Genomic DNA, 142975 nt, shown 5'->3' with positions numbered 1-142975 from the left:
GATATTTGGAATCAGTTTTGTGGCTCGCCGTTGTACTTTTTCCAGTCTGTCAATGTCTTTAATGAGATTCGGTGACCATACGGAAACAGCATATTCCAAATGTGGACGAACTAACGATTTATATAGCTTGTTAATGAGTGATGTACTTTTGAAATCAAAAGATCGCGCAATCAGTCCTAGAATCTTATTTGCTTTCTCAGAGGCTTGGATGATCACTGCTTGGATGATTTGAGGTCGTTACTGATAATTACGCAGAGATCTTTTTCATTATCCACTTATGTTAACGAATTTCCAAATAACTTGTAATCGTACTTACTGTTATTTTTACCTATGTGCATTACCTTGCATTTACTTGTGTTAAATTTCATTAGCCACTTTTCAGACCATTGTTGTAATTTATCTAAATCTTCTTGAATATCTAATTGGTTTGAGTGATCATTTGCCACTCCGCACAGTTTTGTATCATCGGCAAATTTGGAAACAGTAGATTTTAGTCCATGGTCTATATCATTTATATATACTATGAATAGAAGTGGCCCAAGAACTGAACCCTGAGGAACTCCACTTGTAACATTTTTCCATCTAGAAGTTTTTCCATTTAAAACAACTCCTAGAAGGCATACTACTATGCCTTTTACAATTAAAGTTATGTGTACATGTATTTAACAAGTTAGAATCATGTCGATTGTTGCAGCGCTGCACGGTCCTGGTCGATCCCCACGGTCCAGCCGACGTGGTTAGTGTCCTCTGTGTCCGTCGCGTCCCATCCGGTCCAGCCGACGTGGTTAGTTTCCTGCACCCGTCGTGTCCCATCCGGTCGGTCCAAGGCATCCTGCGTAGTTACCTACAGTATGTGAAAAAGGAGAAGGTATTAGTCCTTTGGCTTAAATTGTTGTGGTGTGTCATAAGTCAAAATCACAAGTGAGTACAGTTAAGAACCCATCCGTATCCTCTGGGGGCTGGCGCTTCAAGGAGGTACATAGTAATAGAAATGCATAGATTATATATACATGAAAAGGAACAAGGACAGTTTGAATAAGGGTAGCGGACAATTACCCCCTGGAAGGCTGTAGGTCAATGTCAATACACTAATGATGGTGGGGCGACATTAGGTCACAGTCGCAAGGGTCAATGCGTCCACTAATAATGGTAGGGCGACATTAGGTCACAGTCGCAAGGGTTACATTTTACCTAATATTTTGTTTATTTCTTGACAGATAAAATTATCAAGTTTATATAAGCCCTTGTGTAGGTTGGTATTTTGATCACTGGTGGTATGGATCAAACTACACTCTATTAAGTTTCTTTCTATTATGTTGTTGGTATAATAGATTACCTGGGCATTACCCCCAATCAACTGGATGATTATTTAATTCAATATGCTTGAATATTCCACTAGAATTATTGCCATCCCTAACATTTTTCTTGTGTTGTTCAATTCTAATATTTAAGGTTTTGGCAGTTTGACCTATGTAAAATTGATTACACATTTTGCAAGGAATATTATAAATACATAATTTTTTTTATTTCAATACTGTTGTTGATGAGCTTATGTTTTACTGTACTATCATTTTTAAAAACTACCTTTACGTTAAATCTTTTTAATAATTCTGTGACACTTAAATTTTCTTGAAATGTCAAAATTAAAAAATTATGATAACTAAAAGATGATTTAGGCTGAGGAGTTAAAAATTATTTCCTAGCAAAATTGTAAGCAATATTAAGGAATTGCTTAAGGTATTCTAATTCTAGCCCAATGTTATATATATATATATATATATATATATATATATATATATATATATATATATATATGCGCAATTGTCGTGAAAGGAGCCGTTAAACTATCAAAAAACGTGGAAATTACAAAATCCTGAGGTATGCGCGGTTTTACATGTTGCAAGGATGAAAAATCCCCTTGGTATATGATATCTCAAACAAAAAGTATGTGAAATGCAATAAGAACATAAGAACACAAGAATAAAGGAGACTGCGAGAGACCATAAGGCCTACAGTACACTAGGCAGCTCCGTATCCATCACCACCTGTCATCCCCATCCATAAAGTTGTCTAATCGTTTTTTAAAACAACTGATAGTTTCAGGCCTTACTACATGGTTACTAAGTTTATTCCATTCATCGACCACCCTATTAGTAAACCAATTCTTGCCTATTTCCTTCTTAAATCTAAATTTGTCCAGTTTATACCTATTACTGCGATTCCTGCCCTGTTGTTTTATTATGATAACCTTGTTTGCATCTCCCTTGTTATAGCCCTTGATCCACTTGAACCCTTCTATTAGATCACCCCGCACTCTGCGTCTTTCCAGAGAGTGTAAGTTAAGGAGCCTAAGCCTCTCTTCGTAAGGCAAATTTCCGAGTCCATGTATCATTTTGGTCATTCTTCTCTGTACTGATTCTAGTGAATTCATGTCCATTTTGTAGGACGGAGACCAAAACTGTACCGCATAGTCATGCAGATATCGTTAGATAGAGTTTAATAATTCCCTCTGCACTTCTATTCGTTACCGTCCTAGCAATGAAGCCTAATGCCCTGTTAGCTTTATTTCTGGCGCTAATGCACTGCTTCCTGGTTTTAAGGTCCGGACTCACCAGAACTCCCAAGTCCCTCTCACACTCAGATTTTTCTAAAAACGTGATATCTAAGATGTATCTATTTTCGGGGTTGTGTAGCCCTACGTTTAACACGCTACACTTAGAGATATTGAAGTTCATTTGCCATTTCACCGACCATGTTAACAATTTATTAAGATCATCCTGCAGAATCTCTGCGTCATCTCCTGACTTAATTAGGCGTCCTATTTTAGTGTTGTCCGCAAACTTACTAACATCACTATTTATCCCATCGTCTAAGTCGTTTATGTACATAATGAACAACAAGGGACCCAAAACGAGCCCTGGGGGACGCCGCTAGTTACATTGGCCCATCTAGATTTTATTCCATTTATGGTGACCCGCTGTTTTCTGTTACTAATCCAAGCTCTAATCCATTCTAACACTTTTCCTCCTATGCCATGGGCTTTGATTTTATTTAGTAGTCTCTGGTGTGGCACCTTGTCGAACGCTTTGTTAAAGTCAAGGTAAATAACATCGTAATTTTCATTGTTATCTGACGCCTTATATACTTTAGTGTAAAAGGATAGAAGATTAGTCACACATGACTTACCTTTGGAGAAACCATGCTGTGAATCACGAATTAAATTATGCCCTTCGATGTGTTCTCTGAGTCTATTTACTATTATTGATTCAAGCATTTTACCTATAACCGATGTCAAACTGATTGGCCTGTAGTTGCATATAGACGATCTATCTCCCTTCTTAAAAACAGGAACAACGTTTGCTTGCCTCCAAGCAGTTGGCACAAAACCAGTGTCTACCAATTTATTGAATATTTCAGTTAACTGGTCGCAGATTTCAAATTTACACTCCTTAAGCATTATTGGAAAAATTTCGTCTGAACCCGGAGATTTTGTAGCTTTAAGTCTGTCAATCTGCTTGACTACTTCTTTACTAATGCTGATATTAGATTACTTTCTTCATCCCCTCTGTAAATCGGATTGCAGTCAGGTACTTTATCTAACTTCTCATTAGTAAACACCGATAGAAAATAATTGTTAAACTCCTCACTCATTTTTTCTTCCGATTCTATCATGACATTTTCATCGTTTTAATTGGTCCTATTCTTTCTTTATTTTTTGTTCTATAGAGGTGAAAGAAAATCTTTGGGTTGGATTTTGCTTGACTGGCAACCTTGATTTCATAATTACGTTTCGCTGTACGTGTATTCCTTACCAGCTTTGCCATTTCGTTATATCCTGATCTAAGATGTGATTCCCCGTTTTTTTTTTTTTACGTCGTCGAAAGTAATAATACATTATACAATTTAATGAGGAAGTAACATTCCCTCAATTGAAAAAGCCCTTCATGTAAGTAAAATAGTAAAAATTAAATCATCGATATACAAAAAAAAAAAAAAAAAAAAAAAAAAATTAAGGTTATACCGTGGAAAATTTAAATCCCGCGAGTTTGAGCTAACCCCTCAGTAAATAAACGTCCAACATGTTAAAAGAAATATATAAGTGATTTTGTATAACCCCATCGGTGAGAGGAATTCTCGCGTATTAAGAATTGAACGAGGTTTACGTTGAATCCTCGGTAATTTAAAGCCCCGTGAATAAATAAAGACGACAACTAAGTTTTTCCTAAAATTGAGATTTGCGCGATTATATATAAAAAAAAATTAGTTCTCTGTTACATTCCGGTTTTCTATATATCAACAGCTAATGAGACAGACATTTACCTAAAGCTGGACAGTTACAGTTCCTGTTCAAAGAAATTATATGAAATAGGTGCGCGCGTGATACAAAAACATCTTGAACATGTTAGTGGCAAATTAAATTGTTTGTGTCCTAATGACAACCGTCGGTAACTGATTTCTATGCAGCAACGGCCGTTACGGTCAGCAAGAAACCTATGCATGTCAGTCTAGTGCATACCGGGTTGAAATTAAATTATATAAAATGGACATACAATATATATATTCAAATAGATATTTGGACTCATAGAAAAAAATGAGCTCCCATTAAAAGTGAGAATATTAAGCGGTGCTTTCGCGGAAATAATATCAGGTTCCAGAGATGAGGATATTGATGTATTGGATGATGTTCTACATATCACTAGCACTAATGCTAATAGTACAAATTTATTGTATCTAAAGGAATGAGTTTCTTCTTGCACATTGCCTGCCCTCTCTTCGGCTATGGATGAAATGTAATGTTTAACTTAAGTAGTTTGCGTGTTAACCTATATGATTTCCGATGTACCGGGTAAACAAAATTTGAAGCGGTGCACTGTACTGTATGTTTAACATCACTTTCAATTCGACTTATAGGATTAATACATGAACCTATTAGCCAACATTGAAGAGCTATATCCATATTACATAAAATCGGAAAAAAAAGATTATCTTAATCTATGCATATGTCAGCCGTGACCGTGAATGATCAACTTATATCATTATTACACCAGTGATTTTCTGTGGCAAAATTTGGATTCTTTCTACATATCGAGACCATGGTTTAACTTAAATAAATTGGATCAAGGTCTACATCTTGCTGTTGCCAAACCCAAGAGAAGGTTTGCCTAGAGTCCTAGACTATTTGTCTCATGATAAGTGCCGTTCATTCATTAACACATGATACAATTTCCGCGTGTTATTTGAACGCCGTACTTCTGATCAAATATTGCAAGCATTACACAAAATAGATTATTCTCAATCAAGTACAATATTAACAAGAAACACATGATTCAAATCTTCGCTCACACCGCCGCGATTGAAATCTTATGGACACCGTTAACCTGTTATATGGGATGAGTATACTAGTTGATTGCAACAAATCTGTTTTTGCAAAATGACTAGGGTTTTGGGAGTGACATTATTGGACTTGAGACCTGTACGCCGCGATTTTATTCTTCACGTCCTAAGACGGACAGACATATTACATGTCGTTGTTTCCACAACGGTTATTTGGACGATTGTGTTGCCTCTGAGACTGTTTTGCAGATACGCAGTGGATCGGTCCCATAGGATTTGGCCAGGTGCTGAGACAACTCTGCAGCGGACTTGTCATCACCCTTGACCTGAGTCGCCCGGTTTGTGGGAAACCACCCACGCTATTCTAGGAGGAGCCTATATCATTCAGAGGATTCCTTCTGGTCATCAACAGAGAAAAAGTCAGTCTTCTATGATACTCCTATAAAGTTACAACAGAGTCATGTTCAGTTCTATCAGTTCAAGAAGAGATTGTGGTAATTCAGAGAACTTATTATTTTTTTTATTATTTTAGGTTTATTCAACAATATTAAATACAATTAGACATACATATATACATTTTTTTTTTATAAAATTGGTAGTTGAAAAGGGAGAGCGAGAAGCAAAGCTTATGGGGAGTTGCTCTCCCTTAAGGAAAAAAATTATTTTCATTTATTTATTTTTGTTACATGGTAGTATGGTACATACACATCTACACACATATATACACGATCGTAGGACAACTCGTCCACGGACACCCCGTCCACAAAACTGCAAAGCAGGACAACCCGTCCACAGACACCACCATGGGTGGTCATAGAACTAAGAAATAGTGAGTCCGTGAATACGCTCAACGATTAGCGGCTACAGTTGGAACTACAACCAGGATGCTGTAAGGTCTGTACGATTAAGTCCAGCCTCCGCACACCCGCACACCCGTACACATCACAGTCATTCACTATCTATTTTGAATTTAAATGGATAATATACCATAATAATAAAAGTCACTTATTTAGGAAACATTAGTCTCATTCACCACCAAATGTAAAGTGATAATTACATGTACATACGTTTGTTCGTGTTCCTTGTTGATCTAACCATCTTGGCCACAGCTACCGCTTACTACTTAAACTTACTTCGTAAACAAGGAGTACGACAACGTAAGGGTTGTTGTTGTTGTTGTTGTTGTCGTTCCCTAGACTGTCTGTCCGAGCAGTCCCGTCTCCTCAAGGAAGGCCACAGCCGAAACTGGGTTTTCCCACAAATCCTTTATAGAGTGTATGTTGTGTTGTTTGCGTGCATGATTGTGTATAATGCAGTCTTCCATTATGTGTTGTATGGTATGGGGTGAAGTGTTACATCCTGGGCAGCTGTTCACAACACGGTCGTCCAGCCTCTTCGTTGGGGGCCAAACAGCAGCAAATACCCCTGGCCATCAGCTCTACGCAGATGGCACCGATCCCCAAGGAGGAGCTACGCCTACCTGGGGGAGTACCACGTAAGGGTTGTTGTTTACATTCTTGGACATGGCTAGTGATACGAAAGTGACTTCATTTCGAGCAAGGAAGATTGACCAGCTTTGGATGCGAAGCATCATATATACAGGCAAAAGCTTCAAGGATTCATGAATTACATTTTTTTTAAACCTGTGATAAGTTACAATAAAACAGGGCTACACAGGAAAGATAATGGAGAAATCATTTGACTGAAGGGGGGAGGAAGGCTAACAAAAGATACTCACAGACATTTCTATAAAATTATCTGCCATAGGTGTGGGGGAAAAGAAGCCATCAATCATATGCCTGGCACTGTCACCATGGTCACTTTCGCATTCCATCTCAATTTCGCTAGTAGTGGTACTTGCAGCAGGTGAATATTCATCACAGGCATTTTGTAACAGATGAAAAAAATTAGGTCTATATCAGGATAATTAAGCTTAACTCTTGCTGGGGTGGTGGTGGGGGATTCCACTTGTTTAACTCTCAAAAAAACAGAATTTAATTTGGTTGACTCCAATAGACAAGACGTGGTCTTAGGCCTATTATGGAAGCCCCTATCATCATGGTCATGCCTGTCACCCTTGGATTGGGGTGATCATATTCATAGGGCTACAGGCCTAGCTAGCCTATGTCATGAATGTATCCCTAATCTGCTTAGGCCTAGCCCAAAAATCGTTAGCCAAACCTAAATATGCTTGATAACGACTGTCAGTGACAGCGTAGATAACACAGGCCTTTCTATACACATGATACAGACTGATACACCTACCTCCAGGCGTTGTCTTTTTTCAATAGCAGTGCTCCTTCGACGGCGTTTGCTTGCCGAACCTGGGGTCTTGTCGATGACAAAAATTGTCTGTGTTGCATCTTTTAGAATGGGATTCATGCTAATTCTTAGTGACTCGGCAAGACCAGGGTCCCGAGTGTACTTTTTTATGTTTCGAACAGTTTCGCTTTCAATTCAGGCTTCCATGACTCGTGCCGCCTGTACCGAGTGATCGAGTTCTTTTGCGAACAGGATCTTTCGGAAAAGAATGAAAATGAAGTCCACACACAGCAGAATGTTTCGTCGAATCACTGTTGCAATTTGCGGCGACATAAACTATTTTCGAACTCAATACTTGATAAAACCTTGCTATGACACAGAATATGACAGATCACTGATCAAGTTCACAGCGCGACACGGCATTTTATAGTGCACGCATATGGATGCATCAAAATGTAAACAGCGAGATTGACGTCACTGCCTTACGAGAACAGCCGAAGATAGGCGAAGGAAAGTTCGTCTGCTACCCATATTTTGATAGGCCTTTTTATCATACTGCGTAATAATTAGGATTTATTTTTGCATTATTTTATCAAAAGGTGACTAAGCTATACATCTAGCAAATATTCACCACATCTTTGAAAACCTTCTCAGTTGACCTTTAATGGCTTAACAGCATTAATGGCTTTCTTTACATAAATACAAACTTGGCTGAGTATTTAAGTAATTATTAGACGGCCCCACCCGAAATCTCACTTTTCCCACCTTTCCCGATGCCACCTATACACAGTAGAGAAGAAATTTCCCAGAAATTCTATATTGTATTATTCTGGACATTTATTTTATTATATATATATATATATATATATATATATATATATATATATATATATATATATATATATATATATATAGAGAGAGAGAGAGAGAGAGAGAGAGAGAGACCAGAAGGACCTTAGTAACTATCGACCGATTAGCTTGCTATCAAATATATATAAAGTATTCTCCAAGATCCTTACAAATAGACTAAGTCAAGTTTTAGATGGAAACCAACCGAGAGAACAGGCAGGCTTTAGAAGCGGATATGCGATCCTAGACCATTTGTAGGCAATAAATCAACTAATCGAGAAAACGACAGAATACAATATACCTCTGTGTTTAGCTTTTGTAGATTACGAGAAGGCCTTTGACTCTGTAGAACATATAGCAATACTAAACTGGCTACGCAAACAGGGTACAAACGAACAGATCGTAAAAGTTTTAGAAAAGATTTATGCGAAAGGTACCGCTATAGTTCGACTACATAAAGATACAGAAAAGATCAAGATCGAGAAAGAAGTACGGCAAGGCGATACAATTTCACCCAAACTATTTACAGCTTGCTTGGAAGATATTTTCAGAAGATTGAGTTGGGAAAAGAAAGGTTTAAAGATTAATGGCGAATATTTGAACCACCTAAGATTTGCGGATGACATTATTCTTATTTCAGAAAGAGAAGAAGACTTGCAAGATATGCTGAGTGATCTAAACAAGGAAAGTGTCAAAGTAGGTTAAAAATGAATAAAAGTAAAACCAAAGTAATGTTCAATACGAAAGTTCAAAGTAAAGAGATTGTAATTTATGATGAGAGTCTCGAGGAAATTGAAGAGTATAATTATTTAGGCCAGATGGTGAAAGTGACGAAAGATCATGATAATGAAATAAAAAGACGCATTACAATTGGTTGGAAAATGTTTGGTAAGTACAATAAGATCCTGAGAGGCTCTCTACCTTTATGTTTGAAACATAAGGTTTACAATCAATGCATTCTACCAGCAATAATCTACGGGTGTGAGACTTGGAAACTAACGAAGGCAATGGAAACAAAACTAAGGACAGTACAGAGGAGAATGGAGAGATCAATGATGGGAATAACGCTGACAGACCGAAAGAGAGCAAGTTGGGTGAGAGAACAGACTAGAGTGAAAGATATTGTGGAAGCAGTAAAAGAGAGAAAATGGAATTGAGCAGGTAAGTTAGTGCGAAAGACTGATGAGCAATGGAGTAAGTGTGTAACTGAGTGGACGCCGCGAGATAGGAAGCGTGGAAGAGGGAGACCAGACAGAAGGTGGAGAGACGAGATCGAGAACTTTGCAGGGGTGACGTGGCAGAGGATGGCGCGGTCCTGTGAATCATTGAATGCTATGAAGGAGGCCTTTGTTCAGCAGTGGACTCAGGATGGCTGATTTGATATATATATATATATATATATATATATATATATATATATATATATATATATATATATATATATATCTGTTACGGATCTCTGCAATTAACTCACCTTTTCTATTGCACGTAAGCCGTGATCATGGAATCACGAGCGATGGACGAAGTTCGCCTACAATTGTCCGGGTCAGGGAAAGGCAGGAGTGCCACTTTCTTCACTTTATTCTAACTAACGAATATGAGGATTTTACACGTGTGTTTAACACCGGGTCTCGGCTTACTCTGCCTGCTATCCGGGGTATGGCCACTGATCTAGATATAACTGGATCACGGATCGCTGTCGAGATTATGAGGTCGGCGGCAGCCATGATGTTAGTACCAAAACAAAGTCGCGCCACGCGATCACTGATCTGATACAATTACAGTTCTCGGCAGCTTTCGCTCCCATATACATATTCAACGATCATTTTACAATGCCAACTTGTGCTGCATTCAACTGCACCAACCGGAGAAAAGGTGGATGTGAGCAGTCCTTCCACTCGTAAGTAAATTAAAGTTTTATTACCCAAAACATCCCGATACCCATCAACAAATGATGAGGCCATCAGGAGCCATAAAATGTTGCCCACCAACTGTTTTGTTAAGTGTTGTCATGTTAATGCTTTGTATTTATTATCGTAAGAAATAGAGATCTAGCAGCAACCCATTTGTCACGAATGTAATCGTGGTAATAGCAGGATAGATATTTATCATTTAAAAATATCTTATAAGGCTCAAACGCTGTCCAGAGCTGTGTAGGTGTATAGAACCAGTTGTTCTTCCTGATTACATGTGTAGGCTTTATCTATATTGTGAAGTGTGAGGAATTCATATTAGATGGGCTGAATTACTATTCGGGGCCCGTTCAAAAATTATGTAACGTTTTTTCTGGTGAAATTCGACACCCCCCACCTCATGTAACATTGCGTAACACTGGGTGTTACATCTCCCTGTATTACATAACACTGATTACAACTAATTACAACTCGGCACCCCCATCAAGTGTAGGCCAGATCCGCCAAACACCCCTCCCCCTTGACTTCTCACCAAAACATACTCATTTTTATTTGTCCTGTGTGAAATTGTTTACGATTGCATCAAAGAATGAAACATGGTATGATGTTTTTGGATTTTTTTGCTCGATATTTATTGCTCGATCTGTTAAGGATATGCTATTTCAGTGCATAATTTATGACATAAATTAATAAATGAATATAAATAACCATTATTAGCGTTGCGTAGCGCTGTTGAAAACACCCCCACATCCTCGTAACGCATCGCATCTACCATGCAACCCCCCCCCCCCGCGTTACATACTCTTTGAATGGCCCCTTACATGTTCACCACTTTAATGCGATATTTTACTATTTGAAACAATTTAGATCATAGATATGACAATTTCTCTATCTTTCCACATGTTCGACACAACCCCGGATTCTAACCACATCGTCAATTTGATCAAGTATATCGTCACGTGCTTCTGCAAAATCAGGCTCCATCATATCTCCAAATTATATTCTCAAAAAGTAACCGGTGTCAAAGTGAGGAAGGAGTTATCAAAACTTGTTTTATTCAAGCACCAATAACGATAAGCAGTACAGTAATAAAATGTTATAGGGATATTTATTCCGTTAAATGCTAGTATAGATCTATTATTATCCCTATAATATTTTGACTATATATCATTATCCCATTTGTTGTCTGTGTAACATTCCCTTGAAGTTATAATATATACTGGAATTATAATTTGTCAGTGCCAACTCATCCATATACATGCACAAGTTTATGTATATAAATGGTTATTTCTGCTAGAGGTAATAAATATCAATATATTGTTTTATTGTGATGATGCTATTTTGATATACACCTTGTATATGTATGTACGTACGTATGTATGTATGTATGTATGTATATGGAGGGCCCAGCAGCGACGAATTGTGTGGCCATTATATACCCAATCATGCTTGGATCACAGGCCACGAGAGTAACACGACAGCTCCCATGACACTGATCTAAAAATGGTGTTATAATGACCGGCGGAGCGGTTCACACTAGCTGTTTTGGTACTTCCATTATGGCGGCCATATCCCGCCTGCCGGCCTCACTCCTGGGGCAGCCCACGGCCCGTATACGCTATCCAGGTGTTATATAGATCAGTGGGTATGGCGGGCGACGCCGCCCCCCTCCCTCTGGTGTCCCCCAATGCATACCCTCGCTACATACCCCTTGCTTCCTCTCCGAATCACGCATCAATCACGTCACGTCCATACTAACCATCCAGGCACACTATGCAAAATTCATTCATGCTCTTTCGCCACACACACACACACACACACACACACACACACACACACACACACACACACACACACACACACACACACACACACACACACACACACACACACACACACACACACACACACACACACACACACACACACACACACACACACACACACACACACACATGGCGCTGTGGTTAGAGCTCTGGCCTGCCACTACGGAGGTCCGGGTTCGACTCTCGCCCGGGGCTGAAATAATATCAGTATCGCAGCGCTGAGGGGTGTTACTCCAACTCTCGTGGGCGGGGAGTTGGGTGTGTGTGTGTGTGCAAGGTCATAGCATTACCCATAGATCGGACCTACGAGCTCTGAGCTCTCTTCCAGGAGGGAAATAGCTGTCGATCACGAGTCCAACACGTGATCCAAAGACCAAGTGAATATACACACACCGAATATACACACACCGAAACACACACACACACACACACACACACACACACACACACACACACACACACACACACACACACATACACACACACAATGGAAAGAAAATAAAAAACATAGCTACAGAAGAGAACTGAAGAAAAACAGTTTTCCACATAGAGTATTGGACACTTGGAACAAACTGGATAATGAAATTGTATGCGCAAAAACCATTTATGAGTTAAAGCAAACTAGACACTGCGAGATACAAAGGCGAGACACCACGAGCATAGCTCCCCTTGCCGCAAAATACAACTAGGTAAACACACACACACACACACACACACACACACACACACACACACACACACACACACACACACACACACACACACACACACACACACACACACTCGTGGGCGGGGAGTTGGGTGTGTGTGTGTGTGAAAGGTCATAGCATTACCCATAGATCGGACCTACGAGCTCTGAGCTCTCTTCCAGGAGGGAAATAGCTGTCGATCACGAGTCCAACACGTGATCCAAAGACCAAGTGAACACACACACACACACACACACACACACACACACACACACACACACACACACACACACACCACACACACACACACACACACACACACACACACACACACACTCGTGGGCGGGGAGTTGGGTGTGTGTGTGTGTGAAAGGTCATAGCATTACCCATGGATCGGACCTACGAGCTCTGAGCTCTCTTCCAGGAGGGAAATAGCTGTCGATCACGAGTCCAACACGTGATCCAAAGACCAAGTGAACACACACACACACACACACACACACACACACACACACACACACACACACACACACACACACACACACACACACACACACACACACACACACACACACACACTCGTGGGCGGGGAGTTGGGTGTGTGTGTGTGTGTGAAAGGTCATAGCATTACCCATAGATCGGACCTACGAGCTCTGAGCTCTCTTCCAGGAGGGAAATAGCTGTCGATCACGAGTCCAACACGTGATCCAAAGACCAAGTGAACACACACACACACACACACACACACACACACACACACACACACACACACACACACACACACACACACACACACACACACACACACGGCTCGGTGGCGGATTGGTAAAGCACTGGCCTCACAAGCCAGAGAACCGGGGTTCGATTCCCCGGCCGGGCGGAGATAAGTTGGGTTTGTCTCCTTTCACGTGTAACCCCTGTTCACCTAGCAGTGAGTAGGTACGGGACGTTAGTCAAGGAGTTGTGACCTTGCTGTCCCGGTGTGTGGTGTGTGAGTGGTCTCAAACCTACCCAGAGATTGGCAAATAATGAGCTCTGAGCTCACTGCCGTAGGGTGGTGTCTGGGTGTCTCGACAGATACTGCAGCAGATCCGAGGTGAATACACACACACACACACACACACACACACACACACACACACACACACACACACACACACACACACACACACACACTTCGGCGAATGGACGGCTTGGATGACGTTCTGAAGAAAACTGAAGTCTGTGGATCCCAACGCAAAGAGAAGTGCCTAGTGTTTTTACAGGGTGGGGGGGGAAATTGCTCGTGGAGTAGTGGGAAAGTAGGGAAAGAGGAAACGGGGAGGGATTACTGAGGGAAATGGAAGGAAATGAGGAGGGAGTAGACTTGGCCCAGCCAGACAAGCGAAAGGTAAACAAAAGACTGAGCGATGATGAAATGTCTAATAAAAATGTAAAGATTAGAAGTATAGAGAGGAGCAATACAGTAGAAAGTGACGAGAATATGTTCCAGGGATTTAAAGAGGGTGGGGGGACACAACCCCCCCCCCCGACTGATAAGACTAGAGGAGAGAGTTGATAAGGTGATCGAGGACTTGGAACGTAAGTTAGGCAATGTTGACTCCATTTTCCAGAGAATTGAAAGGTTGGAACAACTAGAGAAGGCAAACAGAAACTTAACTGAAGAAATAGAGGACCTAAAAAGACAGTTAGGAAATGTAAAGGAGGAGAATGAGAAATTGAAGAAGAATAGTAATGAAAACAGAGACACAATAGCTAAAGAAGCTAAAAATTGGAGAACAACCCAAGAAGGGAATAAGGTTTCATTCACTGACATAGTCAAACAGCAATTGAAAGAACATAATGAAGACTCAGTTATTAAAGTGATGAGACAGAAGGAGAATATAGTAAGAGAATTAGCTGACAAAAAGAAATGTATAATTATATCAGGAATGGAAGAGAAACATAACCCAGATAGAACCGCAAGAATCAAGGAGGAAAATGAAAGAGTAAGCAGTTTATTAAAATTAGTCCAGGAAGATGAACCAGAAATTATAAAGGAAATTGAGGGAAAATTCAGACTCGGAAAATATAGTACAGATAAGACCAGACCAATTAAGATTAAATTCAGGTCACAAACAATGGCAGAGAAAATTCTATCCAAAACAGGGAAACTAGCAACAAATGATCAATATAAAAAGGTATGGATAAAAAGAGAAATGAATAAGGAGGAAAGAGAGGCAGAAAAGCAGAAAAGACTTGAAGCTAAGGCAAAAAACGAGGAAAGAACGGAGTCAGAGAGAGATTCTATTGGAGAGTAGTGAACATGAAAATAAAGCAGTTCGACATACTAAAGAAAAACATAAGGGAAACAGAGAACACAATGGAAGTGGCAGAAAACTAAGAGCGTCTTACACAAATATAGATGGATTGATAACAGGATTGAATGAACTGAATGATTATTTGAAAGAAAAAGAACCGGACATAATGGGAATTGTAGAAACAAAATTAAAAGGCCCACTACCACCCAACAGTGTAGGACATGATGCATACAATTATTGGATTAGAAACAGAGAGAAAAAACAAGGGGGTGGAGTTATGTTCCTGACTAAGAAGGACATAAACGTGAAAGGTGTCATATATGGAAAGAATACAGTAGAGATGATTATGATAGAAGTGGAAGACCGAGATAAGAAGAGCAGAAAATTTGTGATCAATTATGTGCCTCCGAAAACAGCCTCATGGGAGGAGAGGGAACATAAAAGTATGTTAGAGGACACAAAGATAGCATTAACTAAAATAATGGAAGACGGAGGAAGAATAGTTATGATGGGCGACTTTAATTGCAAAGAAATCTGCTGGGAAGAAATGACAGTAAAGAGTGGTGATGACTCATGGGGAAATGCTCTACTTGAGATGATTACTGACCATTCAATGACACAATGGATACAAGAGAACACTAGGTATAGAAATGAAGAAGAACCATCGAGGCTAGACTTAATAATTACATCTGAACCTAGAATAGTGGACAAGATTGAATATAAAACACCAATAGGTAAAAGTGACCACATATTGATTGAACTGGAACTTAATGAAGAAAAATATATGAAAAATGAACAATATAGAAAAGGAAGAATGATGTATGAAAAAACAAACTTTGATAAAATAAGAGAATTCTTCCAACAAGAAAACTGGGAAGAATTATACAAAGAAGAAAATCAGTGGAAGAGAAATGGAATATTTTGACAAAAATTTACAAAAAAGGAGTGGAAAGGATGTCCGAAGACAAAAACAAGAAAAAGAATATGTAAAATGCTGGTACAACAAAAGCTGTAGGGAGTTAAAAGACAAAAGAGACAAAGCCTGGACCAGATGGAAAAAAGACAGAAGACCTGAAAAATGGAAAATATATTCTGGTTATAGAAATGAATATGTACAAAAGTGCAGAGAGGAAAAAAGAAAATATGAAAAAGATGTTATAGAAAAGTGTAAAGATCAACCAAAACTATTCTACAGATTTGTAAACAATAAACTGAAAAACAAACAAGACTTGGAGAAATTAAGACAAGGAGGAGTTGAATACACTGAGGAAATGGAAATGGCAGAAATTATGAACAAACATTTTAAATCAGTGTTTACAAGGGAAAATATACAACCTGAAGAGATTGAGTGGAAAGAAAAAGTCCCCCCTATGGAAGAAATAGAAGTAACAAAGAATGAAATATTGACACACTTGGGTAATTTTGATGTCAGAAAATCGCATGGGCCAGATGAAATAGCAAACTGGATTCTGAAAGAATGCAGGAATGAACTGGCAGACAAAATACATAGCATAATAAGCAGTTCCTTAAAAGAAGGAAAAGTTCCAGAAGATTGGAAAAAAGCAAATATAGTACCTATATATAAAGGAGGAAATAAAGAAGAGCCTACCAACTATAGACCAGTCTCTCTAACAAGTACAATAGCAAAAATTTGTGAAAGAATTATCAAAAGTAGATGGGTAAAATACTTGGAAAAAAACAACGTACTAAATCCAAGGCAATTTGGATTCAGACAAGGACGATCATGCGTCACCAATTTAATATGTTTCTATTCAAGGCTAATAGATATAATACAAGAAAGAGATGGATGGGCTGATTGTGCATTTCTAGACCTCAAAAAAGCTTTTGACAAAGTACCACATAAGAAGTTGCTTAAGAAATTAGAATATGAAGGAGGAATACAAGGTAAATTGCTAAATTGGATGGAAGACTTTTTGCAAGAAAGAAAAATGAGAGTAGTGATAAGAGACCAGCACTCAAAATGGAATGAAGTAATAAGCGGTGTCCCGCAGGGAACAGTTCTGGCCCCAATAATGTTTGCTATATATATTAATGATATGGATGAAGGAATTGAAAGCTATATGAGCTTCTTTGCAGATGATGCAAAACTACTGAAAAGAGTGAAAACTGAAGAAGATTGTGAATCACTACAGAGAGATCTAAATAAAGTACAGGAATGGAGTAGGAAGTGGGAGATGGAGTTCAATACAAAAAAGTGTAGTATAATGGAATTTGGAAAAAGCAAAAACAGTATAACAGGAGCATATAAATTGGGAGAAGAAGGAATAAAAAAAGTAGAAAATGAGAAGGACCTGGGAGTCATTGTTATGAATAATATGTCACCTGAGAAACATATAAATAAGATTTTTGGAGAAACTTATAATTTAATAAGAACAATCAAAGTTGCATTTACATACCTGGATGAAGAAATGGTGAGGAAAATCCTAATCACCCTGATAAGACCAAGATTGGAATATGCAGCAACGATATGGTCACCAAGTACAAAAAAATGTATAAAAAAACTTGAAAGAATACAAAGAGCAATCACAAAACTGGCACCAACACTCTCAAAACTATCATATGAAGAGAGACTACAAAAACTTAAACTACAGACACTAGAGCAAAGAAGAGAGAGAGGAGATTTGATAGCTATTTACAGAATCATGAAAGGCATAGAAATTACTGATAGAGAGAATCTGATAAAATGGGATGACAGAAATACAAGAGGACACGGAAAGAAAATAAAAAAAGACAGCTATAGAAGAGATTTGAAAAAGAACAGCTTTCCTCACAGAGTAATAGACAGTTGGAACAAGTTAGATGAGAAAGTGGTGTGTGCAAAAACAATACATGAATTTAAAAATAGTTTAGATAAAATGAGATATGAAGACGGGACCCCACGAGCATAGCTCCCCTTCCCGTAAAATACAACTAGGTACAACTAGGTAAACAAACACACACACACACACACACACACACACACACACACACACACACACACACACACACACACACACACACACACACACATATATATATATATATATATATATATATATATATATATATATATATATATATACAGTATATATATACATATATTCTTTTCTTTTCTTTTCTCTCTTTCTTTCTTTCTTTTTCTTTTCTTTTTTCCTGGCCATGACAAAACTGGATATTTTCATTTTATAAGGCAGGCATGTCAAACTCATATTATTACGTTTAAGTTGTCATTAAGGGCGCACTTGCTTCAATTAAAATTATTCGATAAAACGTCATTAAATGCAATTTATTAGACAAAATTATAGACATAACAATATGCAATTTACTGACAAAAAAACAAGGATTACTTACGAGGTTGAGATTAATTGGCACACTCAAGTAACACATAACTATGCACAATAAGACACAGACAACTGGCCAAGACTGTTTTCACGCAACAATTTAACCAAATACCAATGATTTTTTCTTCAAATCTCTTCTATAACTATGTTTTTTATTTTCCATGTCCTTTTGTGATTCTCTTGTCCCAGTTTAACAAGTCCTCTCTATCGAGTATTTGTGTCTTTCATGATTCTGTAGATGGTCAGTGGGTTGCCTCTCTCTTCTTTGCTCCAGAGTCGGTAACTCCAGTTTAGCCAGTCTCTCCTCATATGATAGTTTGCAAGTGCAGGGGGCCATTTTTTGCGGCTGCTCTTTGGATTTTTTCTATTTTCTTTATATTCTTTTTGGTACTGGGTGAACACAATGTCGCCGCATACTCGTTTAGGCCTTATCAGTGTGACTAATATATATATATTTTTAATAATTTATTCATCCAAATATGTAAATGCCACTTTTATTGATCTTAGCAAGTTATAGAATTCTCCAACAATTTTGTTTATACGTTTGTCACAGGACAAGTAGTTTGAGATAATTACACCCAAATCTTTTTCGAATCCCACTTTCTTTACCTCCTTAGCTCCAATTTTATATTGTCCTGATATTCTATTTTGACTTTTTTCAAACTCCGTTATGCTACGCTTCTTAATGTTGAAGTTCACTTCCCATTTCTGACTCTAGTTCCATACCTTATTCAGATCTTCCTGTAGTGATTCGCAATCCTTTCAGTTTTTACTTTCCTTAACATTTTAGTGTCGTCTGCAAAGAAGCTCACGTAACATTACACATCCTCATACATGTCATTCACATAAATAGCAAATATTATTGGAGCTTGTACAAATCCTTGCGGTACTCCACTGGTCACCTCTTTCCAACTTGAATATTGTTCTCTGAGCACTACTCTCATCTTTCTACCAATCAGGAAGTCCTCCATCCATTTTAGTAGGTTCCCTTGTATTCCTCTGTAGTGTATTCACATTAAAAAATGTTTAGGTTAATGGCGATATGCGCCTATTGTTTTTGTTTTGTTAAATGTTGGTTCGCGCGCTTCTCGGAGCACCATGATGTAAACAGAGTGTAAAATACACACAGTGCCGAAAGCCTATGTTTCCTTCTACCCTTCCGTGTGACAATGAAGAGCAGGGAAACTGATTGGCACATCAGGAAAAGCCAATACATAACACCCTCCTATATGTTCCAGTTTTTTAAATAATTTTTTGTGTGGTACTTCGTCGAAAGCTTTTTGTAAGTCCAGGAAGGCACAATCAGCCCATCCATTCCTTTCTTGCACTATGTCTATTAGTCTTGAATAAAAATATATTAAGTTTGTGGTACATGATCTTCCTTGCCTGAACCCAAATTGTCTTGGGTTTATTATATTATTTTCTTCAAGGTGTTTTACCTATCTATTCTTGATAATTTTCTCACAAATTTTGGCTATAGTGCTTGTTTGTGAGACCGGTCTATAGTTAGTTGGCTCTTCCTCGTTTCCTCCTTTATATATTGGTACAATGTTAGCATTTTTCCATTTTTTTTTTATTTTTCCTTCTTTAAGTGAGCAATTTATTATGTTATGTATTTTGTCCATTAGTTCTTCTTTGCATTCTTTTAGAATCCAATTTGCAATTCCATCCGGGCCATGTGACTTCCCGATATCAAGGTTTGATAGGTGTTCCATTATTTCTTTTTGTGATATTATTATCTCGCCCATGGGGCGAGATCGCACTTCATTTTCTTCTTCCCAATATTGTGCTTTCTCTCTAGTGAAAACAGACTTGAATTGATTAATCATGACTTCGACCATTTCTAAATCTTCTGTGTATTCTACATTTCCTTGGCATAGTTTTACCATTTCCTGTTTGTTTTTAAGTTTACCGTTCACGTATCGATAGAATAGCTTGGGTTGCTCTTTGCATTAATCTATAATGTTTTTTCATAGTTCCTTTTTTTTTTTCTCTCTTCGCACTTTTACATACTCATTTCTATAGTTTATATATACTTGCCATTTTCCAGGTTTTTTATATTTTCTCCATCTTTTCCAAGTTTTGTCCCTTCTGTCTTTTGCCTCACTTCATCTTCTGTTGAACCAGCATTTAAAGTACACTTTCTCTAGCTTCTGTCTTGGTATGTGCCTATTCACTTCTTCATTGGAATTTTCCATCAAGATATCCCATTTCTCTTCCACTTTTGTCTCTATGTAATTTTTTCCAATTTGCATTCTGAAGGAATTTCTTTAGTTTTCCAAAGTCCGTTTTGTTGTACATCAATCTTCCTTTCCTATGCTTTTCATTTCTCTCCATGTATATTTCTTCCTTTAGTTCAGTCTCAATGAGTATATGGTCACTCTTTCCAATCGGTGTCTTATATTGAATTTTATCCACATTTTCAGGTTCTGTTGTAAACATTAAATCTAGTCTCCTCATTATTTCTGTATCTGGTGTTTTCACTGACCCAATGAGTCATTGTATATTCCATGGTCATATCCAGTAATACATTAGCCTACAAGTCTTCTCCGCCTTTCACTGTCATGTCCTCCCAACAAATTTCTCTGCAGTTAAAGTCCCCCATAATTACCAGGTTACCTCCACCCATTAGTACCTCATTTAATGAATGCCTTGTATCTTCTAGCATTTTCATATGTTCGATCTCTTTCCAAGCGTTCGTTTTTTGGGGCACATAAGTCACCCTGTAAGAGGCCGGTAGATAGAGGTAGACACTTAGGTAGATAGAGGGGTAGGTGGAGAGTAATGTAAATTTTATTAGGTTGTTATGATACAATGGCCGACTGCAAGTTGCATAGTTGCAGATTTGCAGAATGGCAGAATTACCGTCTTGTGTTTATAGATATAGATTAGGATATCGAGAGGTGCTGATGTGACTGAATGTAAACACAGAGCTCGTTCTGCTTGCGACAAATTGTTTGCGTAAACAAGATTTCTTGAGACAGTATAACAGTCTTTCTGATTGGAGAAAAGGGTGGAGGAGGAGAAAAATTATTGGTGCATGGAGGTAAAGTCACGCCCTAAAAGGGTGGCACTTATTTGTAACGTTCAAAGTTATTGGATGAATTAAATCGTGACGTCGGAGCAGACTTGGCTTGGTGGAAGTAATAGGAGTCCTTGGTGTACCTTATCTAAAAGCGATGTAGAGAATTAGTGAAGAAGAAATCAAGAAACTTTACACCAGTTTGCTTACCCCATCCAGAAACATTATTAAATTGTTGCAGAAGATATAGCGGAAACATACTTAAGAGAAGGAGAAGGCATGGGGCCTACGGAATAATAACACAGGTGACTAAGTGTTAGTGGCAGCGAAGCTAACACACCCCAAACTTTCTACTTTTCATGTTCTTGTCTTCGAATTTTACCATTATCATTTCTGCATTACCCTTGCCCTCCGCAATTTTTGTCACATCCAAGTTTTTCTTGGTCAAGAACATAATTCCTCCTTATCCAACATTGATGGGTGGTATTGCACCCCTTAGTTTAGTCTCCACAACTCCCATTGTGCATCTTTTTTTTTCTAACAGGTAATCATTAAGTTCATTCAATCCTGAAATTAACCCGTTGATGTTAGTATAGGCCACTTTTATTTTTTCCTTTCTCTATCTGTCTTTGGTTTGACCATTCTGATGTACCATTTTTTCAGTCTCATGTCAATTACTCTCCAATAGAATTCCTTGCTTTCGGCCTCCGTTCTCTTCGCTTTTTTTTTTATTTTCCTTAGCTTCATCTCTTAGTGTCTTCTCTTTTTCTAATTCCTCAATACTCATTTCTCTTTTTATCCATATCTTCTTGTAATGTTCACTCCTTGCCAACATATCTACTTTTTTTCAAATATGTCTTCTACTACCATTTGTGATCTTAGTTTTATCTTTAGGGGTCGATTTCTTTCCTTAGAATAATGACCAATTCTATACACATCGTCGATGTCCTTCTCTATATCCTGGGCTCCATCCTGAATTTCTTTTAGGATTGTTATTGCTGTTTATTTTTCTTCTTTTTCTCTCATGTACCTCGACAGACCATGTTTTTCTTTTAGTCCATATACCACAATACATTTTTTCCTATCCACTGCATCTCTGATCCAATTTGCTTTTTCGTTAATTACTTGGATAATTGTATATTTTCCATTTTCCTGCATTTGTTGTTGGACTATTTCTTTGAAGGCAATCTCTTTATGTCCCATGTTTTCCTTCCATTTCTTAATCTTTTGGGTGCTTTCCTCACCTAAGTTTTCTTTGATTTTTTCATTCATTTCTTGTGTTTTGTTGTTTACCTCTTTCTTTAAGTTGTCACTATTGTTAGTATCCTTATTTTTTCTTTTCTTTTCATTTTCACTCTTCACCTCTCTTATACCATTTTTCATTTCCTTAATAGTTTTTCTTTTGTCGGAAATTTCAATGTTAACTGCGCCAAGCAATCCATTAGTTCAACAATTTCCTTCCTTAAGCCCATTATTTAATTCTCTCGCCATTTTCTATTTTTGCTAATTTCCCTCTCTATATATAAGATTCGACTTGAATTCCTTCTTTCGTACTTACCGAATCCCGAGAAAGAATCATCGTGGTAAAACCGCGTGGCCGCTGGCGTGTCGCAATGTTTGTTTATGTCGTATTTCGGAGTGGCGCCGCTAGATGACTCTGCTGTTAAGTCGTCGTTCGAATCAATCTTTCGTTGTTGTTGTTGTTTTTTCTAAATTTTTTGCTAACTACGTCTTATTACATTTAACTAGCACTGCAGAGATTTCATTTCGGACACCCACGAATTCTCCCCTCCCATTCAATGCAAACGAGGTTTCCTTCTTTTATATCCCAGAGTTTTCCTATTCTTTTGGGGACAAACGTCGAAGGTGTTGGCGGTTCCGTGGTGTGCAAATGCTCGTGCGATTGTTGATGTGCACGTGCGATTGTTGATATGCCCCAGAGTAGTTTTTCCAGAGCGTTTCTACATTTGGATGCGTAAAATCGATGCGACTATATGCATGTGCATAGGCATATGATTTTTAAATTGATTAAATTTAAACAAATAAATTGATAAATCTTCTGCTAGTCTGTTAATGCTCTTATTATAAGACTTATTATACAATGTTCTAATGAGGTGTTCTATATTCTATATAATAATAATAATAATTAGTAATAATTTTGTCTCGGGCTTCTGTGCCCAAGGGCAAAAACATTGCTAAGAGGAGACTATATGAAGGAGTGATTGTGCCAACAGAACTGTATGGGGCAGAAACATGGAACATAAGGGACGAAGAAAGAAGGAGTTTGAATGTGTTTGAGATGAGGTGTCTGAGAAGTATGATGGGGGTTACAAGGCTAGATAGAGTGAGAAATGAGGAGGAGAACAGGGGTGGAAAGGGAGCTGGGAGATAGGGTTGATGAAAGAGTATTATGATGATTTGGACACATGGAAAGAATGAGTGAATAAAGACTAGTAAAAGAGGTATGGAAGGCAGATGTGGAGGGAGTGAACATGAGGGGACGTCCTAGGATGAGGTGGATGGATGGGGTGAAGGGGGCTTTGGGGAAGAGGGGAATGTCTGTTGAGGAAGGACGGGAGAGGACAGAAGACAGGGGTGAATGAAGAATGGTTGTATATGGATGATGTGATGCATGAGGTGGAATGGGTGGGGGGATGGGGGGTGAGGTAGTATGTGTGAGCAAAATTTAACGCAGCCCGAAGGGATTTCTCCCCATCTCCTTTTATGCATGGGGGGACGGAGAGGGGGGGGTCGCCGATTTAATGAAGCGGCCTTGCTGTGGATGTGCTGTGTCTTGCGACACTGCTTCTGACCCAGGGCAGTGGACAAGGTGCAGGGATGACCCGTCATCCAGGAGGTGCTAAGATGAGAGGGAGGGTGGAGGGGTTGGAGTGTATTCAGGGATGGAATGGGTGGGAATGAATTTATGCCTTTTCCTTTATGGCTACCTCCCTTGTAAGGGGGAAAGCCTTGGTATATGTATGTATGTATGTATGTATGTATTATTATTATTATTATTATTATTATTATTATTATTATTATTATTATTATTATTATTATTATTATTATTATTATTATTATCATTATTATTATTATTACATCCCCTCCGGGCCTCCTGAAGCGTGTGGCCCGTAGCACGTGCTTTGTGTGCTAATAGGTTAAACAGACACTGCATCCTCATCGTATTCAGTATTATTGAAGTTCTCGTGGCCGTCACACAACTCGAGCTAGGCCTTTATACTCGCTGTAGTTGGCAAGCGTAGTTCACAAAGACGTCTCGGCCAGCCAGCCAGCAGCCAATCAGAAACTCAGGAGAGCCCCAGGGACCCACTAGCCTCATTTAAAAGGACGGCGTCTTGCCGAGACGACCAGTTCTCTCAAATTCCAATTGGGGAACCTCTCTTTTCGACCGGCCCGCACCCACGCCCTGGCCTCTTCGCTAACGCTGGCGAGCGGGTTTACACTTCTGACATTTACACACAATTCCCAAGTCACGTAATTCTCTGGTTTCAGAGTTGTGCTTGGAAGGAGAAATAAAACAACACCCGCCCGCCTGCCCCCCTCGCACCGCCATTGGATCCACTCTCCTGACCAAGGTCTAAGTAAACAGGTCTAACCGCTGGAGCAGTTCTGCGCAGCTTCTGACGTCATTTGGATGCGTCCATTTTCTCTTTGTGATACACTGAAGAAAACTGTGAAACGCCAAGGAAGACAGGAACTATAATATTTTATATATTATATATATATATATATATATATATATATATTATATATCATATATATTATATATCATATATATTATATATTCATATATATAGACAGGAACTATAATATTTTATATATATTTATATATATATTTTATATAATATTTGTCAGAATATAACTAATTGAGTGGAGCGGTGCGAGCGAAGGCGACGTCATTTTCGAACGACGGACCAACTTCAACTGACAGCTATAGGACCCGCTAACCCCACTTTGAACAGCCAGGTAACGTTCACGGGCCCGCTGCGCCAACTCCCTCGAAATTCGGTCGGAAGTGGTTAGACCTTATATTCTTAGATCTTGCTCCTGACTACGCTTCGGATATCGCTCCCGTATCGCTCAAGCCCAACCTGGGACTAAACAGGAACGCTCGTGCCCAACCTGGGGCTAATCAGAAACGTGCTACCTAGCTGGGGTTAATCAGCATCTCCACACGCGGGAAGTGAACTCTACTCACTTCCCGTAAGATACATACACACTCCTCTCACGAACATAACCACGCCCCACGCACAAACATCTACACCTACTTTTTCTTCGATTAAAATTCGCTTCCTTTCTAACTTTCTCTTATACTACATCTTCTCATTTCAGTTTACCTCTCACTAAAGATTTTTCCGTTTTTCGACCTTTCTCTGCTACTACGCCTCCTACCATTTTCTCAACTTTTGGTGATTCTAATCCTAGGCGTGGGCGCCGCCGTCCAAGTTCCCTGCCCATTTCTCCTGAGTAACGACCACCAACCGCCCCTAATCGCTCACGAAAAATAAAATTTTGGCAATAATCCTCTTTTATACACTATTATCTTTTTATTTTCTTACAGACATTCTTCCCCTACCACAAAAACTGATTCGGCGCAAGCGGGTGGTCTTACCTAGCAAGTCGCAAGTTCTCTCCCGGGCACATCTCCAAGCAGCAGTTCTCTCTAGCAAGACGCCTTGGGACCAGTTCTCTCCAAGTAGCGGTCCTCTCCAGCAAGTCGCCTCGGACGCAGCAAGTAACGTCGCCAAGCTTCAAGCGGCCTTTCGCACCAGCCCGCGACACTTACGAGGCCCTCACTCCGGACCTTCTCTCTACGAGCCCTCGTCCGTGACCTTCGAGCCAAGTAACCATTAAATCTTAGTGTTATTGTGAGTCTCATTTACCTGGCTTATCCGAACCTAATCACGACATTACCAACCCTACTTTTTGTTCAATTACCGATCTGATAAACTTTTGATAAGCCGATTTGGTTGTGAAAACAATCTAAGTTTCGTTCAATAACTAATCTGATCACTTTCAACAAACCTATTTGATTGGAAAATTATTGACAAAAACATTACTTCGCGGTTTAATAATTTATTTAAATCGATTTCATAGGACTTCGTTGTAAGCAATATATATATTTTAACAGCGAAGAATAAATCCTTAGAATATCTCACTCTTGTACATGCAACATAGAGTTGGCCGTGCATCTATATATCTTACTTGAGCCAAATTCCAAATTTCTGAAGCTTGCCTTGAGGTTTGTTTATGGTTCCTGCAAACGCAGGGTGACTGACGGAGTAACGCCATCCACGTACAAATTTCTCTGGCGAGGGTGTGTCGGACACCGCAGACTTTCATATGTATTCCTGTTACTAGGTTAGTGTAAAACTACGCCAGCAATGCATTTTTGATATCCTTTCGTCCAATCACCGAACACTTCAAGGCGCGGTCCACACAAGCAATGTTTCGGCACCAAAGTTCCCGTTTTGCTCATGTGAACCGCGGTTCACACGAGTAAAGCAGGAAAAAGCTGCCGAAAAAACTAGTACCGAAACATTGCTCGTGTGAACTACGCTTATTTGCAGCACCGTGGATCTTACAGAGGTTACAAACTGCTCATTACGAAATAATTTATAGCATATTTGGTCCTTGACAATGGACTCCAAAAATTACCTGATACAAGAAAAGCATAATTGGATGGTAGTTGCACTGATCACACTTGCACCCGTTCTAAATCACTGTTGAATTTGCTGTTTTCCACTCTTTAGGGTCTTAGAGATAGATAGTAGCTCTAAATGTTTTCGCAACCTGTTCGTTAATTTCATTGATAATGCTAGAGCGGAATCCTACAGACCCTTGTGATTTGATCCTTTTCAGATCGTAATTCTTTTTATTCTCTTCCACTCTGTTAAAGCACTACACCCAAAAATTAGCCTTATGTATCAGTCTATATGCCCGAGTGCGTAAAAGAAGCCAACCAAAATTGCTTGACATCATCGCACACAACGAACTGAACACTCCACGGATTTCTTGTTCGGGAGATTTCATATGTATAAAGTATAATGGTAATTCAGTGCACTGTTATAAGTACTACTCTAAAGTCTGCAAGGCATATTCCTGACATTGAATATCTTCGTGCAATTGTCTGTGGTAATTTTCTTTGATTCTAGGTAGGGTAAGAATTTAAGTCCAAATTGCAGAAATTTGCGTGTGATCCGTGACTCCCGCACCCCTCTAACATCAAATGGACAGTTGTTCCGGTGTGCGATAGATGGCGTTGTAAGAAAGATATCTGGCGTGGACAAGTAATCGGAGGAAAGGTAGTGATTTTTGTTTTCACTTTGTAGACCTTTTGCATATAAGAGTAAACCAATTAGAAGCTCTATTTTTTACAGTGTACCCGTCGCGCACAGGTAAATAAATATTCTACGCATATTCTGTCTGTAGCGTTGAAAAAAGGAAGTAAAATTCACCACAATGGAGGTCGGGGCAGGCAACATGGCCTGAGGTGGTAAATAAATGATAGAAATTTTTATAAAGTATTTTCAAAACTGGTTATATTTGCTTGTCTTAAAGTCCTACACAATTCCAATATATTACAGTTTATAAGAAAAAGTGGAAGAAAGTGGAATTAGCCATGTAATTTGGGGAGTCGCGTGAATTAAGCCAACGTCTTATCTCTTAATTAAATAAATAGTTTTAATTTTGCCAGTACGAGGACTACTGAATAGTTGCGAGTATATATTGCTAGGGTAGTGGAATAATTGATATGATAACTCCGTGTTAGAGAAGTAAAGAAACATTAGGATTGCATAAATTAAGTTTCCATAGTTACAGTAGGATATAGTATGATTAGCATTATCATCAGTTTTATATGTTGAATTGTGATTTCACATCGCAGTTTTATATGATATAATTATAATACAGGTTGTTAAATTGGGGAAGATTTGTATAAGGTTCTGGCCTGGCTACTCAGTTCAAGTTTTACAGAACTGCAATTCAATACCTTCAGTGTTTGGTACATTATTTCTTTGGAAAATTTTCTACAAAGGTCCACAGGTCCACCCATTAGATGATTAGGGGAAATGTTTATTTCTAATATCCTTGAGTGAAGTAAATTACATTAGTCAACCCAAACTGACCTTGTAAACTTATCAAGTCTAAGTCAGGGAATTCAGTGCCGTTACATTAGTTAGGTGGTAAGCAATGGAAGGTAAAATTACTGCTTGCTGGCCAGTTCGACCCATTGCCAACTCTGCCCATTGGCTGCTTGAGGTGCCATATATATATTTTTTTCATAGATGCAGAGGTTCAAGAAATTAAAGTATAAATTCATCAACTTTAATCTAGTCTAACTGTGGTGAGCCAACTTGGTCGAGTAGATGGGCCAATTTGGTGATGGACCAAGTTGACCCTTGCTTGGTTTACTTGCTTATTTGCTTACCCTACACCAAATTACCACACAGTATCCCTTCCCTTAGTTTACTTACTTCTTAGTTTACTTAATAGAATTTAGAGGGTCTTCCTCATAGCTGTGGTGTTCCACCACTACTTCCATCCCAGGAGTCTTTTTGCAAGTCAATACAGTCTGGTATGGAGTTTAAGGTTGCCTTGCAGTGAGCTGTATACCCAGGGGTAAAATTTTACTTTCGACCATTGTTGGAATATAGCAATACAAAATTAAATAGTAATTTTGTAAATTAAAATGTATGAACGTAATATGCAATTTTGTGTGCGGAAATGAAAATAAAAAAAGTTGCTAAAACAGATTTTTAAGTAACGTAGTCGTGTACTACGAACGGTACGCCATGTTTGTTATGGTATATTCCGACGTCGGAGAAATGAAAGGACGATAAATTTGTCTAAACTAAAGTAAACTAACCTAACCGGTAAAATGTTACTTTCGACCATTGGAGGAATATAGCCATACAAAAGCTGAGAGTGGTTGAAAAGCCCGCCAACGTCTCTCACGACAACGACGATGAGGACCAGCCGGATGATATCTAATTTGCAGGTAATGATTTATTAAACACAGGTTAGTTTAGTTTAGTTTAGACAAATTTATCGTCCTTTCATTTCTCCGACGTCGGCATCTACCATAACAAACATGGCGTACCATTCGTTGTACACGACTTCGTTACTTAAGAAATCTGTTTTAGCAACTTTTTTATTTTCATTTCCGCACACAAAATTGCATATTTCGTTCATACATTTTAATTTACAAAATTACTATTTAATTCTGTATTCCTATATTCCTACAATGGTCGAAAGTAAAATTTTACCTACCCAGGTACAGGAGGCTTGTCTGGCAGTGTCTCTAAAGAAATTTGTCTAGGTGTAATTTGAATTTGATGACTGGGCAGTTCTTGATCTCTCTTATATGTTTCGGTAGTGTGTTGAAGATTCTGGGGCCATTGCGAGTGAAACTGGAGGCCTAAAGGGTCCTGATTCTATCTGGGGCAGATGTAGGCAGTGATTTCTTCTCACACATGCGACTATTTCTTTTATTATGTGTGTCTTGCAGAGACAATGTAGTTGGATTAGGTACCTGTTTCTCCAGTATTTTCCACACATATATACGGCTCAATATCTCTCGTCTTCTTTGTTGTGAGTATAGGCTTAGTTTTTTTCAGGTGATCCTAATAATTGAGGCCCTGCATGCCTTCGATTTGCCTGGTGAAGTGTTTTTGGACAGACTCTAGTTCCTGTATGTCTGCCCTTTTGTGTGGTGACCAGAGTTGGCTACAGTAGTCTAGTACAGGTTGTGTAAGTGCCTTCCAAAGTGATAACGTTAAATGTTACTCTCTTGATTTGAAGGTCCTAAGTACCCATCCAGCCATTTGTCTGGCTTTACTAGTAGTTTTGTAAATGTGGTATTTGTAGGTGGCATCTTCATTGAGGTGAATTCCTAGGCACTTTACCACAGGATTCGAGGATATAGTTATGCCTCCCTTAGTGTGTAGTGTGGTGGAGCTTTTTAGGTTGGAGTTGGGGCCATATCATATTATTTCAAACTTCTCATTGTTAATTTCAGCCCATTCTGAGACTTTGTCGAGGTTGCCCTGTAATTCCTGGATGTCAGCCTCGTTGTTGATTCTATGGCTGAGGGTGGTGTCATTCGCAAAGGATGACAGAAATGAACTGTCCACAGTTTGGCCGATGTCATTCATTAGGACCAGGAAAAGTAGCAGACCCAGCACCGAGCCCTGTGGTACACCACTGATAATGCTGACCTCTTCGATTTGTGGCCATCAACAGCTACCACCTGTGTCCTTGTTCTGACAAAGTTATGAAGCCATATTCCAATCTTTCCCTTTATTCCCATGGCCTTGAGTTTGTGTGTGAGGATGCCATGATCAACTTGGTCGAAGGCCTTAGCAGAATCAAGGCACACATCAACATTTCCTCATCTGGCAAGCCCTTGGAGCAACCATTCATAGTGGCTTAACAAGTTGGAAAGACATGATCTCCCTTTACAAAAACAGTGCTGAGATTTGCTTATTAGTTGATGTTTTTCTAGGTACATGATGTTATTTCTTATTATCTTTTAAAAAAAAATTATGATATGGAAAGTCAGTGCTACTGGTCTGTAGTTTTTGGTCAGACTTCTTTCTCCTCCCTTGTAAATTGGAGATATTGTGGCTTCCTTCAGTCTGCTAGGTATTATTCCTGTGTCAAGGGACAGTTGCCAAATTTTCTGATAGGGGGATGCTAGAGCCTCTGCATTTTGTAAGAATGATGGCAGGCACACCATCTGGACCAGCAGCTGAGTTTACTCTAAAGTTCACTAATTGCTTTCAGCACATAAGTCTTGGTAAAGTGTATGTTGCTGAGTTGAGGGTTTCTGTTGCTTTGTATTGAGAAGAATTCTTGGGGATTGTTTACAATACTTTCAATTTTTGGTTGAGAAAACACTGTTCTGTATTGTTGTGCTAAGATATAGGTTTCCTGGGAGCTTAATGATATGTTACCATTATCTGCTTGGAGTGGTCCAATTTTGGGATTTTGCTTTTGAGAATTTTTTACAGTAGCTGAAAAAGTACTTAGGATTGGTTTCAATGTTTCTTATTGCTTGAATTTCTTCTTTATTTCTTTGCTCCTCATGAGACGCCTTGATTTCTCTTTCTGTTGTGACAACTTTGTTGTAAAGTACATGTTTGCAGTTCTCATTTGTTGGTTGAGAGTTCTTCTTTTCATCAGTATTTTCCGGTCTTTAGGGATGTTGCTTTTTCGAGATATTAGTAATCTTCTCTCTGGTATTTTGTTTCGCTTACTCTTTGGATAGTCTCAAGGAAACTGTCAAAGATAACATTTGGGTCACTGCCTTGGAGGAGTGTCTCCCAGTTTATGTTGCTCAAGGTTGAGTTTACCTCATCCCAGTTGATGTTGATATTGAAGAAATTAAATTTGGAGAATGGGTTGCTCACACGTGGTATTGTTTCTTCATTTGGGGAGTCTGGTTTACTGTAGTTTGTACATACTTACATTTACCAAGGCTTTTTCCCCCTTACAAGGGAGGTAGCCAAAAAGAAAAAGGCATAAAATCATTCCCATCCATTCCATCCCTAAATACAATCCACTCCCCTCCACCCTCCCTCTTATCTTAGCACCTCCTGGATGACGGGTCATCCCTGCACCTTGTCCACTGCCCTGGGTCAGAGGCAGTGTCACAAGGCACAGCATATCCACAGCAAGGCCGCTTCATTAAATCGGCGACCCCCCCCCCCCCCTGGTAGAAATCCTTTCGGGCTGCATCAAATTTTGCTCACACATACTACCTCACCCCCCATTCCACCTCATCATGCATCACAACCTCATCTATATACAACCATTCTCCATTCACCCCTGTCATCTGTCCTCTCCCGTCCTTCCTCAACAGACATTCCCCTCTTCCCCAAAGCCCCCTTCACCCCATCCATCCATCTCATCCTAGGACGTCCCTTCATGTTCTGTAGTTTGTGGTTATCATTATAAGGCTGTGATCTGAGAAGATGGTTTTATTGGTTGTAAAGCATCTCTGTTGTTTACAAAGAACAGGTCTAGGATATTGTTTCTTCTTGATGGCTTGTTAATAACCTGCATCAGAAACATACATATACCAAGGCTTTCTCCCCCTTACAAGGGAGGTAGCCAAAAAGGAAAAGGCATAAATTCATTCCCACACATTCCATCCCTGAATACACTCCAACCCCTCCACCCTCCCTCTCATCTTAGCACCTCCTGGATGACGGGTCATCCCTGCACCTTGTCCACTGCCCTGGGTCGGAAGCAGTGTCGCAAGACACAGCACATCCACAGCAAGGCTGCTTCATTAAATCGGTGACCCCTCCTCTCCGTCCCCCCATGCATAAAAGGAGAAGACGGGGAGAAATCCCTTCGGGCTGCGTCAAATTTTGCTCACACATACTACCTCACACCCCATCTCCCCACCCATTCCACCTCATGCATCACATCATCATCCATATACAACCATTCTCCAGAAACATAGAGTTGGCAAAGCACAGGAGTTTCTGTGCTTGTGAGTTGTCAGTTTGGAGGGCTCCTGCAGTGGCGCCTTGAGGCCATCTGATGAATGGGAAATTAAAGTCCCCACAGAAAACTACATCTGGTGCGGGGGTTTGTAGGATCTCATGCAAGTGATTGAGTTCTGATATTGCACATTCAAAGTTTGCTATGGAGCAAGCTGGGGGTCGGTAGCAGTTTATTACTACCACAATTAGCTTTTGTATGTGGAGTGCCTGCAGTTGCACTTGCTCATCTGTGTAGCTAAGGATTAACTTTGTGCTTGGGGTAATGTCATCTGTTAGGTATAATGGTCCCATCGTGGCTCCTGTTTTTTCTATCTGTTCTATATAGTGTGTAATTTTCCAGTTCTATTTCTGCATCTCTGTGAGGGCAATAATCTTAGTCTTCGGCCTTAGCTAATTCTCCAAGATATGGAACCTTGCTTTGGTTTGATTTGGGGGTAAAGCCCCTGGATATTGCCCATCAAGATATTTTCTACTGACCTCCCCCGATTGTTGGCCAGGCCCAGAGTGGGCTCATGGGTGCTGGTGGTGTGGCTGGCCTCGGAGTGAGGCACTGTTGATTACTGGCTTGGTTAGGTTCTCTAGGATTGTTTCCTGGGGCTCTACTATCTTGGTCAGATTAGACATTACTGATTTCATTTTGCGGAGCATATCTAAAGAATTATTATCCCCATAAGATGTGTTGTTCTGGTTCTTTGGGATTTCTGTGGTGTTGTGTAATTTAGTTGTGCCTTTTTGTGTATCAACGTTTGTTTCAGTTTGGTGACGCTTGGTCCCCTTGATATGAATGAATTTGCAAGACTTGTTGAAACCTTCGTTATTCCGTAGTGAGTTTGAGTACAAAATAGGATGGTAGTTTGGGCAGTCCTTTTCCTCTGCAGCCGCGATCATCTCTCGGGCTGTGGTTCACAAACTTAGAGCATGACTTAGGATGGTTATATTTACAGCCTTTACAGCTAATTCAGTGTTTGCATATTCCTTTCCTGTAGTATCGGCAGATCCGGGTATTGCCTGTTCTTGACCCTGTAGGGCTGAGACTGGTATTAGCTTGTTTACTGACTGCAAATTTGTTTACAGGTGGAACAGTGTGATCCTGGGGCTGGTCAAGTTCTGGAGTTGAAGTTGAATTTCTGGCAGTGTCAACTTCTGGGTTGATACTCAATGTTGGTGTTTCTGCTGGGATTGGATCCAATACAGTTGTGGCTTTTTCATAGCAATGCTGGGTTCCTTGATGGTCTGTTCCCTGGTTGCTTTCTGATGGACTCCGTCTTGATGTTGCCCATCAATTGCTTTTTGTGCCTCTTTTGCTACCTTTTCCCAACATTCATCCAAGTATTTGGATTTGTAGCATTTTTCACAGGTATATTTCCTGGTGGTTTTCAGTAGACACATAAGATTGTATAGCGGGAGTTTTGAACAGTAATAGTGAATCCATTCTTTGCATTTGCCACACTGAATAGAATGGGTCATGTCATCATCTTTGCTACAGGCAGCACATGTGATTGTCTGGGACGAGCAGGTTTCTTTGTTTATTTTGTTTACATCCACCATTTTGAATGATCTCTGTAGACCTACCTCTTCCTTTGGTGGTTTGTTTATTTTTTATTTTATTTTTATTATTTATTTATTTATTTATTTATTTATTTATTTATTTTTTCAAATTTCCACTATACATAACCTAGCTGATTGTAACACTGTGAACCTGTGGTGTTTATTGTGTATACTATGTAGTTTTCATGTTGGTTAATGGCCTACACATTATGAGAAAAGCTAGATAAACACGGAGCTCCCCCACACGCACGTACAACAGTTGGTCCTGGTATTTGGGGCCTGCATGAAGAATGGATATTATTTTAGTTGTGCACACCTATGCAATATAGAATTAGAAAGTTAAGTATTAATTTTGTAAATTATAATACATGAACATAATATGCAATTTTCTTGGTGAAAAAAAAAAATCCTTGTTACTATCAGATTTACTAACAAATGAAACCACTAGGATATGGTCTGGACACCATGCCATTCCAGTCACTATCAGACGATAGCTTTCACGTTGTGGACCAGGTGTTCCCCAACTCTAGGTGACATTAATAAGCACAGTTGCAAAGACAATAGGGTTTCCTTGGACTTTATGAGAGAACATGGGGTTCTGCTGTCTTCTGTTAATTGCTCGAGGTACAATAATAATTAATCAGGCCGTCAACATCCGTGATGACAACGACAACCAGGATGATCTTTAGGATTTGAGGTACCGAATTACTAAATATAGGTTAGGTTACTTAGGTCAGGTAGATTAGGTTAGAATAGTCTAATTTATCATCCATTAATTTCTTCGACCTCGGCATGTATCAAAACAAACATGGTGTATCATTCAGCTGCTGCGACTTCATTCATTAGTAAATAGGTTTTAGCAACTTTTTTGTTATTGATTTCTGCCAAGAAAATCACATATTACATTGATCTATTATAATTTACAAAATTAATTAATTTTCTATTGCTATATCACATAGGTGTGCACAACTAAAATTTTACCGAAGAATATTGGAAAACTACATAGTGTGATTCATGTGAATCTAATAAAGATTTCTATTACTAATCAGTTTTATTTTATGCAGACTTTATTTTGGTAGAAATAACACCGTTTGTGTTAGTTACTTATTTTCTGTGAATAAGTGCTTTGTTACCACTGTTGTTCAGTGTTTACTATTACATCTACTGTTCCCTTCTATGGTCCCCTTTCACTTTCAACTTTCTTTTCATCACTGTCTTTATATAGGTTAGTCACTCAAGTTCTATTACTTATTTTCATCTGTAGGAAGACCTTTGCTTCTGATCATCTGACTTGGTCAAGTTTCATTTAATGTATGTATAGAGAATTAAACTGATCTTAAAGTTTCTGCTTTTCTTCCCGAATAATATTACACTAGTCTTGTAAATTTACACCAAGGGATTCCCCTGGAATCCTTAATTTGATCACCAAGTCAATTTGCCATGATTTCTTTAGTCCAATGATCTTCACTCTTACATCTAAGTGCCTCCCCTAAGGGTGTGACTTTACTCCTGTGAACTAATTAAATTTTCTCCTACCCTTTCTCCAGTCAGAAAGACTGTTACAAAATTCTTAAGCAATACTGCTTACTCAAGCAATCTCGAAATCAACACATCACTGGCTTAGTTTACATATTGTTACATCAACATTGTATAGCAATGAAATAAGGTCCCTAGTGGATGTATATAAACTTAAGATGAGAAGCGACATTATGCAACTCTTTTGCAGCTATTATTTACCAAACATCCAACTCAAAAATGAAATTCTTGCCACCTACCCCTCTATCTACCTTACTTGTCTCTCTTTATCTACCAGCCTCTTACATGCTTACATTACATGTAGCACATTACACAGCCAAAGAAAATGATGTTGAGGAAACCATATGTTCCATGGTCAGAACAAAATTACTTTTTTGGCCTTCCAGCCCCTCTCCACAATGGCAGACATCAGAGGTGCAGTAGATCAGTGTCACACGCACATATATATATATATATATATATATATATATATATATATATATATTGACTATATTATGACAAATAAGATTGAAAGTGAAAGAAGTTGATGAGATATGGGACAATTTACGCCTTAACGTTTCGACCCGCAGGGTCTTGATCACAAAGCTAACAACTCAAACGTAACAGGATGTTTTATACACAGACGGGTCATCTTACGGAACGCTTCGGAGAGCTTGCTAATTTATTTGCGTATTCTTTTGTTACTAATAAGCTTGTGGCTTTTGCTAAACATATAAACCCTTCCCTATGGTTAATGTTGTTATTAGTGTTGATATAAGCTGCCTCAATTGTCTTCCTTAGTTTCTTGGATGATCCTTTGTTTAATATGGTTGCGTTGTTCCAGTCTGGAAGGTGACCATGTTTATCCACATGCATTACTATGGAGTTAGATGTCCTATGTGCTTTTACGTCATTTTTATGTTCATTTATCCTTTTATTAAATCCGCGACCAGATTCACCAAAATATGAAGAGGGACAGCTTTTACACGGGATTTTATAAACAACACTGTTTTCGTTAGTGGGATTATTGTCGCTACGTGTTATCAAATGTCCTACTTTGCTACCTGACGTCCTGGCTATTTTGATGCCCGCTTTTAGGAGAAAAGTGTCTAGGTATGAATTGACATTAGAGTTTGGTACTGTGATATATCTGGTTTCATTCTTATTTTTATTTTTATCTTTACTTTTGTTAATTATTTCTTTGGCTTTCTTTTTTAACCTACATAAGAGACCTTTTGGATATTTGAGTTTTATGAAAGTCTCAGTAATATGTTGTAATTCATGATCTAGAAATTCTTTACTGCATATACGAAATGCTCTGAGTAAGAAACCTATTATAATGACTGTTTTGGTTCTGTCATCATGTCCTGAGTAGAAGTGAATATAGCCTTCTTTATTGGTGGGTTTTCGGTATACTGAAAATTTTACATTTTTATCTATTCTATGGATAATTGTGTCTAAGAAAGGTAATTTTCCGTTATTTTCATATAGAAAGTATATGGAAGAAACTTATCAAAAATGAATCTTACTCAGTGACAGTGAAACCTTCTTCTTCTTCTTCTTCTTCTTCTTCTTCTTCTTCTTCTTCTTCTTCTTCTTCTTCTTCTTCTTCTTCTTCTTCTTCTTCTTCTTCTTCTTCTTCTTCTTCTTCTTCTTCTTCTTCTTCTTCTTCTTCTTCTTCTTCTTCTTCTTCTTCTTCTTCTTCTTCTTCTTCTTCTTCTTCTTCTTCTTCTTCTTCTTCTTCTTCTTCTTCGTCCTCTCTAATCCTTGAATTTTTTTTAATCTGACTTATATTCTGTGGACATGTGGCTCTTATAGTATATCTTGATGGAGTTTTTGTTTGCTGTGTTATTGTTTCCATTGTTATACTTGTTAAGCTATTGAATTGTTCGAGAGACATCCGAGTTGGTGTATCCATTATTGACAAGAGCTTGTGACTATTTCTTGATGGGTTTGAGCCCAGGTGGAACAGTGGGAAAGGGCCCTTCTGACATAAGCATTTGCTGTGTTATTGTTTCCATTGTTATACCATTTGTTTTGTTTAGATATGATTGAATTGTTTGAGAGACATCTGAGTTGGTGTATCTGTTATTGACAAAAACTTGTGTGAATTTCTTGATGAGTTTGAGCCCAGGTGGAACAATGGGAAAGGGCCCTTCTGGCATAAGCGCTGATGGTGGACCATAAGTAGCGCTTAGAACATTCACTGTTCCCGTTCAAGCAGAGTCCGGCATTGGTTGGCTTGGTATATACTGTTGTCAAGAATCTGGTATTTCAGGCAGTGACAAGGACATCTAGGAAAGGGATGCCCATTATTGGCCTCTTCATATGTAAAGTTGAGATTGGAGGTTGTAATGAATCATCTCCTTAAGTCTTGCAGTTCGTCGTGATCTTTTATTTGTATGAAGATTTTGTCAACATACCTATAGTATATAGAAGGCCGGGCTGCTGTAAGAACTTTGGTCTCAATGGTTCCCATGTAGAAATTGGCGAACAGTACACCTAGAGGGCTGCCCATTGCTACTCCATTGATTTGCTTGTACATTTGTCTGCTGGGTGAGGTGAAAGGGTCTTTTGTACAGATTTCTAATAGCTCCTTCAGGGTTTTCTTTGGGATATCAAGTGGTTTGATTTCATTGCTATGGTACACTTGCTTAACCACTTCAGTACGGGACTTAAATCTCGCGGGCAGCAGCCAATGCCAGCCGTATGACGTAACGAAATAATATTCGCATCATAAAATATAGTCGCCGCTTATATCGATCGTTCTCTCTTTCACCCGCGAATTTTGAAAACCACAGATAATGGGATTCAGGGCGCATTTGGGAGAATGTAAAAACACAGGGGCGACTACAATAAATATAATCAAGACGCCGATATGGCAGCGTCGCGAATCCACTTGCTCCTCATGACGCCTACGTGTGCGGCACCGTATGGAAGGGGTTAAGTATGAAGTCTGTGGTCTTGTTTATGGGGACATTCGTGAAGAAACTTTCCACATCTAATGAAGCGATGATTGCATCATTCATGGGAGGGGAGTCATGTAAGCATGGACTACTGTTTCCTATTTGAAGGCATTGATGAATAGATGTCTGGCCAAATACTGAAAGAGGTATTTGCCTTGTATCCCAGGCTGCCTGACCCAATACTTGATGTCTCTTTTGTGTGTGGCATTCTACTCTGCTGCAGTTCCCCTACCCCTCCAAATATATATTAAAAATTGTTACTGACATTCCTATTAACTTGCAGTACCTATTCATGAGGTTTAAAATACTCAGAATGATAAGAGCCATCCAGTGATATAGATAACAATTGCATCTAAGATTGGCAAACACTGATGTGTGGTGGACCTGTTTGGAAATGGGACTGCATTTGTTGACAGAGAGGAACATGTACATTACATGGCAAAGGGATAAGGTGGCAGCAAATTGGAAGTGAGCATTAAGGGGGTACGCGACACCTGGGGGGGTGAATTTGGTCAAGATATGGCATTTTTCAAAACTGTGTTCAAAATGTTCGTATACCACTTAGAAATAAATCCCGACAAATAATTTTCCAGCCGCGCGCAATTTAAAGGTCCTGGGTGAGGATTAAAGGGACAGATTTAAAGGCGCAACCCACACTAGAAGGAGGCGTGCCACTTAGGACCTTCAGGCGCAGCGAATAACGTTGAAATTTGATTGAATTTACACTCGCCCAGTGTATCAACGGCCAATACGATTGTGGAGGGGAAGGGAGGAAGGTGGAGGGAGAATATTTCGCCAACTTTGTGCGAAACTAAGCGTTAGTTACCGGCTAACTCTGAAAAGGGAAGTACGCATGTCTCATGAGCTCTCATTGCAATCTATTACTTTAGCTAGTACATATTACTCTTTAGTACAGTCATCATGGGTAGCAAAAAGAACAAAAGAACATCACAATGACAAAAAACAGCAGTTAAAGATGGCAAGCAGTCAAAGACGACTAAAGATCTCACCACCTCTCACTCCACCACCGCCCTCACCTGCACCTCTGTGACGGTGACAGAGGTAAAGGACAACATTAGACTAAACAATTCAAAGAGGAAGATTAAATCCAAAGAAGAAAGCAAGAGGAAAAAGATCAAGGCTATACAGGAAGAAGAAAGAAGAAGGGACATCATATGATGCTGGAGGGGGTGCCCTACCAACATAGATTGGCGAGGGGAATCTGATGAGGAAAGAGAAGGTGCCCACTACTGGAACATAAACCTCTTTCCAATGATTTAGATACCCTGAAGACCCCCAGCAGAGAGGTTTCATATGAAGAAACCGCCAAAGGTGCAAAAAAGCAAATTATATGATGTTGTCGTCTGTGCGTCGTCACTACTGTGACATACTTATACTTTAGTTTTTCAGTATTTAAAGTACTTATAATTAAAATAAGTTGATAATTTTTACTGTACTTACTTATTATATAATAAGAATTAAGCCATGAAAAAATCAGTCAAATTGGTGAAACTATAAGCAAGTTACAGATATATTCATATTTCAAGTTGCCATATCTCCGTTCGATATTTTTCTACTTTTTTTTAATCATAAAAAATCTAATATACATTAGATTTAAATGAAACTTACAGGGAATATTACTTTTAGTAACTGCTAGGGCCGATCGTTCGAATATTTTGAATAGGATGAAAGAGTTCGGAGTAATAATGGAAACAAGAGCAAAAAAATTGTATTTTTCACGATTTTTGCCAGCCATTAAAATTGAAATGCCTGTATGCAAAAGTATAAAGGAAATTGTTCAATTACTCAATGACCGGCCCTAGGTGTGCCTACTGACTAATCATAGCCAAAATATAAAACAAATTGGTCCACGTATTATGGTGCTGTGCACTTTTAAATGTTGCTACTGGTATACGTACATGTGTACATGTGTACATATGTACATGTGTACATACATCATTCTGCTTCACCTAAAATGTAAGCAATATGGATACCTATTTACCTGAGAAGTTTCAGCTCTTTACTCTAAATATTTTAGAAAATGACCTCCAGGTGTCGCGTACCCCCTTAAGGGAGAGAGACTGGAAGAAGTGGATAGCTTTAGATACTTGGGCATAATGTGGCAGGAAAGGGAGGAGTGGAATCGGAGGTAGAATGTAGATTGAGAGAAGCAAGTAAATGCCTTCGGGGGATTAAAAAGTATAATGACAAATAGACATTTGGGAATGGATACTAAGAGGAGATTGTATGAAGGAATAATTGTGCCGACAGCAATGTATGGGGCAGAAACATGGAACATTAGAGAAGAAAAGTTTGTGTTTGAGATAAAATGCTTGAGAAGTATGATAGGGGTTACTAGGCTAGATACTGTGACAAACAAGGTGATGAGGAGAGCGGGGTAGAAAGAGTTAGGAGATAGGGTTGATGAAAGAGTATTGGGATGGTTTGGACACATGGAAAGCATGAGTGAAGAAAGGTTAGTAAAAGAGGTCTGGAAAGCACAGGTGGAAGGAGTGAACACGAGGGGGTAACCAAAGATGCGATGAATGGACAGGGTAAGAGGGGAATGTCTGTTGAGGGAGAAGACAAGATAGGGGTGAGTGGAGAATGGTTGTGTATGGATGATGCTGTGATGCGTGGAAGAGAGTTGTGGGGGATGTAGTATGTGTGCATGATATTTTGATGCAGCCCGAAAGGATTTCTCCCCCATCTTCTCTTTTTCTGCATGAGGGGATAGAGATGGGTGGTTGCTGATTAATTGAAGCGGTCTTGCTGTGAAACTACTCGTAAAGTAGAAATTAATAAACAAGATCATTAACCCCTTCCATACGATGATGCCTACATAGGCAGCATGAGGATGTAAGTGGGTATATGAGGATGCCAGCATTGGCGTCTTGATTATATTTATTTTGTAGTAGTTGTAGCTGAGTGATCCCCTTATTCTGTGAACTGGCATAATCATATTTTCTGTAGTTATTAATATTCAGAGAATGAGTAATACAGCTGCAATTTTATAATGCGAGTATTGTGATGCATCATCATACATCAGGTAGCTGATGCTGCCTGCGAGAACTTAACTCATATTGAAGAGGTTAATTGCCTATGGTTGCAATGTTGAAAAAGTATTTTGCTCCCAGAAAAATATTGTACCTAAATTTTTTTTATAATACTCAAAAATAAATGTCAATAAAACAATAGTAGAATACATACATACATACATACATACATACATATACCAAGGCTTTTTCCCCCTTACAAGGGAGGTAGCCAAAAAGGAAAAGGCATAAAATCATTTCCAACCATTCCATCCCTGAATACACTCCACACCCCTCCACCCTCCCTCTCATCTCAGTACCTCCTGGATGACAGGTCATCCCTGCACCTTGTCCACTGCCCTGGGTCAGAAGCAGTGTCGCAAGACACAGCACATCCACAGCAAGGCTGCTTCATTAAATCGGCGACCCCCATTGCATAAAAGGAGAAGACGGGGAGAAATTCCTTCGGGCTTCATCAAATTTTGCTCACACATACTACCTCACCCCCCATCCCCCCACCCATTCCACCTCATGCATCACAACATCATCCATATACAACGATTCTCCATTCACCCCTATCTTCTGTCCTCTCCCGTCCTTCCTCAACAGACATTCCCCTCTTCCCCAAAGCCCCCTTCACCCCATCCATCCATTTCATCCTAGGATGTCCCCTCATGTTCACTCCCTCCACATCTGCCTTCCATACCTCTTTTACTAGTCTTTATTCACTCATTCTTTCCATGTGTCCAAACCATCCTAATATTCTTTCATCAACCCTATCTCCCAGCTCCCTTTCCACCCCTGTTCTCCTCCTCACCTCCTCATTTCTCACTCTACCCTAGTAACCCCCACCATACTTCTCAGACACCTCATCTCAAACACATTCAAACTCCTTCTCTCTTCCTCTCTTATGTTCCATGTTTCTGCCCCATACAGTGCTGTTGGCACAATCACTCCTTCATACAGTCTCCTCTTAGCATCCATTCCCAAATGTCTATTCCTCATTACACTTTTTAATCCACCAAGGCATTTACTCGCTTCTCTCAATCTACATTCTACCTCCACCTTCACTCCACCTTTTCCTGCCACATTTGCACCCAAGTATCTAAAACTATCCACTTCCTCCAGTCGCTCTCCCTTAATGCTGACTTCCAGTCTACTGCCACTTTCACCCCTTGTACATCTCATCACCTTACTTTTACCCACATTTATCTTTAGCTTTCTTCTATCACATACTCTCCCAAACTCTGCCACCAATTTCCTCAATCCCTCCTCCGATCCTGCCACAAGCACAGTGTCATCCGCAAACAACAGCTGGCTCACCTCCCACTTTTCTCCATTTTCTTTAACCATCTCCAATCCCTGACCTACTACCCTTGCATTTACCTCTCGCACCACCCCATCCATGTATAAGTTGAACAGCCAGGGCGCCATAACGCATCCTTGACGAAGTCCCACCTTTACCTCGAACCACTCACTCTTTCCATTTCTAATCCTGACACAAGCTCTACTACACTCATAAAAACTCCTGACAGCTCCCAGAAGCTTTCCTCCTATCCCGTATATCTGCATAACCTCCCACAGTGCCTCTCTGTCTACCCTATCATAAGCTTTTTCCAGATTCATAAAAGCCCAAAAAACATCCTTCCCCTTTCCTATAGCTTTCTCACATATCTGTCTTACCACAAAGATCTGATCTACACAACCTCTACCTGTCCTAAATCCACACTGTTCCTCACCAATTACTCCTTGTAATGTAGAGAGTAATTAGGATGATTTATATTAAATGCTATACTGTACAGTTTTAATTAGTTTCTGAATCGCTGTCACTAGGCTGGAGCATACCACTTGTAGGTGCAAGTGCTGACTCACAAGCCATGGCAAACAAAGTAATCAACTAGTCTTGGAAGTTAGCACAAGAGGAAGAGTTAAAAGATATTTACTTAGTTGTATCTTATGTGTATCTTATGGGAAGGGGAGTTAAGCTTGTGGTGTCCTGTCTTTGTATCTTTGTATCTGTCTTTGTATCTCTTAAATTCTTGTATTGTTTTTGCACACACTGTTTTCTCATCTAACTTGTTCCATACATCCACCACTTGTGTGGCGAAAGCTGTTCTTTTTCAGGTATCTTCTATAATAGTCCTTTTTAAGCTTTTTTCTGTCCTCTTGTGTTTCTCTTATCTCAATTTAATAAGTCTTCTCTATCAAGGATTTCTATGCCTTTCATAATTCTGTAGATAGTCAACAAGTCACCTCTTTCTCTTCTCTGTTCCGGAGTCGGCAACTCCAATTTTAACCACTTCACTCTGGGGCAGATCACACGCCTGGCAGCATTAGCTGCCCAACATGCGATGTTGCGTCATAATAATCGCATTATAAAAAATAAAGTCAGTGCTCAATCGTTCGTTCTCTTTCACCCGTGAATTTTGATAACCATAGAAAATATGATGAAGCCAGTTTAGAGAGAATGGAGGTTACGTAGGTACGACTACAATAAATATAATCAAGATGCTGACGTCGGCATCATCGCGTACCCACTTTCTCCTCATGACGCCTATGTAGGCATCACCGTATGGAAGTGGTTAACAATCTTTCTTCATATGATAGTTTTGTTAGTTATGGGGCCATCTTCGTAGCAGCTCTCAGGATTCTATCAATGTTCCTTATATTCTTTTATGTACTGGGTGACCATAATGTCACTGCATACTCCAATTTAGGCTTTATCAATGTGACTAGTATTTTCTTTACCATTTCTTTATCCAAGTAGATAAAAGCCACTTTTATTGATCTTAAGTTATAGGTTTTGCCAACATTTTTTTTTTTTTTTGTCAGGGAACATATCTTTTGTGACATCACTTCCAGGTCTTTTTCAAATCCCTCTTTCTTTACTTCTTTTTCAACAGTTTTATATCTTCCTGATGTCCCTTTTCTCTCTCTCTCCAAATTCCATTATGCTTCATTTTAGGAACAAAGACAGTTCTTAGAAGAAGCAAAAGCCAAAAATTATAGGACTTTTTTTTTGTGGAGTTCTGAATAAGAATGTGATATATTTTTTTTTTTTTTCCAAAAATGTAGGAAGGCAGTATCACAAAGTAAATGCTACAAGGAAATTTGAAGTAGGTTAAGTTTATCAGGCATGCGAAATTTGCTTGTTTCCTTGAAATTCTGTTTTTTTTTTTTTTTTTTTTTTTTTTTTTTTTTTTTTCTCCTCTTAAGCATCATGCATACATACATATACCAAGGGCTTTTACCCCCTTACAAGGGAAGTAGGTATAAATCCACTCCCATTTCATCCCCACATACTCCACTCCCATTCACCATGAGCCCTGCCCGCTGACCTAGCCTAGCTCAACACACCCCTACCAGAATAAAACCACCAAACCCACTCTAGTCTCCTTCACTCCCTCATTACTAAAGCGCAAGTAACATTCTCGTAATGTTACACTCCTCCCTCCCTCTTTTCTTGGCTCCTGGATGATGGGGTCATCCCTTCATCTCACCCACTGCCCTGGGTCAAAAGCAATGTAGTAAAACACAGCACATCCACAGCAAGGCTGCTTCGTTTAATCAGCAAACTCTGTCCCCTCATGCTGTAGAAAATAAAAACATGTATATGCTTGTAACTGTTAATCATAATAATTTTGTGCCATTCTGGATTGTTATTCAATGCAGTACAGTATAAGCTCTTTTAACCGGCACGAGTGGGACCAAAGATGTGCCGGAAAGGGGAAATCCCGGTTACGAGAAAGAATATTAAAAAAATACATTTATTGCCTTTATTCATAGAGTACTTAATAAAATTCATTCAATGGCTTCACTTTTGTTGTTAATTTATTTACCAGTATATTCATATTTATTTATCTTTATTTATTTTCATGAAATCACGTATGTCTGTTTAGAATGTTTGTCTCTGCATTAAAAATTCATTTTGAAGACAGTGAAGAGACATCACGTCATGAGTCCCCATGTAGGTGCACTGCTCCGCAAACTTGATAAATGTTGCCAGTCCTTTAGTGCCATCCTTCCACGTTGCTCTTGGCTCTGGGTCATCTTCCTCTTCACTATCAGCCTGTTTCCTTACCATGTTTCTCCTCAATCACTGCCTGAATGATTTCGTCGTCAGTGTGGGAGTGATAGTTTTGTCATTGTCGACCTCCATCCACTCCTGAAGAGCTTCATCAGTGACGCTAAGCTTAGTACTACCACGCATATCCTTCAACTCAGCCATCACTGCCTTCCTTTGCTGTCGGTATGTGTTTGTGTGTTGAGAGAGTTGCTAATAGACAGTCGCACGCTTAACATCAGGCGTCTTATTACAGTGGGGCCTGACGGAGCGGCGGGATTTGTGGGAGATGGCGGAAAAGATGCACGCTACATCTGGCAGCGGCAGGAGTGACGCGGGAATTTTAGATTTTATTTTTTCGAATTTTTACATTTTTATACAAAATTGTTATTTCCTCGTGAATAATATGCCGGTTATAAGAAGGAGCCGGATACGAGAATAACGGATAAAAGAGCTTTTACTGTATTCACCAGATTGCACTGTTAGGAGCTAAAAATGCCAAACCTTCCTACTGTTGGAGGGAGAACACCTCCAGTTCAGTCGCTTTGCTCCTTTGCAACTTTCCTCTTTTTTTCAGACCCCACTCACATGCCTGGCTAACGTTGATGGTTTCCTATCAGCCAGGTAGGAGATAAATGAGTACTTAAGGATAAACAAGCCTGACATTTTGTCTAGTGAAGATCAAACTCAAAAAATGTTCATCTCCAGTTGGGGAACAATAGATACACCTGGAGAAGATAGAATGAGTGGAAGGTCATTTGTGGTGAGAAGTGACATAAAAGTGGAAGAAGCAAATCAGAAAGAAGGCCAAGCTGTAGAAAGCCACCTAACATTTAGTACTAAAGGAAAGAATGAAAGACTTCATGGTGACAAGACCCCTCTGAAACTGAAATGAAGCTGAATATCAAGAAATGTTATTGAACATTGCTCTTTTCCTTTAAAAAATACTATTCAACAAGTAGCAATTTATTCCTTACTGGAGATTTTAATTGCAGTGAGGTCAACTGAGAGGAATGGGAAGCAAGCAGCAAAGCAGATTCCTGGGGAAATACCCTGTTAAAAATAACAGTGGAGAACAATGACCCAGTGGGTAAAGGAAATGAGCCAGGTGAGAGATGACATTCCCATAAGATTAGATTTGTTAGTTGCTAAAGAGCTAGAAATCATCAACTCCTTGAACTACTTTTTCCCTATAGAAAAAAGTGACCATGTAACAATTAATTTCAGCTGAAGGATGAGGAAATAGAGCCAAGGAATGAATCACACAGGCAAAGGAACCTTTAATTTTAGGAAAGTGGATTACTTAAAGTTGGAAAAAATGCAGTTTGCTTAGGGTTGAAATTTTTCTTTGAAGAAGCAAACTGAAACACAATGGCAAAAGCCGACAAGACTGTGAGAATAAAGGTTTTGATCTCACATGGTGTTTATTCTCACAAGAAGCAAACTGGGAAGAATTCATGAATACCGTGGGATTAAGGAGGAAATATTTCTGACATTTACAACTGGGGAGTGAACATACATGTGCCAATGACTAGCCACTTCACTACGGGACTTAAATCTCGCATCATAAAATATAGTCACCGCTTATATCGATCGTTCTCTCTTTCACCCGCGAATTTTGAAAACCACAGAGAATGGGATTCAGGGCACATTTGGGAGAATGTAAAAACACAGGGGCGACTACAATAAATATAATCAAGACGCCGATATGGCAGCGTCGTGAATCCACTTGCTCCTCATGACGCCTACGTGTGCGGCACCGTATAGAAGGGGCTAGTGGAAAGAAGAATCAGAAACAAGACTGGTTCTATATTGGGGGAAATGGAGAAAGAGAAAAGGCAGTAAAACAAAAGAAGCTTGCAAACAAGCTATAAATGACTACAAGAATTTGTAGGGGGGGAGAAAGCAATTTTGAAAGAGGTGTAATTGATAAATACAAAGATGATCCAAAACTATTTTACAGTATTATAAATGGTAAATTGAGACACAGGAAAGTAATTACCAAGTTCATAGTGGGTTACTGAGACCTTTGAAGAGGGCTCAGCTCAAGCAGAAGTAATGAATGAAAATTTCCAATTGGTCTTCACAAAAGAGAGCAAATTTTTGGAGAGCTAGAGGAGCAAAAAATCTAGGTTTAGCAAATATAAATGTAAAAGTGAGGGAAGTGGTCAATATCTTGGGATCATTGGACATTGTGACAAAAGTTTCAGGACCTGATTGGATTTCAAACTGGATAATTGAGAATATACGGAACAACTAGAGGACAAGATCCACAATCATATTACATGTTTGAAAGAAGCCATAGTGCCACTTGATTGGAAAAGGGCAAATGTGGAGCCAATTCACAAAGGTGGAACAAGGAGACACCAAATTGGCCAGTATCACTAACCAGCACAATAGTAAAATTATGTGAAAAGATTGATGAACCAAATCTTGAAGAGATGAACATTCTGACAGTTTGGCTTCAGATCTGGAAGGTCATGTGTGTCGAATGTTTTTAGTTTTTACTGAAAAGTGACTTATTCACTGCAAGAGAGAAAGGAGTGGATGGACTGTGTGTAAGTTGTAAGAGGAGATAGGATTTGAAAGACCTAGATATCACACAGAAAAAAATCAGCAAGATCCTTCAGAAAAAAAGAGTTTGGGCGAGGGGTCCCCTTAAGAGCAAACTAGACACTGAGATACAAAGACGGGACACCTCAAGCATAGTTCCTCTTCCCATAAGATACAACTAGGTAAATAAATAATGGATGGAAAATGGCAATGTATGAAATGACAGAAGCTGCCTTCCCTTCATAGTGCCAGGTGGAAATCACAGGCAGTTGTTAGATTGATTGATTTTTTCTCCTGAAATGGAGAGATCAGCGGAAAGCTACCTGTGACTTTATTGCAGCTACATGGGTGAAGGCATGGTTCTCAAATCAACACTATTTAGAAGACACAATGAGCTGCATGCTGCTAACTTTAAATTGAAATGTCCTAAGACTTTAAAGAAAATTTCCACCCACTGAATAAAGGAATGATCAGGGCTTGATGTGCCTCGCTCAAATATGGTGGCCGAGCGAGCTGTGAAGCTGATGGAAGAGCTTCACAGCACTTGCAAAACTGACAAACGTCTCAACAGCAAGTTCATAAACAGAAACTCACAAATTTATAAGCATTTTTAAAGTTTACTGTACAATATATTCATTTGCAAATAAATGCTTTTGCAGACGGCATAATTTTATTTTGATACTTAAGACTAATACAAATTCTCCTTAGGTGCGGGAGTTTTTTTTTCACAATTTGACAAAAAGAAAGACATTTTTGTGAGTTTGAAGCAAAAGTTCATTGTTTGCCACAACAGGGTTTTGAATCTGAAAAAAGTTGTATCTCTAGTGGTTACATTATGCTGGTGAATGCTTGAAGCAATGTGTTAGGTCATTGTTTTTGACATTCAACCATATCTTAAGGTCCTGATATTTTTTCAGGTAATGTGACTGATCCTATAATATAATTGAATATATGTCTGACCTCTTCATTGTAAGCAATGTGATGAATTGTAACAAAGAGAAAAGGGTAATTAGCAAATAAGAAAAACTGAACAGAATGTATTAAAATCATAATGAATTGAAAAGGTTACATATTGTACCTGAAATTTGCCTAGATGTCATGGTAATTTAAAATTTCACATTTGAAAAAAAAATATTCTTGTAGATTGTACCGTACTGATTCTTTTTCTTTCACAGGAAAATGAGCAGTTCAGAGGAGGTGTCATGGATTGCATGGTTTTGTGGTTTAAGAGGAAACGAGTTCTTCTGTGAAGTAAGTTTAACATTTGCTATTAGAGATATGGTTCATTTGGTAAAATGTTCTATACAATTAGAGTTTTATATGTTCATGGCATTGCGCTTTTCATGCATCATTTGTTTTGTGTTGTTTTGATTTTGTATGTAGGAGGGGAACACTGGGGACTAAGAATTGAGAGGACTGGTGTGAAGACTTATCTTTATGTAAAAGTAAAATACTGCTCTTGTATTCTTTTATTTACCCTGCCATACTGATCTATAAGTTAAACAAGTGGTAGCAGAGCATAATTGTGGCAGATGGTAAAGAAATTTTTTAGTATAAAGGAGAAAGTCTAAAAAAGGATGGGCAACAACGAATGTGACAGACAAGCGCAAGTGCCAGTCTTAGGAGGAGATAAAAATTATGATTGTTGGAAGCAAGAGTTGAAAGCAAGAGTTGAAAGCATGGTAGCTTGTTACAAATCTTGGAAAGAAGAAATAAGCTGTGCAATCACCTTGTCATTTCCGAAAAGGAAGTGAGGTAAGGAGCAAAAATTTTTAAGTAGAATATTGAAAAGTTGGGGAGTGACAATGGAGTGAATGTTTTGCTTCAACACTTAGACAAATGGCACAAAAAGGATGAGATGTCAGCTGCATATGAAGCCTAGACAAAGTTTGATTGCTACAAAAAAAGTAAAAGAAGATAATATGGAGTATATTTTGGAATTTGTAAAGAGAAATGCAATTTTGAATAAGTATAGTGACCATTCCCAAATGTCTTGGGAATGGTCACTAAGAGGAGACTGTATGAAGGAGTGATTGTGCCAACAGCACTGTATGGGGCAGAAACATGGAACATAAGAGAGGAAGAGAGAAGGAGTTTGAATGTGTTTGAGATAAGGTGTCTGAGAAGTATGATGGGGGTTACTAGGCTAGATAGAGTGAGAAATGAGGAGGTGAGGAGCAGAACGGGGGTGGAAAGGGAGTTGGGGGAGAGGGTTGATGAAAGAGTATTAGGATGGTTTGGACACATGGAAAGAATGAATGAAGAAAGACTAGTAAAAGAGGTATGGAAGGCAGATGTGGAGGGAGTGAACATGAGGGGACATCCTAGGATGAGGTGGATGGATGGGGTGAAGGGGGCTTTGGGGAAGAGGGGAATGTCTTTTGAGGAAGGACGGGAGAGGACAGAAGATAGGGGTGAATGGAGAATGGCTGTATATGGATGATGATGTGATGCATGAGGTGGAATGGGCGGGGGGATTGGGGGTGAGGTAGTATGTGTGAGCAAAATTTGACGCAGCCCGAAGGGATTTCTCCCCAGCTCCTTTTATGCATGGGGGGACGGAGAGGGGGGGGGTCTCCGATTTGATGAAGCGGCCTTGCTGTGGATGTGCTGTGTCTTGCGACACTGCTTCTGACCCAGGGCAGTGGACAAGGTGCAGGGGTGACCCGTCATCCAGGAGGTGCTAAGATAAGAGGGAGGGTGGAGGGGTGTGGAGTGTATTCAGGGATGGAATGGGTGGGAATGATTCTATGCCTTTTCCTTTTTGGCTACCTCCCTTGTAAGGAAGCCTTGGTATATGTATGTATAGTGACCATACTAAAGAGTATTTTAGCATTTGAATTATTGGACAGTGTAGGTCTAGAGATTAAAAACAAGCAAATAGTATTGACAGTAGTATCTTTTAGTGAGCCAGATAAGATGTTTGATTCTATGCAGCAAGCCCTCAAGAAAAATTTTGGAAGTTAGAAAGTGTTGTCGTTGGACTCGGCGACGGAAGTAGTGTAAATGAAATGCCTGCTGTAATGATAAAATCTAAGTCAGTGATACAGAGAGGAAGTAAATGTTATCACAAGGGGAAAAGGACATGGAGGATTTAGAGGATGTAGAGGAAGAGGAAACATGGTAAATGAAAATTAAAAAAGTGGATACAAAAACACGATTGATAGATTTGGTAATATTAGAAAATTTATTGTTGTGGCTCAGAATATAATTTGTCACAAGTATGCCCAAGAAATGTTTATGCATATAGTGCAAATGAGGAAGTAACTAAAGTGGAAGAGTTATATGCTACTGTTGAAAGTCCTGAAGTGATATCAGTATTAATGACAGTCTATTAGTTATGCTATCGTGGACACAGCTTGCACCTCTACAGTATGTATTTACCTAGTTGTATTTTGTGGGAGAAGAGTGACCCACAGTTGTATCTTTCCACATCCAGTTCTTTCTTAAAATCATGTATAGTTTTAGCACCCACTGTTTTCTCTTTCAATTTGTTCCATGTATCTATTACTCTATGTGGAAAGCTGTTCTTTTTCAAATCGCTTCTGTAACTGTCCTTCTTAATTTTTTTTCTCATGTCCTCTTGTATTTCTTCTGTCCCATTTAAGTAGGTCATCCCTATCAAGGATTTCCATCCCTTTCATAATTCTGTAGATGGTTATCAAATTGCCTCTTTTTCTTCTTTGTTCTAGAGTTGATAAATTTAGTTTGTCCAATCTTTGTTTGTATGTCAACTTGCTAAGTGTTGGTGCCATCTTTGTCAATGCTCTTTGATTTTTTTTGTGTGTGTGTGTGTGTGTGTGTGTGTGTGTGTGTGTGTGTGTGTGTGTGTGTGTGTGTGTGTATTTACCTAGTTGTATTTTACGGGAAGGGGAGCTACGCTCGTGGTGTCCCGTCTTCAAATCTCATTTTATCTAAACTATTTTTAAATTCATGTATTGTTTTTGCACACACCACTTTCTCATCTAACTTGTTCCAACTGTCTATTACTCTGTGAGGAAAGCTGTTCTTTTTCAGATCTCTTCTATAGTTGTCTTTCTTGATTTTCTTTCCGTGTCCTCTTGTATTTCTATCATCCCATTTTATCAGATTCTGTGTGTGTGTGTGTATTTACCTAGTTGTATTTACCTAGTTGTATTTTACGGGAAGGGGAGCTATGCTCGTGGGGTCCCGTCTTCATATCTCATTTTATCTAAACTATTTTTAAATTCATGTATTGTTTTTGCACACACCACTTTCTCATCTAACTTGTTCCAACTGTCTATTGCTCTGTGAGGAAAGCTGTTCTTTTTAAAATCTCTTCTATAGCTGTCTTTTTTTATTTTCTTTCCGTGTCCTCTTGTATTTCTGTCATCCCATTTTATCAGATTCTCTCTATCAGTAATTTCTATGCCTTTCATGATTCTGTAAATAGCTATCAAATCTCCTCTCTCTCTTCTTTGCTCTAGTGTCTGTAGTTTAAGTTTTTGTAGTCTCTCTTCATATGATAGTTTTGAGAGTGTTGGTGCCAGTTTTGTAATTGCTCTTTGTATTCTTTCAAGTTTTTTTATACATTTTTTTGTACTTGGTGACCATATCGTTGCTGCATATTCCAATCTTGGTCTTATCAGGGTGATTAGGATTTTCCTCACCATTTCTTCATCCAGGTATGTAAATGCCACTTTGATTGTTCTTATTAAATTATAAGTTTCTCCAAAAATCTTATTTATATGTTTCTCAGGTGATATATTATTCATAACAATGACTCCCAGGTCCTTCTCATTTTCTACTTTTTTTATTCCTTCTTCTCCCAAATTATATGATCCTGTTATTCTGTTTTTGCTTTTTCCAAACTCCATTATACTACACTTTTTTGTATTGAACTCCATCTCCCACTTCCTACTCCATTCTTGTACTTTATTTAGATCTCTGTAGTGATTCACAATCTTCTTCAGTTTTCACTCTTTTCAGTAGTTTTGCATCATCTGCAAAGAAGCTCATATAGCTTTCAATTCCTTCATCCATATCATTAATATATATAGCAAACATTATTGGGGCCAGAACTGTTCCCTGCGGGACACCGCTTATTACTTCATTCCATTTTGAGTGCTGATCTCTTATCACTACTCTCATTTTTCTTTCTTGCAAAAAGTCTTCCATCCAATTTAGCAATTTACCTTGTATTCCTCCTTCATATTCTAATTTCTTAAGCAACTTCTTATGTGGTACTTTGTCAAAAGCTTTTTTTAGGTCTAGAAATGCACAATCAGCCCATCCATCTCTTTCTTGTATTATATCTATTAGCCTTGAATAGAAACATATTAAATTGGTGACGCATGATCGTCCTTGTCTGAATCCAAATTGTCTTGGATTTAGTACGTTGTTTTTTTCCAAGTATTTTACCCATCTACTTTTGATAATTCTTTCACATATTTTTGCTATTGTACTTGTTAGAGAGACTGGTCTATAGTTGGTAGGTTCTTCTTTATTTCCTCCTTTATATATAGCTACTATATTTGCTTTTTTCCAATCTTCCGGAACTTTTCCTTCTTTTAAGGAACTGCTTATTATGCTATGTATTTTGTCTGCCAGTTCATTCCTGCATTCTTTCAGAATCCAGTTTGCTATTTCATCTGGCCCATGCGATTTTCTGACATCAAAATTACCCAAGTGTGTCAATATTTCATTCTTTGTTACTTCTATTTCTTCCATAGGGGGGACTTTTTCTTTCCACTCAATCTCTTCAGGTTGTATATTTTCCCTTGTAAACACTGATTTAAAATGTTTGTTCATAATTTCTGCCATTTCCATTTCCTCAGTGTATTCAACTCCTCCTTGTCTTAATTTCTCCAAGTCTTGTTTGTTTTTCAGTTTATTGTTTACAAATCTGTAGAATAGTTTTGGTTGATCTTTACACTTTTCTATAACATCTTTTTCATATTTTCTTTTTTCCTCTCTGCACTTTTGTACATATTCATTTCTATAACCAGAATATATTTTCCATTTTTCAGGTCTTCTGTCTTTTTTCCATCTGGTCCAGGCTTTGTCTCTTTTGTCTTTTAACTCCCTACAACCCTTGTTGTACCAGCATTTTACATATTCTTTTTCTTGTTTTTGTCTTGGGACATACTTTTCCACTCCTTTTTTGTAAATTTTTGTCAAAATATTCCATTTCTTTTCCACTGATGTTTCTTCTTTGTATATTTCTTCCCAGTTTTCTTGTTGAAAGAATTATCTTATTTTATCAAAGTTTGTTTTTTCATACATCATTCTTTCTTTTCTATATTGTTCATTTCTTTTGATATATTTTTCTTCATTAAGTTCCAGTTCAATCAATATGTGGTCACTTTTACCTATTGGTGTTTTATATTCAATCTTGTCCACTATTCTAGGTTCAGATGTAATTAATAAGTCTAGTCTCGATGGTTCTTCTTCATTTCTATACCTAGTGTTCTCCTGTATCCATTGTGTCATTGTGTGGTCAATAATCATCTCAAGTAGAGCGTTTCCCCATGAGTCATCTCCACCCTTTACTGTCATTTCTTCCCAGCAGATTTCTTTGCAATTAAAGTCGCCCATCATAACTATTCTTCCTCCATCTTCCATTATTTAATTTAATGTTATCTTTGTGTCCTCTAACATACTTTTATGTTCACTCTCCTCCCATGAGGCTGTTTTTGGAGGCACATAATTTATCACAAATTTTCTGCTCTTCTTATCTCTGTCTTCCACTTCTATCATAATCATCTCTACTGTATTCTTTCCATATATGACACCTTTCACGTTTATATCCTTCTTAGTCAGGAACATAACTCCACCCCCTTGCTTTTTCTCTCTGTTTCTAATCCAATAATTGTATGCATCATGTCCTACACTGTTGGGTGGTAGTGGGCCTTTTAATTTTGTTTCTACAATTCCCATTATGTCCGGTTCTTTTTCTTTCAAATAATCATTCAGCTCATTCAATCCTGTTATTAATCCATCTATATTTGTGTAAGACACTCTTAGTTTTCTGCCACTTCCATTGTGTTCTCTGTTTCCCTTATGTTTTTCTTTTGTATGTCGAACTTCCTTAGTTTCATGTTCACTACTCTCCAATAGAATCTCTCTTTCTCTGACTCCGTTCTGTTCTCGTTTTTTGCCTTAGCTTCCAGTCTTTTCTGCTTTTCTTCCTCTCTTTCCTCTTTATTCATTTCTCTTTTTATCCATATCTTTTTGTATTGTTCACTTGTTGCTAGTTTCCCTGTTTTGGATAAGATATTCTCTGCCGTTGTTTGTGACTTGAATTTAATCTTAATTGGTCTGGTCTTGTCTGTGCTATACTTTCCGAGTCTAAATTTCTCTTCGATTTGTTTCATAATTTCTGGTTCATCTTCCTGAACTGATTCTAGTAATTGGCTTACTTTTTCATTTTCCTCTTTGATTCTTGTGGTTCTATCTGTGTTGTGTTTCTCTTCCATTCCTAATATAATTATACATTTCTTCTTGTCTGCTAAATCTCTTACTATATTCTCCTTTTGTCTCATCACTTTAATAACTGAGTCTTCAGTATGTTCTTTCAATTGCTGTTTGACTATGTCAGTGAATGAAACCTTATTTCCTTCTTGGGTTTTCTTCCAATTTTTACTTGCTTTAGCTATCGTTTCTCTGTTTTCTTTACTATTCTTCAATTCCTCATTCTCCACCTTTACATCTCTTAACTGTCTTTTTAGGTCTTCTATTTCATCAGTTAAGTTTTTATTCGCCATTTCTAGTTCTTCCAATCTTTCAACCCTTTGTAAAATGGTGTTCATATGACCTAACCTACTCTCCAAGTCCTCGATCACCTTATCAACCTTCTTCTCTAGTCTTGTCAGTCGGGGGGGGTTTGTGTCCCCCCCACTCTCTTTAAATCCCTTGAAAATATTCTCATCACTTTCTACTGTATTGTTCCTATCTATACTTCTAATCTTTACATTCTTATTAGACATTCCGTCGTCCTCCAGCTCGTCTTGCGGTCGTTTGTTTACTTTTCGGCGGTCTATTAGGACCAAGTCCTCTACTTCCTCATTACCTTCCATTTCCCCAGCAATCCCTCCCCTTCTCCTCTTTCCTTACTTTCCCACTACCCCACGAGCAATTTCCCCCACCCTGTAAATACAAAAAGGCACTTCTCTTTGCGTTGGGATCCACAATCTGCACTTTTCTTCAGAACGTTCTTCAAGCCGTCCGTTCGTTGAAAGTGTGTGTGTGTGTGTGTGTGTATATTTACCTAGTTGTATTTTACGGGAAGGGGAGCTATGCTCGTGGGGTCCCGTCTTCATATCTCATTTTATCTAAACTATTTTTAAATTCATGTATTGTTTTTGCACACACCACTTTCTCATCTAACTTGTTCCAACTGTCTATTACTCTGTGAGGAAAGCTGTTCTTTTTCAAATCTCTTCTATAGCTGTCTTTTTTTATTTTTTTTCCGTGTCCTCTTGTATTTCTGTCATCCCATTTTATCAGATTCTCTCTATCAGTAATTTCTATGCCTTTCATGATTCTGTAAATAGCTATCAAATCTCCTCTCTCTCTTCTTTGCTCTAGTGTCTGTAGTTCAAGTTTTTCTAGTCTCTCTTCATATGATAGTTTTGAGAGTGTAGGTGCCAATTTTGTAATTGCTCTTTGTATTCTTTCAAGTTTTTTTTATACATTTTTTTGTACTTGGTGACCATATCGTTGCTGCATATTCCAATCTTGGTCTTATCAGGGTGATTAGGATTTTCTTCACCATTTCTTCATCTAGGTATGTAAATGCCACTTTGATTGTTCTTATTAAATTATAAGTTTATCCAAAAATCTTATTTATATGTTTCTCAGGTGACATATTATTCATAACAATGACTCCCAGGTCCTTCTCATTTTCTACTTTTTTTATTCCTTCTTCTCCCAATTTATATGCTCTTGTTATTCTGTTTTTGCTTTTTCCAAACTCCATTATACTACACTTTTTTGTATTGAACTCCATCTCCCACTTCCTACTCCATTCTTGTACTTTATTTAGATCTCTCTGTAGTGATTCACAATCTTCTTCAGTTTTCACTCTTTTCAGTAGTTTTGCATCATCTGCAAAGAAGCTCATATAGCTTTCAATTCCTTCATCCATATCATTAATATATATAGCAAACATTATTGGGGCCAGAACTGTTCCCTGCGGAACACCGCTTATTACTTCATCCCATTTTGAGCTGGTCTCTTATCACTACTCTCATTTTTCTTTCTTGCAAAAAGTCTTCCATCCAATTTAGTAGTTTGCCCTGTATTCCTCCTTCAGTTTCTAATTTCTTAAGCAACTTCTTATGTGGTACTTTGTCAAAAGCTTTCTTTAGGTCTAGAAATGCACAGTCCGCCCATCCATCTCTTTCTTGTATTATATCTATTAGCCTTGAATAGAAACATATTAAATTGGTGACACATGATCGTCCTTGTCTGAATCCAAATTGCCTTGGATTTAACACTTTGTTTTTTTCTAAATATTTTACCCATCTACTTTTGATAATTCTTTTACAAATTTTTGCTATTGTACTTGTTAGAGAGACTGCCTATAGTTGGTAGGTTCTTCTTTATTTCCTCCTTTATATATAGGTACTATATTTGCTTTTTTCCAATCTTCTGGAACTTTTCCTTCTTTCAAGGAACTGTTTATTATGCTATGTATTTTGTCTGCCAGTTCATTCCTGCATTCTTTCAGTATCCAGTTTGCTATTTCATCTGGTCCATGCGATTTTCTGACATCAAGATTACTCAAGTGTGTTAATATTTCATTCTTTGTTACTTCTATTTCTTCCATAGGGGGGACTTTCTCTTTCCATTTGCCCCTTCCTTTTTCACTCTGTTTCTAATCCAATAATTATATGCACCATATCCTACACTGTTGGGTGGTAGTGGGCCTTTTAATTTTGTTTCTACAATTCCCATTATGTCTGGTTCTTTTTCCTTCAAATAATCATTCAGCTCATTCAATCCTGTAATTAATCCATCTATATTTGTGTAAGACACTCTTAGTTTTCTGCCACTTCCATTGTGTTCTCCGTTTCCCTTTTTTTTTCTCGTATGTCGACTTTCTTTAGTTTCATATTCACTACTCTCCAATAGAATCTCTCTTTCTCTGACTCCGTTCTTTTCTCTTTTTTTTTCCTTAGCTTCAAGTCTTTTCTGTTTTTCTTCCTCTCTTTCCTCTTTATTCATTTCCCTTTTTATCCATACCTTTTTATATTTTTCACTTGTTGCTAGTTTCCCAGTTTTGGATAAGATATTCTCTGCCGTCATTTGTGACTTGAATTTAATCTTAATTGGTCTGGTCTTATCTATGCTATACTTTCCGAGTCTAAACTTCTCTTCGATTTGCTTCATAATTTCTGGTTCATCTTCCTGAACCGATTCTAGTAATTGGCTTACTTTTTCATTTTCCTCTTTGATTCTTGTGGTTCTATCTGTGTTGTGTTTTTCTTCCATTCCTAATATAATTATACAATTCTTCTTGTCTGCTAAATCTCTTACTATATTCTCCTTTTGTCTCATCACTTTAATAACTGAGTCTTCAGTATGTTCTTTCAATTGCTGTTTGACTATGTCAGTGAATGAAACTTTATTGTCTTCTTGGGTGGCTTTCCAATTCTTAGCTTCTTTAGTTATGGCCTCTCTGTTTTCTTTACTATTCCTCTTCAATTCCTCATTCTCCACCTTTACTGTTCTTAACTGTCTTTTTAGGTCTTCTATTTCATCAGTTAAGTTTTTGTTCGCCTTCTCTAGTTCTTCCAATTTTTCAAACCTCTCGGCAATTTTTGTCATCTTGCCAAACCTAACTTCCCAGTTGTCAGACATTTGTTGAAGTTTTTCCTCCAGTTTTGTCAGTCGGGGGAGGTTGGTATCTGCCGCCCTTTCATTAAATCCTTTGAAATTATCATCCTCACCTTCCATTGTACTGCTCTTATCTATGTTTCTGATCTTTACATTTTTATTAGACATTTCGTCGTCACTCAGCTGGTCGGGGGGCCGTTTTTTGATGTTTACATTTTGTCTGTCTGCCTGGGCCAAGTCTTCTCCTTCCTCATTTCCTTCCATTTCCCTCAGCAATCCCTCCCCTTCTCCTCTTTCCCTACTTTCCCACTACCCCACGAGCAATTTCCCCCCCACCCTGCAAATACAATAGGTACTTTGCTTTGAAATCCTCTATTTTTCACTTTTTCTTCAGAACGTCTTCTACGCCATCCGTTCACTGAAGTGTGTGTGTGTGTGTGTGTGTGTGCACGCCTTGCTGTGGATGTGCTGTCTTGCGACACTGCTTCTGACCCAGGGCAGTGGACAAGGTGCAGGGATGACCCATCATTCAGGAGATGCTAAGATAAGAGGGAGGGTGGAAAGGTGTGTAGTGTATTCAGGGATGGAATGGGTGGGAATGATTTTATGCCTTTTTCTTTTTGGCTACCCCCCTTGTAAGGGGGAAAAAGCCTTGGTATATGTATGTATGTACTTTGTCAAAAGCCTTTTGTAAGTCCAGGAAGGCACAGTCTGCCCCACCATCTCTTTCTTGTATTATTTCTACCAATCTTGGAGTAAAAGTATATTAAGTTTGTAGTACATGATCTTCCACTTCTAAATCCAAATTTGTTGGGGTTTACTAATTTGTTCTCTTCCAAGTGTTTAGTCAATTTATTTGTGGTAACTCTTTCGCATATTTTTGCAATTGTGCTTGTAGGGGATACTGGTCTATAGTTGGATTTTCTTTATCTGCTCCCTTATATATTGGTACAATATTTGCATTTTTCCAATCTTGTGGTACTTTTCCTTCTTTGAGTGTGAAGTCAATTATCTTGTGTATTTTATCTGAGAGTTCATTATTCATTCTTTCAATATCCAGTTTGCTATTCTCTCTGGCCCATGTGACTTTATGACATTGAGTTTCTTTATTTGGTCCCTTATTTCTTTCTGTGTTACCGTTATTCCTTTCATTTTGGGGGATATTTCTTGGTTTCCATCATCCCACATTTTTGAGCTTTCAACTGTAAATACAGACTTAGTGTCTGGTCATTACTTCAGCCATTTCAACAACATCTGTGTATTCTTTATTTCCTTCACGCTGTTTCACTATTTCATGTTTGTCTTTTAGTTTATCATTTACATATCTGTAAAATAGTTTAGGTTGGTCTTTGCATTTGTCTATTATATCTTTTTCATAGTTTCTTTTTTCCTCTCTGCATATGTCTACATATTCATTTCTCAGTTTGATGTATGTTTGCCATTTAGTCACTTTTTTGTTTCTATTTCCATCTTTTCCAAGCTTTGTCTCTTCTATCTTTAGCATTGCTACACTTATTATTATACCAGCACTTTATGTACCCCCTTTTCTGTTTCTGCTTAGGCACATGTTTATCTGTTCCCTCCTTATATATTTCTTTAAAAATTTTCCATTTCTCTTCCATCTTTGTTTCATCATTTGCAAATTTTTCCCAACTAGCATTTTGATTTTTTCTTCTAAGTTTTACAAAGTCAGTTTTGCTGTACATTAATCTTCCTCCTCTGTTTCTCATTTCATCTCACAACTTTTTGTTTCTTAAGCTTGAACTCTATTAGTATGTGGTCACTCTTTCCAGTTGGTGTCCTATAGTTTATTTCTTCCACAATTTCAAGCTCAGAAGTGAATATCAAATCTAGTTTTGATGGTTCTTCATTTTGTCCGTATCTAGTGTTTTCTTGGACCCATTGAGTCTGTGTGTAATCAATGGTCATTTCCAGTAGGACGTTGCCCCAGTGTTCCTCTCCACCATTTATTGTCAATTCTTCCCAATTTATTTCCTTTGCGTTAAAGTCACCCATAATTACTATGTTTTCTTCATATTTCAGTGTCTCGGTTAATTCATTCTTTGTGTCTTCTAGTAATTTTGAGTGTTTGCTGTCAGTCCAAGTCTTAGTTTCTACTTTTCATAATGCTATTTTCGACTTTGTGATCAATTCCACATTATCCTTTCCTTCTGTTGCCTTTATTACATTTAGGCCCTTTCTAGTCAATAGCATGACTCCTGTTTGTCCATTCTATTTTTTGACCAAAGGTTGCATAAACCTTGTCCCACCATACTTGATTGTATAGGACCTTTTAGTTTTGTCTCCACAATTCCCATTATGTCTGGTTTCTGTATTGACAAGTAGTTGTTTAGCTCATTTATTCCAGAAATTGTATATGCCACTTTTAATTTTTTCTTTTCTTCTCTTTTTGGTTTGTTTCCATTTTTCTGGTGTATCATTTTCTCAGATCAAGCATTCTCAAAAAAAAAAAAAAAAAAAAAAAAAATTCAGTCTGTTCTTTTCTCATTTTTTTTCTTTGGCTTCACTTCTCAATGCCCCATCTTTCTCTATTTCCTCTTCATTCATTTCCTTTTTTATCCACACATTTTTGTATTTTTCACTGTTTGCTAGTTTTGCCACTTTTGATAGTGTTTCTTCCACTATCATTTGAGTTCTTAGTTTGATTTTCATTGGTCTGTAGTTTTTTCTTTTGAGTATGTACCCATCCTATGCACGTCATCAATTTCCTTTTTCAAATTCTGTCCCTCATCTTGAACCACTTTCAGTATCTCCACAATTTCTTTCTCTTCTGTTTCTCTTTGGTATTTGTGTACATTTTGTTTTTCATTGATATGGTAAACCACAATGCATTTCTTTTTGTCCACTGTCTCACACCCAATTTTCCTTTTCTTTGATCACTGTTTCCTTTGCATTCTCTTCTACCTCCTGCTGCTGTACTATTTCTTTGAATGAGTTTCTAATTTTCACATTCTTGTTTCCACCAATTTTTTATTTCATTCAGATCAGTCTTTGATTCATCTTTTCAGTTACTGCTTGTAATTTTTCTTTAATCTCTTTCTTCAGTTCTGAATTTAAATTTCTGACCTCATTTTCCTTTTTTTCATTTTCTCTTTTAACCTCTTCACTCCGGGCCAAAATCTCGCGGGCAGCATTATCTCCCAGACGTACGATGTGTCGTAATAATACTCGCATCATAAAATATAGTCACCACTTATATCGATCGTTCTCTCTTTCACCCGTGAAATTTGATAACCATAGAAAATGTGATGACAGTTTAGAGAGTGTCATTATGCAGGGGCAACTACAATAAATATAATCAAGACGCTGATATGGCAGCCTCGCATATCCACTTGCTCCTCATACCGCCTACGTATGCGGCACCGTATGGAAGAGGTTAATCGCACTCAGTTCACCCTTTAGATCATTCAGTTGTCTTGGTATCGCCTCATTAGTTGTGCATAGGTTTGATACCTCTAATTGTAAAGCTGTATGGTCTAATTTTAAATCAATTCATCTGCTAAGTTGTTAATTTCTCAATTCCTTATGTCTCTGCTAATCCTAATATCTCTATCCATGTCCATAGTTTTATCTATTAATTCCCCTTGCCTCCTAAATTTCGAAAATAAATGATCATTTTTATACCTGCTAGTCGTTTTCGGAGTAACGTTTAAGCATGTTTTCTTAGGTTGTACCCCCAATGTGGACTCAACTCTGGATATATCCAATCCCCTCTTGGTTGGTTCGTTGATCCTTATTTCTTCCTTGCTACTCTCCATTTTGTGCTAAACAATGATTCCAAGAACTGGACTGGATACATCTTGCTGGCCATACAAAAACATAATTTTGTATCCCAAAAATGACAAGGCATTTTTCCTGTAATAGCAACAAAGCGCTAGTGTGGACCTCGAAGTAGTACCTCCTTCCTCTGTGATGGTTTACGACTGTGTGTGTGGTGTTGATTGGTTGAGAGTGTACATACAGACTTTGTCAGAAGAGAAATTGAAAGTGGAAGAGGAAGATGGTGGAACAAAATTTAGATTCTGTGATGGGAATGTGTACAAGTTGATGAAAAAAATGTAATTTCCAGTGAACATTATAGGCGATGAAGTCTATAACAGTTGATGTAGTGAATTGCTCTATTCCCCTTCTATTGAGCAAAAAATCAATGAAGAGAGTACAGATGAAATTGGATTTGGAAAATAATAGTACATGGAAAAGAAGTAAAACTGATGAGCACTTCTTCAGGACATTATTGCCTTCCACTAAGAGATGAGGAAGAAGGTTGGAAAAAACAAGAAATGATGCTAAATCTAGGTAATAAAAAAAAAAAGAAAATTGAAAAGTTGCATGAACAATTCAGCCACCCTACGTGCAAGACCAAGCTATTAAAAAATGCTGGAATTAAGGACAAGATATGCTTTGAATATGTTGAAGTGTCAAATGGCTGTGACATATGTATGAAGTATAAGAAAACACCATCTAGGCCAATTGCGAGTATGAACGTAGCAAAGGAATTCAACAAAATTGTGGCAGTAGACCTAAAAGAGTACAGGAAAGGAAATTTATATATTTTTTGCATATGGTAGACATGGCAACAAGATTTTCTAAGTTATGTGTAATAAAAAAACACATATACCAACAGCTTTTTCCCTCTTACAAGGGAGGTAGCCAAAAAAACAAAGGTATAAAATCAGCTCCCACCCATTTCATCCCCACATACTCCACCCCCATTCACCCCCTCCCTCCCTCTTATCTTGGCTCCTGGATGACTGGTCATCCCTGCATCTCACCCACTGCCCTGGGTCAGAAGCAGTGTAACAAGACCCCACACATACACAACAAGGCTGCTTCAATTAAATGGTGAACCCCCTCATGCAGTCAAAGAGAAGACTGGGAGAAATCCCTATAGGCTGCATCAAAATATCATTCACACTTACTCGCTCGACCCCCATCCCCCACCCACTCCCATGCATCACATCATCCATACATGACCATTCCACTCACCCCTATCTTCTGTCTTCTCCCTTCCTCAACAGACATTCCCCTCTTTCCCAATGCCCCTTTTACCCCATCCATCTTATTGTTGGTCACCCCCTCATGTTCACTCCTACCTCTGCCTTCCACACCTCTTTTACTAATCTTTCTTCACTCATTCTTTCCATGTGTCCAGACAATCCCAACATTCATCAACCCTATCTCCCAACTCCCTCTCCACCCTCACTCTCCTCCTCACCTTGTTTCTCATTCTATCCAGCCTAGTAATCCCTATCATACTTCTCAGGCATTTCATCTCAAATATATTCAAACTCCTGTCTTCCTCTCTTGTGTTCCATTTTTCTGCCCCATATAGTGCTGTTGGCACATTCAATTTCCTTAGTATCCATTCCCAAATGTCTATTTCTCTTTACAATTTTTAATCCCCCAAGGTATTTACTTGCTTCTCTCAATCTACATTCTACATCCACTAATCCCTTTCCCGACACATTCACACCCAAGTATCTAAAAGCTATCTACTTCCTCCAGTCTTTCTCCCTTAATACTCACTTTCAGTTTGCTACCATCCTTTCCCCTTGTATATCTCATCACCTTACATTTACCCACATTTATCTTGAAATTCTTGTACATACCTTCCCAAACTCTGTCACTACCCAAATTCCTCCTCTGATCCTGCCACAACCGCAGTGTCATCAGCAAACAACAACTGGCTTATCTCCCATTTTTCTCAATTTTCTTTAACCATCTCCAATCCCCTACCCATTACCCTTGCATTTACCTTTCACACCACCCTATCCATGTATAAATTGAACAGCCAAGATAACATAACACATCCCTGATGAAGTCCCACCCTTACCTCAAACCATTCTGTCCATTTCCAATTACAATACAGGTTCTACTACTCTTGTAAAAAAGGTTCTACTACTCTTGTAAACTCTTTACTGCTCTTAATAACTTTCTTCCTATCCCATAAATCTCCAATACCTCCCACAGTGCCTTACTCTCCACCTATAAGCCTTTTCCAAATTCATAAATGATCAAAAAACATCTTTACCTTTTCCCCAAAGATTTCACACATATCTGCCTTACCACAGAAATCTGATCCACACAACCCCTACATGTCCTAAACACTCACTGTTCCTCTCCTAATCCTCTCAATCAAAACCCTCCCATAAGCCTTCCAACTGCACCCAAGAAGCTTATCCCTCTGAAAATATTACACTCACGCTTGTCCCCGTTGCCCTTGTAAAGTGGAAGTATACAGGCACTCCTCCAGTCCTCTGACACTCTACCCTCTTTTAGACAAACATTAAACAACCTCACCAGCCAGTCCACCATCACTGTACCTCCCTTTTTTAGACACTCCACATGACACCTATCCAACCCAGGTGCCTTACCTGCTCTCATCATTTTAATAACTGCTTTCACCTCATCTTTCCTTATTTCTCCTCCCATTTTCCTCACTCATCACTCTCATTTTCTTGGTGCTTCCCACTGCAACTACCATTCCCTCCCTATCCTTCACATTTAGCAACTCCCTAAAATACTCTATCCATCTTTCTCTTAGTGCCATCTCTTCCACAATCATCTCTCCATCTGCAATTTTTACCTTTTCTCTACTTGATTCAACTCCTCTTCCTCTCTTAATTTCCTTCCAAAAATCTTATTATTTTCAAATTTTTCTGTCCTACTCTTACCCCATTTCACATCTACTCACCTTTTCCTCCTTTATCTTATGCTTTACTTCTCTTTTCATTGTACCTCTCATGATTCTCTTGTCCAATTTTGTAACTAATCTATGAATGCTTTTTTTTCTTTTTTCTACGACCTTCTTTGCTTCATCATCCTACCACTCACTACCCTACCATCTATTTCCACCCATCCTCCTTGTTCCACACACCAACTTTGCACACCTTGTGAATCCGTCCTTGAACCATCCCTATACCTTCTCCACTCTTAGTTCTACTCTATCCTTCACTCCTTCCCACTCCTCTCTCATCATCATCTTTTACTCCTCCTTTTCTTTCTACATTAAACAGTTTACTCTAAGCACCTGCCTATCCATTGTCCTTTTCCTCCTCAATCTATACTCCACTCTCAACTTACCTACCACCAAAAAATGATCTGATATTGTCCCACTCTCTCCCCTTAGAACATGTACATCCAAAACTCTTCCTACTCTTCTCCTGGTTACCACTATGTAGTCCATTAAAGCCCTATCTACCACCCTCTCCCAAGTGCAATTTTGCTTGCTTTCTTCCTAAAAACTGTGTTTGCTATGATCAACTCTAGACACATCTCTACCATCAACTGTCTCCGCTATGATTTTTCCTGTAGCTCCACACTTCCCAAGCGCACTGTCTATTGGTTCATTTCCTACCCTTGTATTAAAATCTCCAAATACATTGACATTTCTCCCTAAACCCCCTAAGCAGTCATTTAAACCTATCCAAAAAGCCTCCCTTTCCTCTACACTCTTCTCACTACCAGACACAAAAGCTCATATCTCCCATACCAGTTTCATCTTCATCCACATAATACTGATAGACACACAATGGTTGCACCAAGAGAAAGAAGAATGTTTAGGTAAGTGTGGTCCAATTCCTTAGATTGTAAGAGTGAGTTACAAAAGGTGTGGGGATGTCTGGTTTAGAAGAAACTTTGACCTTACTCGCATTGTTTGATACTGAAATAACTGTATGGTCCAAGAAACTTAGGTGACGGTTTGGAATTAGGAATGTGATTTTGAGAATATACAATGTGTCGTACAAAAAAACCAGCAATGTTACTTTCTCTTACAGATTTATTGTGAAGATGAACCATGTTTTCCTTGGATAGTGCAAAAGCATCTTGAATTTTCTTATAGAGATTTTGAAAATTAGCTAGCTTAATTTTTACATAATCAAAATTATAGATTGGACCTACACCTGAAGCAAATCATATGAGTCTTTTGATCTTTAGGGATCGAGTTCTTCCTTCTGCATATTTTCCCGTTTTGTGCACTTCCTCTATTTCCTTTTCTGTTTCTTGTTCTTCGTCTTGTACTACTCTTAGAACTTTTCTTGCCAATTCTTTCTCTTATCTCTCAGGGACTAATTTAGGTTATAGTTTTCCTTTTGGCCATATACTATTATACACTTCTCTTTGTCCAACGTATATCTTACTGGACTTTCTTTATCCCTAATTACCAGAATGACTGCATCTTTGGCATTCTCCTGCATTTGTTGATGAACATTTTCTTAAAAAAATTATCTGATCATTTTCTTGGTCTTCCATTCTTTCCTGAGTTGTTGTAAATCATCCTCTCCTATATTTCTTCTTGTTTTCTTGGTGTCACAGTACTACCCCTAGCCAGATGACACGATACCCCATCCGGGTGTCAAGATATCAATTCACCTGAATGACACCCTTCCAACTACCACTATCCTTCTCCTTCGCCACTTGTTCGAAGGAACAAGCAGTCAGCCTTCTCCCCCTCCCCCCACTTGGGTCGTTCCTCAGCAAAGTGATAGTTCACGCCCAAGGAACCGCCCTCAGCCAATTACTGACCAAGACGTTAGCCTAGATTGACTATATAAGCTGCCAGCCCCTACTTCCTCTGGATTGTAAGCATTATCTCTTGGGCCAGGTTTCAGTCTTACCCATTCTATATCTACTACATATCTCGTACCCTCATTCCCCATTAATTTTGTATGTATTATGTATTAGGATTAATATTTTGTTAGATTATTATCTCTGATTATATTTTATACTGAAATATTTATACCAATAGTCTGATGAGTTTTCATTACCCCATTCTACTTTGCTGTGGCTTGGGCACTCTGTATGCCCTTACAGTTAACAAGTATCTTTCCAGCCTGAGTCATAACATTGGTCATTGCCTTTATTCATTTACCTCTATGGTTGCACTATTAGTGGTATTATAATACAGCAGTGACTTTATATTTTATAATGCAAGTAGTGTGATGCAAATTACATATGGCAGCTGATGCTGCGTGCAAGAATTTGAGTCTTACTGAAGTGGTTAGAGTTACCTTCAGTCCACAGAAACCCACATTTGTAGTACATCTCATCACCTTACTTTTGCCCACATATTCAGCTTCCATTCACTCTCACAAACACTGCTTCAGGTATATCAATGACCAAATGATAATAGCCCAGTATAGCAACTACAAAACAGCTGCCAAGAACACCCAAAATATTTAGGTAAGCTAGAACTGTGACTGGAACAAAACAGGATGGCAGCCTCCCCTCTGAAATTATGAGTGACATTGCTTACTTTAGACAACCATGAATCAAAGAAACATCCAGCAGTCATATTGAATGAGCCAACTTTCATTGGACAAAAGCTCAAAATCCCTTGGCTTCACTTAAACACATGACATTCAGCCACCACATCAAGACTTAACAGTGAAAATAATCAATGCATTAAATATATTAAAATCAGTAGCAAGCACAGGTTTTGGTCAACAGAAACATGAATCGCATTATACAAGCAGCTCACAAGAAGCATATTTAACAGTATCTCATTCCCTACAAACAAGAAAACAAAGATACCCAAAAACTACTCAAAACAAAGTATTTATGATTATAACTGGATATATTAAAACCAACCCAGTGGAACTTTCACACCCAGAACTCAGATACTCCCATAAAGCAGCACATGAAAATTATAAACACAAAGTTCTATGTAAGAGTCCTCAATCATGCACATTAAACTCATCACGTAATGTGAACATAAGCAACTAAATAGGCCTGAGAGAGAGGGGATACACCACACCAATATTATTCAAACACAACAGCCTACTGCAAGAATCTTGGAACATATCCATTCATAAACATGTACACATGGATCACAAAACAATTACAGACCAACATGACACTGAACCTAGCTCCTCCAGACATCAATCCAACAGAAAAATGTTTCCTACAACAATGAAAAACCACACTGACATAATTGTGTTTGGGCCACCACATCTGGCTTTGAAACAAAATATGCCCATTTACAGGATCAGACTGCCCCAGGTGCAATTATCAAAAAGAATATCTCAAACAGCACTGTCCAAATCCAACCTTACCCAAACAACACAAAATCTCTTCCCATATCAGGTTTTTTGCTGTTGGCAGTTACCTGGGAGCTGTGGATCTTAAAAAGATATGGGGCAATAAATTGATTAAGGCGATAGCAAATATTTTTTATAAAACCATAGGAATTTGTGACCATGTGTTTATAGTTATTGCATGTGGGGAGCAAAACTGTATTTATTTATTGAAGCTTATAATTTGCAGGTCGATGAGGATTATATCCAAGATAAATTTAATCTGACAGGACTGAATGAACAAGTTCCTCATTATCGGCAAGCTCTAGATATGATTCTTGATCTTGAACCAGGTAAGTCCTAAAGTTAACCCTAGCATTTGATATTTCCTTGATATATTGTGCAAGTACATATATACATATACCAAGGCTTTTTACCCCTTACAAGGGAGGTAGCCAAAAAGGTAAAGGCATAAAATCATTCCCACCCATTCCATCCCTGAATACACCCCACACCCCTCCACCCTCCCTCTTATCTTAGCACCTCCTGGATGACTGGTCATCCCTGCACCTTGTCCACTGCCCTAGGTCAGAAGCAGTGTCGCCAGACACAGCACATCCACCGCAAGGCCGCTTCATTAAATCAGCGACCCCCCCCCCCTTTCCATCTCCCCACGCATAAGAGAAGACAGGGAGAAATCCCTTTGGGCTGCATCAAATTTTGCTCACATATACTACCTCACCCCCCATCCCCCTGCCAATTCCACCTCATGCATCACATCATCCATATACAACCATTCTCCATTCACCCGTCTTCTGTCCTCTCCCGTCCTTCCTCAACAGACATTCCCCTCTTCCCCAAAGCCCCCTTCACCCCACCCATCCACCTCATCCTAGGATATCCCCTCATGTTCACTCTCTCCACATCTGCCTTCCATACCTCTTTTACTAGTCTTTCTTCACTCATTCTTTCCATGTGTCCAAACCATCCTAATACTCTTTCATCCAACCCTATCTCCCAACACCCTTTCCACCCCTGTTCTCCTCCTCACCTCATTTCTCACTCTATCTACCCTAGTAACCCCTATCATACTTTTCAGACATTTCATCTCAGACACATACAAACTCCTTCTCTCTTCCTCTCTCATGTTCCATGTTTCTGCCCCATACAATCCTGTTGGCACAATCACCCATATAACCTCCCTCATAGCATCCATTCCCAGATGTCTGTTTCTCATTACACTTTTCAATCCACCAAGGTATTTACTCGCTTCTCTCAATTTATATTCTACCTCCACCCTCACTCCTCCTTTTCCTGCCACATTCACACCCAAGTATCTAAAATTATTCACTTCATCCAGTCTTTCATCCTTAATGCTCACTTCCAGCCTGCTATCGCTCTCTCCCCTTGTACATCTCATCACCTTACTTTTACATACATAAATATACTAAGGCTTTTTCCTCCTTACAAGGGAGGTAGCCAAAAAGAAAAAGGCATAAAATCATTCCCTCCCATTCCATCCCTAGATACACTCCACTCCACTCCACCCTCCCTCCCATCTTAGCACCTCCTGGATGACGGGTCATTCCTGCACCTTGTCCACTGCCCTGGGCCAGAGGCAGTGTCGCAAGTCACAGCACATCCACAGCAAGGCCGCTTCATTAGATCAGCGACCCCCCCATGCATAAAAGGAGAAGACGGGGAGAAATCCCTTCGGGCTGCGTCAAATTTTGCTCACACATACTACTTCACCCCCCACCCATTCCACCTCATGCATCTCAACATTATCCATATACAACCATTCTCCATTCACCCGTCTTCTGTCCTCTTCCGTCCTTCCTCAACAGACATTCCCCTCTTCCCCAAAACCCCCTTCACCCCATCCATCCACCTCATCCTAGGACGTCCCCTCATGTTCACTCCCTCCACATCTGCCTTCCATACCTCTTTTACTAGTCTTTCTTCACTCATTTTTTCCATGTGTCCAAACCATCCTAATACTCTTTCATCAACCCTATCTCCCAACTCCCTTTCCACCCCTGTTCTCCTTACCTCCTCATTTCTCACTCTAGCCTAGTAACCCCCATCATACTTCTCAGACACCTCATCTCAAACACATTCAAACTCCTCTCTTCCTCTCTTATGTTCCATGTTTCTGCTCCATACAGTGCTGTTGGCACAATCACTCCTTCATACAGTCTCCTCTTAGCATCCATTCCCAAATGTCTATTCCTCATTACACTTTTTAATCTGCCGAGGCATTCACTCGCTTCTCTCAATCTACATTCTACCTCCACCTTCACTCCACCTTTTCCTGCCACATTTGCACCCTAGTATCTAAAGTATCTATCACTTCTTCCAGTCGCTCTCCCTTAACCCCTTCCATACGGTGCCGCATACGTAGGCTTCATGAGGAGCAAGTGGATATGCGAGGCTGCCATATCGGCGTCTTGATTATATTTATTGTAGTTGCCCCTCCGTAATGACATACTCTCTAAACTGTCTGTAATCACATTTTCTATGGTCATAAAAATTCACGGGTGAAAGAGAGAACGATCGATATAAGCGGTGACTATATTTTATGATGCGAGTAATATTACGACACGTCATACGGCTGGCATCAGCTACTGCCCGCGAGATTTAAAGCCCGTACTGAAGAGGTATGCCACTTACACCCCTTGTACATCTCATCACCTTTTACCCACATTTATCTTAAGCTTTCTTCTATCACACACTCTCCCAAACTCTGTCACCAACTTTCTCAATCCCTCCTCCGATCCTGCCACAAGTACAGTGTCGTCTGCAAACAACAGCTAGCTCACCTCCCACTTCTCTCCATTTGATTTAACCATCTCCAATCCCTGACCCACACCCTTGCATTTACCTCTTGCACCACCCCATCCATGTACAACTTGAACAGCTAGGGACACAACGCATCCCTGACGAAGTCCCACCTTTACCTCGAACCACTTACTCTCTCCATTTCTTTATCCTGACACATGCTCTACTACTCTCATAAAAACTCTTGACAGCTCCTAGAAGCTTTCCTCCTATCCCGTATATCCGCAAAACCTCCCATAGTGCCTTCCTGTCTACCCTGTTGTAAGCCTTTTCCAGATCCATAAAAGCCCAAAAAACATCCTTCCCCTTTCCTATAGCTTTCTCACATATGTCTTACCACAAAAATCTGATCTACACAACCTAAATCCACACTGTTCCTCACCAATTACCGTATTTTCTGGTGTATAGTGCGCGACTTTTTTCCATTGGAAGGGCCTAAAAATGGGGGGTGCGCGTTATCCGGTGGTGCGAATTATCTACGGCCTACGATAAAAATTCTGTGGCTGTGTGTAATTTTTTTCACAACAACATGACGATGTTGGCCGTCACAAAGTCGGGAGGCACACTTCTCCGTGACGTTCCGTGAGAAGAAGAACAGCCATGGTGACATGAAAGAATATGCCAGCATGGGCTACCGTATATAAATATTTGGTATAGGTAGGTATCTATCGAATCTTATTTTTCATGTTTAAATAGGCCTAAACACCATGAAACATGATCAATATTCATTATATTTGCCCATGTTCACAGCATCCTAGTTTGAATTTTTATGTTGGCTTTGCTGCTTCACTTTAGGTATGGTACAAATTCCGTTGCGGCCGTTCATAAACTCGTGTCAAACACCTGACTACAACACCCTCTTTCGGGAGTTATATTAACTAAACGTCACCTCGATGAGAGACTGTCCTATTTCACCACTATCATTGCAGGTTCAAAGCTAAAACGAAACAGTCTGTAGTTTGTTTCAGTATTGAATAAAAAATGGTAAAGACGAATTATTTCCTCAAGATATAAAATGAACATATTCTGTAAAAATCCCGAAATTTTTCTGTATATTTTACTTTCAATAAACTTTTTTTTAGATCATATTTCCTACAAACTATTTAAGCTACAAAGTAATAAGGGACCAACGCACAACATGAGTCGTATACCGGTACATGTAGTTCCGACTTTTTCTTAGTTGTGTCCTGATTGATGCCTAAACTGACACTTAATTTAGTGACAAATCAACAGATTTCCCAGCGGTGGCTCTAGCCAATGAAAAATACTTCTCCATGTAACCTCGTTCACATGATATAAATACTGTACCAAGGTAAAACTGCATTATAGACAAATGCGATCGGGCATGTGCGTTATACGTCGGTGCGTGCTATCTGTGTACTGAGATAACGAAGTGCATGGGTGCGCATTATAACCCGATGCGCATTTTAAGCCGGAAAATACGGTACTTCCTCTGTTCCTCTCCTAATCCTCTCTATCAAGATCCTCCCATAAGCCTTCCCAACTACACTTAACAAGCTAATTCCTCTGAAACTACTACACTCACACTTGTCCCCTTTTCCCTTGTAAAGTGGAACCATACAGGAACTCCTCCAGTCCTCCGGCACTCTACCCTCTCTCCAGCAAACATTAAATAACCTCACCAGCCAGTCCACCATCACTGTACCTCCTTTTTTTAGACATTCTGCATGGCATCCATCTGGACTAGGTGCCTTACCTGCTTTCATCATCTTAACAACTGCCTTCACTTCATCCTTCCTTATTTCTCCTCCATTTTCCTCACTCATCACGGTCATTTTCTTAGCACTTCCCACTGCAACTATCTTTCCCTCCCTATCCTCCTTCACATTAAGCAACTCCCTAAAATATTCTGCCCATCTTCCCCTTACTGCCTTCTCTTCCATTATCATCTCTCCATCTGCACCTTTTACCTTGTCTCTACTTGATTCGCCTCCTCTTCCTCTCCTAATTTCTTTCCAAAACATCTTTTTATTACTTTCCATATTTTCTGTTATACACTTACCCCGTCTGTGGTATTGGCTGCTTGTTATTGTGGCAAAGTAGCATGCAGTTGATACTTTAGGGTCTATATGGGGCGCCCCTACGGACCAGAGCCACACACCATTTTGTCTATGGTAGAGGAAAAAACTTCATAGAGAAATGATGACACTTATATACTACGACTGTCCCTCCATTATGCTGTCCCCCAACCCCTTGCTGCTGTCCTGTACCATTTCTCAGAGTATTCAGTTTCTGCTGTGGAGGAATTCCCTGTGGTGGGGGAAAAGAATACTGACACCAAGTATTTCCACTTGGATCGTAAGAGGCGAGAAGAAAGGGACGGGGAGTGGGACTAGGCATCCTTCTCCTTGTATCCCCACAGGGGACATTCCTAAACGAAAAAGTAAAGGCATAAGAGGGTCTGGGAGTTTTCGGAACAGGACCCTAAGGTTTGGGTCTTTTAACCCCTTCCATACGGTGCCGCCTACGTAGGCGTCATGAGGAGCAAGTGGATTCGCGACGCTGCCATATCGGCGTCTTGATTATATTTATTGTAGTTGCCCCTGTGTTTTTACATTCTCCCAAATGTGCCCTGAATCCCATTCTCTGTGGTTTTCAAAATTCGCGGGTGAAAGAGAGAACGATCGATATAAGCGGTGACTATATTTTATGATGCGAGTATTATTACGACACATCATACGGCTGGCATTGGCTGCTGCCCGCGAGATTTAAGTCCGGAGTGAAATGGTTAATGTGCGTGGATGTGGTACAGATGAGAGTAAAAGGGAAGAGATAGGTAGTATGTTTGTTGAAGAAAGATGGATGTGTTGGCTTTGAGTGAAACTAAGTTGAAAGGGAAGGGTGAGTGTAAGTTTGGGAGTGTAAGTGGGAGGTTATCAGGAGTGAAGAGAGGGCGAGGGAGGGAAGGGGTGGCTATTCTAGTAAGTAAAGAGATAGGTAAACGTGTAGTGGAGTGGAAGGAGGTTTCCTCAAGGATAATGTGGATGAAGGTGAAGCTGGGAAAGGAGATGTGGGTCTTTGTAAGTGCATATGGGCCTGGCAGTGAGAAGAGTGTAGAAGAAAGGGAGGTCTTTTGGATAGATTTAAATGAGTGCATAGAGGATTTAGGGAGAAATGTCAACTTATTAGTACTGGGAGACCTTAATGCTAGGGTTGGAAATGATCCAATTGATGGAGTGGTTGGGAAATGTGGAGTTCCAGGAAAGAATCGTAGTGGAGAGTTGATGGTGGAAATGTGTCGAGAGAGTTGATGATAGCAAATACAGTGTTTCGGAAGAAAGTCAAGCATAAGTACACATGGGAGAGGGTGGTGGATGGAAGGGTGGTAGATAGAGCATTGATGGATTATGTAGTGGTAAATAGGACTATGATAATTCCGAAGAGTTAAGGATGTACATGTGCTAAGGGGAGAGGGTGGGGCAATATCAGATAATTTTTTGGTGGAAGGTAAGTTGAGAGTGGAGGATAGATGGAGAAAGAGGAAAAGGACAAAAGGTAGGGAGGTGCTTAGAGTGAACTCTTTGAATGAAAAGGAAAAGGAGAAGGAGTACAAGAAGAAGCTGAAAGAGGAGTGGGAGGGAGTGAAGGATAGAGTAGAGCTAAGTGTGGAGGAGGGATGGGGATGGTTCAAGGAGGGAGTCACAAAGTGTGCAAGGATGGTGTGTGGAACCAGAAGGACAGGAGAAATAGAAGGAAGGGTAGTGAATGGTGGGATGAGGAAAGAAAGAAGGTTGTAGAAGAGAAGAAGCGAGCTTTCACAGATTGGTTACAAAATAGGATGAGGGTACAAAAAAAAAAAATAGAGAAGTAAAGCAAAAGGTAAAGGAGGCAAAGAGGAGAGCAAATGTGAAGTGGGGTAAGAGTATGACAGAAAATTTTGAAAGTAATAGAAAGATGTTTTGGAAAGAAATTAAGAGAGGAAGAGGAGGCGAATCAAGTAGAGAATATAAGGTAAAAGGTGCAGATGGAGAGATGATAATGGAAGAGAAGGCAGTAAGGGGAAGATGGGCAGAATATTTTAGGGAGTTGCTAAATGTGAAGGAGGATAGGGAGGGAAAGATAGTTGCAGTGGGAAATGCTAAGAAAATGACCGTGATGAGTGAGGAAAATGGAGAAATAAGGAAGAATGAAGTGAAGGCAGTTGTTAAGATGATGAAAGCAGGTGTGGCGCAGCGGGCTGGCTTGTTATATAGCTGAAAACATGGCACTGGGTGTTGCCCTCTTGCGAAGTTATGTGATGATGGGTTGGTCACTCACACGGAAGTGCAAGAAGGCTCAGCCGCTTATACATTTGCCATGTATATTTAGACGATAGAAAAAAGAGGGAAAAAAGAATTGCCTCTCTACATGAGAGGAGTTGCCATGTACATTAGAGGAGTAGATGAAAACTGAAAACATGGAAAGGCACTAGTTAAACTAATGCAGCTACAAGCCAAAATCATGAAAATATGGAAATATACAAAGAATCTGTACACAATATGTATATAAGCAAGCTTAAGAATACACCTTATATAAGGACAGATACTCTAATATAACATAAATTTGGCTCAAAAACAACTTACTGAGTTGGCTGCAAAAAAGGTCAAAAAAGGGTGTGAACACCGTGAGTTCTTAAACCATACTAAAGGCGTAGCGTCAGTCGTGATGTCACAAACGGCAAAGGTCTTCACACAACTTAATCTTATTCTAAATTAAAGGCAAACATCGTACAAATAATGGGACGTTATCTTGCAACACAGCTTGCAGACAACTTACAGAAATTTGGAAATAAACAGAAATAGTCTCTGTTCGGAATACGCTTAAAAATAAAACATTTGCAGAAACGAAACTGATACCCTTTTCAGGGGGAGATGGGCTTAAGACAAAATATATGTAAAAATGGAGATACATAGAATTATGGAAAAAGCCCCGTTACTGCTCATAACGGCACACTCCCTTCCTAATTTTCTAGGGGGAAATTACAAAGGCCTATTGGCACAACAGCACGAGCTCAGAAATGGGTCTTACATATTCATGTGCTTTATTGTTTACAAAAACTCTTACTTGGACTTTCCTGACAAAATTATCCTTGCCAGGAAATACTTTGTTTACAATACCCAAAGGCCACTGTCCTTTGGGACTCTCTTGACTCTTTAACAGTACTATATCATTAACCTTTACATTGGGAGAGGAATTAACCCACTTTCTTCTGGGTTGCAAAGAGGAAAGATACTCTTTCTTCCATCTCTTCCAGAATTCCTCAGCAAGGTGATGTACATGCTTCCACTGTGACCTGTATATTGCTTTAATATCTATCTCTTCAGGAAGAGTTACAGGAATATCAATTTTCTGAGTGAGAAGGATAGACGGAGACAAAACGAAAGGACTACTAGGGTCTGATGAAACGGGAACTAAAGGTCTGGAATTTACGATCTTACACACCTGGTGGTTAGTATCGCATTCATGATGTTGCGTACCATTCCAACCATACGTTCCCATGCTCTGCCCTTGTGGGAAGCATGAGGAGGGTTAAACAACCAAGTACAACCTTGACTTGATAAAAAACTATTGACATCACCACCTTCATCAGTAATAGCAGGCAAGTTCAGTTCTTTGACGACACCTACAAAGTTCGTACCTCTGTCAGAAAGCATCAGCTTAACTGGGCCACGAATAGAGATGAATCTCTTAAAGGCGTTAATAAAGGAAGAAGTACTCAATTCATCCACAGTCTCTATATGGATAGCTCTGGATACAAGACATGTGAACAGAACACCCCATCTTTTGCTTTCGAGGAAGGAACTTCTAGTGCGCCGTGTTTTTATATACCAGGGGCCAAAAAGGTCAACTCCTACATAGGTGAATGGTGGGTTAGGAGTAACTCTGTCAATGGGTAGGTCTCCCATCTTTTGAACACATACCTTACCTCTTACTCTTTTCCAGGTAACACATTTAGAAATGACTAGAGATGGTACGTTTTCCTCCCAAAATCCAGAACCCACCTGTACGGATGGCTCCTTCTGTAATCACCCTACCTTGGTGGTGCACTGTCTCATGGTCGTGACGGATCAACAATAAGCCTAAGTGGGCTTCCTTTGGAATGATAATAGGCTTTGCAAGCATACCAAGTACATTGCTGCCTTGGCTCAATCTCCCTCCTACACGAAGTAGGCCTTTCTGGTCTAAATATGGAAACAGAGGTTCAATGGCATCAGTAGGAGATAAACAAACTTTGCTCTGCAATTTAGTCATGACAGATGAGAAATAATCTTTCTGATATATCTTAATAATGAGATCAGCTGCATCTTCTAGCTGGTTGGGTGACTTATGCTTGTTACACATATGCCAACCTGAACAACACTTGTTACCTTGTTTAAAGGAACGGGCTATATGCTTAAGGAGAGCTACTGCTCTTACAAGTCTTCTCCAACAGGAGAATTTAGAGAACCTCTGGGCTGATGACATGATTGCAGGTTTTACATTGCTCTTGTTTACACTGACAAGAGGTTCAGACTCAGCTGTGTGGTCTGGTACTTTCACTTCTTTATCCGTCTCAGGACTCACAAGAGGAAGACTTCCACAGATGGGTGTAACATCCTCAAATAGGCATGAGGGACCTGACAACCAATCACTCTGATTTAGGTTAGTTACTTCAAGACCACGGGTGGCCAGGTCAGCCGGGTTACAATCCGTAGGTACATAATGCCATTGGGTAGGTTCGGTGGACGACCTAATGTGATCTACTCTGTTACTTACATAGACATGAAATCTACGCCTTTCATTGTGAATATAACCTAAGACAATCATGCTATTAGAATAAAAATGCTTTGCATCTAAGTTTTTGTCTAAGTAATCTGTGATGGAATCACTGAGATTAACTGCCATTACTGCAGCACATAACTCTAACCTGGGAATAGTATGACCATGATTGGGAGCTACTTTAGCCTGTCCCCTCACAAAACACACTTGGTAGCTTTTGGTGTCACTAAAAACCTTAAGATATGATACGGCTCTTACTGCTACTCTGGAGGCATCTGAAAAGGTATGAAGCTCTATCCTATGAGCTTGAGACAAAGAAATATTAGCGGACTGACAATTTGTGCTTATGTCCTTGAGGTTCTTTAAGGACGTTAGCCATCTGGACCATCTGTTCTGCATCTTAGCTGGTATGGGTTCATCCCAACCACACTTTAGGTCAGTAATCTCCCTCAGGAGTAGTTTTCCCACTGTTATTACTGGAGCTAAGAAGCCCATGGGATCAAACAGACTATTTACAACAGACAGTATACCTCTTTTTGTTACAGGTTTTTCTGAATCAGTAAATTTGTACACAAAAACATCCCTTTGGATATCCCATAAGAGACCTAGGCATGGAGTCAGAAGTTAGGTTCAGCTCTTGAAGGTTATCAGCCAGCTCACTGGTGGCAAATTTAGACAGTACTACTTTACTGTTGGAAGTAATCTTGTGCAAGCGTAAACGTCCTCCTTCTTGGAGTGCTGACTTAGAGTCTTGGATTAACTTGTAAGCAGTCTCTGCATCTGGCAGAGATGCTAACCCATCATCAACATAGAAATTGTTCTCTATGAAATGACAAACTTCAGGAGAGGCATTTTCTACAGACTTACGTAAGCCATAGGTGGCAATGGCGGGGGATGGAGTATTTCCGAAGACGTGTACAGTCATCCTGTACTCAATTAACTTTTGATCAGGGTCGTTATCCTTGTACCAGAAGAATCTGAGGCAATCTCTGCTCAGTCTTCACTTTGAAGTTGTAGAACATTTGTTCCACGTCAGCTACTACTGCTATAGCTTCTTGACGGAAACGTAGAAGGATCCCAAGAATGCTGTTCATCATATCAGGACCCGACATCAGCATGTCATTTAGGGAAAACTCTGTGGACTTAGCAGAAGAATCGAACACAACTCTGATCTTGTCAGGTTTCTTGGGGTGGTATACCCCAAACACGGGAAGGTACCAACACTTCTGATCAGACTTCAATGGGGGTTCAACTTCAGCATGCCCACGATCTAACATCTTTTGCATGAAGGCCATCATATGCTTATGTTTTTCAGGCTTTGTGCTGAGACTACGATGAAGAGACAGTGTACGGTGCCACACAAAGTCTCTATTATTACTGGTGGCTACAACATTAGGACGGAAAGGTAGTGGCGCGACCCAATGGCCACTTTCATCCTTCCGGAATTCTGTGTTCATGACATCTAGGAACTTCCTGTCTTCAATTGACAGGGCAGTCTTGTCATCATCTTTGGTTACTTTGAATAAATCATCTTTTACTTCAGAGACATGAATCTGGTTATCACATGGTGCAACTATGGAGGGACGCCTATCATGCACAAAGGACGTCTTAATATTGCTGATGACAGGAGGCACACAAGTGCCGTGGAGACACACTTCTCCAATGATTGTCCATCCCAGGCTTGTCTGTTGAGCTAGGGGGGCGTTGACAGGTCCGATTCTCTGGTCAAAAATGTAATGGGCTGAAGGTACATCTTGACCAATGATGAGTAAAATCTCGGCCTCAGGGAATAAAGGCGGAATATGTTCAGCAAGGTCGGACAAATGAGTATAGCCACGAGCTATGGCAGGAGTGGGTATCTCTTCTCTCACATTGGGAATGCTGTCACATTCCACTAGCAGAGGGACATGTACCTCTTGTGAGTTATGCCAGGACATGATGATGTAATTTCTGGTGGTGCGCCCAGAAGCACCCGTTACACCTGCACAGGTAGCTAGACGGTATGAAACCCTTTTACTCTGCTTATCAAACAAGTCGAAAAACTCAGATCTTGCTAAAGAGCAATTGCATTGATCGTCTAGGATGGCATAACACCACACTCCGAGCTCTGGCTTACTCTCAGGATAGACTTTCACCAAGAAGGTCTTGGCGCAGGACTTACTCATGGAGGTGGGGTTACTGCAAATCAAGGTGCATTTTGAATTGACCGCAGCCTACTCCCCTCCATGAGTCTTGACTACAGGAGTAAGAACATTAGGAAGTGGCACTTGGTTGGTTGCAAGGAAGTGAGGTGTCTTACCTTGAGCAACCTCCCTTCCATGCTGTGTTACAGCTTGAGTAGGACTTCTTTTTGCCCTGGGTTCATCGTAGTGTAAGGCAGACACATGAGTGGAAGCTTTACAGAGCTTACAAAACAGTGTTTCTTTGCAGCTGGAAGAAGGATGGTCATCTTTGCAACACTTATAACACATACCTTTATCACTTAGGAAATCCTTCCTTTCGCTTACAGACAAGGTACGGAAGGCCTTGCAGAAATTTAAACTATGCACGTCAGAGTTGTGATAAATACAACCCCTCCCTTTCCCTGCTTTACCTTGATCAGTGGAACTAGCAGCATTAACAGACATGTCAGCAGTGGTGGTCGTCTTAGGAGTCTTACTACTGCCAGGCAACTTGGTGTCAGTCTTCTTCACACGTACTTGAGGAAGCCTGAAAGAAGGTGGCTTCTCTGATTTCATAGACCTGTCAGCACTGAAGTTATGGATGGCAAAACATGGATCATTCTTGACCCTTGCCATCTCCTTCACAAACTGCACGAAGAAGGTGAAGGGTGGATACGGTACACCGTAGGTGGTCTTGTAGTTCATGGCCTTGCTAATCCACTTTTCCTGTACATAGAATGGAAGTTTAGCGACAATAGGATTGATACCTGAAGAAGCATCATAATAGGCAAAGAGAGTACTGTAGACAGGGTTAGCTTTCAAAGCTTCTATCTGGGACAGGATGTCACACAAATCAAACAATTTGAATGTATCTTTAGGTGTTAACTTTGGAAAATTATCTAACTTCTTTTTAATCGAAGTCTCAACGATCTCAGGGGCAGCAAACCTGTCATTCAAGCGTTCCCAGATTCTACTGCACGCCATACTTGGGATATTGGCATTGGAGGATCTAATTGTAAGGGCCCATCTTTTAGATTCAGGACCTAGGTGCTTAATTAACAGATCTATTTCCTCCTTGCGTGAGATTTCTAACTCTTGCACGACTTCACCGAAACTCTCTCTCCAGACAGCATAATTCTCAGCAGTATCATCGAACTTAGACAGTCTGCTAAGAAATAATTCCTTTCGCATGAGAAACTTAGTGAAATCAACATAATTGGAGGATGTCCCTGATCTAGGACACTTACTACAAGGAGGTTTCACTACAGGTTGTGACAGAGAAATGCTATGGTTAGCAATGGGTTGCTGTGCAGGTTGCACAGGCTTTACGTTTACTTCCTCAGTGCAAGATTCAAAGCTGAATGGAACATTGTTAACAGGCTGTGAGTTAAATTTGAAATCAGAAGAAGGTTTGAAAACAGGACTTTCAGGGTTCAGGCTTACAGGATCTTTCTGACTAGCGGAAACATCAATCATACTACCTTGCTGTTGTACATATGGTGTGTGGGTAGCAACTGTTTCTTTCAGTTGCTCCTGTTCACTGCATGTTTCCCAATCAGTTTCGGATCCTAGGTGCCGAAGTTCGGGTTCGGCTACCTCCAACTCCCTTTGCTGTTCTGGCTTGCATTTCAGCTTCTTCTCTTGACCTTTGGGCTTCCTTGTCAGCCTTTTCCTTTAAAAGCTGAACTTCTTGCTCGGCAAACTTGACCCTGATACGAGCGGCCTCGACTTTGGCCTATTGCAACAATGCTAGCACTGGTGCTACCGGAACGGCTTGACCTAACTGACTTTCTTGAACTGCCTTTCATGGATGGAGGTTAACAAAGCTCGGAGTGGTCAGTGAGGGTTAAAGGAGCTTGACTGGACTTCAGGTCACCTTGTAAAGAAGGTTCAGTGTGGTGTTCCTCTTCCGTGACTTCGACTGAGGAAGAGGATGCATAATTACTGATTACCTGTCGAAAGAATGCCTGAAAATTCCTGTCTTTCTTACTCACTAATTCAGCACGAATCCGGCTTTCTGTGATACGTTCACGCGTTAAGTATTCTAGATACTTCTGTACAGTATCCTGGTATTCACCATGGACTTTGTACAACTTAGGATCAAAATCCTTTTGTCCGAATAAGGACTGTATCTCACCTTTAAACAGTTTGATTTGGCTTTCATACTGGTCAATTATTCCTTGGTATATTTCTTGCCCTTCGGCAGTAAGAGTCCTTACTCTGTTAGAGATAGGCCTTTCATCCATACTGTGGGTGGAGGCCATAGTGCCAATGCAAGGTTAAACAATAAGAGATAAGACAGTAAATTGCAATGAAAGAAAGCAAGGAAAACTCGACTTAACTATGAATGAAGCCCGCGGAGTAAGTCGTCACTGACATACATATATAAGGAACTTGAGGTAGTAGAACTAGAATTGATTACACCTTACGGCGATTCATTCTACGTAATGCTCACTACACGTATGCTTTATACCTAATATTAAACATACAGAGAACAGGGTTAGGCAATGTAGCTTTGCCTTCAATAACATGCATATATATTAACAAAAAAACATGATGGAAACCTTGTCATGTGACGTAAACATAGTGTGCTTGGCGCTTATACATTGTTGCCACATCGACAACTGGGGACCGCGCGATCACAAACAAGGCGGCAAAGTTCACTGATCACTTGACACGTCTATACATTTTTGCCACATCGACAACTGGACCACACGATCACAACAAGGCGACTTTACTTCACTAAGCACTGCATTCGCTCACTATTAACACTCGTGAACTTGTACATGTTGAAGGGCACGTCGGGCTATGTGGCTGCTGACAATGAAGCGAGTTGAGAAGTGGCAACGGTGCACAGGGCGTCACTTCGAGCATGGGTGTGGCTACACTTCTGGCTACCTCTTTTCGCGGCACTCCCCAATTCATTCACCTCGTTGTGTGGGCGATTATCTTTGATTTTATTGGCAGGGAGCGCCAATGCTTTTTTACGCATCCTCATTTTCATTGTGGCACAGCGGACTGGCTTGTTATATAGTTGAAAACATGGCACTGGGTGTTGCCCTCTTGCGAAGTTACGTAATGATGGGTTGGTCACTCACACGGAAGGGCAAGAAGGCTCGCTTATACATTTGCCATGTATATTTAGACGATAGAAAAAAGAGGGGAGTTACCCCCTTACAAGAAGAATTGCCTCTCTACATGAGAGGAGTTGCCATGTACATTAGAGGAGTAGATGAAAACTGAAAACATGGAAAGGCACTAGTTAAACTAATGCAGCTACAAGCCAAAAACATGAAAATATGGAAAATTACAAAGAATCTGTACACAATATGTATAAAGCAAGCTTAAGAATACACCTTTGAAAAAGACAGATACTCTAATATAACATAAATTTGGCTCAAAAACAACTTACTGAGTTGGCCGCAAAAAGGGTCGAAAATGGGTGTGAACACCGTGAGTTCTTAGACCACACTAAAGGCGTAATTCTCAGTCGTGACGTCACAAACGGCAAAGGTCTTCACACAACTTAATCTTATTCTAAATTAAAGGCAAACATCGCACAAATAATGGGATGTTATCTTGCAACACAGCTTGCAGACAACTTACAGAAATTTGGAAATAAACAGAAATAGTCTCTGTTCGGAATACACTTAGAAATAAAACATTTGCAGAAATGAAACTGATACCCTTTTCAGGGGGAGATACATAGAATTATGGAAAAATCCCCGTTACTGCTCGTAACGGCACACAGGTAAGGCACCTGGTCTGGATGGATGCCATGCAGAATGTCTAAAGAAAGGAGGTACAGTGATGGTGGACTGGCTGGTGAGGTTATTTAATGTTTGCTGGAGAGGGTAGAGTGCCGGAGGACTGGAGGAGTGCCTGTATAGTTCCACTTTACAAGGGAAAAGGGGACAAGTGTGAATGTAGTAGTTTCAGAGGGATTAGCTTGTTAAGTGTAGTTGGGAATGCTTATGGGAGGATCTTGATTGAGAGGATTAGGAGAGGAACAGAGGGAGTAATTGGTGAGGAACAGTGTGGATTTAGGACAGGTAGAGGTTGTGTAGATCAGATCTTTGTGGTAAGACAAATATGTGAGAAAGCTATAGGAAAGGGGAAGGATGTTTTTTGGGCTTTTATGGATCTGGAAAAGGCTTACGATACGGTAGACAAAAAGGCACTGTGGGAGGTTATGCAGATATAAGGGATAGGAGCAAAGCTTCTAGGAGCTGTCAAGAGTTTTTATGGGAGTAGTAGAGATTGTGTCAGGATTGGAAATGGAGAGAGTGAATGGTTTGAGGTAAAGGTGGGACTTCGTCAAGGGTGCTTTATGTCGCCCTGGCTGTTCAACTTATACATGGATGGGGTAGTGCGAGAGGTAAATGCAAGGGTAGTGGGTCAGGGATTGGAGATGGTTAAAGAAAAAGGAGAAAAGTGGGAGGTGAGCCAGCTGTTGTTTGCGGACGACACTGCGCTTGTGGCAGGATCGGAGGAGGGATTGAGGAAGTTGGTGACAGAGTTTGGGAGAGTATGTGATAGAAGAAAGCTAAAGATAACTGTGGGTAAAAGTAAGGTGATGAGATGTACATGGGGTGAAAGTGGCAGTAGACTGGAAGTGAACATTAAGGGGGATAGTGCATAAATTTAGATACTTGGGTGCAAATGTGGCAGGAAAAGGTGGAGTGAAGGTGGAGGTAGAATGTAGATTGAGAGAAGCAAGTAAATGCCTTGGTGGATTGAAGAGCATAATGAGGAATAGAGATTTGGGAATGGATGCTAAGAGGACACTATATGAAGGAGTGATTGTGCCAACAGCACTGTATGGAGCAGAAACATGGAAAATAAGAGAGGAAGAGAGAAGTAGTTTGAATGTGTTTGAGATGAGGTGTCTGAGAAGTATGATGGGGGTTACTAGGCTAGATAGGGTGAGAAATGAGGAGGTGAGGAGAACAGGGGTGGAAAGGGAGTTGGGAGATAGGGTTGATGAAAGAGTATTAGGATGATTTGGACACATGGAAAGAATGAGTGAAGAAAGACTAGTAAAAGAGGTATGGAAGGCAGATGTGGAGGGAGTGAACATGAGGGGACGTCCTAGGATGAGATGGATGGATGGGGTGAAATGGCAAATGAACTTCAATATTTCTAAGTGTAGCGTGTTAAACGTAGATACAACTTAGATAACACGTTTTTAGAAAAATCTGAGTGCGAGAGGGACTTGGGAGTTCTGGTGAGTCCGGACCTCAAAACCAGGAAGCAGTGCATTAGCGCCAGAAATAAAGCTAACAGAGCATTAGGCTTCATTGCTAGGACGGTAATGAACAGAAGTGCAGTGGTAATTATTAAACTCTATCTAGTGATAGTTAGACCCATCCTTGACTATGCAGTACAGTTTTGGTCTCCGTCCTACAGAATGGACATAAATTCACCAGAATCAGTACAGAGATGAATGACCAAAATGATACATGGACTTGGAAATTTGCCTTACGAAGAGAGGCTTAGGCACCTAAACTTACACTCTCTGGAAAGACGCAGAGTGCGGGGTGATCTAATAGAAGTGTTCAAGTTGATCAAAGGCTATAACAAGGGTGATGCAAACAAGGTCATCATAATAAAACAACAGGGCAGGACTCGCAGTAATGGGTATAAACTGGACAAATTTAGGTTTAAGAAGGAAATAGGCAAGAATTGGTTTACTAATAGGGTGGTTGATGAATGGAATAAACTTAATAGCCATGTAGTAAGCGCTGAAACTATCAGTTGTTTTAACCCCTACCATACGGTGCCGCACACGTAGGCGTCATGAGGAGCAAGTGGATTCGCGACGCTGCCATATCGGCGTCTTGATTATATTTATTGTAGTCACCCCTGTATTTTTACATTCTCCCTAATGTGTCCTTAATCCCATTCTCTGTGGTTTTCAAAATTCACGGGTGAAAGAGAGAACGATCGATATAAGCGGTGACTATATTTTATGATGCGAGTATTATTACGACACATCGTACGGCTGGCATTGGCTGCTGCCCGCGAGATTTAAGTCCCGGAGTGAAGTGGTTAAGAAACGGTTAGACAACTTTATGGATGGGGATAACAGGTGGTAATGGATACGGAGCTGCCTAGTGTAGGCCTTATGGTCTTTTGCAATCTCCTTTATTCTTATGTTATGTTCTTATGCTTTGGGGAAGAGGGGAATGTCTGTTGAGGAAGAACGGGAGAGGACAGAAGAGAGGAGTGAATGGAGAATGGTTGTAAATGGATGATGTTGTGATGCATGAGATGGAATGGGGGGTGAGGTAATATGTGTGAGCAAAATTTGACGCAGCCCGAAGGGATTTCTCCCCATCTCCTTTTATGCATGGGGGGACGGAGAGGGGGGGTCACCGATTTAATGAAGCGGCCTTGCTGTGGATGTGCTGTGTCTGGCGACACTGCTTCTGACCCAGGGCAGTGGACAAGGTGCAGGGATGACCCGTCATCCGGGAGGTGCTAAGATAAGAGGGAGGGTGGAGGGGTGTGGAGTGTTTTCAGGGATGGAATGGGTGGGAATGATTTTATGCCTTTACCTTTTTGGCTACCTCCCTTGTACATACATATACCAAGGCTTTTTCCCCCTTACAAGGGGGGTAGCCAAAAAGAAAAATGCACAAAATCATTCCCACTCATTCCATCCCTGAATACACTCCACACCCCTCCACCCTCCCTCTTATCTTAGCACCTCCTGAATGACGGGTCATCCCTGCACCTTGTCCACTGCCCTGGGTCAGAAGCAGTGTCGCAAGACACAGCACATCCACAGCAAGGCCGCTTCATTAAATCAGCGACCCCCCATTGCATAAAATGAGAGGACAGGGAGAAATCCCTTCGGGCTGCGTCGAATTTTGCTCACACATACTACCTCACCCCCCATCCACCCGCCCATTCCACCTCATGCAATCACATCATCATCCATATACAACCATTCTCCATTCACCCCTGTCTTCTGTCCTCTCCCGTCCTTCCTCAACAGACATTCCCCTCATCCCCAAAGCCCCCTTCACCCCATCCATCCACCTCCACCCCATCCATCCACCTCCACCCCATCCATCCACCTCATCCTAGGACATCCCCTCATGTTCACTCCCTCCACATCTGCCTTCCACACCTCTTTTACTAGTCTTTCTTCACTCATTCTTTCCATGTGTCCAAACCATCCTAATACTCTTTCATCAACCCTATCTCCCAGCTCCTTTTCCACCCCAGTTCTCCTCCTCACCTTCCTTGTAAGGGGAAAAAATCCTTGGTATATGTATGCTCTCCTCTTTGTCTCCTTTACCTTTTGCTTTACCTCTCTTTTCTTTTCTTTGTACCTCTCAAATGACTCCCTCATCCTATTTTGTAACCAATCTGTGAAAGCTCGCTTCTTCTCTTCTACAACCTTCTTTCTTTCCTCATCCCACCATTCACTACCCTTCCTTCTATTTCCTCCTGTCCTTGTTCCACACACCATCTTTGCACACTTTGTGACTCCCTCCTTGAACCGTCCCCATTCCTCCTCCACTCCTAGCTCTACTCAATCCTTCACTCCCTCCCACTCCTCTCTCAACTTCTTCTAGTACTTCTCCTTTTCCTTTTCATTTAAAGAGTTCACTCTAAGCACCTCCCTACCTTTTGTCCTTTTCCTCTTTCTCCATCTATCCTCCACTCTCAACTTACCTTCCACCAAAAAATGATCTGATATTCCCCCACCCTCTCTCCTTAGCACATGTACATCCTTAACTCTTCCTATTATATTCCTATCTACCACTACATTGTCAATTAACGCTCTATCTACCACCCATCCATCCACCACCCTCTCCCATATGTACTTATGCTTGATTTTCTTCCGAAACACTATATTTGCTATCATCAACTCTCTCTCTAGACACATCTCCACCATCAACTCTCCACTACGATTCTTTCTTGCAACTCAACATTTCCCAACCACTCCATCAATTGGTTCATTTCCTACCCTAGCATTAAGGTCTCCCAGTACTAAGTATTTCCCAAGTATTTCCACTTGGATCGTAAGAGGCAAGAAAAAAGGGACGGGGATTGGGTCCAGGCATCCCTCTCCCTGTAGCCCCACAGGGGACATTCCTAAAAATAAGTAAAGGTATAAGAGGGTCTAGGAGTTTTCCAACCACCACCCTAAGGTGGTTTGGGTCTTTTAATGTGCGTGGATGTGGCACCTTACTTTTACCCACATTTATCTTCAGCTTCCTTCTTTCACACACCTCAAACTCTGTCACTAACTTCCTCAATCCCTCCTCTGATCCTGCTACAAGCGCAGTGTCGTCAGCAAACAACAATTGGCTCGCCTCCCACTTTTCTCCATTTTCTTTAAACATCTCTAACCCCTGACCCACTACCCTTGCATTCACCTCTCACACCACCCCATCCATGTAAAGATTGAACAGCCAGGGCAACATAACACATCCCTGACGAAGTCCCACCTTTACCTCAAACCATTCACTCTCTCCATTTCTAATCCTAACACAAGCTCTACTACTCTCGTAAAAACTCTTGACTGCTCTTAACAGCTTTCCTCCTATTCCATATATTTCTAACTCTTACATATTCTTATCTGTCTTGAACCATTCTTGTTTTCATCCACTTTCAAAAAAGCATTGTTTTTTTTTTTTTTCCCACTGCATTTTTTACCTCTGTCCACCAGGGTGTTCTCTTCTGCACATGTATTTTACTTCTAGTAGCCCTCTGCTACTTTATTCATTTTTTAAGCGAATTCCATTCTTGATTTGTGTCCCGAACTTCTTCATTTATACTAATTCTTCACTCATTTCCCTCTTAAATTCACTTCTCTTTTCTTCTCTTTTTAGGTTTTCTAAAACATGTCTTCCCCCTACTTCTTAGTACAGGTTTCTGTTTCTCTACACACATTTTAGCAATTATCAGTCTATGATCAGTCCAGTGATACAAAGGAATGGCTTTTAACATCTTAGAATAACTTTATTGGCCAATACATAATTTTTTATTACAATAGTTCTGAAAATTTTCATTCCATTTATACCAATTCCATTTATGTGTTTCTCTATGCAAATAAAATATGTTCATAATGGATAAGTTGTTCATTGTACAATAATTTATAATTCTCCTGTGTATATATGTGTGTACATGAGGTCTGTCTGGAAAGTATCCAGCTATCATGAATATTTGCAGAACTGGTAGTGTAATCCTAACGAAAGTTGCCATAGTCCCATGTGACAACTCAGTTCCCAGCCAGACACAGTTGTGTGTACTGTTTGACCATCACATCTCCTGACCCATGAGCAGAAGGAATTTCATGCTAAAACTTTACAGGACATGCTTCAAGCAGCTACAAATGATTCAAATTTCCTAAAACAAGTAATAACTGGAGATCAGTCATGGGTCTACATCTATGACCCAGAAACAAAAGGTCAGTCTAGCCAATGGAAGTCACCTGCGTCAATGTGAGGGTCAAACAGTACACACTTTCACTCAACTGTGTCTAGCCGGTAACTGAGTTGTCACATGGGACTATGGCCACTCATGCATCATGCATGCACAGTAGAGACTTCTGTCAGTGTCAGCCAAATTCTGTTAGGACTGCACTACCAGTTATGGAAATATCCATACATACATACATATACCAAGGCTTTATCCCCCTTACAAGGGAGGTAGCCAAAAAGGAAAATGCATAAAATCATTCCCACCCATTCCATCCCTGAATACACAACACACCCCTCCACCCTCCCTCTAATCTTAGTACCTTCTGGATGACGGGTCATCTCTGCACTTTGTCCACTGCCCTGGGTCAGAAGCAGCGTCGCAAGACACAGCACATCCACAGCAAGGCCGCTTCATTAAATCGGCGACCCCCCCCTCTCAGTCCCCCCATGCATAAAATGAGAAGAGAAGGGAGAAATCCCTTCGGGCTGTGTCAAATTTTGCTCACACATATTACCTCACCCCCCCATCCCCGCCCATTCCACCTCATGCATTACAACATCATCCATATACAACCATTCTCCATTCACCCGTCTTCTGTCCTCTCCCGTCCTTCCTCAACAGACATACCCCTCTTCCCCAAAGCCTCCTTCACCCCATCCATCCACCTCATCCTAGGACGTCCCCTCATGATCACTCCCTCCACATCTGCCTTCCATACCTCTTTTACTAGTCTTTCTTCACTCATTCTTTCCATGTGTCCAAACCATCCTAATACTCTTCCATCAACCCTATCTCCCTGATGTCCACCCTTCTGAATCCTCTCTCCCACGAAAGGACAGAGTCCACCTGGCCAGACTGCGGTGCAGCCACCATCCAGCACTTGAAAGCTACCAGAAGAGGCTGGATGATTGCATTGTGAACAGCTGCCCAGGATGTAACACTTCACCCCATACCATACAACACATAATGAAAGACTGCATTATACACAATCATGCATGCAAACCACACAAAATACACTCTTTAAAGGATTTGTGGGAAAACCCAGTTTTGGCTGTGGCATTCCTTGGGGAGACGGGACTGCTTGGACAGTCTTGGGAACGACAACAACTCCCTTTCCACCCCTGTTCTCCTCCTCACCTCCTCATTTCTCTATCTAGCCTAGTAACCCCCATCATACTTCTCAGACACCTCATCTCAAACACATTCAAACTCCTCTCTTACGTTCCATGTTTCTGCCCCATACAATGCTGTTGGCACAATCACTCCTTCATATAGTCTCCTCTTAGCATCCATTCCCAAATCTCTATTCCTCATTACACTTTTTAATCCACCAAGGCATTTACTCGCTTCTCTCAATCTACATTCTACCTCCACCTTCACTCCACCTTTTCCTGCCACATTTGCACCCAAGTATCTAAAACTATCCACTTCCTCCAGTCGTTCTCCCTTTATGCTCACTTCCAGTCTATTGCCACTTTAACCCCTTGTACATCTTATCACCTTACTTTTACCCACATTTATCTTAAGCTTTCTTCTATCACACACTCTCCCAAACTCTGTCACCAACTTCCTCAATCCCTCCTCCGATCCTGGCACAAGCACAGTGTCGTCCGCAAACAACAGCTGGCTCACCTCCCACTTTTCTCCATTTTCTTTAACCATCTCCAATCCCTGACCCACTACCCTTGCATTTACCTCTCGCACTACCCCATCCAATAAGTTGAACAGCCAGGGCGACGTAACGCATCCTTGACGAAGTCCCACCTTTACCTCAAACCACTCGCTCTCTCTATTTCTAATCCAGACACAAGCTCTACTACCCTCATAAAAACTCCTAGAAGCTTTCCTCCTATCCCGTATATCCGCAAATCTCCCAGAGTGCATTTCTTTCTACCCTGTCGTAAGCCTTTTCCAGATCCATAAAAGCCCAAAAAACATCCCCTTTCCTATAGCTTTCTCACATATGTCTTACCACAAAGATCTGATCCACACAACCTCTACCTGTCCTAAATCCACACTGTTCCTCACCAATTACTCCCTCTGTTCCTCTCCTAATCCTTTCAATCAAGATCCTCCCATAAGCCTTCCCAACTACACTTAACAAACTAATCCCTCTAAAAATACTATATTCATACTTGTCCCCATTTCCCTTGTAAAGTGGAACTATACAGGCACTCCTCCAGTCCTCCGGCACTCTACCCTCTCTCCAGCAAACATTAGACAGCCAGTCCACCATCACTATCCCTCCTTTTTTTAGACATTCTGCATGGCATCCATCCAGACCAGGTGCCTTACCTGCTTTCATCATCTTAACCTCTTCACTCCGGGGCACATCGCACGTCTGGCAGCATTATCTGCCCGACATGCAATGTTGCGTCATAATAATCGCATTATAAAAAATAAAGTTGGTGCTCAATCGTTCGTTCTCTTTCACCCGTGAATTTTGATAACCATAGAAAATAAGATGAAGCCAGTTTAGAGAGAATGGAGGTTACATAGGTACGACTACAATGAATGTAATCAAGATGCCGACGTCGGCATCATCGTGTACCCACTTGCTCCTCGTGTTGCCTACGTAGGCATCACCGTATGGAAGTGGTTAACCCCTTCCATACAGTGCCGCACACGTAGGCGTCATGGGGAGCGAGTGTATTCGCGAGGCTGCCATATCGGCGTCTTGATTATATTTATTGTAGTCGCCCCTCCATAATGACATTCTTTCTAATTCTTTTGTAATTGCATTTTCTATGGTTATCAAAATTCACGGGTGAAGAGAGAACGGTCGATATAAGCGGTGACTATATTTTATGATGCGAGTACAGTATTATTACGACACGTCGTACGGCTGGCATTGGCTGCTGCCACTGAGATCTAAGTCCATGACGCCTACGTGTGCGGCACCGTATGGAAGGGGTTAACAACTGCCTTCACTTCATTGTTCCCTATTACTCCTCCATTTTCCTCACTCATCACGGTAATTTTCTTAGCATTTCCCACTGCAGCTATCTTTCCCCCCCTATCCTTCACATTTAGGAAGTCCCTAAAATATTCTGCCCATCTTCCCCTTACTGCCTTCTCTTCCATTATCATCTCTCCATCTGCACCTTTTACCTTTTCTTCTCTACTTGATTCACCTCCTCGTCCTCTCTTAATTTCTTTCCAAAACATCTTTTTATTACTTCCAAATTTTCTGTCATACTCTTACCGCATTTCACATCTGCTCTCCTCTTTGCCTCCTTTACCTTTTGCTTTACTTCTCTTTTCTTTTCTTTGTACCTCTCATATGACTCCCTCATCCTATTTTGTAACCAATCTGTGAAAGCTCGCTTCTTCTCTTCTACAACCTTCTTTGTTTCCTCATGCCATCATTCACTACCCTTCTATTTCCTCCCATCCTTCTGGTTCCACACACCATCTTTGCACACTTTGTGACTCCCTCCATGAACCATCCCCATTCCTCCTCCACTCCTAGCTCTACTCTATCCTTCACTCCCTCCCACTCCTCTCTCAACTTCTTGTACTGCTTCACCTTTTCCTTTTCATTTAAAGAGTTCACTCTAAGCACCTCCCTACCTTTTGTCCCTTTCCTCTTCCTCCATCTGTCCTCCACTCTCAACTTGCCTTCCACCAAAAAATTATCTGATATTCCCCCACCCTCTCCCCATAGCACATGTACATCCTTAACTCTTCATATCATAATCCTATTTACCACTACATAATCCTTTAATGCTCTATCTACCACCCTTCCATCCACCACCCTCTCCCATATGTACTTATGCTTGACTTTCTTTCGAAACACTGTATTTGCTATCATCAACTCTTTCTAAATACATTTCCACCATCACCTCTCCACTACAATTCTTTCCTGGAACTCCACATTTCCCAACCACTCCATCAATTGGATCATTTCCTACCCTAGGTATTACATTGACATTTCTCCCTAAATCCTCTATGCACTTATTTAAATCTATCCAAAAAGCCTCCCTTTCTTCTACACTCTTCTTACTGCCAGGCCCATATGCACTTAAAAAAACCCACATCTTCTTTCCCAGTTTCACCTTCATCCACATTATCCTTGAGAAAACCTCCTTCCACTCCACTACACATTTACATATCTCTTCACTTACTAGTATAGCCTCCCCTTCCCTCCCTCGCCCTCTCTTCACTCCTGATAACCTCCCACTTACACTCCCAAACTTACACTCGCCCTTCCCTTTCAACTTAGTTTCACTCAAAGCCAACACATCCATCTTTCTTCTCACAAACATACTACCTATCTCTTCCCTTTTACTCTCATCTGTATCACATCCATGCACATTAAAAGACCCAAACCTTAGGGTGCTGGTTGGAAAATTTCTAGACCCTCTTATGCCTTTACTTTTTTTTAGGAATTTCCCTGTTGGGCTACAAGGAGAAGGATGCCTAGTCCTAATCCCTGTCCCTTTCTTCTCGCCTCTTACGATCCAAGTGGAAATACTTGGTGGCAGTATTCTTTTCCCCCATAATGGCTGGATACTTTATGGACAAACCTTGTGTGTGTGTGTAAGAAATCACAAAACACACGTGATAAACTGTTTTTGCAGAACCACCGGGAAATTGAAAAAACAGAGACCGAATATTTTCGTCTATTTAGACATTTTCAAAGGTACCTTTGAAAGGTACCTTTGAAAATGTCTAAATAGACGAAAACGTTCGGTATCTGTTTTTTCAATTTCCCGGTGGTTCTGCAAATATATATATATATATATATATATATATAATATTTATACATCATATTGTACTTAATTTTAAACTGCTATGATCTCTCTGACTAGGTTGATCTGGTGGCTGTGGCTGATTTCCTTGGGGCCACAAGTCATTTACAAGAGAGAACCAGGGCAAAAGATTAATTGATTAATTGGTTTCAGATGAGGAAGAAGAAATACCCCATCAGAGTGACTTGATAGAGCAAGCTGCAGAGATGTTGTATGGCTTAATACATGCAAGATATATCTTGACAAATAGAGGTATAGCCCAGATGATAGAGAAATACCAGGCAGGAGATTTTGGACACTGCCCAAGAGTTTATTGTGAAAATCAGGTATGCAAATACTTTCTTATAAGGAGGATGTTGAGGCATACACCCACTCAACACCTGTTCAATTCCCATTTGTTGTCTCTTTGTAGCTCTTTGTTGGTGAAGGGTCATCTCTGTTCATCACCCACTGCCCAGGTCAGAAATAATGCAGCAAGACACAGCACTTCTACAGCAGGCCCAAACAGATGAATCTGGTTTACATACATACATACATATACCAAGGCTTTTTCCCCCTTCCAAGGGAGGTAGCCAAAAAGGGAAAGGCATAAAAACACTCCCACCCATTTCATCCCTAAATACACTCCACACCCCTCCCACCCTTCCTCTCATCTGAGCACCTCCTGGATGACGGGTCATCCCTGCACCCTGCCCACCGCCCTGGGTCAGAAGCAGTGTTGCAAGACACAGTACATCCACAGCAAGGCCGCTTCATTTAATCGGCGACCCCCCCTCTCCGTCCCCCTTTGCATATAAGGAGAGGACGGGGAGAAATCCCTTCGGGCTGCGTCAAAAATTACTCACACACATACTACCCCCCCACCCACCCCCGCCCATTCCTCCTCATGCAGTCACAACATCATCCATATACAACCATTCTCCACTCACCTCTGTCTTCCGTCCTCTCCCTTCCTTCCTCAACAGACATTCCCCTCTTCCCCAAAGCCCCCTTCACCCCATCCATCCACCTCATCCTAGGACGTCCCCTCATGTTCACTCCCTCCACATCTGCCTTCCATACCTCTTTTACTAGTCTTTCTTCACTCATTCTTTCCATGTGTCCAAACCATCCTAATATTCTTTCATCAACCCTATCTCCCAACTCCTTTTTCACCCCTGTTCTCCTCCTCACCTCCTCATTTCTCACTCTATCTAGCCTAGTAACCCCCACCATACTTCTCAGACACCTCATCTCAAACACATTCAAACTCCTTCTCTCTTCTTCTCTTATGTTCCACGTTTCTGCCCCATACAGTGCTGTTGGCACAATCACTCCTTCATACAGTCTCCTCTTCGCATCCATTCCCAAATGTCTATTTCTCATTACACTCTTTAAACCACCAAGGCATTTGCTCGCTTCTCTCAATCTACATTCTACCTCCACCTTCACTCCACCTTTTCCTGCTACACTTGCACCCAAGTATCTAAAACTATCCACTTCCTCCAGTCGCTCTCCCTTAATGTTCACTTCCAGTCTACTGCCACTTTCACCCCTTGTACATCTCATCACCTTACTTTTACCCACATTTATCTTTAGCTTTCTTCTATCACATACTCTCCCAAACTCTGCCACCAGCTTCCTCAATCCCTCCTCTGACCCTGCCACAAGTGCAGTGTCGTCTGCAAACAACAGCTGGCTCACCTCCCACTTTTCTCCATTTTCTTTAACCTTTTTAGTACACGGAGACCCCACTACCTTATCCACGGAAAAAAATTAGAAATCAGAAATGAAGAAATGCCCTCATGCTACATCAATTTCTCATTCATTTCAACCACTCTCCACTCATATATCTCTTACCCTTTCCCATCCCTGTTTAACAGACATTCCCCTTTTACCTAAGGTCACTTTCACCCCATCCATCCCATTCTCAGTGTTCCCCTTATTCCATCCACCTCAGCCTTCAGCACTCATTTTGCTAGTCTTGTACACATTCTTTTCATATGCCTAAAATATGTCAATATTCTTTTGTCAACCCTGTCTGACAGTTCTCTTTTCACCACTTCCCTAAACATTTAATTTCACACAGGTTCCTCTCTGCCTCCTTAAATAACAAGTCCCATACAATGTAATAGACACAATTACCCCTTCATACGATGTTCTCCTTTACAAGGGAAAAGGGGACAAGTGTGAGTGTAGTAGTTTCAGAGGGATTAGCTTTTTAAGTGTAGTTGGGAAGGCATGGGAGGGTCTTGATTAGGAGAGGAACAGAGGGAGTAATTGGTGAGGAACAGTGTGGGTTTAGGACAGGTAGGGGTTGTGTAGATCAGATATTTGTGGTAAGACAGATATGTGAGAAAGCTATAGGAAAAGGTAATGATGTTTTTTTGGCTTTTATGGATCTGGAAAAGGCCTACGACAGGGTAGACTGGGAGGTACTGCAGATATATGGGATAGGATGAAAGCTGTTGAGAGCAGTCAAGAGTTTTTACAAGAGTAGTAGAGCTTGTGTTAGGATTAGAAATAGAGAGAGTGAATGGTTTGAGGTAAAGGTGGGACTTCGTCAGGGATGTGTTATGTCGCCCTAGCTGTTCAATCTTTACAAGGATGGGGTGGTGTGAGAGGTGAATGCAAGAGTAGTGGGTCAGGGGTTGGAGATACACACATATACCAAGGCTTTTTCCCTCTTACAAGGGAGGTAGCCAAAAAGGTAAAGGCATAAAATCATTCCCACCCATACCATCCCTAAATACATTCCACACCCCCTCCACCCTCCCTCTTATCTTAGCACCTCCTGGATGACGGGTCATCCCTGCACCTTGTCCACTGCCCTGGGTCAGAAGCAGTGTCACAAGACACAGCACATCCACAGCAAGGCCGCTTCATTAAATCGGCGACCCCCCCCTCTCCGTCCCCCCATGCATAAAAGGAGAAGACAGGGAGAAATCCCTTTGGGCTGCATCAAATTTTGCTCACACATACTACCTCATCCCCCATCCCCCCTCCCATTCCACCTCATGCATCACATCATTATCCATATAGAACCATTCTCCATTCACCCCTGTATTCTGTCCTCTCCTGTCCTTCCTCAACAGACATTCCCCTCTTCCCCAAAGGCCCCTTCACCCCATCCATCCACCTCATCCTAGGACTTCCCCTCATGTTCACTCCCTCCACATCTGCCTTCCATACCTCTTTTACTAGTCTTTCTTCACTCATTCTTTCCATGTGTCCAAATCATCCTAATACTCTTTCATCAACCCTATCTCCCAACTCCCTTTCCACCCCTGTTCTCCTCACCTCCTCATTTCTCACCCTATCTAGCCTAGTAACCCCCATCATACTTCTCAGACACCTCATCTCAAACACATTCAAACTACTTCTCTCTTCCTCTCTTATTTTCCATGTTTCTGCTCCATACAGTGCTGTTGGCACAATCACTCCTTCATATAGTGTCCTCTTAGCATCCATTCCCAAATCTCTATTCCTCATTACGCTCTTCAATCCACCAAGGCATTTACTTGCTTCTCTCAATCTACATTCTACCTCCACCTTCACTCCACCTTTTCCTGCCACATTTGCACCCAAGTATCTAAATTTATGCACTATCCCCCTTAATGTTCACTTCCAGTCTACTGCCACTTTCACCCCATGTACATCTCATCACCTTACTTTTACCCACAGTTATCTTTAGCTTTCTTCTATCACATACTCTCCCAAACTCTGTCACCAACTTCCTCAATCCCTCCTCCGATCCTGCCACAAGCGCAGTGTCGTCCGCAAACAACAGCTGGCTCACCTCCCACTTTTCTCCTTTTTCTTTAACCATCTCCAATCCCTGACCCACTACCCTTGCATTTACCTCTCGCACTACCCCATCCATGTATAAGTTGAACAGCCAGGGCGACATAAAGCACCCTTGACGAAGTCCCACCTTTACCTCAAACCATTCACTCTCTCCATTTCCAATCCTGACACAATCTCTATTACTCCCATAAAAACTCTTGACAGCTCCTAGAAGCTTTGCTCCTATCCCTTATATCTGCATAACCTCCCACAGTGCCTTTTTGTCTACCGTATCGTAAGCCTTTTCCAGATCCATAAAAGCCCAAAAAACATCCTTCCCCTTTCCTATAGCTTTCTCACATATTTGTCTTACCACAAAGATCTGATCTACACAACCTCTACCTGTCCTAAATCCACACTGTTCCTCACCAATTACTCCCTCTGTTCCTCTCCTAATCCTCTCAATCAAGATCCTCCCATAAGCCTTCCCAACTACACTTAACAAACTAATCCCTCTGAAACTACTACATTCACACTTGTCCCCTTTTCCCTTGTAAAGTGGAAATATACAGGCACTACTCCAGTCCTCCACCACTCTACCCTCTCTCCAGCAAACATTAAATAACCTCACCAGCCAGTCCACCATCACTGTACCTCCTTTTTTTAGACATTCTGCATAGCATCCATCCAGACCAGGAGCCTTACCTGCTTTCATCATCTTAACCACTTCACTACGGGATTTAAATCTTGCGGGCAGCAGCCAATGCCAGCCGTACGACGTGTCGTAATAATCCTCGCATCATAAAATATAGTCACCGCTTATATCGATCGTTCTCTCATTCACCCGCGAATTTTGAAAACCACAGAGAATGGGATTCAGGGCACATTTGGGAGAATCTAAAAACACGGGCGACTACACTAAATATAATCAAGATGCCGATATGGCAGCGTCGCGAATCCACTTGCTCCTCATGACGCCTACGTGTGCGGCACCGTATGGAAGGGGTTAACAACTGTTTTCACTTCATCCTTCCTTATTTCTCCTCCATTTTCCTCACTCATCACGGTCATTTTCTTAGCAACTATCACTGCAACTATCTTTCCCTCCCTGTCCTCCTTCATATTTAGCAACTCCCTAAAATATTCTGCCCATCTTTCCCTTACTGCCTTCTCTTCCATTATCATCTCTCCATCTGCACCTTTTACCTTTTCTCTACTTGATTCGCCTCCTCTTCCTCTCTTAATTTCTTTCCAAAACATCTTTTTATTACTTTCAATTTTTTTTGTGATACTCTTACCCCATTTCACATCTGCTCTCCTCTTTGCTTCCTTTACCTTTTGCTTTACTTCTCTTTTCTTTTCTTTGTACCTCTCATATGACTCCCTCGTCCTATTTTGTAACCAATCTGTGAAAGCTCGCTTCTTCTCCTCTACAACCTTCTTTGTTTCCTCATCCCACCATTCACTACCCTTCCTTCTATTTCCTCCCATCCTTCTTGTTCCACCATCTTTGCACACTTTGTGACTCCCTCCTGAACCATCCCCATTCCTCCTTCACTCCCTCCCACTCCTCCTTCAGCTTCTTCTTGTACTGCTTCTCCTTTTCCTTTTCATTTAAAGAGTTCACTCTAAGCACCTCCCTACCTTTTGCCCCTGGGAGGTGAGCCAGTTGTTCTTTGCTGATGACACTGCGCTTGTAGTAGGATGAGAGATGAAAGACTGGAGGAAGTGGATAGTTTTAGATACTTGGGTGCAAATGTGGCAGGAAAGGGAGGAGTGGGGGTGGAGGTAGAATGTAGATTGAGAGAAGCGAGTAAATGCCTTGGTGGATTGAAAAGTGTAATGAGAAATAGACATCTGGGAATGGATGCCAAGAGGAGACTATATGAAGGAGTGATTGTGCCAACAGCACTGTATGGAGCAGAAACATGGAACATGAGAGAGGAAGAGAGAAGGAGTTTGAATGTGTTTGAGATGAGGTGTCTGAGAAGTATGATGGGAGTTACTAGGCTAGATAGAGTGAGAAATAAGGAGGTGAGGAGGAGAACAGGGATGGAAAGGGAACTGGGAGATAGGGTTGATGAAAGGGTATTAGGATGGTTTGGACACATGGAAAGAATGAGTGAAGAAAGATTAGTAAAAGAAGTGTGGAAGGCAGAGGTGGAAGGAGTGAATATGAGGGGGCGTCCTAGGATGAGATGGATGGGTGGGGTGAAAGGGGCATTACAAAAGAGAGGAATGTATGTGGAGGAAGGATGGGAGAGGGCAGAAGATAGGGGTGAATGGTGAGGGGTTGTTTATGGATGATGCTATGATGCATGAGGGAGAGTGGGTGGGGGATTGGGGATGAGGAAGTATGTATGAGAAAAAAATTGATGCAGCCCGAAGGGATTTCTCCCCGTCTTCTCCTTTTCTGCATGAGGGGACGGAGAGGGGGGGGGGGTCGCCAAATTTATGAAGAGGATGTGCTGTGTCTTGAGACACTGCTTCTGACCCCATTCAGTGGACAGGATGCAGGGATGACCCGTCATCAAGGAGGTGCCAAGATAAGAGGGAGGGTGGAGGGGAGTGGAATATATTGGAAATGGAATGGGTGGGAGTGGTTTCTATGCATTTTTCTTTTTGGCTACCCTCCATGTAGGGGGAAAAATCCTTTGATATATGTATGTACTTCCCTTAGTATGTAGAGTAGAACGTGTGTTAGAATTGCCTGTCTCGTGTCACCATAGCTATACATATTGCATACATGGAGGAGGGGTGATATGGGAGGTAAATGGGAATTTATTGGGAATGGATGCTAAGAAGAGATTGTATGAAGGTGATTGTGCCAATAGCACTGTATGGGGCAGAAACATGGAACATAAGAGAGGATGAAAGAAGGAGTTTGAATGTATGAAGGTGATTGTGCCAATAGCACTGTATGGGGCAGAAACATGGAACATAAGAGAGGATGAAAGAAGGAGTTTGAATGTGTTTGAGATGAGGTGTTTGAGAAGTATGAAAGGGGTTACTATGCTGGATAGAGTGAGAAATGAGGAGGTGAGGAAGAGAACAGGGGTGGAAAGGGAGTTGTTGTTGTTGTCGTTCCCTAGACTGTCTGTCCGAGCAGTCCCATCTCCCCAAGGAATGCTACAGCCAAAACTGGGTTTTCCCACAAATCCTTTATAGAGTGTATGTTGTGTTGTTTGCGTGCATGATTGTGTATATTGCAGTCTTCCATTATGTGTTGTATGGTATGGGGTGAAGTGTTACATCCTGGGCAGCTGTTCACAATGCGGTCATCCAGCCTCTTCTGGTAGCTTAGAAGTGCTGGGTGGTGGCCGCACCGCAGTCTGGCCAAGTGGACTCTGTCCTTTCGTGGGAGAGAGGATTCAGAAGGGTGGATATCAGGGGGTCTGGCATGCTGCAGTGTGTTGTCTTTCAGTGTGTTAACCACTTCAGTACGGAACTTAAATCTCGCGGGCAGCAGCCAATGCCAGCCGTACGACGTGTCGTAATAATACTCGCATCATAAAATATAGTCACCGCTTATATCGATCGTTCTCTCTTTCACCCGCGAATTTTGAAAACCACAGAGAATGGGATTCAGGGCACATTTGAGAGAATGTAAAAACACAGGGGCGACTACAATAAATATAATCAAGACGCCGATATGGCAGCGTCGCGAATCCACTTGCTCCTCATAACGCCTACGTGTGCGGCACCGTATGGAAGGGGTTAATGGAGCGGTGAGTGATATGATTATGAATATGTTTCCGGAGGCTGGTATTTGGTGGTTGTGGAGGAAGAGAAGAGAGTATTTGTGCATAATAAATGTCTTTGGGTGTTGTTTTAATGTTTCTTGGTGTGTGTGCATGTTCTGCTATGTAGTGTAGCGGGTGTGATGTGTTTGTGGTGGCTGCGGCAAGTGTTTGTGTGCCTCTCATGTCGAGGTGGTCCTTGACTTTGAGGACTTTTGTTTCATGGTGTAAATGGTCTGTTGGTGTTGTATTTGTGCAGCCTATAATTGTTTTTAGGGCTTTGTTTTGTATGATTTGAAGGGTGTTGTGGTGTGTCTCACTGAGATTAGGAGCCCATGCAGGACTCGCATAATTCAACACTGAGTGTATGCATTGTTTGTATATTGTTATATTAGTTTCTTTGTTTTGTCCAAATGTCGTTCCAGTGATTGACTTAAGTGCGTTAAGTCTAGGTGTGCATTTGTTTTTTATGTTTGTGATGTGTTGTTTGAAAGACATGGATGTATCGTATGTTACACCAAGAATTTTCGGTGTGTTTGTGTGTGGTATTAGAGTGTTGTTGATGTAGAGATGAGGTATGTATTTGTGTTCTATTGTCCAGTTGGTGAGAAGTGTTGCTGTAGATTTGGTTGGAGCTATTTTGAGTCTGTTTGTGATGAACCATGTGTTGAGTGTATCAAGGTATGGCTGGATTATTTCCGCAGCTTTGTGTTACGATGTGTGCATGTGATTGTTATGTCGTCTGCGTAGGAAGAGATTTGTATTTCTGAGTTGCCTGGTGTGGGTAAGTCATGCATGTATAGATTAAAGAGTGTGGGGGATAGAACAGAGCCCTGTGGTACTCCATTCTTAATGTTTCTGATGTGCGATGATTGGCCATTATATGACACGTAAGCATTCCTACCTGCCAGATAATTGGCCAGCCATCTTTTGGTGTTATTGTGCATGTTTGTGTTATATATTTTATTTGTTAGGTTGTGGCAGGGGATAGCATCAAAAGCTTTACTAATGTCTAATGTTATGAGAAGTGTTCTGTGGTGGGGTCTATCTGAATTGATGCCATCTAAAGTTCTTTGTGTGAGGTTTATCAGAAGAGTGTTTGTGGAGTGTAGTGGCCTAAAACCGTGTTGTGAGTCAGCAAGGGGAATATGTGGTGTGACAAGTTTAAGTATTAGGCGTTCAATGACTTTAGAGGGGGTGCAGAGAAGTGTGATTGGGCGGTGCGATGTTGGGATTGTTGGGTCTTTGTTTGGTTTTGGAATGGTGATTATTTTACCATGCTTCCAGATGTCGGGTATAGTGTTGTGTGAATAGCTGTAGTTTGCAATGTTTGTGAGTGCATGTATACCTTGTGGTCCAATGTGTTTTAGGTGGATGTTGCTTATGTTATCAGGGCCACAGGCAGATGAGTGCTTGAGACTATGTATTATGAGTTTTGTCTGACTGTCTATGAAGGGTATATAGTCTGAGTCTGTGGGAAAGTCTTTCTTACGTCGAATGGTGCGTCGGTCGTCAGGGTGAGAAGTGAGATGGCTTGTCTGTGCAAAATGACGTATGAGTGCGTTTGCTTGTCTGTTTGAGGGTAGATTATCTGTTGTTGTGATTATTGCTGCATGAGAGCATGTAGTGTTACTGTTGGATAGTGTAATGCTGTTGAGTGTTTTGTACAATTTGCTGGTGTTTGTTTTGTGATCAAGTGCATTGATAAAGTTTATGATTATGTGTGTTGTTCATGATAGTCAATGTGTCAAACTGAGTCTGTATATCAAGCCCTCTGTCTGTGTCAGGGTTGTCGACATACCAGGCAGACGACTTGGCGTTGAAGTCACCACCCATGATCAGGTTTGGGATTGAGGCTAGTTGGCTGAATTGAGGCCTGAAGGTGTTTGGAACTGTGGGGGATGATTGTGGGGGAATGTACATGTTAACTATTGTCAGTGTTGATTTGTTGCCTGTGTGGATTCGAATGGATTGGATTTCTGTTGTGTTATCTGTGGTAGGGAGGAGAATTTTGGTTGTGGCACTTGTGTCCACAAAACAGATGGAGTGATGGATCAGGGTGATGAGTCCACCGCCATTGCCGTCGGTCCGGTCTTGTCTGATGGTGGTGTAATTATGAAATGATGGTGTTTTGTGTGAGTGTCTTAGTTTTGTTTCTTGTATAATCGCAATGTGTATGTTGTGTTGTTTAAGAAAGTGTTCAAGTTCATGTTTTTTAGTGTTAATACCGTCAATGTTGTGTTGTAATATGTTGATGTTGTGTATTTTGTATGTGTTGTATGTTGCCGTTTGGGGTTGAGGTTGGGGTGGTAATGGGGAAGGTGTAGGATCTGGGTTAGAGGGGGGGAAAGGAGAGATCGGGGACAAAGGAAGGGGAGTACTGATCGGGGGTAAGGGTAAAGGGAAATTGGGAGTGGGCAAGGGTGCTGGCTGTGGTTGGGGAGGTGGGAGTGGGGTTACTGGAGGGCAGGTAGAACATGTCCAAGTGTTTGTGTATTGGTTTGTGTCAGCAAGTGTTGTACAAGTGAGGTGGGCCCAGTTTTTACACATATTGCACTGAACTGAGCCCTTTGTCTGTCTGCTCGAAGTAATGGGTTTAGAGCATGTTGGGCATGTGTATTTTGTGGTGGGCCCAGGATTACTCTCTACATCTCCGGCTAAAAGTAGAAGAAGAGGGGTGATCGCCGGAAAATCACCCCTCGGTGCAGAAAAAACGTAACATTTCATGTTGGGAAAAAGGATTGTGGTACTCCCCAAGGCAGACGTAGCTCCTCTTGGGGATCGGTGCCACCTGCGTAGAGCTGATGGCCAGGGGTGGTTGCTGCTGTTTGGCCCCCAACTCTTGGGGTTGGGGGGTGGTCCCACGACGTAGACGCTGCAGCTCCAGGACCTGGAAAGGGAGTTGGGAGATAGGGTGGATGAAAAAGTATTGGGATGGTTTGGACACATGGAATGAATGAGTGAAGAAAGACTAGTAAAAGAGGTGTGGAAGGAGTGAACATGATGGGGTGACCTATGATGAGATGGATGGATGGGGTAAAAGGGGCTTTGGGGAAGAGGGGAATGTCTGTTGAGGAAGGATGGGAGAGGACAGAAGACGGGTGAATGGAGAATGGTTGTATATGGATGATGATGTGATCCATGAGGTGGGATGGGGGGGGGGTGAGGAAGTATTTGTGAGAAAAATTTGACGCAGCCCGAAGGGATTTCTCCCTGTCTTCTCCTTTTCTGCTTGAGGGGATGGAGAGGGGGTGTCGCCGATTTAATGAAGCGGCTGTGTCTGCGACACTGCTTCTGACCCAGGGCAGTGGACAAGATGCAGGGATGACCCATCATCCAGGAGGTGCCAAGATAAGAGGGTGGAAGGTAGGGGAGTGTGATAAGAATAGAATGGGTTGTGAGTGTTTTTTTTTTTTTCTCTCTCTCTCTCTCTCTCTCTCTCTCTCTCTCTCTCTCTCTCTCTCTCTCTCTCTCTCTCTCCTATAAGGGGGGAAAAAAGCCTTTGGTATATGTATGTATGTACTTCCCTTAGTATGTAGAATAGAGCGTGTGTTAGAATTGCCTGTCTCATGTCACCATAGCTATTCATTGTATACATGGAGGGGTAATATGGGAGGTAAATGCAAGGTAATGGGCAGGGGACTGGAGATGGTTAAAAATGGAGAAAAGTGGGAAGTGAGCCAGTTGTTGTTTGTGGACAACACTGCACTTGTGGCAGGATCAGAGGGGTAATCGGATTAAAGCAGTTAGTTTGGGAAGGTATGTGATAGGAGGAACTTTAACCCCTTCCATATGGTGCCGCCTACGTAGGCGGCATGGGGAGCAAGTGGATACGCGAGGCTGCCATATCGGCGTCTTGATTATATTTATTGTAGTTGTCCCTGCGTAACTGACATACTTTCTAAACTGGCTTCATCACATTTTCTATGGTTATCAGAATTCACGGGGGAAAGAGAGAACGATCGATATAAGCGGTGACTATTTTTTATGATGCGAGTATTATTTCACAACATCGTACGTCTGGCAGCTAATGCTGCCCGCGAGATTTTGGCCCGGAGTGAAGTGGTTAAGGTAAAAATGGGTGAGATGTACAAGGGTAGAGGATGGCAGCAAGTTGGAAGGGAGTCGTAAGAGGAAGAGCCTGGAGTTAGTTGATAGTTTTAGGTATTGGGGTCACATTTGGCAGGAAATGGAGAATTTGGGGTAGAGGTAAATTGTAGATTGAGGGAAGCTAGTAAATGTCTTGGATTAAAAAGTGTCATGAGAAATAGGCATCTAGGAATGGATGCAAAGAGAAGACTATATGAAAGGGTGATTATACTGATGGCATTGTATGGGGCGGAGACTGAGTTTAAGAGAAGCAGAAAGAAGTAAGTGTATTTAAGATGAAGCATCTGAGAAGTGTGGTAAGGGTTATAAGGTTGGATAGAGTGAGAAATAAGGAGGTTAGAACTGGGGTGGAAAAGGAGATGGCAGATAGGGATGATGAAAAAGTACTGGGATGGTTTGAATACATGGAAAGAATGAGTAAAGAAAGATTAGCAAATGAGGTGTGGAAGGCAGAGATAGATGAGTGAACATGAAGGAACAATAGAGGATAAGATGGATAGATTGAGTGAAAGGGCCTTTAAGCAAGAGGGGAATGTCTGCTGAGCAAGGAAAGGACAAGTCATTGTATAGGGGTGAACAGAGAATGACTGCATACAGGTGATACTTAGGTGCAGCACAAATGGATTTTCTCCCCATCTCTCTTTTCTACATCAAGCAAAGAATGGAGAGGTAGTGGATAGGGAGTTAATGGTGAATGTTTGTGTATAGATGATATTTTGATGCAGTCCAAAGGGATTTCTCTCTGTTTTCTCCATTTCCCATGCATGGGGATAGAGAGGAGGGATCACATATTAAGTGAAGTGGCCTTGCTGCATGGCTTCAGACCCAGGCAATGGGCAGGAGACTGGAATGATCCTTCATCCACGATGAGGGGGAAACAAGGGTGTTGGGTGGGAGTGAGTGTGTGCTTTTGACTTGGCTACCTCCCTTATAAGGACCCTTTCAACAGGCTTTGTTGTAGATTTTGTTGTGACTAATGGCAAACAATTCTATTCAGCAGAGGAGAAAATTATAGACCAAAAGTTTTGAATTCTCCACATTTATTGGTCTGTAATTGGTATTCATAGCTTAGTTGTTACAGGTAATTTCCAGTATTTCACTATGGCCATCCTCCCCTCCCATAAAGTGGAGATGTCTTTTTGGTATTTATATAATGGATGATTTCCAGTATTTTCCTCCAGCCATCCCCACCTTAAGGTAGAGATCACCCTTTTGTATGTATGTAAGTAGTGACTGTACATAATGTGATTGTCATTACTTCCCATCTTTTCTTTCAGCCAATGCTTCCTATTGGTCTTAGTGATGTTCCTGGTGAAGCAATGGTGAAACTCTATTGCCCCAAGTGCTGTGATGTTTACACTCCAAAGTCCTCCCGTCACCACCATATAGATGGTGCCTACTTTGGCACTGGTTTCCCACACATGCTCTTCATGGTGCATCCCGAGTATCGGCCCAAACGCCCTGCAAACCAGTTTGTTCCACGACTTTATGGATTTAAGATTCATCCCATGGCATACCAGATTCAGCAACAAGCCGCAGCAAACTTCAAGGCCCCAATGCGTGCAATGAATTATAATAATGGCAAACGCTAAACATGGCCTTATTAGTTCAAAGTGTTAATGTATCATTTGGTTGGATGGTGGATACAGATTATTTGGGTACACACAAGATCTTGGTAACCCAGACAGTGGCTAATAAACTTGCCAGGGTGGACACCACTAACTAGTCAAGTGGGATGTAAGTTTGAGCGCAGTATTAAGCACACTGCTGAGATGATGGTGTAACTATTATTATTATTTTTTTTTTTTTTTTCTTTCTTTCTTTCCTTCTCCTAACTTTGTGCAGCCCATCAACAGAAATTATTACATGCTTCAATTTCAGCACTCAGATGATGGTGCATTTTAGTAATGTTTGAAAAAATAAATTACAATAATATAAAATAAATCTGACAAAGTCCTTGATACTTGAAGTGCTTAGGCCTGTCTCCATTAGGTGTATGGATATGTGCCAAGAGCTTCTGGTTTCTCAAAACAATTATATTTTTTGTAGTGGAGTAAACCTCAGTTTGAAAAGAATGTAAGAACTAGTGAAGTGCATTGGAGCAATTTTGAATGAAGCATTAGGGGTATGCTGAAAGAGTGAGTCGTATTTCTGTGAGGGTTAACTATAATCTTCCAAGTTTGTCTTGGAGATCTCTATACTTGTGTACCATAACACGCATTCCTTATGATTGACATTTAAATCATCTACATCCCCCATTCTTTATACAAGTATGGAAGTCCCATTCAATTAATATGATCATCAGGCTATTTTGTCTAACTTTCTTACCCCTCGAGATCTTTTGTTGTTGCCTGGGAGTCATCTTGTTTTGAAGTATTGATATATCAGTTGAATTTCTACTTTTGTTAGAACTTCAACAAGACTGTTACTTAGCTGCTGCACATACATGATCATATGCTCAGTTATATGTGCTCTTTGATTCCTTCAGGTAATATACACATGATCTTGTTTTCTCGATTACTTTTCACATCTGTCATGTAATCGTTCATGGTTGAAATAAAATGTAAATATTTGAGTGACTTCATTATTCCACTAATGCTGAAACCCATCCATTCATCCCATTATGTAGTGCAAGCTTAACCAATTTCCTGGGAGAGGAGGGCGGGTAGCATAACTTGCACAACAACCCACTACCTGCACCATGCAACACACCAGGGGTTAAGGATTTCATTACAGGGTATGAATCCAGTTTCAAAACCTTACAGCACTCTCCATCATATCTGCTACCTAAGAAGAGGGAAATCGCATACTGGATGATTGACTGCATGGTAACCTACAGCAGGTGTGTTAAGGGCCATTTTTGAGTGCCTTTACACACAAGATCTACACATTTGTCTCTGTTAAAGTGAAAACTCCCTGTACTGGGATATTGAATGCATGTTGATGTTGTGTTAATTGGGGCGCCCCTATGGACTGCAGCCACTCATCCTTTAATCTATGTTAGAGTAAAGTCTACCAGATGAATGAACATAAAAATGGAGGAAACTGCATGAGACCATAAGTCCTAAACTTTAGTTCCATGTCTATTATCACCTTATCATTCCCATCCATAAAGTTATTTAACCTCTTAAAACAACAAATAGTTTCATTGCTCACTTCTTACTTCAGCTCCTAGTAGTAGGCGTTATGTCTGTCAGTGGTCCCAGCATGTTCCTCCATCTGGCTCTATCATGGAAGGCCCTTTCCTCCCTCAGTTTCGATGTTGGGCAAGTCATTGCTCACTACATGGCTATTAATTCTATTCCATTCATTAACCACTATGTTGACAAGCCAGTTCTTGCCTATTAACTTATTTAACCTTTGTCAAATTTAAACCCTGTAGGTTGTTTTGACTACATTAGATTGGAAGCATTGAGACAAAGGTGTTGCTTGGGCTCTTCTCTTTATTGGTAAGTCTTGACAGTGGGTCAAGCTTAGTCTGGTTCTTACCACATAGGGTGCGATGAAGAGAATCATCTCTTGCCAACACAGCCATAATTCTATATATTCTTTGACTAAATTTATGTACAGTATAGAACTGAGTGTGAACACCCAGTATTTATATATTATATAGTGCCTGTATAGTTCCTCTTTACAAGGGAAAAGGGGACAAGTGTGAATGTAGTAGTTTCAGAGGGATTAGCCTGTTGAGTGTAGTAGGGAAGGCTTATGGGAGGATCTTAAGGGCAAAAACTACTTTTTCGGTCGAAAATATTAATTTTTTTGAAAATATTTGTGTGGCTCGACGAAATACTAGTACGTTAGGTGCGTAACGCTGCCAGACGTTAGAGCGTCGTGGTGGGTTTTAAAAATTAAATGCCTACTAGACTCTGCTCTGGGTATTTAAACTCTGATGCCATATATCTTCAATATCTAATGTTATGCCTCTTTTTTGTCTTATTTTTGTATATTTTTTTTTGTTTAGTGTGGGACGATAGTTTTCACGCTGCCGGCTGTATGTTTACCCCTTTCTCCGAGTCAGTGCACGTGTGTGTGAGAGAAAAAAAAAAGAGAGAGAGAGAGAAGTATTCATCGACATGTGAAGGCAATATACCATGACCTGTCAACTGCAGCCCTGCTACAAAGATGCATGAAAGGCCACATTCAAAACAGAAATGAAGGCCTGCACTCTAAGCTGTGGCTGCATCAAAGTAAAGCAAAGTTTGCAGGTCTGAACAGGGTGATATTTATGTCTCAGCTCACCATACTCAACCACAACCTGGGATATGAATCTACTCGCTTCACTACCCATATAGGCTTCCCTTCTACTGCTGAGACAAGAAGAACAAAGGAAAAGATGGACATGAGCAGAAAATCTCCACGCCAGCCACGGAAGAAGAGGACCATAAGAACGATAGAGTCTGCATCTGCAGATTACCAGCCAGGCGGCTTTGACCTTTGACGTCTAGGCCTAACCTGGCGACAAGGAGTTGGGTGGCGCCCAATGATGCCCTTCCCTCTGAGGGAATAGTATTTTTTTCCTTCATAATTGCATATACTTTCATGAAATGTAATTATGAGAGAAAAAAAAGGGGACCAGGTGCCTATATAAACATCGAGGAAAATCCAGTGTGAGCACACCTTCCCAATATAAGTGACCTGAGGTGACCTAAATGAGCTTCCTTGAAAGTATAACCTCTTGAACATCATCAGTGTTAGGCAAGGACACATGACACATTGTTGTATTAGAAAAAAAAAACATTATTGTACTGTACATTGTCACCTGAACATAAAAGTGCGGTTTTCTCAAAACTTAATTTTTAAAGTTTAAAATTCTATATCTAAAATTCTATTGCTCCGATTTTATTTTTATTTGTAGCATAACACTTAGAAAACAGTCTTCTTTAAAACTGCATATTATAATTCCTTTTAATTAAAAGCTCATAGAAAATACGATTTTTTTTAGGTACTTTTTTCGAGAACAGAAATTGCTCAGATTGCTTTTTTTTCTGTGAACTTATTATTGATGATATGCAAGTGGCGATATACAGTATTGCTCTTTTGGGTGTCTTATAACTCTCAAACCAAGATGACTCTTCTTCTTTGAATAGTTTTTTGTGAATACGATTTTTTTGTCTATATTTAAAAAAAGTACGACTTTTTAAAAGTAATATATAAATTTCTATGAAAAAAAATGAAAATAATACCACAGGTACAACACGAGGTAATCTTTAAGCTGTAAAAAAATAAATGCTCTAGATGGAAAAATACAGCCACAGAAAATAAAACTGTCAGCGAGTCACCGAAAAAGTAGTTTTTGCCCTTAATTGAGATGATTAGGAGAGGAACAGAAGGAGTAATTGGTGAGGAACAGTGTGGATTTAGGACAGGTAGAGGTTGTGTAGATCAGATCTTTGTGGTAAGACAGATATGTGAGAAAGCTATAGGAAAGGGGAAGGATGTTTTTTGGGCTTTTATGGATCTGGAAAAGGCTTATGATAGGGTAGACAGAAAGGAACTGTGGGAGGTTATGCAGATTTATGGGATAGGAGTAAAGCTTTTGGGAGCTGTCAAGAGTTTTTATGAGAGTAGTAGAGCATGTGTTAGGATTAGAAATGAAGAGAGTGAGTGGTTTGAAGTAAAGGTGGGACTTCGTCAAGGATGTGTTATGTCACCCTGGCTGTTCAACTTATACATGGATGGGGTGGTGCGAGAGGTGAATGCTAGGGTAGTGAGTCAGGGATTGGAGATGGTTAAAGAAAATGGAGAAAAGTGGGAGGTGAGCCAGTTGTTGTTTGCGGACGACACTGCGCTTGTAGCAGGGTCAGAGGAGGGATTGAGGAAGCTGGTGGCAGAGTTTGGGAGAGTATGTGATAGAAGAAAGCTGAAGATAAATGTGGGTAAAAGTAAGGTGATGAGATGTACAAGGGGTGAAAGTGGCAGTAGACTGGAAGTGAACATTAAGGGAGAGCGACTGGAAGAAGTGGATAGTTTTAGATACTTGGGTGCAAGTGTAGCAGGAAAAGGTGGAGTGAAGGTGGAGGTAGAATGTAGATTGAGAGAAGCGAGTAAATGCCTTGGTGGTTTAAAGAGTGTAATGAGGAATAGACATTTGGGAATGGATGCGAAGAGGAGACTGTATGAAGGAGTGATTATGCTAACAGCACTTTATGGGGCAGAAACATGGAACATAAGAGAAGAAGAGAGAAGGAGTTTGAATGTGTTTGAGATGAGGTGTCTGAGAAGTATGGTGGGGGTTACTAGGCTGGATAGAGTGAGAAATGAGGAGGTGAGGAGGAGAACAGGGGTGAAAAAGGATTTGGGAGATGGGGTTGATGAAAGAATATTAGGATGGTTTGGACACATGGAAAGAATGAGTGAAGAAAGACTAGTAAAAGAGGTATGGAAGGCAGATGTGGTGGGAGTGAACATGAGGGGACGTCCTAGGATGAGGTGGATGGATGGGGTGAAGGGGGCTTTGGGGATGAGGGGAATGTCTGTTGAGGAAGGAAGGGAGAGGACGGAAGACAGAGGTGAGTGGAGAATGGTTGTATATGGATGATGTTGTGACTGCATGAGGAGGAATGGGCGGGGGGTGGGGTAGTATGTGTGAGTAAATTTTGACGCAGCCTGAAGGGATTTCTCCCCGTCCTCGCCTTATATGCAAAGGGGGACGGAGATGGGGGGTCGCCAATTAAATGAAGCGGCCTTGCTGTGGATATACTGTGTCTTGCGACACTGCTTCTGACCCAGGGCGGTGGGCAGGGTGCAGGGATGACCCGTCATCCAGGAGGTGCTCAGATGAGAGGGAGGGTGGGAGGGGTGTGGAGTGTATTTAGGGATGAAATGGGTGGGAGTGTTTTTATGCCTTTCCCTTTTTGGCTACCTCCCTTGGAAGGGGGAAAAAGCCTTGGTATATGTATGTATGTATGTATAAATAGGATTATGATAGGAAGAGGTAAGGATGTACATGTGCTAAGGGGAGAGGGTGGGGGAATATCATATCATTTTTTGGTGGAAGGTAAGTTGAAAGTGGAGGATAGATGGAGGAAGAGGAAAGGGACAAAAGGTAGGGAGGTTCTTAGAGTGAACTCTTTGAATGAGATGGAAAAGGAGGAGGAGTACGGAAAGAAGCTGAAGGAGGAGTGGGAGGGAGTAAAGGGTAGAGTAGAGTTGGGTATGGAGGAGGAATGGGGATGGTTCAAGGAGGGAGTCATAAAGTGTGCAAGGATGGTGTGTGGAACAAGAAGGATAGGGGGAAATAGAAGAAAGGGTAGTGAATGGTGGGATGAGGAAACAAAAAAGGTTGTAGAAGAGAAGCGAGCTTTCACAGATTGGTTACAAAATAGGACGAGGGAGTCATATGAGAGATACAAAGAAAAGCAAAGAGAAGTAAAGCAAAAGGTAAAGGTTGCAAAGAGGAGAGCAGATGTGAAATGGGGTAAGAGTTTGACAAAAAAAAATTGAAAGTAATAAAAAGATGTTTTGGAAAGAAATTAAGAGAGGAAGAGGAGGCGAATCAAGTAGAGAAGAAAAGGTAAAAGGTGCAGATGGAGAGATGATAATGGAAGAGAAGGCAGTAAGGGGAAGATGGGCAGAATATTTTAGGGAGTCGTTGTTGTTGTCGTTCCCTAGACTGTCTGTCCGAGCAGTCCCGTCTCCCCAAGGAATGCCACAGCCGAAACTGGGTTTTCCAACAAATCCTTATAGAGCATATGTTGTGTTGTTTGCGTGCATGATTGTGTATAATGCAGTCTTCCATTATGTGTTGTATGGTATGGGGTGAAGTGTTACATCCTGGGCAGCTGTTCACAATGGTCATCCAGCCTCTTCTGGTAGCTTAGAAGTGCTGGGTGGTGACCGCACCGCAGTCTGGCCAAGTGGACTCTGTCCTTTCGTGGGAGAGAGGATTCAGAAGGGTGGATATCAGGGGGTCTGGCATGCAGCAGTGTGTGATATGATTATGAATATGATTTTAGGGAGTTGCTTAATGTGAAGGAGGATAGGGAAGGAAAGATTGCTACAGTGGAAAGTGCGAAGAAAATGAGAGTGATGAATGAGGAGAAATAAGGAAGGATGAGGTGATGGCAGTTGTTAAGATGATGAAAGCAGGTAAGGCACCTGGTCTGGATGGATGCCATGCGGAATGTCTGAAAAAGGGAGGTACAGTGATGGCCTGGTTGGTGAGGTTATTTAATGTTTGTTGGAGAGAGGGTAGAGTGCTGGAGGACTGGAGGAGTGCCTGTATAGTTCCTCTTTACAAGGGAAAAGGGGACAAGTGTAAATGTAGTAGTTTCAGAGGGATTAGCTTGTTGAGTGTAGTTGGGAAGGCTTATGGGAGGATCTTGATTGAGAGGATTAGGAGAGGAACAGAAGGAGTAATTGGTGAGGAACAGTGTGGATTTAAGACAGGTAGAGGTTGTGTAGATCAGATCTTTGTGGTAAGACAGATATGTGAGAAAGCTATAGGAAAGGGGAAGGATGTTTTTTGGGCTTTTATGTATCTGGAAAAGGCTTATGATAGGGTAGACAGAAAGGTACTGTGGGAGGTTATGAAGATATACGGGATAGGAGGAAAGCTTCTGGGAGCTGTCAAGAGTTTTTATGAGAATAGTAGAGCTTGTGTCAGGATTGGAAATGGAGAGAGTGAGTGGTTCGAGGTAAAGGTGGTACTTCGTCAAGGGTACGTTATGTCACCCTGGCTGTTCAACTTATACATGGATGGGGTAGTGCGAGAGGTAAATGCAAGGGATTGGAGATGGTTAAGAAAATGGAGAAAAGTGGGAGGTGAGCCAGCTGTTGTTTGCGGATGACACTGTGCTTGTGGCAGGATCGGAGGAGGGATTGAGGAAGTTGGCAGAGTTTGGGAGAGTATGTGATAGAAGAAAGCTAAAGATAAATTTGGGTAAAAGTAAGGTGATGAGATGTACAAGGGGTGAAAGTGGCAGTAGACTGGAAGTGAGCATTAAGGGAGAGCGACTGGAGGAAGTGGATAGTTTTAGATACTTGGGGACAAATGTGGCAGGGAAAGGTGGAGGTAGAATGTAGATTGAGAGAATCGAGTAAATGCCTTGGTGGATTAAAGAGTGTAATGAGGAATAGACATTTGGGAATGGATGCTAAGAGGAGACTGTATGAAGGAGTGATTGTGCCAACAGCACTGTATGGGGCAGAAACATGGAACATAAGAGAAGAAGAGAGAAGGAGTTTGAATGTGTTTGAAATGAGGTGTCTGAGAAGTATGATGGGGGTTACTGGGCTAGATAGAGTGAGAAATAAGGAGGTGAGGAGGAGAACAGGGGTGGAAAGGGAGTTGGGAGATAGGGTTGATGAAAGAATATTAGGATGGTTTGGACACATGGAAAGAATGAGTGAAGAAAGACTAGTAAAAGAGGTGTGGAGGGAGTGAACATGAGGTGAAGTCCTAGGATGAGGTGGATGGATGGGGTGAAGGGGGCTTTGGGGAAGAGGGGAATGTCTGTTGAGGAAGGACGGGAGAGGACAGAAGACGGGTGAATGGAGAATGGTTGTATATGGATGATGATGTGATAGCATGAGGTGGAATGGGCGGGTGGATGGGGGGTGAGGTAGTATGTGTGAGCAAAATTTGACGCAGCCCGAAGGGATTTCTCCCCATCCTCTCCTTTTATGCAATGGGGGGTCGCCGATTTAATGAAGCGGCCTTGCTGTGGATGTGCTGTGTCTTGCGACACTGCTTCTAACCCAGGGCAGTGGACGAGGTGCAGGGATGACCCGTCATTCAGGAGGTGCTAAGATTGGAGGTGTGTGGAGTGTATTCAGGGATGGAATGTGTGGGAATGATTTTATGCCTTTTTCTTTTTTGGCTACCCCTCTTGTAAGGGGGAAAAAGCCTTGGTATATGTATGTATATATATACCAAAGGTTTTTCCCCCCTTACAAGGGAGGTAGCCAAAAAAAGGGCATGAAAACCACTCCCACCCATCCCATACCCAACATACTCCACTACTATCCACCCCCTTCCCTCCCTCTTACAGGTACGGGGACAAAAAAAAAAAAAAAAAAGAGAGAGAGAGAGAAAATAACCCTTGAATTCTTGTTGCATATGAAAGACCATTTCATTAGAAACCAGAGACTTGTTAGATTTTTTTAATAGTTTGAAAAACAAGGGCGCCCCTATGCGCCAGAGCCACAAATAATTTTGTCTGTGATAGAGGAGGACTCTGCTCACAGAGAAATACATACATATACCAAGACTTTTTCTCCTTACAAGGGAGGTAGCCAAAAAGGGAAAGGCATAAAATCATTCCCACCCATTCCATTCCTGAATACACTCCACACCCCTCCACCCTCCCTCTTATCTTAGCACCTCCTGGATGACAGGTCATCCCTGCACCTTGTCCACTGCCCTGGGTCAGAAGCAGTGTCGCAAGACACAGCACATCCACAGCAAGGCCACTTCTTTAAATCAGCGACACCCCCTCTCCATCCCCCCATGCATAAAAGGAGAAATCCCTTCGGGGTGTGTCAAATTTTGCTCACACATACTACCTCACCCCCCATTCCACCTCATGCATCACAACATCATCCATATACAACCATTCTCCATTCAACCCTGTCTTCTTGTCCTCTCCCGTCTTTCCTCAACAGACATTCCCCTCTTCCCCAAAGCCCCCTTCACTTCATCCATCCACCTCATCCTAGGATGTCCCCTCATGTTCACTCTCTCCACATCTGCCTTCCATACCTCTCTTACTAGTCTTCCTTCACTCATTCTTTCCATGTGTCCAAACCATCCTAATACTCTTTCATCAACCCTATCTCCCAACTCCCTTTCCACCCCTGTTCTCCTCCTCACCTCCTCATTTCTCACCCTATCTAGCCTAGTAACCCCCATCATACTTCTCAGACACCTCATCTCAAACACATTCAAAATCCTCTCTTCCTCTCTTATGTTCCATGTTTCTGCTCCATACAGTGCTGTTGGTACAATCACTCCATACAGTCTCCTCTTAGCATCCATTCCCAAATGTCTATTCCTCATTACACTTTTTAGTGCACCCTTCTCTCAATCTACATTCTACCTCCACCTTCACTCCACCTTTTCCTGCCACATTTGCACCCAAGTATCTAAAACTATCCACTTCCTCCAGTCGCTCTCTCTTAATGCTCACTTCCAGACTACTGACACTTCACCCCTTGAACATCTCATCACCTTATTTTTACCCACATTTATCTTCAGCTTTCTTCTTTCACACTCCCAAACTCTGTCACCAACTTCCTCAATCCCTCCGATCCTGCCATAAGCGCAGTGTCGTCCGCAAACAACAGCTGGTTCACCTCCCACTTTTCTCCATTTTCTTTAACCATCTCCAATCCCTGACCCACCACCCTTGCACTACCCCATCCATGTACAAATTGAACAGCCAGGGCGACATAACGCATCCCTGACGATGTCCCACCTCTACCTCGAACCACTCACTCTCTCCGTTTCTAATCCTGACACAATCTCTACTACACTCATAAAAACTCTTGACAGCTCCTAGAAGCTTTCCTCCTATCCCGTATATCCGCAAATCCTCCCACAGTGCCTTTCTGTCTACCCTATCATAAGCCTTTTCCAGATCCATAAAAGCCCAAAAACATCCCCTTTCCTATAGCTTTCTCACATATGTCTTACCACAAAAATCTGATCTACACAACCTCTACCTGTCCTAAATCCACACTGTTCCTCTCCTAATCCTCTCAATCAAGATCCTCCCATAAGCCTTCCCAACTACACTTTGCAAGCTAATCCCTCTGAAACTACTACATTCGCACTTGTCCCCTTTTCCCTTGTAAAGTGGAACTATACAGGCACCTCCAGTCCTCTGGCACTCTACCCTCTCTCCAGCAAACATTAAATAACCTCACCAGCCAGTCCACCATCACTGTACCTCCTTTTTTTTTTAGACATTCTGCATGGCATCCATCCAGACCAGGTGCCTTACCTGCTTTCGTCATCTTAACAACTGCCTACACTTCATCCTTCCTTATTTCTCCTCCATTTTCCTCAATCATCACTCTCATTTTCTTCGCATGTCCCACTGCAGCTATCTTTCCCTCCCTCCTCCTTCACATTTAGCAACTCCTTAAAATATTCTGCCCATCTTCCCCTTACTGCCTTCTCTTCCATTATCATCTCTCCATCTGCACCTTTTACCTTTTCTTCTCTACTTGATTCGCCTCCTCTTCCTCTCTTAATTTCTTTCCAAAACATCTTTTTATTACTTTCAAAATTTTCTGTCATACTCTTACCCCATTTCACATCTGCTCTCCTCTTTGCCTCCTTTACCTTTTGCTTTACTTCTCTTTTCTTTTCTTTGTACCTCTCATATGACTCCCTCGTCCTATTTTGTAACCAATCTGTGAAAGCTCGCTTCTCCTCTTCTACAACCTTCTTTGTTTCCTCATCCCACCAATACTTCTATTTTCTCCCGTCCTTCTTGTTCCACACACCATCTTTGCACATTTGGTGACTCCCTTCTTGAACCATCCCCATTCCTCCTCCACACCTAGCTCTACTCTATTCTTCACTCCCACCCCTCTCTCAGCTTCTTCTCCTCCTTTTCATTTAGAGTTCATCTAAGCACCTCCCTACCTTTTGTCCTTTTCTCTTTCTCCATCTATCCTCCACTCTCAACTTACCTTCCATCAAAAAATGATCTGATATTCCCCCTTACAACTTACAACTGTACAAGACTTCTAGAGAAGCCTGACCATGCTTGGTGATTTCATCATGGCTTTGATTTGGCATCATGAATGCATCAGCATGGCCCTGAAGTAGGTGACATTTGGTCATTGCTTTGACCTTGCCGATGCTGTATGGCCTCGATGTTGTATCACATTCTGTAACAGCATGTAAGAAGAGCAGTGATGCAGTAAGGCTGGAAGGCAGGTGATCTTGTAGTGTCCGGATGTTGATGACCTTGTTGGTTGTCTGCAGGAAGACGTCATGATGTCTGGAACTGAGATGGTGCAACAGCAGGACTAGCAGGTCTGTGTCATCTCCAACAACAGCCACAGATGTCTTCTTAGCTACAGTGCATGCTGTTGACACAATGTCATAGTCGGCATCACGAGCACTGTGGTGAAGGTCAACTCCCGCTTTCTCCAGTTCACTGCCAATGAAGTACAGAAACGTTTGTTTGTTCCTGGGGTTCGCAAGAAATGTTTTCTTCGTCATGGTAAGCTGCATTTCTGGCTTGAAATCAATTTCTGCTCCGATGGTCTTTGCGCTGGAATGTCTCTGATGTGTTTCATCCTTGGTAGAGGGACCACTTCCATACCCATCAAATATAACTGACAGCATGTCTGTTGTGGTGAATAATATGCCGCACATACAGACTAGACAGGTTGGCATATGTTGTTTGGTTGGGCCATGGAAGCCGTTGCAAAAGGGCACCACCATCAAGAACATACACTACATCATTTGGATACTGAGTTACTAAACAGGATGGTACCTTGTCCACCAGGCTTGACTGGAGACTGGCTTTGTCTGGCAGACACATCAAGAGATTTTGGTTGAACAAAGCTGTAGGGTAAGCTGATAACTCGTATGTGAACAAACTTTCTGTATCAACAGTTCTTGTTCCTGCCACAAGAAGTCGCTGGAACAACTATTTTGGGTCAATCTCCAGGCGTTCTCCTTCAACAGCAATATAAGTTGAGGCAGCAAGTGTAGTGACCTGTTCTTTCTTGCATAACTTGTGTTCTGCTACCGATTTGCCTTGCATAGATTTCAGGAGAGCATGACCAACAAGCTCGGCTTCTTCTACATTCACAGACTTGTTGGCACTAACTCCAGTTGATAGACTACGCAGTACCGTCGAATCCCGGGAAAAAGGTTTTCGTTCACAGAAGTAGTTCAGAATGGTCTGCAAGTCCTTGGCAGCATCTGGTCAACATTGTCTGCTTGGTATTGGATAAATGATTGCGCCACTTGTTCTGGGAGATTATCGCCTTGCAATACAGCAGCATTAGTTCTGTACTTATTTGCTTCTGTGTATGAGGAACAGAAGCCAAGTTTGTTGATCATATCAACCAGATCACGGTGACCATACTTGTGTTCCAGTGCCACACTGAGACCAACTTGTAGGGGTGGGAGGAATGAGCGTGGACAAGTGGACTGCATAATTGACTGGCCTATTGAGGCGATATGCAGCTTTGCGTTCCTGCTCTTGATAATGCTGCCTACGAGAGTTTGCAATGAATGAGGTAAGTATGCAACATTTGATTCGACAGAGCCTATGTCTTCTGTTGTAGGATACTCCCCTTTATGATGCTCCATTGACTTTATCTCTGTTCTTATTAATTTCCCAACAATTTCAATGAGTTTGTCCATATCAGAGAGTTCCTTCACTTCACTTGTTCTGTCATGGGCTTCTTGAATGATGGATTTAACATTGGACGTCAGGGTTACGACATTAGGGCATTGTCTGATGGTAGTAATTGAAACCCTTGTCCCATAGTGGTTTTCCAGCTCTCGTTTCAGTTGCTTGGGAGTGTAGACTTCCTCTTCGTTCATTCCACTCTCTCTGAGCATAACTTGGTGCAAGTCTTGCAATGTAATGGTCTCGTCATCATTCTTTTCCAAAAATTCAATTGCATATTGAATAGCACCAAGTTTAGATGTGTTTCTAGGTCGACCCACTTTTCTTCTTTTGGTCGAAGAAGTGCACTCTTCAGATGCAAATTCTGGAGGAGCCTTTCCCTTCATGAACAGGTCCTTATAAATATGATGGTACAGGGCCTCCTCAGCTGGCAGATCATTTACCACTGAGAGGCGTGAATAGACCCTCAAAGCCCATTCGTCCTCTCTGATATCACAGTGGCTTAGAATGTTCTCTTGAAACCCTAGTGTCATAACACGGCTGTATCTGTAACTAGCTTTAGAAGGATTTTTCTGTGCTAGACATGTTTCCACAAACAATCCACAGAAGAGGCAGTGAGTTTTGAAATAAAAAATATTTCCCTTAGCTGATCTCAGGTTTGGTTTGATCTCTTCAGATGATACACGCTTTTTGGCAGATTTGATAGTTTTTGGATTTGTATGCCTACCTCTACATACTTTGTGAACAAAGATATCATGGTTTTCGTCATAAACCAAATCAGGTACATCTAAACTTCTTTGTTTGTTTGCTTTGTTAATGCCAGTACACCCTTTCTCTGTCAATTGGGCATAATCATCCGGCTTGTCCAAGTTAATAAGTTCTTTACAGATAACACATGCCATGTCTGCTTAACTAATCTCCTCCACCATAAATATACTGTTATTCCATGCACAAGCTATCTGTGAAAATGAAGAGAAAGCCATTACCAATCTAGAAAAATGTCATAACAGTAAATACATGCTGTGACTTACAAATAAGACAGAATAGTGGAAAATATAACCATTATATCGGACACATTTGAGTACACATGCGATTATCTGCAAATCGGTCACATACAGATGAAAGATACTACTGTAAATGAACTCCTCCACCTAAAAAACATAAGATTAATTACTTTGTACTTACAATCAAAGTAGTTTGGAAGATACGCGTTTTTTGGCAATCGGTACCCACAGCGGCGGCCATTTTGGAATTTGGCAAATTTAAGGTACTAGCAGTGAGCAGATAAGGGTAAACTATTTTTTTCTGAATAGTAGACCTAATTTACTACCGAAATCAATTGAGAAACAAAATAAAGCAATTTTGTCGAACCTCAGTCATTCGCTTACTGGACTACCTGTGGATCAAGGTCTAAGTAAACAGGTCTAACCGCTGGAGCAGTTCTGCGCAGCTTCTGACGTCAATTGGATGCGTCCATTTTCTCTTTGTGATACACTGAAGAAAACTGTGAAACGCCAAGGAAGACAGGAACTATAATATTTTATATATATATATTATATATCATATATATTCATATATATAGACAGGAACTATAATATTTTATATATATATATATATATATTATATAATATTTGTCAGAATATAACTAATTGAGTGGAGCGGTGCGAGCGAAGGCGACGTCATTTTCGAACGACGGACCAACTTCAACTGACAGCTATAGGACCCGCTAACCCCACTTTGAACAGCCAGGTGACGTTCACGGGCTCGCTGCGCCAACTCCCTCGAAATTCGGTCGGAAGTGGTTAGACCTTATATTCTTAGATCTTGCTGTGGATGATCACGGCGAGTCCTCTGTCGGCGGGATGAGGGCACAGTTTGGTGGCCCTTTCGTACCACTGTGCGCTTACTGATGCTGAGCTTATCGATCTTCTGTGGTTGGCTACTTTTGTTCGTTGTAGGTGGTCTCTGGCCCAGCTTTTGATTAATGTGGTTAATGGTTGGACTTGGATTTCTATGCGAGGATGGTAGCGTGTTGTCTTGGCCAGTTCATCTGCTCGTTCGTTGCCGTGTACATGTGGCTGGGTATCCAGTTGATGATCACTGGGCGATTTCGTCTGTTGTGTAGCTGCAGGAGGTAGAGTATTGTTGTGATAATGTTTATGTTGGTGGGTATGTCCTTTACTTGTGTCACCGCAAGAGAGTCTGTGTGTATGACCACCGGCCCTTGTAGTTGGCTTGAGTAATCCAGGGCTTTTTGCATTGCCACCAGCTCAGTCTGTAGAGTCGAGCAGTAGTCTGATGTGCGCCAGGAGGCGGTGTATGTTGCGGAGTATACTCCTGCACCTGTTATGCCGTTCTCCGGGTCGACAGTGCCATCAGTATAGCAGACAAAACCACCCTGGGCCTCCATTGCCTCGATCGCTGTTCGTGCGGCATATCTCAGTTCCCCTGGCGAGCAGTGATTCTTTGTGTGTGGTTGAAGATGGTTGTTGGGGATATCCACGGGGCTGGAGGTCGGTACTTCAGGCATGCCCTGTCTGGCTTCAGAGCCTGTAGATGCCCTTCCATGCCTGTCGCGCGGATTTGGTCTCCTAGATGTCCGATGTATGTATCTGGTCGTGGTAGGTCCGGGTGCGCGTCCAGGTGAGCCTTGAGTTTAGTCTTGAGATGTGAGTCCCTGTCGCTCAGCAGGGCCTTGGCTGCCACGGTGCAGTTCCGGATCTGAATCCTGGCCATCAGTGGTGGTATGCCTGATTCCATCTGCAGGTTGCTTTTTCTGGTCCACATGGGAGCACCTAGGATGAGACGAAGGGCGTTGTTTTGTGCTACTTCAAGTGATTCTTCCTGCTGTGCTGTTAGATGTGATATGACAGGTGCTCTATATTCAATAATGGGTCGGATGCAATACTTGTAGTAGTGTTCCAGTACCAGGCGGCTGGCTCCCGCATCAAGTGATTGCATATATCTCTTCGTTTTTGTCATTTGCTTCAGCTTCTGGATTTGAAGAGAGGATGACAAGGTTTTCTGCACAGTGACTCCAAGATAGGTGAAGTCATCCACCCACTCAAGATCTTGCTGGTGTATGGAGATTGGCCTTGGGTTTGCCATTTTGATAGCCATGGCTTTTGTCTTCCTTACGTTTATCTTGAAGCCTAGGTGTGTGCAGCTCTATAGTGTTGAGGGCCTTTTGGGCATTGGTGCGGCAGTTGGGTCCCTTGCTAACAATGGCGATGTCGTCAGCATATATGAAGATCTCAACGTTCCGTGGTCGTGGGAGGGAGGCTATGTTGTCCAAGTGCACGCTGAACAGGTAGGGACTCAAGATGCCTCCTTGAGGGGTGCCGTATTCCAGGTCTTTGTAGCTAGACACGGAGCCCTGGAAACGGACTCTAGCCCGTCTGTTTTTGGCAGTATGCCTGTACCCATGCCAGAAGGTTGCATGCGATTCCCTTCTCGATGAGAGAGGTCAGCATCGCTGAGGGGTTGACCAATTCGAAGGCTTTTTCTAAGTCCAGGAAGACGACGATTGCCTTTTTCCCGTGGATGGAGTGGCCCTACTTTCCATTTCAGCCTGTTGAGCACCATTTTCTCGACGGTCTTCTCTATGCAGCTAAATAGGGAGATGGGTCTGTAGCTGTTGGTCTCCTTGGACTTGGGGATAGGAACTATATCTTGGGAATTCCAGTTCCTAGGTCTCGTGTGTTCCGCTAGGGTGCGATTTGCCAAGAGTAGAATGGCCTTCAATCTGGCGTCGCCAGCGTTCTTGATCATCAAGTAGTTTATCTCGTCTGCCCCAGGTAAGGTGTCTTGCCGCTCGGAGCTCTTGTAAAGTGAAAGGTTCGTCCAGGTGTGTGTATTGCTGTTGTTCCAGTTCTTCTTGCTTCGTCCTGGTTACGCACGGAAGTTGCATAGGAGATGTCCTTTGGGCAAAACAGATTGCTAGGCGGTCCGCTTCTTGTTCCGGATCCGGGTGGATGATCCTGCTGGTCCTGTTTTTTCCCGAGACTCTGTGTAGCCATCTCCATAGCTCCCTGGTGGTTGTATGACTGTTGAGCTGGGAGCACCATTCTGGCCATTTTTTTCTGTCTTATTTCTTGCAATTCCTCGTGCATATGTCGTATGGCTTCTTGGAGTTGCTTCCTGTTCTTTGCGTTGGGCCTCCTCTTGTGAATTTTCCTGGGGCAGTTGACTCTGTGTTTTAGGGTCTTGACTCTGGGACAGTAGTACCACGTATCCTTGCACCCCCTGCTGGGCTTCTTCTTCCGTGGCATTGCAACGTCCGCCGCGGCGTGAAAGGCAGTCACAAGGTCTCTTTTTTGGTCGTCGATGTCCAGTGGGGAAGTGTAGTCTTCGAACCACTCTGTCAGACTTTGTGCAAATTTATCCCATTTTGCGAAGGCAAAGTTCCAGCCTTTTGGTGGGCTAGGGAGCAGCTGAATTCGGGGAACTTTGATCTTCGTTATTGTGGCGTAATGGTCACTGGTCAGGACTGGGTGGACCATCCACTGTGCAAGGCTTCGAAGTTTCGCGGGGAGGAAGGTGAGATCAAGCCATCCTCCCCTTATGTGTGTTGGTGCTCCGCTGTTGAGGAGGCAGACGTCCTGAAACTCGCTGAGAAGGTGCGCGACGTGGTGACCGTTGGCGTTTATATCTCCCCCAAATACGATGTTGTGGCTGTCGCAGTTTCCAAACAGTTGTGAGAGATCGATGTTCTCCGTAGGCCGGGAGTACAGATACATTGGAGGGTGACCCCGACAAGTTGTATTTGGACCACAAGCACCTCTGGCTTCCCCACACTCCAGGTAGTCCTTGATTTGAACACTTGGAGTTTTATTTTTCACCAGAGTGGCAAGTCCCCGCCCTGTGCTTCCGACATTTTTCCTGTAGCATGTGTATCCTGGGACTCGGAAGGTGTGATGGTCTTGTAGTAGGGTTTCCTGTAGTAGGACTACGTCTATCTGGTCTTCTTGGATCGTGGCAAGAAGAGATGCCATTTTCGGGCGGATGCCCCCTGCATTCCACTGGAGTATGCTCAGCATTCCATCAGTGGGTCTGGGAGGATTGATCTCTGGCCTCGATGATCTTGTTGAGGTGTTGGTTGGCTGTGTTGCTGCTGCGCCGTGAGTTCTGCCTGGGGATCCCGTGTCGCTGCTGGGTGTTGGTGCAGAGGTGGGAATTCGTCCAAGTCCTGGTCTGTCTTCCTGGCTTCCTTCATCGCTACTCGAATATTCTATTTTCAAAATAATTCCTTGAACTATATTCATTCAAATACAACACAAAGAAAACATGGCAGAATTCTTCGTTGCTCAAAAAGGAGGGAAAAAACTTTCATACGAAGGTTTTCATTACACCAAAAACAAATGTGTTTAGGAAAAAATATACTGGCGCTGCGAGGACCATGCTTGTTCAGGAAAAGCTCTAACTGTTGATGATGTGATAATAACCACAAAAACTCACAATATACATGGACCAGGATTAGGCGCATGGCCAAAGAAACTTTGGAAGGGATCTCGCGGATAATATGCCAAGAACTCTCCAGCCATCTTCCAGAAGAGGTTCATGGATAACTTCCGGAAGAGTCGAGCATCAAAAGGATGATTCAGAGGCAGCTTCATAAAAACCAGCCGGGCTTACCTCGTAGTGTTACAGACCTTACCCTACCTGTGGCACTTTTGACTTCTCCCCGGGATTGTTTTATCAACTCTACACCCTGCATACACCAGTGATGGGGCAAATCCTGCCTCTCCTTTTCGTGTTGACAACCAAGAAAACCGAAGACGCTTACTGTCGTATCTTCTCAGCCATCTAAGAAGCTGCATCACAACGCGGTCTGGATCTCAGGGTCAATATTTACAGAAGTGACTTTGAACGTGCTACGATGGAAGCTACAAATGTCTATGCAGAAGGTCGAAGCTTGTTTCTTTCACTTTGCTCAAGCGCACGGGAGAAAGGTTGTGGATTTGGGCTTGCGTGAAATGTATGAGAACGACAGCGGTTTTGCACAGAGAGATTAAACAGCTGACTGCTTTGGCTTTTGTTCCCCCTTCCGACATCTCAAGAGCCTTTCATGAACTTATTTCAGATATGACTCCTGAATGTGACCCTTTCGTAAATTACATCAGAGAAACATACATTGGATACTATCAATACGAACACCAGTACACCCAGCCTCGCCATTTCTCTGCGTCGTGGATCATGGACAAAGCCAAGTTTTCTACCGTGTCATCCAGGAAGAACCGAGAACGACAAACCACCTTGAAGGGTGGCATCGGAACTTTCAAGGAGTAATTGAAATTGAACTGGTATAAGTCACTGCTGTTTAAGTTGTTTTATCTTCATTATTATGTTAAAGAAGAAAATCATGCCGAGCGGCCAGGATGGATCGAGTGATTTGGGAAATATTGTATTTATTGCCTTTAAAACAATATCCATCTTCAAACAACCTCTTTTAGTCATGATTAGTCAAGTGCCACTAATATAAAAGGCACATATGACCGAATGATCAGTGAAATGCATATTTCGTCCTTATGTCGCATTCGACCATCTGTCGTGTCGACATTTTGACTACTCGACATTCTGTCTTTCGACGTTCTGTCTTTCGACGTTCTGTCGTAGACCCGTATCATATATGGGTCTAGGCGAATTCACCGACAACAATTCATCGACACGCTCAATTCATCGATATACACAATTCATTCATAAATAAACATAAAACCATTCTAATTTGAAATATATAACTAGGTCGTGTTTTCATCCTTGATTTAGTTTACTTTTACCTTTGATAATGAAATAATAAATTTCATAGTATTTATTATATAATGAAAACATAGAAAATGAGAACCACTGATGTAGGGTCAATATATTATCCGGGACTGACTGAGCTGTCCGCGACTGCCTGAACTGTCCGTGGGTGGTTCTTGTTCACGTCTACATCCTCTGGGTCTCCATTCCTTGATTACGTATGAAGATGTGGTTCTGGTCCATTTGTTTTCATTTTCTATGTCATCAACATCAAAAAGAGGACGGGAGACGTAAAATGGACCAGAACCACATCTTCATACGCAATCAAGGAATGGAACCCCAGAGGATGTAGTCGTGAGCGAAGCACCCTCGGACAGTTCAGACAGTCGCGGGCAGTTCAGTCAGTCCTGGATAACCTGCCGACAATATATCGACCCTACATCAGTGGTTCTCATTTTCTATGTTTTCATTAGAATTGGTGATATTATTATTGTTGAGATTTATTTATATCTTTATTCATTCATCAGTTGTTTTAATTTTCTATGTCATCATTATTTCAATCATTACAATTGGTGTCGATATTTTTATTGTTAATTCATCGATATACACAATTCATCAGTAGTTCTCATTTTCTATGGTTTCATTATAATTGGTGATGTTTACGAAAACCGTTTTACATTCTTTACCAAAAACAAATAATTCGCTTGAAGGACGGCATAGGACATTTCAGACACAGGTTGCTGGACACCACCCTAATATTTTGAAGTTTTTCGACTGTCTGAAGAAAGAACAAAGCTATAATGAAGTCAAATTCGATCAATACTTGGCTGGTACTTCATCTCAACCACAAAGAAAGAAATATCGTGACTCTTCTGAAAAAAAAAAAACATTGTAGAAAGATATCCTTCATATAGCAACGTGGTTGATTATTTGCGGGCAATAGCTTTCTAATCTTAAGTAAACCAAGTAATAGTTTTAAGTTTAGTTTATACTAATTTGTCATTTGTCATTTGTTTTTGTAGTAGCCTAAATAAAGGCTATTAAATTAATTATTTCATTATCAAAGATAAAAGTAAACTAAATCAAGGATGCACCTCCTGGACGACGGGTCATCCCTGCACCTTGTCCACTGCCCTGGGTCAGAAGCAGTGTCGCAAGACACAGCACATCCACAGCGAGGCCGCTTCATTAAATCGGTGATCCCCCTCTCCGTCTCCCCATGCATAAAAGGAGAAGACGGGGAGAAATCCCTTCAGGCTGCGTCAAATTATGCTTACACATACTACCCCATCCCCCCGCCCGTTTCACCTCATGCATCACAACATCCAGGAGGTGCTAAGATAAGAGGGAGGGTAGAGGGGTGTGGAGTGTATTCAGGGATGGAATTGGTGGGAATGATTGTATGCCTTTTCCTTTTTGGCTACCTCCCTTGTAAGGAAAAAAAAGGCCTGGTATGTGTATGTAAATCAAGGATGAAAACACGACCTAGTTATATATTTCAAATTAAAATAGTTTTGTTTATTTTCGATGAATTGTGTATATCGATGAATTGAGCGTGTCGATGAATTGTTGTCCGTGAATTTTTGAGAATGTTGAAAAATGTCCTTCCAGATGTGGGAATATGGTAATTATATATTTAAAATACTTTAGGCAAATAGTATCATTTAGTATCAAATAGGTACATACCTGGTTGCCTGTTTAACATTCTTTCGACGAAAAGGCTGTTCGACGAAACATCCATTCGACGAATCGTCTGGCGACGATATGTCTGTTTGACGAAATGTCTGTCGACGAATTGTCCGGCGACGAAACGTCCGGTCACGGGTGGATGAAAGAGTATTGGGATGGTTTGGACAAATGGAAAAAAAATGAGTGAAGGAAGACTAGTAAAAGAGGTATGGAAGGCGGAAGGCGCCCAAAATACCTCCGGCCAAAATCCCACACCCAAAATACCTCCACCCAGAATACCTCTAAAAATTACCAAAATACCTCCATGCATATTGTGCTGTTTGTACTGCTTAGAAGGTTATAATCTTAAATGATCAAGTTTATTGGAATAATTTTAATTTGCGGAATGAAGATTTAGATAAATTATAGCAATGGTCTGAAAAGTGGCTAATGAAATTTAACACAAGTAAATGCAAGGTAGTGCACATAGGTAGAAATAACAGTAAGTACGATCACAAGTTATTTGGAAATTCGTTAACAAAAGTGAAATTCGTTAACAAAAGTGAAAAAGATCTCGGCGTAATTATCAGTAACGATCTCAAATCATCCATGCAAATGATGTGTTATGATAAGGACATTTGGGAATGATATTGTAAACAATATGTAGAGTATAGAATCCTATAGAAAGTATCATTAGAGGACTTTTTCATTCAGGATCATGGTGGTATGGTAGATCAAAGGAATAATCAATTCTATATAGAAATTGTTAATCAAAGGAATCAGACAAAACAATACAACGTTTTCAGTTCACATGTTCACCCATGGGTAATTGTTTGATAAATTGGATATGTAGTGACGTGATGCATCCTACGACCCGTCACACATTAATCAAAGAAATCTTCGGAGCTAGCCTTTCCAAGTTCCTGTAGTTGGCAAGCGTAGTTCGCAAGGGTGTCCCTGCCAGTCAGCGGTCAACCAATCAGGAACTTGGAAAGCTCCTCACGTTCCCGCCAGCCTCCTTTAAAAGGTCGGCGTTTCGCCGAGATGGGCGGAACAGTACCGACCAGCGCACAAACTACATCTCGTCCAGTCTTCTAGCTGTCCCATCGAGCCTCGCCGTCATCATCTGCTACCGCCTCGCTGACGTTAGGCTCCACGTCCAGCTACAACCATAAGCTCCACTAAGCTGTGGCCTTAGTCCGAGCTTCACCTATATTTCTCATGTGACACATCTAGTGTCGCACCTTGTGGCTAATTACCAAAAGAAAGAGATTAGATATTTTGTGTTGATTTTCATTTGTCCTGCCGTTGTTCCGAACTAAAACTACTACAAAGTGGTGACCCCGGTGAAGGACATCCAGGATTATGGAAAACACACAAGTGAAACTTCCCAGTCTCCCGTGACTTGGAGAGCTGGCTAGTTCACACAGAGGCCTATTTAGCCACTCAAGGTAACGTGCCGGACCTCCAAGCCTTCGGCGCGTACATCGCCGCTCTACCAACGGACGTCATCGCCCTTGTCCGTAACGTCGTCTCCTCTCCTCCGCAAGAAGGCAAGTGTTCCGCCCTCAAGACTGCCTTACGAAAGCTTTACACCAAGCCCGACGACCAGCTCTACCGAGATATCCAGCATAGTGAACTCGGCGACATCACCCCGTCACAATTATACACCCGTATGGCCGCCCTCAACACCCGGGCAAAGGTGTCTTTGCCCAAGGAACTCCTCCGCTCCATTCACCTCTCCAAGATGCCGGACGCCCTCCACTTACACCTGGAAGCTCTAGCCGGCGATAAGGACGACGAACAATACTGCGAAATAGCAGATAGATTGTTCCAACGTCATATCTCGGTACAAGTCCGGTCAGCCAGCAGCTTCCACCCCAGTGACAAACCAGTGCAAAGTGTTCAGTGTAGTGACGACCCAGGTGTTAGTGACAATAGTGCTGTGAGTGAAAACATTCCCGTGTCATATAGTGCCAGTGACCAAAGTGTGCAGCAGCTACGACAGGAAGTGGCCGACATGAAGACTTTGCTCAACCAGTTTTTAGCCGAGAAGGGAAGGCATCAGCCACCACGTAGCCCCGCTCCACGACAGGATACTGCCTCTTGCTGGTACCATACCCGCTTCGGAGCCAAGGCGCTCAGATGCACACAACCATGCAGCTGGTCGCAGGGAAACGCCAAACGCGGGGGTCGGTAACCACCCCTACCCCCGCTAACCATACCCACACCCTCCTCTCAGTGCATGATCGCCATTCTGGCCTATCCTTCCTGGTAGACACAGGTTCAGCCGTCAGCATCATACCCCCGACGGAAGAACCCAACCACGGTACACGTTGGCCATCCTACGACATGCTTGCAGCCAACGGTACACACATCGCAACGTACGGCAGCCACCACAGCGTCCTGGAACTCCACGATGTCAAGTTCCCTTGGACATTCGTCATAGCAGCGGTACAGCAACCCATCCTTGGCTACGACTTCCTCCAGCACTACAATATGGTAGTTGTACCACGGCACAACAAGCATACCAGGAACCACCACTAACGCAACTTCCCACCAGATATCGTCACTCCAGCCCGATGGCGATTATGCACGCATCGTGCAGGAGTTTCCCCAGCTAACATCGCCAGACAAGACCAACACCACCACCCCTCACAACATCATGCACCACATCCAGACATCTGGACCGCCAGTATACAGCAAGCCTCGACGACTTTCCCCAGAAAAGTTGGCCGCTGCCAAACAGGAGTTCCAAGAACTCCTAGACCAGGACATCATCCAACCATCGGAGAGTGCTTGGGCATCACCACTCCACATGGTTCCCAAGCCACCCCCACCCCCCAACCAATGGCGGGCTTGCGGTGACTACCGTCAACTTAACCGCATCACGAAGCCCGACCGCTACCCCATCCCTCACGCTCAGGACTTCCACTTCAAGCTTCACGGGAAACAGGTCTTCTCTAAGATCGACCTGGTCAGGGCGTTTCATCAAACCCTGTAGCGCCGGAAGACGTCCAGAAGACAGCCATAGCCACTCCGTTCGGCCTCTTCGAATGGAAAGTGATGACCTTTGGCCTCCGGAATGCCGCCCAGACGTTCCAGAGGTTCATAGACTATGCCCTGAGAGACTTCGACTTCATCACCGTTTACATCGACGACATCCTCGTAGCCTCCGATACTCACGACCAGCACCGCCAACACCTCCGCCTCCTCTTCCGCCGCTTCCAAGATTATGGCCTCCGGGTACACCCGTCCAAGTGTCTCCTCGGAGTTTCATCTCTCGACTTCCTCGGACACCGTATCTCAACGGCAGGCCTGTATCCTCTCCCTCAAAAAATCGACACCATAAAAGACTTCCCACAGCCAACATCCATCAAAATGCTCCGACGATTCCTAGGAATCGTCAATTATTACCATAGATTCGTCCCGACGCAGCTGAAAAACTCGCTCCCTTGAACGACCTCACCAAGAACCATTCCAAGCGGTCGGTCAAACCTGTGAAGTGGTCTTCCGAAGTGACCCAAGCATTCAGGCAAGTCAAGGCGGCAATCGCTGAGGCCGCCCGCTTGTCCTACCCGGTAGCTCACGCCCCCACATTCCATACCACCGATGCCTCCTCCTCAGCAAATGGCGCCGTCCTCCAACAGAAGATCAACGGCCAGCTCCAGCCTATCGCCTTTTTCTCCAAACGTCTGGACCCTCCTCAAATTCGCTACAGCGCCTTTGACAGGGAACTGCTAGCCATAGTCTCGGCCGTCAAGCACTTCCTTTACTTCCTTGAAGGCCGGCCTTTCGTCATCCTTACAGACCACAAGCCACTCGCCCATGCCCTAGACAGGGTCTCCGACCATCACTCCCCAAGAGTCTCCCGGAAGTTGTCATTCCTCTCCCAATTTGATACTCGAATTGAGTATATCAAGGGAGAGGATAACCAGGTGGCCGACGCCTTGTCTAGAATCACCTCCAGCATCCTCCCTGACCACAACATAGACTACTCACGCATCGCCGCATCTCAGAATAACGACGTGAACTCCGCCTCCTACGTATGCACGACACCTCATCCTTACAGCTAAGACAGCTTCCTCACAACCCCGTACCATTGTGGTGTGACATCTCCACAGGCAAACCCCGCCCGTACATCCCCGCCTGCCACCGTAAGGACGTCTCCTCCTTCCATGACCACAGTCATCCGGGCATCCGCGCGACACAACGCCTCATCACGGATCGAGTCGTCTGGCCAGGCATCAACAAGGATGTCAGACAATTGACCCGGACCTGCCTCCCCTGCTAGACGGCCAAGGTTACGCGCCACGTCCACGCACCACTCCAGCGTTTTCCTACACCCACGGCACGTTTCCAGTCAGTCCATGTGGACATTGTGGGGCCCCTTCCGCCTTCTCGTGGCATGCGTTACCTCCTTACGTGTATCGACAGGTACACCATGTGGCCAGAAGCGATCCCCCTTCCGGATATATCTGCCGAGACGACAGCCCGTGCTTTCCTCTCCGGTTGGGTATCCAGATTCGGCGCACCTCACATCATTGTCACCGATAGGGGCCCTCAGTTCGAATTTGACCTATGGTCCAGCCTCCTCAGGTTCCTTGGCACCAAACGCAACCGGACTACCGCTTACCACCCCCAATAGTGAGGGAGCTATTCACTTTATAGTAGAGACATGCCGTTTGGAACAATATTATCTCTGAACAATATTATCGACAGTAACACATCAATCACCCCCGCTAGTGGGCGTGGCCGCCTGTTAATTAGGTCAACGTGACCCGGAAACTAGAATAGAGCCTTTTTCGTCATTTGCTCAATCTAACTGGTTATATTGATGAAAGTAACGACATGACAACTTCCAAAACATGATAGGAAAACATCTTATGGCATATTCAGTTGAAAAGTGTCCAGAGTTTCATGTTGGAGGTCTTAATTAATTGGGTCACAATTGTTTCAGAGTGATAATATTACCTAAAATGCCATTTCCAATATTACCTAAAATGCCATAACACAGTACACTGTTATTCAATCCTTTTCATCTGTCTCCAAGTGCAACAATATGTCCAAGGCAAAAGGTAAATAATAATCAGAACAATCATCAGGATCAGCCTTCTAGTCTTCATGTGAACAGTCTACGCCGCAGGCACACAAGGCAGTACATTGCAGGTTTGCCTTTCTGCATATCTGCCCCGGCAGCCCTGTTTGCACCCACAGCGAATCAATTCCTTTAGGGGAGTCCTGAGCTTGCTGGAGTGTCGTCCAGAATGGCGTCCAGGGTTTGTTGTCCTCTCTCTCCCATCCCCAGCTCGACGGATTTGGCAGATGTGGGTCTTTATCGAGACTCTGTGCCCGCACATAGCCAGACTGATATTCTGCTCGGAGTGCATATTTTTTCAGGGCTGCTTCCGTTGGTGGAATACTCTCCAACGATTTACTTTTTCTTGCAAAGAGGACCTGACGAGCAGCGTCCACCTTTGCCTGTGTGCTGGAGCGGTCATACATCAGAACAACAAATTGTTGGAATGAGGCGAAGGTGTCCTACGTTACCTGCCTGTCCACCATGGCCAAAAAAGCTCTAGTAGCTTCAGGGAATGCATTCCAGGTATTCCACGCGGTTTTCTTCCACCCCCCAGCGAAAAAGGACACCGTGTCACATCCTGTGAAGACATGGAATGCCAGAAGTGCACGTGCTTTTCCTGGTCCAAGGAAATCAGCAATGTCATGGGCGGCAATGCACCTGAAGTTTTTCCCACCCAAACGCGATCCACAGTTCCGCCACTGCCATTTTGTGGAAAAGTCCAATCGCTTGCACCAGAACATCCGTGTCTGTTGTCCTGATGAGGACCTTGTACAGCACAGATCGTGCACAATCGTCTGCATGCAGAATCACATGGGTATCTGCTTCTTCGCGTGAGCAGGGTTGCAAAGTATCTTTGGCTTCGCGTGGACAGCACTGAACTTTGTCGCCAATCGTGGTAACGAGTTGTTTCCCTGCTTCATACGATTTCTCTGAGAGGCTCTTTGCATTGAACTCAAAGAGATGGGTTTTGTTGTCACTGTCCCGCAAGAAGCCCTTCCAGTTGCCAGGCAATTGGGCAGATGGTAAGACCATCCTCCTGGAGCCACAACCCCTCTTCTCTCTGGCTGATGCCTTGAGACTGTCATTCTTGTACACATCCCAAACAATGTCCACCCGTGTTGCAGTTTCAAACTGTCGCTGGATGTATGGAAGAAAAATCAGGTCGACATACTCCTGAAAGGTTTTCGCCAGCTTCGGTGACAACATCTGGACTATTGCTGCACCATCTAAGACTTTTGCATCAACCTCTGGTGTACACACAGAAACAGGGACAAGGACAGCATCGTCTAAAACATCTGCTGTGTTGTCTGAGGGGTCCACAACAATCATGAAGGCTGTAGCATCCAAGATCTCTGGAGGAACATTGAGTAGGTCGTGAAAGATTGCAGTATTGTCATCCACAGGCTTTGGGGTCCCCAGCAGATGGTCGTTGGACGGAATGGTAGGGAGCCCAAGACAGGGCCGGCTGATCTTTTTTACTGGGACTTTCCGTTGGGATCTCTTCCGTCGGGGTGTTATCAAATGACGTGCTGCTCAAACTTTCGTGAACAGTTTCAAGCCATCCATATTCCTCTTGGTGGTTTTTTACTTCTTGGAGAATTTCTGGCTTGTGAGGCCCGGTGGACTTGGGCACAAACTGCTCTGCTGAAGAAACTGCCGCAGGAAGTACGGTGGTATACTTCTCTGGTAGTTGAGGAATGCCCTGGCATGGTTCTGTAGGGTCAAACAGTGGGGCAGGCTGCTCTTGGCCATCATCATCCACTCCCCTAGTCTGGATTAGGGATATCCCAGTGCCGTGGAATGAGTCTGAGGCTGTGGTGGAGCTGGGATTGTGGTCGATATTGTCCACAACTCCGACTATGAAGACACCTCTCCTTAGACTTGGGGTCACAACTCCATCCTGCTCGAATCTTTTGATGACAGCGTTGCCAGCTTGAGATGAGATCGCCATCAGTCGTTTGTACGAAATTCCCATTCCCATAGACGACAAGGTGTCTACCAGCTTTTTTTTTCTCGTCTCGGCATAGACTTTGAGGCTCAAATAAATGGGAAGGGGAGTTTCTCTGTCTCTCTTGTGGCGTTGAAAGCTGGACTCTTTTCTTAAAAACTTCCGACTATTGAAGGAAACAAGCTGGGAAATAGTGAGCACAGCCTGTCTATGGGATTGGTCGAAGTTGTCTGAGTGTTCAATGGCCACTGGTCCATCTAGTATGAAAGCAATAAGGTTTTTCAAGGCTGATGGTACTGACTTTTCTTGACAACTGTCTTGAAAATTTCGGTTGAAGGCCGCCTTGAACATTTCTCTCCTGACCACTTCCGCTGCCCTCACTAATCCCACGGCGTCAGAATCCTGAGTACAGGCCTGCTTGATGGCAGCCCCCAGATCCTTGTTAAACATGAGAACAACCGTTTTTTCCTTCATGGGCGGAGAACAAATCTGGCACATTGGCTAGGAGCTTTTCGCGAAGACGCATGGAGTAAACTCTCTCTGGAACATGAAGATCATGGGCTTCCAGGCGACATAGGTGAGACATGTAAAACATTGGCCTGGTCTCAGGATCATCTCTGTAGCTTTCTACATAAGCCACGACCTCTGCAAACGCCATTGCCTGTAACGATGACGAATTGTCTTCTTTGCTGGGTTTGGGCTGTTTTCTGTAATATGCTAGCAGACACTTCAAATGGTAATTTGCGTCACCTGCTACCATGTCTGTGTTGGCAAATTTTCGGAGCACATTGGTGTCATTGATATAGACTGCTATATAATGAACTTTGTGCTGCACTCCTAATGTCCATGCCACATGAACCCCTTTTGGGCCTGGTGGTTCGTCACAGAAGAAACACAGCCGGGGTTTGGTTTTTGTCCCTGCTTGTGCTTTTTCACCATCATTACCCTCTGCTGCAGCCGAAGACGTACCAGCTGCTCTCCTAGTTTTTATTGGGCTTGCAGTCGGACTATCTGCTTGCTTTCTCTTTCGCTCCAAAATGGTGCTGCTCACCTTTGAGAAACATGATTTGTGATTGGAGACATATTTCAGACGAAATGTTTTCTCAAATCCATCTCCTTCATTAAGACGGCATAGGCTCACATCTACAGGATTGAAACCCATTTCTTGAAATTGTTTGAGATTTTCAGCAACATACTTGTAACCAGCCGCAGGGGGTTTTCTTGCTGGGCAGATAAGTTTCTCTTGACACAGAGCACATAATGACCAATCTATTGGTTCTTCAGGTGGTGGTGGCTCAACTTCGATGTCAGGAACCTCAATGCGCTGAGATTCCTTTCCCATTGTCTCGTCTACTGAAACCTGCAATAGAAACAAACGACAGTTAATATATAGGTGAATCGGCACTTTTAATCGATCACTGATCGGCTCTTATATTGGCCTGGGAAAGTGTTACTATCGCTTTTTTTAATCCTTGAGGGTAGATTTATTAATGGACTAAGTGGCATATTTCTACTCTTCAGCGAACAATCATATGTCTTAGCTTCCCCACTACAGTCCAATGGACTCGTGGAACGGTTCCACCGTCAACTGAAGGAGTCGCTTAAGGCACAACCTTCATGCGACTGGGTCGACGCCCTTCCCCTGGTGCTTCTCGCGATCCGCGTCACACCAAAGGTCGACAACGACATTTCCCCATCTCATCTACTTTACGCTGAGAACCTTCGCCTCCCTGGGGAAATTGCCACGCCTGCCGTCGGCGATCCTGACCGTCACGCCCTTCTCCAACTTATCAAGGAGACATTCGCCAACACCCGTCCAACCCTCCCCCCCCTCGCCCACCACAACCTCAACCGGAGCACCTTCCCCCGGCCCTGTCTACAAGTGACTACGTCTTCCTCAGGCGAGACTCCAAACGAACTCCTCTTCAACGCCCATACGATGGCCCCTTCCGAGTCCTCACCAGATCAACAAAACACTTCGTGATCAACCGAGATGCCAAACCGGATCGCGTCTCCACCGACAGGCTCAAGCCGGCCCATCTCCCCACCACTCCCCCTACCAAAACTCCAGGGCCACTACAATACCTCTTACAACATGGCCCTAACCCCATCCTCACCACCGAACCAAGTCATTCCCCACCCCCCGAAAAACTCTCCCCTCCAGCCCCTAACTCCCCACCACCACAGCACCTGCAGCAGCCCCCCCCCCCCAACTCACACAGATCACGCGTACGCGACGGCGAACCCTTATCCTTCTTCTATCCCACAACCACACCCTTCTACAACTGTTCCCGGCACCCCCCAAGATCCTCCCCACCCCACGCCCCCGCTCTACCATGCAATGCAACAATTCTCACCCAACCTTATGTCTCCACAGCTCCATACTCAACCGACCTCCCATCGCCAGGCCTCCGACCTCGAGAACATCACCCTGCACTTGAGCCCCCCTCCATCAAGGCCCTCCTCGCCAGACATGCCCCCTGACGGCATGACCACTCGTTCGGGGCGATTGATCCGAAGGCCAGACAGGTTCAAATACGTCGCGCGCGTCGCTCCCTATCCTCCTCGACGCCCGCTTTTGAAGAGCGGGGGGAGTGGTGTAGTGACGTGATGCATCCTACGACCCGTCACACATTAATCAAAGAAATCTTCGGAGCTAGCCTTTCCAAGTTCCTGTAGTTGGCAAGCGTAGTTCGCAAGGGTGTCCCTGCCAGTCAGCGGTCAGCCAATCAGGAACTTGGAAAGCTCCTCACGTTCCCGCCAGCCTCCTTTAAAAGGTCGGCGTTTCGCCGAGATGGGCAGAACAGTACCGACCAGACCGACCAGCGCACAAACTACATCTCCTCGTCCAGTCTTCTAGCTGTCCCATCGAGCTGTGGTGCCGCCGATTGATTTAGTGTTTAACCAAGAGCACCTCCAATGGGAGTGATCAGAGATACCCACATAAGAACGATTTGGGAAATAAAAAAATCAAGGTATACGCTGCCACCACCCAATCGTCTATATGAATATATCTGACCATAAATGGAAACTGCTCCTTGTTATTCACGTCTGACTCCGTCCCCTTTCCTCAGGTCGTTCGGGGTTGGTTCTGGGTAGCGAAAAGGCCTATGCCCAAGTGGGGGTAGTAAAAGAAAATAAGCGAAGGTCTGCTATGTGTTAATTATTACACTGAAGCAAAAATATAGTAAGGAAATACAAAAGTATATTGTGGTTTTCTCCAACTAATCTATTGATCCTTACAATATGAAAAATATATGGGTATGCGAGACATTTAATAACACAGTTTTTTCTTTCTTATGGGCATCATAAGTAAGGTCACAGGCACGTGGAAAAACGTAGTTATTTACGCTCCAACCTTCCGGTCACTGTATAAGTCTACTTACAATATTGTGTCTACCTTCAAGCACTGTGTCTACCTTCAAGCACTGTGTCTACCTTCAACCCCGTATTCTTATTAGAGAACGATCACAGACAGAATTGTACTCTAAGTATTACACTCTCATAGCTAATGTATATACGCAGAGTGTTTGTGAAGTACACTCCCTTAAACCCCTTTTTCCATATCTGTTATCGGAATCATTTTTGGCATCAGATTCAAAACTTAATAATAATGATAACTATCTACCTACTATATCTGCACTATATCATTTAACTCACATATTGACATTTGTTTTCATTAATCTTACAGAACGTGTTCATACCTGTTATCGGAATCATTTTTGGCATCAGATTAAAATTTTAGCTGCGCACAAAAAGAACGAGACGGCTATGTGTTCGTATCTATGGGTAAACTACTAACCTCCCTGTTGTATTATTTCGTAAAACTTCATTTCGCTTCTCAACACAGCCCCTAGCTGCTACAATCTCTCCCTAAACTATTTCTCTAGTGGAATCCTGAACTGAAAGTTGGGAATTTTTCCTATTACTCTTAAAATTAATGGCCTTAGCTTAGGCCTCTGTCCGAACGTTTAGTGACGTCACGGGTGGGCGGAGCTACGGTGCCCGCGCTATGTTCGAGAACATTCTAATGTCGCGTCGAAACTCAGTTTAACCAAAATCAGCTGAAATATATTTGTAGCTATCTCCTATTGTATGTTCTTCTTCAATGATTATAGTAAGGCTCTTTGCCAACACATCTTGATAGGCAGACATAGAATAGAATAAATTCATGGTCTATTAAGGCTCTATTTTCTACTTTGCTTCTTGGTTGAGTGAAACCGTCACGACGTCCATAATACCCAGTCTCTCAAATCAACACTCAAATAAATAAATAGATAAATAAAACGAAATTCCAAAAATAATATCCCTTCAAAATTCCTGTCCTTACATGGCTCTACGCCCCCCCCGTAAGAAAAATTCCGCAACATCACGTGAAGGATTCTATTTGGTGTGGTCCAAATCCCCCTGCAAAAGAAAAAAAATCCATCCTGCAAAAGAGAGCGATTATCCTTTTGATAGCTTGACGAGGCACTCTCCCCTCAGCACACTCGTAGGTGTACGAATCTCAGGTGACCCGGGGGTACACCAATTTACTGTGGATGTCTCCGTGGACTTTTCCATCAGCCTTCGTATTGGCTGGATTCCCCAATTGACCTCTTACATACTACTTGACTGGACATGCATAGCCGCTACGACCGAGCTAAGCCACGACTCTCTCTTGTGGATTCGCCCCATGGGTGGCACACTACTTCCCCTTCTGTGGGCTCACCTCTGGGCAATCGGCGATTGTCCACCAGGTCCTGAAGTCCTACACCCCTGTCAAGCGGGCAATTGTGAATTGAGTTGGGTTCATGATCCCAACTCGAGCTAAAGAATTTCCCCATTTTCCAATACTACTCCGAATGAAAGTGCTCGCTAACCATCGTTTGTAGTCCCTCTCCTAGGCTAATATTGACTTCTTTACCCCCCCCCCTAAGTTGACCTTTAGTTCCTTCACCTGGCTGTTGCTGAAATTTCCTTTTACAACATATGAAATATATGCATCCTTAATCCTAGGACATCTCAACCTTACACATGTATAAAAGTATAGGTGGGTTACATTTAAGCTTTATGGTCCAATATATAGGAACATTGAGGGCATCTTTGCATTAATTTGCACGAGCATTCGTTTTTCTTTGGACATATACTGGCACGATATGATCCCTACATTTCCTATTGCAGTTAACTACTGTCATCTTAGCACCTTAAATCACTAGATATGGCACCAACTGGTCGGGTTGCTCCAGTTGATTTCTTCAGCATTCCTCGATGAGCCGTCTTGGTGCACGACGCATCCTTGGTGGTAGTATTTCCACTTCCGGGTCTGGGTGGAACTCTTTTTCAACAGGCTCCACCAACCACTCTTCGGAACCAAAGTAAGGTTTCACTTGAGCAGCAGCTCTCCTTGTCTCCTTTCCTGTGAAGGGATTTCTTAGTCCATATACACTATGTCCTGCTACCACCTCTACCACTGTATAGGGTCCTTCCCACTTGGGATTCAGCTTGCGGCAGGTACCCGGCATCGTAGTTTCTTTCCGGATCCATACTAAAGCTCCCACTTCCACTTTTTGCTCGCCTCTCCTGCGGTTAGCCACATTCTGGTACTCCGTTGTCATCTTGTGGTGGGTCTCTCGGATGATTCGATGAGCGATCTCTGCTTCATCTTCCGTTCCATCCACACCGGGGAGTCTGTGTCCGGCTAATCTGGGTGGATGTCTTCCGAAGAAGGCGAAGTAGGGAGTATGTCCAGTGGAGGTGTGTGTGGCTCCATTCATCTTCCTCTGACAGGCCTGCAGTAGACCCGGCCATTGGTTCGGGTGGCCCTGGCAGAGCGTTGCCAGGATGCTCTTCAATGTTCGATGCATCCGCTCCACCATTCCATTCGCTTGGGGATGGTATGGGGTAGTGTAGAGCAGGGTGATTTGCTGTTCTCCACACAACTTCTTGTAAGCCGTGTTGGTGAATTCTGCTCCATTATCTGTTATGATGCTCTCTGGGGTGCCGTAATCTGCGAAGAACTGGGTTAGGGAGTGTAGTATGTGTTGGTGGTGTTTTG

At 41.7% G+C, this 142975-nt stretch overlaps 1 protein-coding gene across 3 annotated transcripts; it reads left to right on the top strand.

Annotated features, from left to right (window-relative positions):
• The first annotated feature begins 27774 nt into the window (after nt 1-27774).
• Nucleotides 27775-109743, top strand: CkIIbeta (casein kinase II subunit beta). 3 transcript variants are annotated; one of them, XM_076199007.1, is made up of 6 exons: nt 27848-27862; nt 47196-47308; nt 49929-50004; nt 69844-69946; nt 95707-95879; nt 108446-109743. In XM_076199007.1, the coding sequence occupies exons 3-6, from the start codon at nt 49933-49935 to the stop codon at nt 108758-108760; spliced, it is 663 nt and encodes a 220-aa protein (XP_076055122.1). In that variant the 5' UTR covers nt 27848-27862; nt 47196-47308; nt 49929-49932; the 3' UTR covers nt 108761-109743. The 3 variants fall into 3 exon arrangements, with proteins under 3 accessions (XP_076055121.1, XP_076055122.1, XP_076055123.1); XM_076199006.1 differs by lacking the exon at nt 47196-47308 and having other exon boundaries at nt 27775-27862; XM_076199008.1 differs by lacking the exons at nt 27848-27862; nt 47196-47308 and adding an exon at nt 27932-27955.
• Nucleotides 109744-142975: the final 33232 nt, after the last annotated feature.

Source organism: Oratosquilla oratoria, chromosome 15 (genome assembly GCF_046742065.1).
Source record: "Oratosquilla oratoria isolate Oo_2021 chromosome 15, ASM4674206v1, whole genome shotgun sequence".
In the NCBI taxonomy this organism is placed as follows: Eukaryota; Metazoa; Arthropoda; class Malacostraca; order Stomatopoda; family Squillidae; genus Oratosquilla; species Oratosquilla oratoria.
The sequence above is the reverse complement of the archived record's forward strand: the minus strand, read 5'-3'. Positions and strand labels throughout refer to the sequence as shown.

Bases quoted from the DNA above. Each gene is read 5' to 3' on its own strand.
- CkIIbeta (XM_076199006.1), top strand. From the start codon at position 49,933: ATGAGCAGTTCAGAGGAGGTGTCATGGATTGCATGGTTTTGTGGTTTA. The intron at 50,005-69,843 runs GTAAGTTTAACA...TATAATTTGCAG, and splicing joins GAAACGAGTTCTTCTGTGAA to GTCGATGAGGATTATATCCA. The intron at 95,880-108,445 runs GTATGCAAATAC...CTTTTCTTTCAG, and splicing joins GAGTTTATTGTGAAAATCAG to CCAATGCTTCCTATTGGTCT.